This window comes from Nymphaea colorata, chromosome 10 (assembly GCF_008831285.2).
Source record: "Nymphaea colorata isolate Beijing-Zhang1983 chromosome 10, ASM883128v2, whole genome shotgun sequence".
In the NCBI taxonomy this organism is placed as follows: domain Eukaryota; kingdom Viridiplantae; phylum Streptophyta; class Magnoliopsida; order Nymphaeales; family Nymphaeaceae; genus Nymphaea; species Nymphaea colorata.
This window is the reverse complement of record NC_045147.1, coordinates 14,630,891-14,746,246: the sequence shown is the minus strand read 5'-3', so window position 1 is coordinate 14,746,246 and position 115,356 is coordinate 14,630,891. Positions and strand designations below refer to the sequence as shown.

The 115,356-nt window shown below is 39.8% G+C and overlaps 7 protein-coding genes across 16 annotated transcripts; 5 read left to right on the top strand and 2 right to left on the bottom strand.

Moving 5' to 3' along the window:
* Window positions 1–1,766: 1,766 nt before the first annotated feature.
* LOC116261764 (transcription initiation factor TFIID subunit 2) lies at window positions 1,767–61,457 on the bottom strand. Of its 8 annotated transcripts, XM_050079931.1 has the most exons (26): window positions 61,233–61,457; window positions 60,191–60,521; window positions 59,869–60,014; window positions 59,583–59,649; window positions 58,085–58,284; window positions 57,826–57,979; window positions 57,190–57,274; window positions 56,929–57,020; window positions 55,324–55,449; window positions 55,192–55,245; window positions 51,952–52,020; window positions 51,462–51,559; window positions 51,024–51,371; window positions 50,841–50,928; window positions 45,798–45,923; window positions 45,652–45,708; window positions 44,969–45,048; window positions 44,822–44,864; window positions 36,662–36,748; window positions 35,157–35,246; window positions 32,898–32,956; window positions 32,710–32,800; window positions 32,475–32,637; window positions 15,015–15,198; window positions 13,519–14,485; window positions 1,767–1,793 (listed from the first exon to the last, which is right to left on the bottom strand). In XM_050079931.1, the coding sequence occupies exons 1-26, from the start codon at window positions 61,346–61,348 to the stop codon at window positions 1,782–1,784; spliced, it is 3,933 nt and encodes a 1,310-aa protein (XP_049935888.1). In that variant the 5' UTR covers window positions 61,349–61,457; the 3' UTR covers window positions 1,767–1,781. The 8 variants fall into 8 exon arrangements, with proteins under 8 accessions (XP_049935888.1, XP_049935883.1, XP_049935884.1 ...); XM_050079926.1 differs by lacking the exon at window positions 1,767–1,793 and having other exon boundaries at window positions 13,119–14,485; XM_050079927.1 differs by lacking the exons at window positions 1,767–1,793; window positions 32,475–32,637 and adding an exon at window positions 15,271–15,433 and having other exon boundaries at window positions 13,119–14,485.
* Window positions 9,593–12,025, top strand: LOC116261766 (dynamin-related protein 4C-like). Its single transcript, XM_031640614.2, has 2 exons — window positions 9,593–10,846; window positions 10,964–12,025. The coding sequence occupies exons 1-2, from the start codon at window positions 9,775–9,777 to the stop codon at window positions 11,872–11,874; spliced, it is 1,983 nt and encodes a 660-aa protein (XP_031496474.2). The 5' UTR covers window positions 9,593–9,774; the 3' UTR covers window positions 11,875–12,025.
* Window positions 24,594–27,097, top strand: LOC126410436 (dynamin-related protein 4C-like). The gene is made up of 2 exons (XM_050079933.1): window positions 24,594–25,816; window positions 26,012–27,097. The coding sequence occupies exons 1-2, from the start codon at window positions 24,736–24,738 to the stop codon at window positions 26,920–26,922; spliced, it is 1,992 nt and encodes a 663-aa protein (XP_049935890.1). The 5' UTR covers window positions 24,594–24,735; the 3' UTR covers window positions 26,923–27,097.
* A 678-nt stretch (window positions 61,458–62,135) lies between the features above and the next one.
* Window positions 62,136–64,420, top strand: LOC116261765 (pentatricopeptide repeat-containing protein At1g71420). The gene has a single exon (XM_031640613.2). It carries the CDS (start codon window positions 62,251–62,253, stop codon window positions 64,378–64,380), a length of 2,130 nt encoding a protein of 709 aa, XP_031496473.1. The 5' UTR covers window positions 62,136–62,250; the 3' UTR covers window positions 64,381–64,420.
* A 6,437-nt stretch (window positions 64,421–70,857) lies between these two features.
* Window positions 70,858–72,797, bottom strand: LOC116261718 (aspartic proteinase NANA, chloroplast). The gene has a single exon (XM_031640532.2). The coding sequence runs from the start codon at window positions 72,549–72,551 to the stop codon at window positions 71,133–71,135; it is 1,419 nt and encodes a 472-aa protein (XP_031496392.1). The 5' UTR covers window positions 72,552–72,797; the 3' UTR covers window positions 70,858–71,132.
* Window positions 72,798–85,230: 12,433 nt separating this feature from the next.
* Window positions 85,231–104,779, top strand: LOC116263421 (uncharacterized). Of its 3 annotated transcripts, none has more exons than XM_050080236.1 (20): window positions 85,231–85,454; window positions 85,596–85,652; window positions 86,233–86,415; window positions 88,022–88,096; window positions 88,339–88,462; window positions 89,776–89,837; window positions 89,949–90,022; window positions 90,184–90,293; window positions 90,415–90,452; window positions 90,757–90,904; window positions 90,980–91,159; window positions 91,376–91,447; window positions 91,544–91,599; window positions 91,728–91,772; window positions 91,853–91,934; window positions 92,022–92,077; window positions 103,448–103,525; window positions 103,613–103,729; window positions 104,035–104,138; window positions 104,220–104,779. In XM_050080236.1, the coding sequence occupies exons 1-20, from the start codon at window positions 85,251–85,253 to the stop codon at window positions 104,269–104,271; spliced, it is 1,917 nt and encodes a 638-aa protein (XP_049936193.1). In that variant the 5' UTR covers window positions 85,231–85,250; the 3' UTR covers window positions 104,272–104,779. The 3 variants fall into 3 exon arrangements, with proteins under 3 accessions (XP_049936193.1, XP_049936194.1, XP_049936192.1); XM_050080237.1 differs by having other exon boundaries at window positions 91,722–91,772; window positions 104,076–104,138; XM_050080235.1 differs by having other exon boundaries at window positions 91,722–91,772.
* A 7,249-nt stretch (window positions 104,780–112,028) lies between these two features.
* LOC116262264 (transcription factor CYCLOIDEA-like) lies at window positions 112,029–113,350 on the top strand. The gene has a single exon (XM_031641447.1). The coding sequence runs from the start codon at window positions 112,048–112,050 to the stop codon at window positions 113,143–113,145; it is 1,098 nt and encodes a 365-aa protein (XP_031497307.1). The 5' UTR covers window positions 112,029–112,047; the 3' UTR covers window positions 113,146–113,350.
* The last annotated feature ends 2,006 nt before the right edge of the window (window positions 113,351–115,356 follow it).

The following is a 115,356-nucleotide window of genomic DNA, read 5'->3' as shown; positions in this document are numbered from 1 at the left end:
AGATGTATTAAGAATTTGACTCCTAATACTTTCATACTCAGCTCCTAATCCTGCCAACAACTTAAAAATTTTGTCTTCCTCAAACCGAATTTTGTATATATCATGATCAGTCGTAACTGGCCTATATTGCAGAAGTTCATCAAACCGGCTTTTGAGTTTTCATATGTAAAGGTTTAGTGGTTTGTCTCCCTTCATAAGATTGGCAATCTCGACTTGAATTTGATAAACCCGAGCAAGATTATTCTGTTCGGAAAAAAGTTGCTTTAATTCATCCCAAATTTCCTTTGCAGTCTCTTGATACATAAATAAATTCGCAATAGAGGGCTCCATGGAGTTAATGAGCCAAGACATCACCATATCATTTTCTGATTGCCAATCGTCAAATTTGGGATCTGACCTGTCTGGAGGGCTAATTTTCCCATTTATGTATCCAAACTTGGATCGCCCGCTTAAAAACAACCGAGCCGCCTTTGCCCAACTTAGATAATTGGCACCATTCAAAAGAGTATTGGTAATTTTCAGAGGTTGACTACTTTGCTCGTTGTTATTGAAACATCTTATGTTATCCGTAGCCTCTTGTCTTTGTTGTTCACTTGCCATCAGGTTATAATTTCACCCAGAAACGACAGGAAAAAAAGGATGGAAAGAGCAATAAGGCAGAAAACCGACCTTGGTGCAACAGGGAAGGGCAAGAAAAATCAGGCAGAACTTAGAAAATCCAGCGTTCCTTCCTCACGGCTTCATAAATCCTGAAACGTCTGAATAAAGTTGCACAAGAATCACCGTCGAGTGAAAATTTCAGCAGTGCTCATGTTACAAAGTTCCAAAAAACAGGGTGCGGTGGAAGTAGGATTCAACCTTGTCACACGCAGGTGGAGATGTTCAAAGAGCAGGGAATAGGCGGCCGGAAATCCTTCGATTTCGGCCGGCTCCGGCACCAAGATGGGTCGGGCTCCGATGCGATGGAAAGAGGACTACCAGGTGATGTTCCCTGTCTGATTTCACGGCGAAAGGTGATCTGTGGAAGTAGCGCCGACAGACGGCCGACAAAAATCCGTGCCGGCGACTGCGTGCAAATGAACAGGCGTGCTGAAAAATGGCAGAAAAAAGGGCGGCCGGAAATCGTTCGATTCCGGCCGGCAGGGAGACTTTCCGGGGGCGAGATCGGTCCCTTTGGATTCGCCACTCCCCAGAGGTGTTGTCTGAGGAGTTTGGCAATAGACGGTCGCTGGAGACAGCACTGGCGAAGTGATGAACAACCGCCGGAACGAACACGTTCGTTCAAAAACAGAAACCTTGTTTTCTTGGCAGGCGCCGACTTCAATATCGCAGAACCCGCTCTGATACCATGATAAAAAACGTGATAAAAAAACGTGAGAGAGACAATCATACAAGAGAACAACACAATTTACGTGGTTCGGCACTACGGCCTACATCCACGGAGGAGGAAGAAGACGATTTTTGTATTCACTCTGTTCTATTACATTCTAAGGGAAAGAGGGTTTTTATACAGGAAGATAACCACGAGAACGGCTATTTTATCTTTCCAAAAACTAGGAGAGGACCTCTTTCCCTTTTTTAATACAATCACAATCTAATCCTAACGGTAGGATATTGCTGATTGATGGGAGTATCAATCTTCTTCCATAAATCTTGCAACAGCCACAGCAGCTGAAACATTTTCCCCTTTGTTTGCTTCTTTGTTCCCCAACTTTGCCTTCTCTTTCTCACTTCGTCTTTTCTCTTTTTTCAGACGTTTCCTCTCCAAATACTCAGGGTCATCACGCTTCCGCCTCCCCTCCTTCTCTTTCTTCTTCACCTTCACCTTCAAGTCTGATTTCTGCTGTACACAATTTATCTCCATGCTATCGTGCATGTCTGAACTTCTACTGGGATTGTTGACCTGAACAGTGTCTGCATGCATAGCTGCATACCCCTCCGCTTCTCTTTCGACATCATCATTCTTGGTGCTAGGTGACGACCGGTCCTCCAATGCGACCCTCTTCGAGTCCACCAACACCACTCCCTTCGAATCGGCAGTGCATTGCAACTCCTTTCCGATGTCTTCCTCTTTGACAAACTTTGCACTCCCAACACTAGCAGTCATCCGGGATCCATGGTCATGTGAAGAGTTTACCTCTTCAACAATTTGATTGCTTATGCTGACAGGCTCGCTCATGATTCTCACAGGGGCATCTACCGATGCTGAGCTGCTACCTGCCAAATCCACTTCAATTGGCCTTCCTTGAGAGTTTTCCATCAGATGCTCCGTGTCAACTCTAGGAATTATAGAGTTCTGTTTAACTCGAATTTTTACCACAGGCAACCTGCGCTCAGTTCCATTAGATACTGCTTCTGCTTCCTTGTTTGTTTCAGCAGAATGGCATGCCTCCGATGAGACTACAGTCAATTCAGGAGGTGGCGGATCTTGTGGGTTTGAAATTTTTAATTTTAGCATCGATGGTCTAATCTGTGGTTCGCTACAGCTTTCTGGATCCGGCGGCATAGGGTGCACAGCAACCCTGGGAACACCATAAAGTGTGGGAGGCCTGAAAAAGAAACCAAACGCAGAATCAACAGGGACTCGCTGTTACAAACACTTCAAACAGAGATTGAAAAAGCCCTCATCTCATTTGAGTGTCGTTCCAAAATCTTTGAAAACCCATGATTCACGTGACAGTGACTTACCCATAAAAATAGTTCACAGGTCCTTATGGGCAAGCTTGTTCTTGGGCATTTTTCCATAATCTTTTTCTAGGAAAATTTTGAATATATAATAAAAAAATCGAAAACAATTAAATTAATAATTCTATATTAATTTTCTTAGAAGTACGTTGATGAAGATTCAAAATAGCTTTTAAAATCTGAAAATAACAAAAAAAAACGGAAACATAAGCTAAAGAAATATACAAAGATGCGAGAAATACTGTTTGGCAATATTTTGAAAATATTGCAGGACTTTCCATTCAAAAATAGCTTATGCTCTCCAAGTAATAAAAACGAATTAGCTTCAATATATTGCATATACAATTCTTCCTATGACATAACAGTCTCATTACAGTATATTTCATGCTTACCTTCCTGCAAGTGTGTGCAATATGCAGAATAACTGATGGCGAAGGAAGACATTATTGAAGGCCTTTAAACACCCAAGATGACGCAATAGTCCAATAAGAGTAGTGCTCTTTACGGTATCACAGGATCCAAATGCACAAATCGACTGACACATACGCAGGACATGCCTTGCTAGCTTAACTTGCCCTGCAGTGCAAAACAAGTTAACCTTGGATAATGGGGTTGGGGACAGCTAAGCATAAACAAGGGGTCCATTACCTCTCAGAGATGGCTCTTTGTCTATGAATTGCATAAACAAAATCAAGGCATCATCGAGGCCTTTTCCATGAAACTCTAGATCAAGGAGCGCTCTGCTTGCTTCTGTTCGAATTTGCCATAAAGCCACATTCTGGAATGGTCTTATGAGTTCTACAACACGGTCCTTGGAATGCAAGGAAGAGGCAGTTTAGTAGCAGAATCCAAAAGAACATGTAAAATATGAAATCAAACTCACAAGAGGCACAGCAACAGAGAGCTTCAGCGCAATTTGTGTCAGTGTCCGGATGCAATTTAGTGTCAAAATCCCATTATAGCTTGGCATCAACCTGATAGAAAGGTGTTCATATCATATGACTGAGCATTTCATCCCAAAGGATTCAGTGAATGCAAAAGATCAATATCAAAGCGTTTACAAAAGAAGACCTGTCAAACTGCAAGAGGCGATCAATTCGCTTGAGAAGAGAAAGGAAACTCAGAACACTCTGGAAGAAAATAAGAACAGTAAGAGCAGGACCACAACCAGGAAAAAAGCCCAGGTAAGTGTTGCAGAAATGGTGCCCAATGACAGATTGCATTACTATATGAAACCTTTGATAGAAGGAAACCAATGAAATAATTCTAAAGCCAACATGAACAACAAAAATAAATAAACCTTTGATAGAATGCGTTTTGCTGCAAAGTTTAGAGTGACACTGCAGCTCCAGAAGCTTCCAAGTATCTCCAGCCATAGGTAAACTTGGATGGTCATACATCCCATCCAATTCATGAACTCTGATACTCATCATGCCGAGCCATCCTACATCACTGAAACTGGCAACTGTGGACTCGACTGCAGCAGTGCAACCACGTAGAACTGCCAGCTCCATGATGTTTCTTCTTTTGTTATGGGACAAGCCCACTCTTCAATCATAAAAAGAGGTACTATCTGGCCAGGAAATTCAACATCTTCAATTATTAATTAATCTAGATTGGTTATCGTTAGTTTTTTTTTTTTTAATGCAATTTGACAGAAAATATGCGGATGCATCCTGAATCCCTTAATGCTCTAAGATAGGGAGTTGAGGGATCATGGGCATCTGAGAATTCGATTCAAAATTGCAAGGAATTGATGACCACTTTTTTCTATTAGAGTAAAAGACAGCCTTTGAGAAAAAAGTGCACAGTTTAACCAATATGTAAACAAATAAATTATATGAGAGGGCGACAGCCCACATGGCCACTCTGCAATTACAGTATATTGATGAAATTACACTCACAATATAAACAAATCATTGTTACCAAGGCAGAGCCAAGGTAGGGCCAGCTTGGGCCTGGCCCTATTTTAATTTTTTTTTAAATTACATGTAAATTTTAGAAAATTTCACTTGTTTCATAGAAATTTTTTTTAAAATGATATTTCAGTCTTAGTCAAAATTTAGAAACATTAATTCGGCCTTCCTTATGAAAAAATTTTAGCTCTACCCCTAGTTGTTAGGGTTGAGCCATTTATAGGGAAAGATAAACAGTTAGCAACTTGAGCTCCATTAGTTGGCTATGTCAGGTGAGCTTTAGAGATGAGATGGTTTGCTTTTAAATTAAGTTTTTCTGACTCAGCTCATTGTACTTTGAATTTGATAACTTGGAGTATATTTGGAAATAGACACGTTGTGTTCTATAAATATGTTTATAAAATTGTCTCTAAGAACATAACATAACTGGTCAGAGGTGTGCTCACACAGAAGGTATGTCATTGGTTCGAATTTTGTGGGTGCTAGTTCCCTGGATAATAAACGATGGGATCACAATACTCTAATAACATGATTCTCCATAACAAGGGCAACCTTCCAAGAGCAATATTGTGTATACAAAGGAACCCATCTTCTTTTCTCTTCGTATAAAAATCAAGCAGCAGGAGTCCTCATCCCACCATAAGTCGGACTCGCAAATTAAAAGATCCACCAGCTTTTCAGATTCGTTTCATATCCATCTCTTTTTCGAAGTTTCCGTCCAGAAAGCTAGGCTTTTCACCTTGTCTAGCTCAAGAAACTGGCTCTTTCTTTTCTTTTTTACCTTTGTTCATGAAGAAACCTACTGTTTCACTGGTTGCAACTTTGCCTACTCAGTCTTACCTTAGCGTTTGTGTCATCTCCTGCCTACATCTTAGCTTCCTATATCTTAGCTTTCTGGCCTCGAAATGTCCAACAAACTGATCGTTGGGCTGCTAGTGATTGATTCCCAGCAGCGGCTAGCAGCCAAGGCTCGACCCTTCCCTCGAAGGTAAACGGTCAATATTAAAGCCAGGAAAAAAGCACAGGTACATGTTGCAAAAACGAAATATGGAAATTTGAATGCGGCAATGGTGCCCAACGATAGGTTGCATTACTATATGAAACCTTTGATAGAAGGAAACCAATGAAATAATTTTGAAGGCAACACAAAATATAAAGAATCATTAAAGATAAACTCTACACTAAATGTGATATGACACACAAAATGTGTGCACAACATTCGCATTTATATACTTGTGATATGAATGAAATAATCAAGTAAATACACACTAAATGTGTGCACAACATTCACATTTATATACTTGTGATATGACACACAAGAAATGCAGATGCACATCCACATGTCAAGGATACATGGTTGCCAAAATGGGAATCTGAAACAGGAAGCCGTCCGACAACTGGAATTAGGATGCAGTCATTTCAGAACTTTGACACACAAAGACAAACAGCCCCTATAGAAAATAAAAAATTGCAATACGCATTTTAAACAATCCGTCTATCCAAAAAAAAAAAAAAAAAAAAAAACGCATCCAATTATGCTAGAAATTCAGTTTTAAAGACTAAGGAGATGAACAGAATAACAACATAAAGTCGACACGAATAAAACATGAAAAGATAAAGCCATTTCTCTAATTAAGTAGAGGGCATCACAAGCAACTAACCATATTGGAGGAACGCACGGATGAATAGGAAGTAAATTACAAACTCATAAATGTGGAGGCAGTTACCAGCGAAACTAAATAAGTCATGACTAGAAAATCATATCTTGTACAAATCTTGTTCTTAAAACCACAACAGAATCAGATGAAATATTATTCAAATCCATCCAAGTTCAAATCCAACGACTATCGTGGTGAGTTGCAGGTCAAACCACTTGTCTCATGAGTGAGGCTTATGCATTCAGATATTTGAATTTAATTACCGGCATTGCAGAATGAAGATGGCATTTGAATTATTTGATCGGACATTCATGTAGGACAAAATTTGAATCCAATTATTGGATATAATTTTCAATAATTGGATTTGGTTGGGCCTCATTTGGGAGGCATCCAGAGGCTGCTCGAAGAATCTCCGGCGACCGTAAAGAAGAGAACGCAGCTCAAGTAAAGCATTCAGTTGCTGCTGCGGGAGGGAAAGGACGCACCGTCATCCAAAGCATTGCCGCTCGCACCGTGACGGAGGGTGGCGGGAGTAAGAGAAAAGTCCTGTATCGAAGAGCAGGAGAAAGTGGAGGCTCCGCCCTGCTCTATAAATATGAGGCCGAGGGTGTCCGTTTTCGTCGAGGATCGGTTGGCTAAATATACCACTCTCGTCCTCGATGTTTGGTTTTGTATGTCAACCAAAACATATGGCCGATGCTATTTGTTGTCCTCACAAATTGTGAGCCACTTTCCACTCTAATGTCTGCATGCGTCAAAGTCTTCTTTTCATTGCCTTCGATCTTAAGCAAGCTTTCAATATTTAACATTCCCTTCTGGATATATCATCTAGCTTCAACTATGCTTGCCAAGTCTGTCATAATTGATCTTTGCAATAATCAAGGGAAGTCTATTGAGCCAAGTCTGTCATAATTGATCTCTGCAATAATCAAGGGAAGTCTATTTTACATAGTCAGATGACGGAATAAAGCTGTTATTAGGCCCCACGAATTCAGTTTATTTTGCAACCAACTAGTGATCACATAGGATGAATATATAATGGGTTGCAAAGGTTAGTTCTGCTTGCATATAATTTTTTAACTGCTTGCATATAATTTTTCATCCTTGATGTTTTTGTTATATTCGTCATCGGTTTTACAAATCATTGATGGCCAACTTCTTTGTCTATCTGGAGGCCCTCTTTGTTGGCCTTCAAAATTAAGTTGAACTGATTTGTTATACGCTCAATACATGAACGTCCATTCTGAGTCTTTTCTTGTTTCTTTCCTTTTCCCCATTCCCATTTACTCGTTCAAGGTACTGAATCTACTGACTAACTAGGAGAGAGAGACAGAGATCCAACGCAATGCACCATCACTTCGTGCTAGCCATTTATTTTCTTCCTTTCTTCGTCCTTCGCTTTCATGTATAGATTCATGCAATGCACCCATTGTTCAGCGACCTTGGACTTGTTGCGTCTCTTGAAATCTATATAAGTTGCTTCCATAAGATCAGTTATTGATGAATATGCGTATAGGCTGCTTGTGGATATGCATAAATTATTTAAAAGATGACGCTGGTGAGTTGCTTTCATATATCTTTCTTGCTTCTTTGTTTTTACTAAATAAGTTCTCTCTCCTCTCTCCTGATTGTCGTTTCATGCCTTATTCTCTTTTCCCTTAAACATGGAGTTGAGGTTACGTGTGTGAATAATCTATTGTCATTAACATTCTGTTTCTTCTTGAGTTCCACGAGAGAGATCAACTTTGTTGTGTTTGCCTCTCCTAGGCAACTGACTCTCCGACTTCTTGTGCATTTTTGGTTTTCCATCCGTGATATGATAAAGGGCAACCTTTCAAGAGCAATGTGGATCCCAAGGAACCCGCTCGTTCATCTTCTTCTCATATAATAAAATGCTGCAGGAATCCTCATCCCTAGACACAGCTTCACAAGTTATAAAGGGATATACACCAACTTTTCGGGTGACGATTCGAATTTCTAAATGTAAGTTTAACGAACAATGACCGGAAAACTCTCCCTACAGAAACAGAAAAGACATTGATAAAGCAACATCAAAACTACAATGTGGTGCCTAACATAAAACAAACGTTAACGTTACATGAATTGATTGTAAGTCGTTTAATTAACTTGATTGATGATTTACAAAATGCCACATGTAAAGTTATTTGTTGAAGTGTATGCTATCATTTATCTTATTAGAAAATTCACTATACAATACAAATTATCCAATTAAGGGATAGAAAGACACGCTTAGATATTATGTTTGGAGGTAACATAGTGAAAGTAATAATAAGTACCATAAATATAAGAGTGCATAAATGACGGATGAACAAAAACAATTCACAAAGAAAATGCAATGTGTTCTGTTGTCTCATTCCAAGCCTTTTAAGCAGCCTTCTTCTTTCTCCCCCAAGCTCTTCCTCTACCAATCACTTTCCTTCTGTTTTTTTTTTTTGACAACTACCTTGAAGCTTAATGTTCAAAACCGATGCAGGGCAAATAATGATAATCTCGGCCTTTTGGAGCCCTGCCACTCTGAAACCCTCCATTCCACATGTAAGGATGCAAATTAGTACAATTAGTTCAGCACTCGAGCTTGACTTGTATTAATAAACTAGAGTTGAGTTTGAGCTCCTGTTGAGTTAATAAAACACGAGTTATAAATGAGTCGAGCTCGAGTTATAAGAGCTTGAGTCGTTTAAACTTAACTTGGCTCGTGTTTTTCCTGTTTGTTAAACTTTATAAGTATATGGATAATCTTTTATGAATTTTATACCCTTCTTGTAGTTTGGATTTTTATTTCCAGAGAAAAATATATGAATCAAGTGAGCTTAAACATGTCAAACTTGAGCTCAGACACAGCTCAGACTCAAGTTAATTGACTTGATCTCGACCTCATTTTATAAAGCTCAATTCAAGCCAAGCTCGAGCTTAGCTGGCCTGTTGTACATTTTTAAGGGGAGTAACTTTCTCCGGATTAGTGCACAGTTTTTAGTGGGTTGGTATGGTTAATAACTAAAATATTTTTAATTTATGCAGAAAATGACTTTTTATAAAATAAAATTTAAAATGAAGTAAAAAAAAATATGAAAGAAATTTTTAATAAATTAACAAAATATACTTCCCTCATCACGCACGATTATCCGCGCAGGAAACGTTCCCTCGCGAATCGAACGACTACCACGATTCTCCAAGCACTTAACTTTCTATCGCGAATCGGAACGACCACCACGATTCTCCAAGCACTCAACTTTCTACCGTAAATCGGAACGACTAGCTTGGTAATTAAGGTAGTACACCTTCCACCGTCCACAGCCCTGCATCTCTTCCTCCGTCCCTAGTAAAATCTTCTATATATAAACACAAGATAGATGCCCATGCTGCCATTCACACCTCTGTCAACCAAGGTCCTTCCTGCTTCTGGCTTCTGGTGCTCTCCCATCTTCTACTATCCCTCTCTCTCGTCTATGGTCCTGCATTCCATTGGTCGCCGCCATTTTTACAACTAGTCGCCGATGGCCAAGTCTTGCAAGGAGGAGTCCAAACTCGCACATATGCCACACCTGGCTTCATCCTACGAGAAGCGGATCCGCCCGCTTTTGGATGCCGTCGACCGGCTCCGGCGATTGAACGTGATGAAGGAAGGCATCCAGCTGCCTACCATTGTGGTTGTGGGTGATCAGTCCAGCGGCAAGTCGAGCGTGCTAGAGTCGCTTGCAGGGATAAGCCTCCCCAGAGGACAAGGCATCTGCACCAGGGTGCCCCTCATCATGAGGCTGCAAAGTCACCAGCAAGAGGATCCGGAGCTAACCCTTGAATATCAAGGCAAGTCCGTCCGTTCCTCCGAAGAGGACATAGCAGATGACATCGTTGCGGCCACCGAAGAGGTTGCAGGCGATGGGAAGAGCATATCGAACACCCCCCTGACCTTGGTGGTGAGGAAGAGAGGCATGCCGGACCTCACCATGATCGACCTCCCTGGCATAACCAGAGTGCCTGTTCACGGCCAGCCGGAAGACATCTACGAGCAGATCGCTGGCTTGATCATGGAGTACATCAGCCCTAAGGAGAGCATCATACTCAACGTGCTTTCCGCCACTGTCGACTTCCCAACCTGTGAATCCATCCGCATGTCGCAGAGCGTCGACAAAACCGGCGAGAGGACCCTGGCTGTTGTCACCAAAGTGGACAAGTCGCCCGAAGGCCTTCTAGAGAAGGTGACTTCCGATGACGTGAATATTGGACTTGGTTACGTTTGTGTTAGAAATCGAGTCGGGGACGGAGAATCATATGCAGATGCGAGGAGGACAGAGGCAGAGCTTTTCAGAAGCCATCCTCTTTTGTCGAAGATCGATAAGTCGATCGTCGGCGTTCCTGTGTTGGCACAAAGGCTGACGCAGATTCAAGCTTCGATACTTGCGAAGTGCTTGCCGGACATCGTCACAAAGGTGAACGAGAAGCTTAACCAGAACATGGCGGAGCTGAACGAGCTCCCCAAATGCTTGAGTACAGTCTCCGATGCAATGGCGGCGTTCATGAAGATAGTTGGTGCGTCGAAGGAGTCGCTTCGAAAGATAATTTTAAGAGGTACTGTTACATGTGACTTTAATTTTGCGAGATTTGTATTCTTTGGTTTCTCGCAGTAGCTCTGTTAACATCGTCTTTGCATGTGCTCTGTTTTGTGGTCCCTGTTCTGTGCAACAGGGGAGTATGAGGAGTTTCCTGATGAGGAGGACATGCACTGTACGGGGCGGCTGGCGAAGATGCTGGACGAATATGCAAATGATCTGCGCACCAACTATGGTGATGAAGGGCTGCTGCCATCTAAATTTCTGGTGGAGGAGATGCGTGTGTTGGTGGAGTCGCAAGGAATGTGTCTCCCCAACTTCCTCCCTCGAGTGGCCTTCCTCGCCTTGCTGCGCGAGAAAGTTAGGCGTGTCTCCAATTCGCCGACCCAATTCATCAACATGGTGTGGAGCTATCTGGAAGCTGTGGTTCTTCGGGTGTTTATAATGCATTCCGAGTCCTATCCCCAGCTGCAGATCTCGGTGAAAAGGGCAGTTCAAAGTGTCATGAATAAGAGGAGGATTTTCTCTGTGGAGCGCGTAAAAGAGATGGTGGAGACGGAAAAGATCGCGGACTACACCTGCAATCCTGAATACAGGAGCACATGGTCGAGCTTCATAAGTAAACAAAATGAGTTGATGGACAAGGTGAAGGGAACTCTAATGGGAAACACTGTGGAAATTGAAGGGTGTGGAGTCGACATCAAGCACCTGAGGGACAAAAATCCTCTTCTAGTGGAACAGGCCTTCGATATGAAAATGAGGGTGGTGGCTTACTGGAAGATTGTTCTGATGAGGTTGGTTGATAATGTGGCACTGCATCTCCTCTTTGCCTTGCAAAAGCTGGTGACTGAGCAGCTAGACGCCGGCATCATCGACGACTTGGTTGGGCCTCACTTGGGAGGCATCGAGAGGATGCTCGAAGAATCGCCGGCGATTGTGAACAAGCGAAGTCAGCTTAGCCGCAGCATTGAATTGCTCCGGGAGGCGAAGGATGCACTATCATTCATAGGGGACCGCATTGCTGCTCCCACAAAGGAGGTGGACTGATTTTGGCGTGGCATTTGCAGTGTATCTTGGTTTTGTGTGTCTTCGTCTCCTTGTCAGTCTCTGCTTATGGTTAGCTTCTTCCAAAAACATGGTATACATGTGTTTTAGTTTTGGGTTCAATTTCTACAGACTTGTGGTATGAGTTTTTATAACTATTTATGTTTTAGCAGCAAAGTTGCCGTCTTCCTATAATTAAAATATCGCCATACTCACCCCAATACCGACGTTTCGCAGAAGCATGTCCGTAAGAAGCAGAAAGAGGGAGAGAGATGTTTTTTACTCCATTACTGCCTCTCAAAGGCTTCTATGCAGATCTATTTTGGATCGGGTTCCCCACAAAATCATGGAAATTACAGTTGAATCGGAATTGGGTAGTACTATGTCCAATAAAATATCGTTTAATTCCCTGCCCATTATATCTATCATCTAGATCTGCGCATATATCCAGCCATTTTGGGCATAAAATCTTCTGCGTTTGGACATTGCAGCCATCTATTAAGTCATATTTTTGACAATTAAAAATAATAAAACTACTAGACAGCCCATGTGGTGGTTAGAAAAATCTTCAAACGAAACTTTTCTCTTAAAGGATGTTTGATATCTTCAAATTTGATATCTTTATCATTTAGAAACAGTGAATTTAAAATTCAACCTTTCTCTTCAAAATCTTAAATCTATTTTCTCAATGAAAAGAAGTAAATGAGGATTTTAAGTGTGGATTTTATGTCTAACTTAAGATCCTTAGATTAATGAACCATGAATTTTATCGCAGATCATTTGGTTTACCGGCAAACATGCTACCTCAGATCCACATCATATCTACCCCGACTGCAGAGCACTGCTCCTGGGGACCTCTGTAATCACTTCCTCTCTTCACAGTCCAAGATGACATGCATGAAAAGAACATATATATATATATATATCGAGAGAGAGAGAGAGAGAGAGAGAGAGAGAGAGAAAAGGGAGACTAAATCGGTTCACTTGGTGTGGATAGCGGCTGCTCTTAACCCTATATCAACACTCTTCAATAACATGAGATAATACTCTCCAAAATCCAATTGCGAACATGGGTAGTACACTTGCTCCAATGTAAGTCGAGTGCCCTGATCTCCTAATGTTTACAACAGTTTGACCAAGAAAATGCGAACTAGTCAGTTGAAACGTATAGATCTGCTCGTGTGCTTGCTTATCTATCATGTTCTCACCCATTTGCCGACAACTGATATTACAAACCGTCCAAAAAAGGCAAGCTGGTATAGACATTCTTAAATGAAATAAAAATTTACAAGGAATTACAACGCTTTACATCAATTTGGTAACCGCCTGAGTTACAAGAGAATCTGAGATAAATGTTCAACTACACCATTTTGGGGAAAAACATCTGCCTTTTCTTTTCCCTTTGGTTCGTGGATACACTACAATGGAATTGATACAGAGGCTCTGCCAGCAACCTCGAGGATCAAAGATGCGATCGGTTTGCTTGACAAATGAAAAAACAAGCAAGAAATAAGTTGACTAGCAAAACTGGCGCTAAACCCGACCCATCCAGCCTTATAGATCTGGCTGTGACTGACTAATTATATTTCGACCCTTGAATTTGAGTCGGATTTTAGGCAATGAACTACCAACTTCAGAAGCCTCCACTTTAGTTTCCGCAACGTTTGTTGGTCTATGTTCAACCGCAGCAGGATTCGTCGTCTGCAATTTGGCATATTTAACACTTGCCACAGCAGCTGAAACATTTTCCCCTTTGTTTGCTTCTTTGTTCCCCAACTTTGCCTTCTCTTTCTCACTTCGTCTTTTCTCTTTTTTCAGACGTTTCCTCTTCAAATACTCAGGGTCATCACGCTTCCGCCTCCCCTCCTTCTCTTTCTTCTTCACCTTCACCTTCAAGTCTGATTTCTGCTGTAAACAATTTATCTCCATGCTATCGTGCATGTCTGAACTTCTACTGGGATTGTTGACCTGAACAGTGTCTGCATGCATAGCTGCATACCCCTCCGCTTCTCTTTCGACATCATCATTCTTGGTGCTAGGTGACGACCGGTCCTCCAATGCGACCCTCTTCGAGTCCACCAACACCACTCCCTTCGAATCGGCAGTGCATTGCAACTCCTTTCCGATGTCTTCCTCTTTGACAAACTTTGCACTCCCAACACTAGCAGTCATCCGGGATCCATGGTCATGTGAAGAGTTTACCTCTTCAACAATTTGATTGCTTATGCTGACAGGCTCGCTCATGATTCTCACAGGGGCATCTACCGATGCTGAGCTGCTACCTGCCAAATCCACTTCAATTGGCCTTCCTTGAGAGTTTTCCATCAGATGCTCCGTGTCAACTCTAGGAATTATAGAGTTCTGTTTAACTCGAATTTTTACCACAGGCAACCTGCGCTCAGTTCCATTAGATACTGCTTCTGCTTCCTTGTTTGTTTCAGCAGAATGGCATGCCTCCGATGAGACTACAGTCAATTCAGGAGGTGGCGGATCTTGTGGGTTTGAAATTTTTAATTTTAGCATCGATGGTCTAATCTGTGGTTCGCTACAGCTTTCTGGATCCGGCGGCATAGGGTGCACAGCAACCCTGGGAACACCATAAAGTGTGGGAGGCCTGAAAAAAGAAACCAAACGCAGAATCAACAGGGACTCGCTGTTACAAACACTTCAAACAGAGATTGAAAAAGCCCTCATCTCATTTGAGTGTCGTTCCAAAATCTTTGAAAACCCATGATTCACGTGACAGTGACTTACCCATAAAAATAGTTCACAGGTCCTTATGGGCAAGCTTGTTCTTGGGCATTTTTCCATAATCTTTTTCTAGGAAAATTTTGAATATATAATAAAAAAATCGAAAACAATTAAATTAATAATTCTATATTAATTTTCTTAGAAGTACGTTGATGAAGATTCAAAATAGCTTTTAAAATCTGAAAATAACAAAAAAAAACGGAAACATAAGCTAAAGAAATATACAAAGATGCGAGAAATACTGTTTGGCAATATTTTGAAAATATTGCAGGACTTTCCATTCAAAAATAGCTTATGCTCTCCAAGTAATAAAAACGAATTAGCTTCAATATATTGCATATACAATTCTTCCTATGACATAACAGTCTCATTACAGTATATTTCATGCTTACCTTCCTGCAAGTGTGTGCAATATGCAGAATAACTGATGGCGAAGGAAGACATTATTGAAGGCCTTTAAACACCCAAGATGACGCAATAGTCCAATAAGAGTAGTGCTCTTTACGGTATCACAGGATCCAAATGCACAAATCGACTGACACATACGCAGGACATGCCTTGCTAGCTTAACTTGCCCTGCAGTGCAAAACAAGTTAACCTTGGATAATGGGGTTGGGGACAGCTAAGCATAAACAAGGGGTCCATTACCTCTCAGAGATGGCTCTTTGTCTATGAATTGCATAAACAAAATCAAGGCATCATCGAGGCCTTTTCCATGAAACTCTAGATCAAGGAGCGCTCTGCTTGCTTCTGTTCGAATTTGCCATAAAGCCACATTCTGGAATGGTCTTATGAGTTCTACAACACGGTCCTTGGAATGCAAGGAAGAGGCAGTTTAGTAGCAGAATCCAAAAGAACATGTAAAATATGAAATCAAACTCACAAGAGGCACAGCAACAGAGAGCTTCAGCGCAATTTGTGTCAGTGTCCGGATGCAATTTAGTGTCAAAATCCCATTATAGCTTGGCATCAACCTGATAGAAAGGTGTTCATATCATATGACTGAGCATTTCATCCCAAAGGATTCAGTGAATGCAAAAGATCAATATCAAAGCGTTTACAAAAGAAGACCTGTCAAACTGCAAGAGGCGATCAATTCGCTTGAGAAGAGAAAGGAAACTCAGAACACTCTGGAAGAAAATAAGAACAGTAAGAGCAGGACCACAACCAGGAAAAAAGCCCAGGTAAATGTTGCAGAAATGGTGCCCAATGTTGCAGAAATAAACCTTCGATAGAATGCGTTTTGCTGCAAAGTTTAGAGTGACACTGCAGCTCCAGAAGTTTCCAAGTATCTCCAGCCATAGGTAAACTTGGATGGTCATACATCCCGTCCAATTCATGAACTCTGATACTCATCATGCCGAGCCATCCTACATCACTGAAACTGGCAACTGTGGACTCGACTGCAGCAGTGCAACCACGTAGAACTGCCAGCTCCATGATGTTTCTTCTTTTGTTATGGGACAAGCCCACTCTTCAATCATAAAAAGAGGTACTATCTGGCAAGGAAATTCAACATCTTCAATTATTAATTAATCTAGATTGGTTATCGTTAGTTTTTTTTTTTTTAATGCAATTTGACAGAAAATATGCGGATGCATCCTGGATCCCTTAATGCTCTAAGATAGGGAGTTGAGGGATCATGGGCATCTGAGAATTCGATTCCCAAATTCAAAATTGCAAGGAATTGATGACCACTTTTTTCTATTAGGCCACGTTTGATGCGCGCAGATATTACTGTGCATGGGATGAAATTTACCGTTTTTGTACGGTTTTTCACAAGCATATCAAACGCAGGAAATTTTCCCCTGCAAAAACAGTACGATAGGGGTAACTTTACCCCGGAAAAAAGTCGGACCTTCAGAGGTCCGACTTTTTTCCGTGGATTTTTTTCCTGCCCATTAGGAAGGGCGACGGAGAAGAAGGGCGCTGTGAAAAGCCGAGAGGGAGCGCAAGACCTCTTCCATGGCAACGCTGGCACTGATGGATGCCAACACCAGCCGCATAAGGATAAGGGAGGGTGGAGGGAGGGCCGTATCCACTAATAGTGGAAGGGAGAGGAAAGAGGCAAGGGCCACTGCACGGCGGCCCACACTTCACTCATTCTTCCTCTTCTTCCTCCTCCCCTTTCCTACCATATGCACACTGGAGTTGGGAGAGCTCAACGCAGCCCATTCGGTTGTACTTACCTCCGGCAAGCAGGGATCTGGCGCAGACGCGTCCCATGACCAGCCATATCCATGGCGTGGCAGCAGTGATGGCGGTGAGTGCAGTGTGGCTGTAAGGGGAGGTGAGGGATGTCCGGCTTCACCTTCTCCCCTCACCAAGACGACGAACACTGAATTTTTTACCTTGAAAAAGATTTCCAGGCCATCAAACATGGCATGGAAGAAGGAAACTTTACCTTAGGTAAACTTACCCTGGATTTTTTCCCTTGAAAAAATCTTCCCTATGAAAAAATCCAGGCCATCAAACGTGGCCTTAGAGTAAAAGACAGCCTTTGAGAAAAAAGTGCACAGTTTAATTCATCGCTTGGGTGCTGGATTTTGTTTCTATATTCTTAGTTCCATTAATTCGCTCGGTGGTTATGTGGATTCCCCTGTGCACGAACATTGTGCACAATTTTAGTCTCAGTTATTTGCGTGGTGGTTGTGTATACCCCTGCGGGCACGAGATTGAGTGTGCAATGACCATAGTCGCATCATTAAAATACAAAAGGAAACTATTTAAAAAGGTTAGGAATGATCGTGACGCAGTCTGAAATGGCCATTACTTTTTAAAAAAAAATTCAAAATCACCCAAACCCTCCTTTGATGTATACTTGTTGCGTGCACGCAACTGTGAAAAACCCTAATTAATTTGCTTCACTACGATCAGTTATCCATGAAGATATAAGTTTGCCAATATGCATAAACTTGTTAAGTGATCACATTTTCTAGATCTAAGATCATCAGTGGTGTAAACAACATGCCCCCCCATGAAAAACTTGAAAGCGTCCGGGAGTCATAGAGTACTTTCTTTCTCTCTCTCTCTCTCTGTATGTATATATATATATATACAGAGAGAGAGAGAGAGAGAGAGAGAGAGAAGATACGGAAAGATGGTATTCTTTTTTTTTTAGTATTTGTCTTTTAATTTGTACTTCTGGCTCCGCTATTAGAGCCATACAGACTGCAGAAGCGAGAGAGGAAAACTTACAATGGCAGAACCATAAATTTTGGCGTGAGAGCATTAATTTCAAAAAAAGCTTACATCCTTCAAATACATAATAATGATTGCAAGATGTTAAACAAATAGTTGGAGACAACCAATATGTAAACAAATAAATTATATGAGAGGGCGACAGCCCACATGGCCACTCTGCAATTACAGTATATTGATGAAATTACACTCACAATATAAACAAATCATTGTTACCAAGGCAGAGCCAAGATAGGGCCAGCTTGGGCCTTGGCCCTATTTTAATTTTTTTTTAAATTACATGTAAAATTTTAGAAAATTTCATTTGTTTTATAGAATTTTATTTGTAAAATGATACTTCAGCCTTAGTCAAAATTTAGAAACATTAATTCGGTCTTCCTTATGAAAAAATTTTAGCTCTGCCCCTAGTTGTTACAGTAAGAGCCATCTATAGGGAAAGATACAACTTGAGCTCTATTAGTTGGCTATGTCAGGTGAGCTTTAGAGATGAGATGGTTTGCTTTTAAATTAAGTTTTTCTGACTCAGCTCATTGTACTTTGAATTTGATAACTTGGAGTATATTTGGAAATAGAAACGTTGTGTTTTATAAATATGTTTATAAAATTGTCTCGAAGAACATAACATAACTGGTCAGAGGTGTGCTCACACAGAAGGTATGTCATTGGTTTGAATTTTGTGGGTGCTAGTTCCCTGGATAATAAACGATGGGATCACAATATTCTAATAACATGATTCTCCATGCATAACAAGGGCAACCTTCCAAGAGCAATATTGTGGATACAAAGGAACCCATCTTCTCTTCTCTTCGTATAAAAATAAAGCAGCACGAGTTCTCATCCCACCATAAGTCGGACTCGCAAATCAAAAGATCCACCAGCTTTTCAGATTCGTTTCATATCCATCTCTTTTTGGAAGTTTCCGTCCAGAAAGCTAGGCTTTTCACCTTGTCTAGCTCAAGAAACTGGCTCTTTCTTTTCTTTTTTACCTTTGTTCATGAAGAAACCTACTGTTTCACTGGTTGCAACTTTGCCTACTCAGTCTTACCTTAGCGTTTGTGTCATCTCGTGCCTACATCTTAGCTTCCTATATCTTAGCTTTCTGGCCTCGAAATGTCCAACAAACTGATCGTTGGGCTGCTAGTGATTGATTCCCAATTACAAGCAGCGGCTAGCAGCCAAGGCTCGACCCTTCCCTCTAAGGTAAGATGCTTGTTTTTGTGGCTTCAAGATGACTTGTATATCGGTGATCTCTCTTTTGCAGCAGAGAGAGTTGACACTCCTAACATTCAAAATGTAGACTGGCTACAATTACCAGCCCTTAACCCCAACTGTTACACTCCTAACATTCAAAATGTAGACTGGCTACAACGTGTATTGGTGAAAATATACGTTGGGTCGGCTTCTTATCGATACGATCCAAGCCTGATCATATAGGAATTTTCTTTCTATTTTTCAAGAAATTATTTACATCATTTTTAAAAAAATTCAAAATTAAAACTCATCCGGCTGGGCTAGAGAGGACAAAAGCAACTCGACTGCCCTGATCTCCTAATGAATGAAGGAACAATGTGAAATGAATTTCCCGTAGAAGTTAAAAGTTCAAACCTAAGGGATACTTAACTAAGTCCAAAACATTGACCATTTAGAAGTGACCTGAGATTTTCTTTCAACCGCTATACCGGCACGTTTATCTGGACGAGTCTTGAATGGATCAAATCACATGATTCATATTTGGATGTCGTATCCCAAGTCGAGGAGCGATATGGGTTTGCAAGTGATCGAGGCAACAATGTGGCACTTCAAAAGATCCGTCTCTTGTTTAAATTTGTGAGTGTTGTTTTTTTTTTTTTTTCAAGTTGAAAACAAAATTGTGAGAAAAAATCGGTTGATTGTGTTGGTTTTTATCTTTTTTTTTTTTCAAGTTGAAAACAAAATTGTTAAGGGACCAATTTCTGACCAAATAAAACAAGAACAGAAGCATAAGAGTGGGTTTGATCATTATTTTTCAGGAGCAATCTTAAAAACTTATAAAAACAGTTGTTAAAATGGTTGTTTACATATTTCCTACGATTTTTCAAACTGTAACTAAAACGGTAAAATGGGGAGAGAATCGAAACATGCCGAACCAAAACCCAAACTAAAAAATTGAGTTGGGTCGTTACAGATAAGCTGGGCTTGGCCAAGGCGCTGGTTGATCCCAGCCGAGTCCAGAGACCGGACGCGCCCCAAGCCCAGTCTTAGTCGAGTCGGCCCATGGGGTTGCCCATCACATCGGGCCTGAGTCGGCGGATGCGCTCAGAGGCCGTACCCTGCGGCACGATCATTTTGTCATCATTCCCGGCGGCTACAGCTGCGGGGAGGAGGCCGGATTTCGCTCTCAACCGATCCGACCCGAAAAGGCGAGAGACTGACTGCTTGCCAGTCGCCGGCAGCTAAGGCTGGGCATCGGACCGGCCCGGCCCGGTCCGTTAAAAATGAAAAAATCAAAGCCCGGCATTCAAAACAGACTGGTCCGAGGCCCAGCCCGTTTCTAAACGAGTCGGGTCGGGCCCATGTAATATCAAGCATCAGGCTTCGTAAACCATGTGCACTTACTAGAATAACAAAAACAAGAACAACACCAACCAGTAGAAAGTAGTCCTCTCGAGGAGCACTCGATGCAACCGACGATGAAGCAAGTAGAGCAGTTGTGCGATGGCGGCGACCGACGGGAGGACCGGAGGAGGCAGCCTAGGGGCGATGGCCATTGAGAAAGACTAGAGAAGGCACTCTCGAGCTCGCGGCGATGAAATTTCTTAATGAAACAAAAGAGGAAAAGAAAACTTAACTCATAACCCTAAGTTCCTAATTCTCTAAGTTCATTTTTTTTTAAGAAAGAAAATAAGAAAACCCATGTCGGGCTTATCGGGCCGCCACCGATCACAGTGGCAGGCCCGGGCCGGGCCGGGCCGAGCCCGATAAATTTGGCATGAAAACTTTTTTGTCAAGGCCCGGGCCCGGGCTCATGGCGGGCCGAGTACCGGTACCCGGCCGGACCCGGACCGGGCCGAGTACCGGGTACCCGGCGGTGGCCTGTCCCGGTGCCCAGGCGTACCCGCAGCTCGCGTGCTGAACGTGGCCTTCCACACGTTCCATATGGCTTGACACGTGTGGATACGGGTCTGTGCATTAATACAATACGATCCAATACCCGAAAGGACTTTGACTTCCGGGCATACCCGGTTTCTTGGAACATAGCTTCGTTCGAAGGCTTATTCATTATGTTCTCCCTTTGCTTTTCATTCCTCACTTTAAGACACCTTTTTCCAAACTACTGTCGGTAGGTTCTTTTTAAAATCTGATGCCGGAACATGTGAGTGGCCGAGCACATAGTGACTAGTGTGGGCACTGCCCACATCAGCTTTATAAATTTTACTTATTTTTAATAATTATATATATATATATATGTTAAAAGTTAAGGTTATTAGATTAGTGTTCCTATCTGTAGTTTTCATTGAGGCAAGAGCTGGTAGACGACATTTTTTATTTTGAATTTTTGATGCGCAAACTTTTTATACTTTAAACAAAGGGCTACCTAACATAGAAGATAAAGTGTGACGGGAATGGCTCCCCTACAACGTTGCCTTGTGCCCAAAGAGGACAAGGGGTTGGGATGGTTTTCATCATTTAAGTGGTAAGATGAAATGCTTTTGATCTTGCTCACTCAAAAAATATAACTATTGTGTTTTTTTGTTTTCAAAAAGTAATTGTGCGTATCTATATTGAAAAGCTTCATAGCATATACGAAGTAAACATGCATTAACACTACATGAAGTGACTGTAAGTCGTGTAATTAACTTAATGATTATTTTCAAAATGTCATATGCAAAGTTGTTTGTTGAAGTGTATGCTATCATTTATGTTATTCGAAAGATAACTATACATTATAAATCATGCGTAGGGATAGAGAGACATGCTTAGATATTATGTTTGGATCGAGGAGAAGAATATATGAATCATCTCTTTTTAGTTGCTCTCGAATAATTCTCCTAAAATGCTCAGAATCAATGACAATGGCGAAATAAAAAGTTGGGCAAGAGGACAGGAATCTGACTCTCATCCACTCCCGAAAGAAGAAACCAAGTGTTCTTTTGTCTTTGTTGTAAGCCTTTTAAGTAGCCATCTTTTCTTCTTCCCCAAGTTCTTCCTCCACCAACTTCTTTAAAACTACCGTGAAGCTTACTTACTGGTGTTGACAACCGATGCAGGGCAAATAATGATGACCTCAGGTCTTGGAGCTCTGCCACTATGCAACCCTCCATTCTACATGTAGCATAAATAATTAGCTCAGCCGGTCAACTACAACTAATAAACTGGAGTCAGCTCCAACTCTCCTTGAGTTAATAAAATTCGAGTTATAAACGAGTCGAGTTTGTGTTATAAGAGCTTGACTCGTTTAAACTCAATTGGGCTCGTGTGTTTCTTGTTTCTTATTTTTTAAGAGTATAACGATAACTTTTTTTTTCAATTTTATACCCTTCTTGCAGTTTTTATTTTTATTTAAAAAACATATATATCAATCAAGTGAACTTAAACGAGTTAAGCTTGACCTCAGACTTAGTTTATCGAAAGTTGAGCTCAGACTCAAGTTAATTGAGTCGGCCTCATTTCATAAAGCACAACTCAAGCCAAGCTGAGCTAACTTGTTGTGCATTCTTATCAACCTTATTGTTATACAGTACGTTGTGTGCTTGTGATTTGATTGATCATAAATGTTCTTTTTTCTTTTTGCTTGTTTTCTATTAAACGCTGTACCCATGGAGGAAAAAAACTTAAAGATGGGAAAGGACTGGTTCTCGTGCTTTCCAGCAGCTTCTTACAAAACTTTCCTTCATTCATAAGTTGCTTCTGTTGCAAGCTTACTGATATGTTTCATCTTTGCTTTTCATTCCTCACTTTTAAGACCTTTTTTCCAACTTACACTCAGTCCAAAGTAGTGGAACAGTAAAAAAAGCTGTAACCTAAGGATTTATATTTTCGTTTAGAAAGAACTTCAACTCAAATAATTCGAAATCATGTTATATGCAGGGCTGGAGTAAATGAAATACTGCTATTGTTCATAATAAAAAAGTAAGAAAAGATGGCATTGATTCATTAGTATTGAAATGAACCTCATATTGGATTGGAGGAAGAGAAGTGACCAGAACAGTGAAGGGTGTAATTTTCGTAAAGGTGCCTTTCACAATTCACTTCGCTTTCTGCAAGTCCTTGGACTTTTTATCACTTTTGGAAAATTTTGTCACGGGCCAAATTTTGGGAAAAGAAGGGTTTGTGATCGAGTTTCTAAATTCAACTTTTATTTTTACATTTGAATGTGAATGCAATCGTAAATACACGAACTATTCAGAACTACATTATGCTATGTTAATAACCAACTTTCAAGATGTACAAATATTGCCTGTTGGACATTTATTTGAAACCGAATTGAATAGTATTCAAATCAGAATCTGGTTGAAGTGAAGTTAAGCTCGTAGATCGAGGGCCCTCCTTCTTATATATAAGAAAGACCTTTTTACAGGATTAAGTGAAACTATAAGATTTGAATTGACTATACACTAAAGCATATCTATTATTTCCGTTGTTAATGAATTCAAATTTGAATATGAACGGAAAAAAAGCCATATCCGAATATGAAATCTGATATCATAACCTGACTATGATTTCAATCCAATTTTTAAATTGCCATCCAAATCTGAACCTGAGTTTCAAGCTGAATGAGGCCGACTTTCAAAATGCAAGGCATTAGAAGTTCACAAAAATGTCATGCGAAACATATTTTTTTCAAGCCAAAATATAGCTATTGTGGTCCTCATCGGGGCTAGAGCCGGTAGGCGACTATTTTTTTGTTTCGAATTTTCGAGGCGCTAAATTTTTATACTTTAAATGAAGGATCACCAGACATGTAAGTTGAAGCATAACGGGGTGAGAACAAAGAGGGCAAGGGGTTTGGCTTCTATCTGGGCAGTAAGATGAAATAATATTGATGTTGCTCTTCATAAAAATGCAACTATTGTGTTTTTTTATTTGTTTTCTTTAGAAAGTAGTTACGCACATCTGTTTTGAAAAGGTTCATAACATACAAGAACTAAATAAACCTTAACAATTACATGAATTGATTGTAAGTCGTTTAATTAACTTGATTGATGATTTACAAAATTCCATAAGTAAAGTTATTTGTAGAAGTGTATGCTATCATTTATAGTATTCGAAAAAAAACTAATACATTATAAATCATCCAATTAGATATTATGTTTCGATCGAGGGGAAGAATACATGGACCTCACAGCCCTCCATATCAAACATAGGAAAGGCAATGATGGTTTGAGAGAGGTGGGTTATATGTGTCATATTAGTGCCCTAGCAATAGCATGGTTACTTACTAAAATACTTTTAATTTATACTAACAAAACTTTTTATAAGTTGAAATTAAAAATAAAGTAGAAAAACTTATGAAAGAATTTTTTTAATAATCAAAATATACTTCTCTTCTTTACTGCGTCTCGTAAATCGAAACGGCGAACACCATTCTCCGACTCGAAATAACTAGTGAATCGGAACCGGAACGAGTAGCACAATTCTCCGCGCACGTAACCTTCTATCGTGAATCGGAAAAGCTAGCTTTTCACAATTTAATTCGCTTTCCGCTATGAAGGTAGTACGTCTTCCAAGGTCCACCGGCCTGCATCTCTGCCTCCCTCCCCCCCTAAATCTTCTATATATAATCACAAACAGATTCCCATGCCGCCATTCACATCTTCTCTGCCAACAAAGTCCTACCTGCTTCTTGTGGTCTCTCTCATCTTCTACTCTCCCTCTCTCTCGTCCATAGTCCTGCACTCTATTTGTTGCAGCCGTTTTTACAATTAGTCGACCATGCCCAGGTTCTCTGCTCCTTGTCTGGCGGAGCCCAAACTCGAATCTATGGTACACCTGGCCTCTTCTTACGAGAAGCGGATCCGCCCGCTTCTGGATGCCGTCGACCGGCTTCGGCGATTGAATGTGATGAAGGAAGGCATCCAGCTGCCTACCATTGTTGTTGTGGGTGATCAGTCCAGCGGCAAGTCGAGCGTGCTAGAGTCGCTTGCAGGAATAAGCCTCCCCAGAGGACAAGGCATCTGCACCAGGGTGCCCCTCATCATGAGGCTACAAAATCACCAGCAAGAGGATCCGGAGCTAACCCTTGAATATCAAGGCAAGTCCGTCCGTTCCTCCGAAGAGGACATAGCAGATGACATCGTTGTGGCCACCGAAGAGGTTGCAGGCGATGGGAAGAGCATATCGAACACCCCCCTGACCTTGGTGGTGAGGAAGAGAGGCATGCCGGACCTCACCATGATCGACCTCCCTGGCATAACCAGAGTGCCTGTTCACGGCCAGCCGGAAGACATCTACGAGCAGATCGCTGGGTTGATCATGGAGTACATCAGCCCTAATGAGAGCATAATTTTAAATGTGCTTTCCGCCACTGTCGACTTCCCAACCTGTGAATCCATCCGCATGTCGCAGCGCGTCGACAAAACCGGCGAAAGGACTCTTGCGGTCGTCACCAAAGTGGACAAGTCGCCGGAAGGCCTGCTAGAGAAAGTCACTTCCGATGACGTGAACATTGGACTCGGTTATGTTTGTGTTAGAAATCGAGTCGGGGACGGGGAATCATATGCAGAGGCGAGGAGGACAGAGGCAGAGCTTTTCAGAAGCCATCCTCTTTTGTCGAAGATCGATAAGTCGATCGTCGGTGTTCCTGTGTTGGCACAAAGGCTGACGCAGATTCAGGCTTCTATACTAGCCAAGTGCTTGCCGGACATCGTCACCAAGGTGAACGACAAGCTCAACCAAAATATGGCGGAGCTGAACGAGCTCCCCAAATGCTTGAGTACCGTCTCCGATGCAATGGCGGCGTTCATGAAAATAGTTGGTGCCTCGAAGGAGTCGCTACGGAAGATAATTTTAAGAGGTAATGTTACCTGTGACTTGAACATTCATAACCATTACCACCACGAGACCTAAAAGGGAAAGTGTAATCTCACTTCTGAGACCATCGTAATGTGGTTCTTCTTTACTAGATTTGTATTCTTTGGTTTCTCGCAGTAGCTCTGTTAACATCGTCTTTGCATGTTCTCTGTTTTGCGGTCGTTGTTTTGTGCAACAGGGGAGTATGAGGAGTTTCCTGATGCGGAGGACATGCACTGTACGGGGCGGCTGGCCAAGATGCTGGACGAATATGCAAATGATCTGCGCACCAAGTATCCTGATGAAGGGCTGCTGCAATCTAATTTTCTGGTGGAGGAGATGCGTGTGTTGGTGGAGTCGCAAGGAATGTGTCTCCCCAACTTCCTCCCTCGAGTGGCCTTCCTCTTCTTGCTGCGCGAGAAAGTTAGGCGTGTCTCCAATTCGCCGACCCAATTCATCAACAAGGTGTGGAGCTATCTGGAAACTGTGGTTCTTCGAGTGTTCATGATGCATTCCGAGTCCTACCCTCAGGTGCAGATCTCAGTGAAAAGGGCAGCTCAAAGTGTCATGAATAAGATGAGAGCTTTTTCTGTGGAGCGCGTAAGGGAGATGGTGGAGACAGAAAAGATCGCTGACTACACCTGCAATCCTTTATACAGGAGCACATGGTCGAGCTTTATAAGCAGAACGGACGAATTCATGGACAAGGTGAAGTTCGGGCAAAAGGGGAACACTCTGGAATTTGAAGGGTGTTTTGTTGACATCAAGCACCTGAGGGAGAAAAACCATCTGCTAGTGGAACAGGCCTTCGATATGAAGATGAGGGTGGTGGCTTACTGGAAGATTGTTCTGATGAGGTTGGTTGATAATGTGGCACTGCATCTCCTCTTTGCCTTGCAAAAGCTGGTGACTGAGCAGCTAGACGCCGGCATCATCGATGAGTTGGTTGGGCCTCACTTGGGAGGCATCGAGAGGATGCTCGAAGAATCGCCGGCGATTGTGAACAAGCGAAGTCAGCTTAGCCGCAGCATTGAATTACTCCGGGAGGCGAAGGATGCACTATCATTCATAGGGGACCGCATTGCTGCTCCCACAAAGGAGGAGGACTGATTTTGGCGTGTCATTTGCAGTGTATCTTGGTTTTGTCATGTCAGTAAATGTGTCCGCGTCTCCTTGTGTCAGTCTCTGCTTATGGTTAGTTTCTTCCAAAAACTTGGTATACATGTGCCATGTTTTAGTTTTGGGTTCAATTTCTACAGACTTGTGGTATGAGTTTTTATAACTAGTTATGTTTTAGCAGCAAAGTTGTCGTCTCCCTATAATTAAAATATCGCCATACTCACCACAATACCGACGTTTCGCAGAAGCATGTCCGTAAGAAGCAGAAAGAGGGAGAGATGTTTTTTACTCCATTAATACAGATGCTTTATCGGCAAACATGCTACCTCAGATCCACATCATATCTACCCCGACTGCAGAGCACTGCTCCTGGGGACCTCTGTAATCACTTCCTCTCTTCACAGTCCAAGATGACATATGCATGAAAAGAACATATAATATATATATATATATATATATATATATATATATATATATATATATATATATATATATATATATATATATATATATATATATATATATATATATAGAGAGAGAGAGAGAGGGAGAGAAAAGGGAGACTAAATCGGTTCACTTGGTGTGGATAGCGGCTGCTCTTAACCCTATATCAACACTCTTCAATAACATGAAGATAATACTCTCCAAAATCCAACTGCGAACATGGGAAAGACACTTGCTGGAACTCATCATGCCGTTGGGCTAGAGAGGACGAATGTAAGTCGAGTGCCCTCATCTCCTAATGAATGAAGGAACAATGTATAATGAATTCCCCGTTTACAGGTTCGAAGCAGTTAAAAGTTCAAATGTAAGGGATACTTAACCAGGCTTACATCAACGTAACTCCAAGGAAATATAATACTAATTAACTAAGAAGTTTTAGTCCACTGTAAATGCAACTAAGTGAGTGCCCATAATGTGTTTTCTCATTAAAAATAGAAGGGAAGATTGGCCCTTAAAGATCTTTTCTCTCTCATATTTAAAAGTGGTGCCCTATTTTTTTTTTTTTTTATGGGAACGATGATATGGTCAACTAATTCCAAGACATTTGTGGGTGAAGAGAATGGGTATTTTATCTCACACCAATGGCATTCAACAGCATTTAATCTTGGCTGAGAGACATACACTGACCAGGTGATTTGCATCTTGAAGAGGCAATTAAACCTATGCTTCCCTCTTATTAAACGCCTTACTTTATTGGTCTTACAATGGTTCTCAACCTATGGGAAATTCTTCTACAATGTCCCTTTTCTACACTTCTTAGCCATTAATTAGTGTCCATGGAGGATTTGGTTGATGACTCACTCACAAATCACTTCAATTTCAAGACAATTTCATTCTTCACATTCACGTCAAATTTAGACGCACTTGACTACAATTAAGCTTGGCAACGTGCCTAAATTTGTGTTACCCCAGCTCCGAATTTGAAGTTAAACAAATTCAAACAGCTATACCGACACGGTGATCTGGATCAGTCTTGAATGGATCAAATCACATGATTCATATTTGGATGTCATATCCCAAGTCGAGGAGTGACAGGAAGCTGATATAGGTGGCAAGTGATCGAGTCTAATACTTCAAAAGTTCCCGTGTAAGTTGTGAGAAAAAAAGTGGCCTAAGTGGTTGTACTTCAAATTGAAAAGTGTCCATGAATTCATTCTGTCTACTTACAAAGTAACCGAGTCCTCGGAAGTGACTTTCTCCCTGTTATACCAGGGAGGTCAATCATGGTGAGGTGCGGCATGCCTCTCTTCCTCACCACCAAGGTCAGGGGGGTGGGGGTGTTCGATATGCTCTTCCCATCGCCAGTAACCTCTTCGGTGGCCACAACGATGTCTGCTATGTCCTCTTCGGAGGAACGGACGAACTTGCCTTGATATTCGAGGGTTAGCTCCGGATCCTCTTGTTGGTGGTTCTGCAGCCTCATCATGATGAGGGGCACCCTGGTGCAGATGCCTTGTCCTCTGGGGAGGCTTACCCCTGCAAGCGACTCCAGCACGCTCGACTTGCCGCTGGACTGATCACCTACAACAACAATGGTACGCAGCTGGATGCCTTCCTTCATCACATTCAATCGCATCGCCGGAGCCGGTCGACGGCATCAAAAAGAGGGCGGATCCGAGTCCTACCCTCAGTTGCAGATCTCAGTCAAAAGGGCAGCTCAAAGTGTCATGATTCATGAATAAGATGAGGACTTTGTCTGTGGAGCGCGTAAGGGAGACGGTGGAGACCAAAAAGATCGAATGAATTCATGGAACAGGTCAAGTTTTGGCAAAGGGGGGACACTTTTCAAATTGAAGGGTGTGGTGGCCTATTGGAAGATCGTAGTGACAGGTTGATTGATAATGTGGCACTGCATCTCCTCTTTGCGTTGCAAAAGCTGGTGACTGGGGAGGTAGACAAGCTGGTGACTGGGGAGCTGGACGCCGGCATCACCGAAGACTTGGTTGGGCCTCACTTGGGAGGCATCGAGAGGATGCTCGCCGGCTATTTTGAACAAGAGAACTAAGCTTAAATGCAGCATTCAATTGCTCCGGGAGGCGAAGGATGCACTATCATCCGTAGTGGACCGCATTGCTGCTCCCACAAAGGAGGAGAACTGATGGTGGCGGGACATGTGGAGTGCATCTTACTATCTTGGTTTTGCTATGTCCGTAAATGTGTCCGCATCCATAGTTTCTTTCAAAACATACATGGTATACATGTGCGATGTTTAAGTTTTGGGTTCAAGTTCTACAGACTTGTTTATGTATGAGCAGCAAAATTGTCATCTCCCTATAAAATAGCGCCAGACTCACCACAATACCGACATTTCGGAGATGCATGTCCAGAAGAAGCAGAGAGAAAGAGAGAGAGCAAAAGGGGAACCCAATAAAAAAAGGTTAAAAGCTGTCATCAGAGCACAAGAGCATAAAAAAGAAAATAAAATACACGCAAAAAAAAAAAAAAAGGAAACTGGATTGAGTTAGGTTTATTCATGAGATCCATTGTAGTGCAAATACATGAAGGAAGACGTTGGCGACCTGACCATCTTCACGCGAGTATTCGACAGGTACATCTGCTAACCATTTTTCGAACGCCCCTCCCAAGCGGCCGCCAAAATAAAATTGCCAACTTGTGTCTCTTTCCTAACGACAATTTTTCGGTGAAAAGATCAATCTCACAGTTCAGGCGAAAGCCCTCCCTCCTTCCCGTTGGCCTCAGCGTTTGCATCAGTATCGTTGTTTGCATCGGCATCGTTTTCGCATCAAAAAGAAAAGCGGATCCAATGTTTACACAAGTTTGACCAAGAAAATGCGAACTAGTCAGTTGAAACGTATAGATCTGCTCGTGTGCTTATCTATCATGTTCTCACCCATTTGCCGACAACTGATATTACAAACCGTCCAAAAAAGGCAAGCTGGTATAGACATTCTTAAATGAAATAAAAATTTACAAGGAATTACAATGCTTTACATCAATTTGGTAACCGCCTGAGTTACAAGAGAATCTGAGATAAATTTTCAACTACACCATTTTGGGGAAAAACATCTGCCTTTTCTTTTCCCTTTGGTTCGTGGATACACTACAATGGAATTGATACACAGGCTCTGCCAGCAACCTCGAGGATCAAAGATGCGATCGGTTTGCTTGACAAATGAAAAAACAAGCAAGAAATAAGCTGACTAGCAAAACTGGCGCTAAACCCGACCCATCCAGCCTTATAGATCTCGCTGTGACTGACTAATTATATTTCGACCCTTGAATTTGAGTCGGATTTTAGGCAATGAGCTACCAACTTCAGAAGCCTCCGCTTTAGTTTCCGCAACGTTTGTTGGTCTATGTTCAACCGCAGCAGGATTCGTCGTCTGCAATTTGGCATATTGAACACTTGCCACAGCAGCTGAAACATTTTCCCCTTTGTTTGCTTCTTTGTTCCCCAACTTTGCCTTCTCTTTCTCACTTCGCCTTTTCTCTTTTTTCAGACGTTTCCTCTCCAAATACTCAGGGTCATCACGCTTCCGCTTCCCCTCCTTCTCTTTCTTCTTCACCTTCACCTTCAAGTCTGATTTCTGCTGTAAACAATTTATCTCCATGCTATCGTGCATGTCTGAACTTCTACTGGGATTGTTGACCTGAACAGTGTCTGCATGCATAGCTGCATACCCCTCCGCTTCTCTTTCGACATCATCATTCTTGGTGCTAGGTGACGACCGGTCCTCCAATGCGACCCTCTTCGAGTCCACCAACACCACTCCCTTCGAATCGGCAGTGCATTGCAACTCCTTTCCGATGTCTTCCTCTTTGACAAACTTTGCACTCCCAACACTAGCAGTCATCCGGGATCCATGGTCATGTGAAGAGTTTACCTCTTCAACATTTTGATTGCTTATGCTGACAGGCTCGCTCATGATTCTCACAGGGGCATCTACCGATGCTGAGCTGCTACCTGCCAAATCCACTTCAATTGGCCTTCCTTGAGAGTTTTCCATCAGATGCTCCGTGTCAACTCTAGGAATTATAGAGTTCTGTTTAACTCGAATTTTTACCACAGGCAACCTGCGCTCAGTTCCATTAGATACTGCTTCTGCTTCCTTGTTTGTTTCAGCAGAATGGCATGCCTCCGATGAGATTACAGTCAATTCAGGAGGTGGCGGATCTTGTGGCTTTGAAATTTTTAATTTTAGCATCGATGGTCTAATCTGTGGTTCGCTACAGCTTTCTGGATCCGGCATAGGGTGCACAGCAACCCTGGGAACACCATAAAGTGTGGGAGGCCTGAAAAAAGAAACCAAACGCAGAATCAACAGGGACTCGCAGTTACAAACACTTCAAACAGAGATTGAAAAAGCCCTCATCTCATTTGAGTGTCATTCCAAAATCTTTGAAAACCCATGATTCACGTGACAGTGACTTACCCATAAAAATAGTTCACAGGTCCTTATGGGCAAGCTTGTTCTTGGGCATTTTTCCATAATCTTTTTCTAGGAAAATTTTGAATATATAATAAAAAAATCGAAAACAATTAAATTAATAATTCTATATTAATTTTCTTAGAAGTACGTTGATGAAGATTCAAAATAGCTTTTAAAATCTGAAAATAACAAAAAAAAATGGAAACATAAGCTAAAGAAATATACAAAGATGCGAGAAATACTGTTTGGCAATATTTTGAAAATATTGCAGGACTTTCCATTCAAAAATAGCTTATGCTCTCCTAGTAATAAAAACGAGTTAGCTTCAATATATTGCATATACAATTCTTCCTATGACATAACAGTCTCATTACAGTATATTTCATGCTTACCTTCCTGCAAGTGTGTGCAATATGCAGAATAACTGATGGCGAAGGAAGACATTATTGAAGGCCTTTAAACACCCAAGATGACGCAATAGTCCAATAAGAGTAGTGCTCTTTACGGTATCACAGGATCCAAATGCACAAATCGACTGACACATACGCAGGACATGCCTTGCTAGCTTAACTTGCCCTGCAGTGCAAAACAAGTTAACCTTGGATAATAGGGTTGGGGACAGCTAAGCATAAACAAGGGGTCCATTACCTCTCAGAGATGGCTCTTTGTCTATGAATTGCATAAACAAAATCAAGGCATCATCGAGGCCTTTTCCATGAAACTCTAGATCAAGGAGCGCTCTGCTTGCTTCTATTCGAATTTGCCATAAAGCCACATTCTGGAATGGTCTTATGAGTTCTACAACACGGTCCTTGGAATGCAAGGAAGAGGCAGTTTAGTAGCAGAATCCAAAAGAACATGTAAAATATGAAATCAAACTTACAAGAGGCACAGCAACAGAGAGCTTCAGCGCAATTTGTGTCAGTGTCCGGATGCAATTTAGTGTCAAAATCCCATTATAGCTTGGCATCAACCTGATAGAAAGGTGTTCATATCATATGACTGAGCATTTCATCCCAAAGGATTCAGTGAATGCAAAAGATCAATATCAAAGCGTTTACAAAAGAAGACCTGTCAAACTGCAAGAGGCGATCAATTCGCTTGAGAAGAGAAAGGAAACTCAGAACACTCTGGAAGAAAATAAGAACAGTAAGAGCAGGACCACAACCAGGAAAAAAGCCCAGGTAAATGTTGCAGAAATGGTGCCCAATGACAGATTGCATTACTATATGAAACCTTTGATAGAAGGAAACCAATGAAATAATTCTAAAGCCAACATGAACAACAAAAATAAATAAACATACATAAAGAATCATAAAAGATAAAAACGTATGAATGATTAATCAAATAAATACACACACTAAACGTGTACACAACATTCACAAGTATATACTTGTGATACGACACACATGAAATGCAGATGCACATCCACATGTCAAGGAAACATAGTTGCCAAAATAGGAATCTGAAACAGGAAGTCGTCCAACAAGTGGAATTAGGATGCAGTCATTTCAGACACAGACACAAACACATGCACATCACAGCTGTCAGAATGGAATAGAAATGTGTAAGCAATATCAGAAGTAAAACTGAGAAGGCCATTTTCAAAATTTTGGATGACAGAGAAACGAGAAGCAAGTTGAAATGAATACAAGGAACTGCTTAGAAAGTGGTATATTGGAGGTGTATGATTTTGATAAGTTGAATAATCATTAAACAAATAAATATCTTAAAATACAAAGAAGAAATGCAAGAATGATATGAGAATGAAAATGGTATAGGGTTGGGCTTCAGAGTGACCAGGAATCAATCCCGTCCTTGGAGCAGGATCCCTGATGATTCTTCTTTTGATTCTTATTTCTTAGTCAAAGTGGCTTTTGTAACTGTGCAAAGAACTGATGAAGCAACAAAAACTGTATATGTGAATCATATAATACTAATTACAAATACAGAAAAAGTAAGGCTACCTAAGCATTAGAAACTTTATGATTATTGGAAGTAAGATATGGGGAAAACCTAAGTCACCTGAGTGCGGGGTGCAGTTGCGGGTGCAGGATGCGGCAAATCCTAAAAAAATTTCAGTGCGGGTGTGGATATATAATATATATATTCAACCAAAACTAAATAACAATGAACAAAAATAGTTGACAGAATCATTAGTCATTAGACTTGTAAAGATTTGTTAGACCTAAACCTCCTACAAACACAAACAAAAAAACTAACTAATATATAACTAATAGCTAATAACTAAGAAAAAGCACCGGAAATTCCATAGTTATTAAACTTTCAGCCCCATTCAGTCATTCGGTAGCATGTAAACCCATAGAGGTTACAGGAACACTAGTGTTCAGTCAATGAAGTCAGAATTTATATACACCACAGAAAAATTAGTGAAAAGAGGAACAATAGACTTGGTGGAAAGATAAATAGAAGCATGGAGAATAGGGCAGAAACAAGACTGTGAAATGAAGGGTACATCACTGATGGGCAGAAACAAGACTGAAATGAAGGGTACATCACTGATCTAACATAGAAGAAATTGATAAGATCATAAGAACAACACCGATTGAAGGTTATGAAGAAGATTAATTAAGAAATCAGATTAGGCAACCACTATTTACAGTAAAGCCCTAAATTTTAGAGAATAAACAAGAAAAATAAAAAACCCTAAACTTGATTTCGTTTTTTTTGCTGGAGAAACAAGCATTGCCGGAGGCTGTCGCCGGAGGAGTTGCTGCCGGAGTTGTAGTTGGACAAGAGGCTGGCTGTGGCAGCCACCAGAGCACAGTAGTAGTTGCAGGAAGAGAACCCGCTGAACGAGGGGCTGTCGCAAAAGCTGGAGTTGTTGCCTGAGCTGTTGCCGGAGCTCGTTGGGCGATGGAAGCACAGCCCAAAGCAGCAGCAGCAGCGGCTAACAGGGTTTCCCAGACTGCTGCTGCAGCGGCTAACAGGGTTTCCTAGACGAAACCCATCGGGGCTTATGAAATAAAATTTTTCAAAAAAAAAAATTGCAGACGAATATGACATCCGAGCACTTTGACCACACCCGATTCACCTTTGACCTGAGTCGGGCGCGTGTCAAAACAATTCCGCCGCATCAGTGCCGAATCAGCACACACATGCGAGTCGTGTTGAAGCGTGTGCCAGCACCCTTCAGACACGTCCAGGTGACTTAGGGGAAAACAAGGAAATAGAAGGTAAAGAAATGATTCGCTAGAGAAAAGTGTCATCATGTAAAGGAGAAAGAGAAAATAGATTATATCATTTAGAAACATCATAAAGAAAGCTTCACAGTCTATAAAGACAAAAAGCACAAGATTGCACACAAACCTGCTGACCAAATTCAAGCTCCCCAATGGACTGAACTAGTGCAGATAACCAGTAGACATCAGAGTATGGATTTCCACTGTTATCATTGTACTGGAAAGGTATTAAAAGAAAAGAGTCATTCTTCGTAAATGAGCAGGAAAAAGGAACCGCTAACTCTTTATTAGACAAAGAAAACATTAATGAACAATTGCTAAAAACAGCATACATTGATAAACGATGAGTATCATATAAAACAAGGGAGCAGCATAAACACACCTAGGACAGTCCAAAAACAACCAAAAGTAATAGTTTCAAGATATTAGACAGGATAAACCAACATGTGTAATACTGAATCACAAACTCTAGCATGTTATCCAGTTTAAATCAACATTTGTGAAAAAACATAATGTCTCATGATCATCTGCCATATACACAGTACCTTTTTGAAGTTCTGATTCAGAACTAATTATGATTTATATAGTTGCTCCAATGATCATGTGTTTCTATAATATCCAATATGGCTGATGTCTAATAAGTTGAAGGTACCATCGCTTGTTTAAAAGTATGTCAAAAAAGAATAAAAACTATCATATCATTTTCTGAAGAATATAAAATTGAGCTTCTCCCTAAAATAACCGTCTTATAGGAAGGCAAAAGAATGCCTAGGTGATCTAGGCAAGCCACAGGCCTAAGCTAGGGCACCTATGCAATCGACTAAGCTAGACCACCTACGTGCTGTCTAGATAGATGCAGGGACCTCCTCCACACTGCCCTTTTTTCCTTTTTCAGCATGTTTTCCTCGTTTCCTTTCACTCCTTTTCATAAGCAAATCTTCTCGTATCTTCTTCCTATTTGGTCCAACTTTCCCTTCTCCCTCTGACATTACCCCCCTTCTTCCTCTTTACACCTCCACCGACACTCTCCAGGAAGCAGAACAAGATGGAGATGGGCAGGGATTTGATAGCACCCACTCCTTTAATTCCTAAATCTGGTTACCTATCCTAAACAGTTCTTCAACCCCGAAAACACTAGTCTTTCATCTACATAATTGGCCTTGGTATTCAATCATGGTGCTTGCAACCCACTGGACCACCACAATTTTTTCACAAGGAATAGTAAGATGGTGATGGTGTGTTGGTCTTGGAAAATTCCTAAGATCTAGAGAGATGATCTTCTTCAAGTTTGAATCAGCTTTCAGACATTTGAAAGCACATGATAGATTTCCCAAATCCATCACTGCTAAGTCCATAATCTCAAGCAAAAGTTCTCGGACCCAGCTCAGACTGGATTTATCATACAACCACATCACTATCTTTCATTCCACATCTGGGATTAGACCTATGCCATATGAATAGAGATGCATATATTTATGGTCATTTTTATAAAGCTTTTCAATAACTACATATACCAGGGCAATATCAAACTCGAGAGGAAATGTCTGTGTCACATACAAAAAATACTGGGGAACATAGTTAGTACAGACGTATCATTCTTCAAAAGTAAACAAATGGATGCACTCTTAATACCTTTAATAGTTGTAGAACAAATTCGACAGCTTCTTTTGGACTTTTATTATGTGCAGATCTGACCCTGGCAATCGCATGTGGTATAGCCTGCACAGAAACAAAAAATGAGATATTCAAGGGGAGCTTTGTATAAACTATGATTTGAAATAACTCAAGAAGTGGAGGCCGCTAGGCATCAAAATATGTGAAAGCAAGTTTCCAGGAAACAAAATACTTTAAACACAACAATTCAGACCCTCCATTAATCATTAATATGCTAAGAGGACTAGATACATTCTTGAAAACAGTAGATGATTATAACTTTAAGAGTTTGCGAAGATGAAAAAAAAACACAAGCTAAACCCTCACAGAGAAATAAATAATTCACATAAAGGGCACTAACATGAGCACAACAGCATGATGATGTCCTCTTGGTTATGTACATTACATTTTTTCAAGAGTTTGCTATGGAAAAGATGAAAAGGAAGCACAACCTAAGACCTCACAGAGAAATAAACTAAGCCTATGATGGGCCCTAACATGAGCATAGCAATATAATGTTGTCTTGTTCGACATGTCTATTGCACTTATTCGTTGGCAAACACAAGAATCAGCCCCAGATCAGCTGACAACCGAGTCACTGGATCAATGAGTTGACTGACTGACTCAGGAGAGTCAAACCATAATTTTTCACAAAGATCACAATCACATATTTATAAATCATATGCTTATAACTCGAAATAGGTATAAGCCTATAAGGCAATGAAACACAACCACATTTGTAAAATCATCCGTCGCTGCTAGAGAGATGGAGTTGACCCCTATCCCCATTGTAGGGAACTCAAGAAGAGAGACAAAGGGGGATTGGGGGTTCCTGAACTGAGACTCCTATCCCCGTTGGAACGAGACAGAGAGAGAGAAAGAGGGACTCACTTACCTTATCCTCAGGCTCCAGATGAATAGCTGGTGCCAGTGACCTCACTTTGGTCAAACCCCCTTCTCTCTCTCTCTCTCTCTCTCTCTCTCTCTCTCTAAGTCGAAGTTGTTAGTGGGAACAACCTGCTGACAACTTGTAAACTTTATCAGGCTGGTTTAGACTTTTAAGTGTCAAACTGGGCGATAAAAGTTAAAACAGGATGATTAGAAATAACTTGATAAATCAGGTAATCCCAATCAGATTCAACAATCTCGGGCGATTCAAGCAATCCTGGCCCGATTCCTCTAAAAATCGGTCTTACATGGGTCAAGTCTAGGATGTGGCCCAGTTTCTGGATGATCCGTGCTGACTCGGGTGATTCCTGAGTCGAACCGTTGGGTTTGCCAACTATGTTGTTTTCACATAGACACTAACATGCGGCTCTGGTCAAAGGTGCTAATATAAAGTGTCTAATGCAACAAGCTATGAAAAGCACAGATTTATATGAAATATATTTTTTTAAATGAATGTAGGAGAATCTTTAATTTCAAGCCCATTAAACACAAACCACATTTTTAAGAATAGAATCTAAATGCTAAACTTGTCTATTTGGAAAACAAACACTCAAGCAAGATGACTGACAGAATGATGGTGATTTTCCACTGCAGCCATTTTCCCGACGAAATCTTTAACACAAGATTATAGGTCGCATGGCCAATCACTCTTGTGCAAGCCAAAGCATGCATAGGCCTTGGGAGAGTACTCCCCACCAGTTTTTATGCTGTAGGGAGTGCAACTAAGCTCATATTCCATTCGTGTTAGAAATGAGAAACATAAAACTATAGGAAATAAAAACTTGATTAATACAAGATCAGATAATACCAATATAAACCATTGTCACATAAGACGCTAACGGGTATAATACGGCGAGGAAAAAAACGGGTATAATACGGCGAGAAAAAAAATCTCGGGAATAAAACGGGAAAAAAGACGGTAAATTTTTAAAAAATAAATAAAAAAATCCTAACAATTATATAAAAATAAAATAAATGAGAAATTAAAAAGACATTGGAAAATAGTTAGATAAGCAACAAATTTTAGGTACATGTCTGAAACAATTTGCCAACTTAAAAATTGAAAATAAAGTTTAAATTGAAAATAAAGTTTAAACTTTAAAGTTAATAAATTCTTCCCCTTCCCCTCCCAAGTGAACTCCAGCAAGAGGCGGGAAATGAGAAAATCAAAACGGAAAAAGGAGAGGATGGCGGGAAGTTAATAAGCCTCTTTCTCTTTTAAAAAGACGTTTTTGCCATTAAAAGGAGCATCCAAGTTTAAAAAAACCAATTCCTTTACAAATATTACATGCGTGCCATCTTTTAAAAAGACATTTTTGCCATTAAAAGGAGCGTCCAAGTTAAAAAAAACCAATTCGTTTACAAATATTACACGCATGCCATCCTTTAAAAAGACGTTTTTGCCATTAAAAGGAGCATCCAAGTTACAAAAAACCAATTCTTTTACAAATATTACACGCGTGCCATTTCTTTTAAAAACATATGTCTTAAAAAACGTGGAAGACGGTATAAAACGCGTTTTATACGCATCTTTTATTTTTAAACGTTTTTTTGAAAAAAACGCGTTTTATTCCCGTTTTATACGGTAAAGACGTTTTTAACGTATAATACGCGTTTTTTTTTAAAATAACGGCGTTTTTTGTGACAATGATATAAACACAAGAGCAGGTCATTTTTGTTAAGTCTGTACGCATCAATGTAAAGGGATCGGGTCTGGATCGGGTCTGTTCAGACCCGATCCACTTCGTTTTTATGTCTTCACGTCTAAGTGGTGGCACCTCTTGTAATTACTTCATGTTTTATTCCTCTTTTTGTTGTAACCTAATTAGGTTTATGTTTTAATAATAGAGATCAAGCATAGTGTGGCTGCATTGGCCGCCGGTTCTCTTACCTTCATTGCCTTCTTCTATTCTCTATTCTCCATCCTCCTTATTTTCAGACGGAGAGACGTGATTCGGTGATGTTTTAGTGAAGATTCTCACATGGTATCAGAGCCAGGTTACATCGTCCTCCGGTGAGTGATTTCTTCTTGAAGTATTCTGCCCTAAATCTTATTTTCTGCCGTGCTTGGAGTATTCTGCCCTAAATCTTATTTTCTACCGTGGTTATCCTCAAACTCTGTTTCTGCCCTTAATCCCACGATTTGCCCTAATTTCTGTTGCCCTAAATTCTGTTTTTTGCCCTAAGTCACACGGTCTGCCCTAATTTGCCCTAATTTCTATCGTGATCTCTAAAATTCTGCCCAAATCGTCTGTTCTAATCCTCTTTTTCAATCATGGACCAGCCGGCTCCCCCTCTTCTATCCTCTAGTTTTCTCTCACAACTCATCTCTCAAAAACTGAACCATAGTAATTATTTGACTTGGAAACGCCAAATTGTCCCATTTATTAAGAGCCATAGACTGTATGGGCACATCGATGGGACTACTCCAGCACCTCCAAAGTATGTTAACCGTGAAATAAAGAAGACAGTCGTGGGAGATAAAGGTGTTGGGGCCTCGGCTGGAAGTGAAATCAGTTTTGAATATGAAACTCTTCCTGAGAGCAATCCCGAATATGAAGTTTGGCTGGCTCACGACCAGTCTCTTGTTGCTTATATCACTTCTACCTTGTCAGAAGAGGTATTGGGAGGTATTGATGATGATTTAACTGCCCTAGAGTTGTGGTCTACCCTTGCTACAACATATTCTCAAGTCTCGGAAGCACGTTTTCTACAATTAAGAAGGCAATTTCAGGATATCAAGCGTGGGACGCGTACAGTTTTGGAGTATTTGAATGAAATCAAGAGTGTTAGTGATCAGCTTGCTGCAATTGGACATCCCGTCAGCGACAAAGACAAAGTCCAACAAGCCTTGAGTGGACTGGGAACGGAATTTGATATTTTTTGCACAGCCTTGGAAGTCTTACCTGTTCTCCCATCTTTTGAAGATCTAAAGGCCAAGCTTTTTCAACATGAAGCTAGTCGAGTTCAACGACATAATCTGGTTCCTTCCAACAGCCACAATGTATTGATCACAGGAACTCACGCACTGCAAGGAAATCGCACTCGTTCTTGGACTCCTCAGACAGGCATGGGAAGAGGGATTCTCCCAACACCGCCAGGCATGAATACTACCTCTGCCACATCTAGGAGAATCCCGACATGCTTCTATTGCAACAAGAAGGGGCATATAACATCATAATGTTGGCACAATCCTCAGAACAAGAATAGTTAGGTCAGGCACGAGAATAGGACAGTAGCGGGGTCAGCTCCATCCTCGTCTGGATCAAATCCAACTTCAAAGGTTTCAGCAGACGTGCAGCAACTTCTAATGACAGCCTTATCCAAACTTAACTTGAAGCAAAATGAGCAAGGAGAGTGGTATGTGGACTCTGGAGCAGCAGCCCACGTTACTGGTGACACAGGTAATCTCTCTAGTGTTTCCCCTTATTTAGATCAAGGCTCAGTAGTCACGGGAGATGGTTCCCATCACACAATATCGCACATTGGAAATGCACAAATATCCATGGGTTCTTCTTCCATTCCATTAAAGAATGTCCTTGTTGTTCCAAGTGTCAAGAAAAATATTATCTCAGTGTCCAAACTTATTGATGATACTCACTCCTCTGTTGAATTCACACCATCTTCTGTTTATGTCAAGGATGCTCAAACCAAGAAGACATTCGCTGAGGGCACTCACAAAGGAGATATGTATGTCCTTGAAGAAGCTCCAAAGCTGTCCAAACCTCACCCTCCAGATTCATGTTCTTCAAGTCATAATGAAGTCAATGTCGCAGAATATAATAAGTCATCCATTTGGCATGGTCGGTTAGCTCATTGTAGTCAGTCTTTTGTTCGAAGTCTTGTTGCAGACGGACTCTTAGATAAGTCCAGTCTGAGTTCAGTCAGTGAGTCCAGCATGTGCTCGAGTTGTCATCTTTGTAAGAGCCATGCTCTTCCTTTTCAGTCAATTAATAAAAGAGCTTCAAGGATTTTTGACACCATATATTCTGATGTTTGAGGGCCTGCTCCAATTCCCTCTTCTTCTGGGAGTAGGTACTATGTCATTTTTGTAGATTCATATTCTCGACATACTTGGATACACTTCATGAAACACAAATCTGAAGTTTTCCGTTTGTTTACTCAATTCCATGCCTTGGTTCGAAATAAATACTCCAGTAATATTGTGCATTTTCAATGTGATGGTGGTGGTGAATTTATTTCTAATGAATTTACTGAGTATCTACTAGATAATGGGATCACTAGACAGATTTCATGCTCACATACTCCTCAGCAAAATGGAATTGCTGAACAGAAACATAGACATATTGTTGAAAGCGCGCTCAGCATGATGCATGACACAGACTTACCCATGACATTGTGGACTGAGGCTTTTCATACGGCTGTGCATGTTATAAATCGACTGCCATTGGCTTTGCTTGATGGCAAATCCCCATATTTTTTATTACATCAAGAGCAGCCACGCTATGAGGAATTGCGTGTTTTTGGATGTGTTTGCTATGTGCATGTTGATGTTTCCTTACGTAACAAGTTTCAAGATCGTGCTATTTTGTGCAGATTCGTAGGGTATGCAGAAAACTACAAGGGTTATAGATGTTACAACCCTAAAACTGGGCGTGTTCATATTTCACGGCATGTTGTTTTCGATGAAAACAGGTTACAAGATCCCAAGGCTACTTGCATGACACTCAAGGATAAAAATGAGATTTATGATACTTGGCTGCATGCTGAAATCCTAAGACAAGGGACTGACCGTTTGATTGAGCACGAGGAGCAAGATGTTAATGAGGCTGAGACACTTGTGAGAGATTCCTTGGACAGCATGCCCTCATCCTCACAACCCCATGATTCACCTATACATAGTCGGTTCTCAGGCCTTGTGTACTCTAGGCGATCAGCTCCTAATGCAGCCCCACGTCAGTCCCAACGTGTGCGACATCCCATTGATCGGTGGGTAAGTTATAACAACTTTTCTTTAGATTTTCAGTTGTTTATGACAGAAGTCAGCAAGAAGGTCGAACCAAAATCCTATCACCATGCAAGTAAGGAAAAATGTTGGGTTGAAGCTATGAATGAGGAAATGGCAGCATTGCATGAGTGTCAGACTTGGCAGATTGTCCCTCGTCCAACTGATAAGAATGTTGTGGGCTCCAAATGGGTCTACAAACTGAAATATAAGCCAGACGGTAGCATTGATCGACATAAAGCACGTCTTGTGGCCCGTGGTTTCACACAACAATATGGGGAAGATTATGATGAAACATTCAGTCCGGTTATCAAGATGGGCACAATACGTGTGATTATTTCTCTTGCAGTCTCATATGGGTGGCCTCTTTATCAGTTAGATGTCAAAAATGCTTTTCTACACGGGATTCTTAAGGAAGAGGTATACATGGAGCAACCTCCCGGCTACAATACTCATGATCCTCAAAAATGGGTTTGTAAGTTACACAAGTCTTTATATGGGCTGAAGCAAGCTTCTAGATCATGGTTCGATCGGTTTTCTCATCATATACAACAAGCTGGTTTTCTACGAAGCTCTCTAGATCATTCCTTGTTTATGTATCATACCGAAGAAGCTACCACTTGGTTACTTATCTATGTAGATGATATTGTTATAACTGGGAATTCTTCTTCTCATATATCTTATGTTAAGGATCTGTTGCAGCAAGAATTCAAGATGAAAGATCTCGGCGAACTTCGGTACTTCTTGGGTGTTGAACTTGATAGAGCAAATGATCGATTGACTCTTACGCAGCATAAGTATACTCTTGATATTTTGGCCAGGGCAGGTATGATTAATTGCAAACTCATAACTACTCCTAGTGTTCTAAACACTAAATTGGCTGCCTCTGATGGAACTGCTGCCTATTCAAATCCTACCTTCTATCGCAGCATTGTTGGTATGTTACAATACCTTACCTTTACGCGCCCAGACATAGTCTATGCTGTAAATCAGATCTCTCAATTTATGCATGCACCCACAGAAGGACATATGGATGCTACTAAGCGGATCTTACGGTATCTCAAAGCTACTCTTGGGGATGGATTGATCTATACAAAGTGTCCCAATGTTTCTCTTGGACATAGCATATATACTTATACTGATGCAGACTGGGCAGGAGATCCTGATGACCGACGCTCAGTTTCAGGTTTCTGCCTTTTTCTTGATTCTAATCTCATTTGTTGGAGCAGTAAAAAGCAGCGTGCCGTTGCCCGATCTAGCACTGAGGCAGAGTATAGAGCAATGGCTGCAGGGACAGCTGAGGCATCATGGTTACGACATTTGCTTGGAGAGCTTCATCTACCTATTGTTCAGTCCTCATTGCCATGCGACAATCAAAGCGCCATCAAAATTGCCTTCAACCCCATTTTGCATAATCGTACCAAGCACATTGAGATTGATCAACACTTCATTCGTCAGAAGGTTGAAGAAGCCGAGATATTGCCCACTTATATATCCACCAGTGAACAAATAGCGGATCTTTTTACCAAAGGTCTTACAGGGCAGCATTTTTGGGATTTGAAAAACAAGTTGTGCATGATCAAATCTCATGCACAACTTGAGGGGGGCTGTTAAGTCTGTACGCATCAATGTAAAGGGATCGGGTCTGGATCGGGTCTGTTCAGACCCGATCCACTTCGTTTTTATGTCTTCACGTCTAAGTGGTGGCACCTCTTGTAATTACTTCATGTTTTATTCCTCTTTTTGTTGTAACCTAATTAGGTTTATGTTTTAATAATAGAGATCAAGCATAGTGTGGCTGCATTGGCCGCCGGTTCTCTTACCTTCATTGCCTTCTTCTATTCTCTATTCTCCATCCTCCTTATTTTCAGACGGAGAGACGTGATTCGGTGATGTTTTAGTGAAGATTCTCACAATTTTAATGGAAATTATTAAAAACTTGCATACTCTGCCATGTGTTCCTTAAAAATGACTAAGCCCCACAAATTTTCAAGGATAAAGATTGTTTTTTATGTCAAAATTTCAACAAATTGTTAACTGCAGCTAAGTTTTTATTCCACATTTTCAACACCAGAAATAGAATAGCATAAGGAAGATGTACTACAGCTAACCAAATATAACCAGAAGGATGAATCTGACAGATAAACATTTAATATAGGAAAAAGACAAAAAAACATACATATGCAAAACAATGAAATGATCCAAATCCTACCTCCTTTCATTACCTCAAGAACAAAATATTCAGGGAAATCATGGAAGTCGTTTGGCCTGAAAAGCAGGAAGAGAAGACCACTATGATGCCATGATACAAAATTATTGCTTCCAAAAATGTAAAGGCTTATAGCTGTGAAGAGAACCAAAAAGCACATTACTTAGGCAAACTAATATTAGGATCAAATCTTCTGCTTTTATAAAACTTAATCAAATGTTGCATTCCAGCCCAATCAGTTTCCTGCAAGCAAAAACATGATTATAAGAATGAAGAACGGCACAAAATAACATAGGAACCATGACTATCAAAAAATATCAACTATGACTTCCATCTAGAATATGTTCACCTCCTTTGGCAATAGAATTCTTATGAAACTTGCCCAAATTGTGGGAAAAAACACTAACTTCTCCACAAAGGACAGACTATGACTTTCATCTAGGAACTCTTCATCTCCAACAACAAATTACATGTCAAAATTAACCATCACCATCAAATAGTAGAGCCGACACCATAGTATTTGACATGTTAAAATGATTAAAAGATGAAACGAACTTAATGACCAGATGAATGGTTAACCCAGTTGCAACACCATATATTAGCAATAAGGACAAAAAAGCATGAGCATAAAGCTATTAAGCTCTAGGATATCAAGTTGAAATTACAAACATTCTATATAAGCATGAAGACCTTCAAACCTAAACTTTTCATCTTTTGTCTGATGCAAATTTAAGGAAAATGGAAAATGCTCATGGAGACTCAAGATATGACACCAGGTGGCTCATCATTTCTCGATATCAACAACCAGATAAGGTCCATAAGGATATCTGAGTTATGAAATTGCACCTCAGAGGCTGTGTGAGCCAATGCAAAGGCTGCTTCAACACGGACCCTCCAAAAGCCCTGCATAGCGTACAAACTGTAATTTAGAATCAATACAATCAGAGTATGATGTAGCTCAAGACAGAAGCATCCATGGGATGATATGTAACCTTTGAGTCATTGAGAAAATTATTGAGTGCATTAACGACGGCAAAGGACAACTGAGGTAACATCTGTAGTGTCTCTATGGCTTGGGATTGTGCAACAACATCCTTATCTTTCTCTAGTTGATTTATCTGAGACAACAGCACAAAGAAAGTGCAATGAAGCGAACATTAGTTCAACCATTCCAATCAATGGATGTGCTGATCCAAATCCACTAAAAAAAATAATAAAGATATTGGTGAAAATGCATGGCAACTTCAGAGAGGAAGCAAATGTTGAACTCAAGATAAACTTGGAAATGCTTAACAACTAATGATAACTAATCTGCTAAGCAAAGGCCATGTGCACAGTAATGAAATTAGGAACGAAGAACAAGGACTCAGAAGGTCAAGCACTGTTGTAGATAGGTAAACACAACAATCCTTCAACACACAAATGCTTAGAAAGATTACAATATGCAATACTACACAAAGATGAAAAGTGTACACAAAAATCATGTGTGTTGACAAAAATATTGAAGCAATTAAAGACATGCAAGGAAAGTACCATATCCATGTACAAGCTTCATTTCCACAACAGGCCAAGGGCAAGCAGCAAACTAGGCAGGTAGATGCAGCATGGCTAACCAAATATTTATCTTTCTTTAACCATTTCACTTTAAAACTCCAACCTTTTCTCTCTCTCCATCTTTGATCGAGGTTAGAGGTTTCAAAACCCCCATACTCATCCTTTATTTCTCCAAGTCCTCATTCTTTCTTCTTGTCCTTGTCTGTACACCCAAGGAAGACCAACTAGTTCTGCCTCAAAACCATGTAGGCAATGACTCGGCTTTTTATGCTGCCTACCAACTAGGAGCTCATAGCACATTTATGATTTAACTACACAGAGTACAAGAGGAGCTAAACTTGAGGCTAACTTGATCACAAGTCCAAGTTAGTCCTTCAAAAAATCACACTAACCTGAAGAACAGAATTAAGGAATATTTTCAAAAGAAAAAGCAAATGATGATCAATTTTGCACTAATACCTATGTCACATAGGTGCGGGTACGAATCATTTTCCAAAAACTTGGGTGTGGGGGTATGGCCGTACACACACACACACACACACACACACACACACATATATATATATATATACATGTATAAAAATTACAAACAAAATAGCATATTCATAAATCATTAAATCATGATCCAAAATTTGTAGATACTAAGAATTTCAAGACAAAAAATCTGTCCTTTGGGAGTTCCAAGGGGTGAAAAGGCGAGGAACGAGAGGGGCAAGGGGGGAAGAGGTGAGAGGGGAAAAGGAGCGAGAGGGTGAGGAGAGGAGAGGCGAGAGGATGACAAAGGCAAGAGGGGTGAAAGGGGCGAGGGGGGAGAGGCAAGAGGGCAAAGGCATCGTGCGAGAGAGAGAGGGAAAAAAATGGTTTTTTAAAATGTGCAATGGACCATTTTGGACTAGGTCAACTTTGACCGAGTCTGAAAATGGTCGGATTCGACCTTGGGTACTTTGACCGTACCCGAAACGGTCAACGCCGCACCCAGGCCGTACCCGACGCTGTACCCGTACCTGTGTCGTACTGGTGTCATACCGGTACTGCTCCTGCTACACATACATAAAGCAAGATTTGTATGTGTTTATTCGTATATAACGCAGATACCATTCTCGAATTCTTACCAGTGAGGTTTCCCTCGGGTATTAATAAGACTGTTTTTCACAAGAAATTTAGGAAATTCAAAAAATTAAAATTATGTAAAAATAACATAAAAATTGTGAAATTTGAATTTTCTTCTAATTTTCTTACAAACACAATTATAAATCCAAAATAGTTCCTAAATTATTAAAATAAACATCAAGCAATTTAAAATATGTAAAAAACATTTTTCCTCAAAAGAAGGCAAAAATGGGATTTTTTCATTTAAACATTTTCTCAAAAACTTTTTATCATTTTTTCTCCATTTTCCAGTTTTTGCATTTTTTTTTCAAAGAAAGCCAATATTTGCAATAATTATACATAATATATATACTATACATATAATGAAAAAATTTGCAACCATTATATATATATATATAGAAAAACGGAATGATGACGCTGGCTATTTGTTAACATCTAGGGATGCCTTGGAAATATAAAAACAGAAAGAAATTTCCAGAAATTTATTTCTAGAATTGGTGAATTGGAAACAAAATCCATATTCCAAAACCTCTTACTGTTTGATGGAATGGGATAAAGATTCCAGGCAATTTATTTATTAGTTTGATGGTTGTGGATGGGGATACGTTGAAAGAGGTGAAATGTGTGCCTTTTTTAAATTTAATAAGTTGCAGGATGATCATGCAATTGTTTTGAAAGCATTTCAAGCTTTTCACAAATTTATTGAAATTATTGGACTGATTTGGAAAGTTTTCACAAAGTTGAATCCCCCGTTCTTCCTCTTTGTCGCCAATGTTTCCCATTTTTCATCTCCTTGCTCTTCATCCGACCACCGTCTTCTGATCACCGGCGACACAATAGAGCCGGTGACTGACAACTCTCTTTTGAAGGTGAGTCTCTCTATCTCTCTCTCTAACTGAACGCCTGAAACCCTTTGTCTCAATCCATCTTCACGGCAACGATTCTCTAGCTTCTTCTTCAAGAAATCGAGCGTGAAACAGTGGATTGGTGGATGACGGCATGATAAGAAGGCTCTGGCAGCCAACGCATGCACTGGACATGATCCGAGGAGCAGAATCGAGGCTGAAACGGCTCACTCGCTTCTAGCCATGGTTCTCCAGCTTCGTTCACTCCCAAAAAGTTGGAGAATGAGGAGGAAGGAGCTGCCATAGGGAAGCAGCACAAGGGGCTCCAACCAGCTGCCTCGTGAGATCGTTTCCGTGTAAGGCTGCAAGCCCAACGGCCATTTTTTTCATCCGAAAAAGTTCGTCCCACCCCTTGGGGTGGAATGATATTTCCAGAAATATCATTCTGAAAAATCAATTTAACGGATCTTCTTTTCGTTCCAAGTTTGTTTAGGTGGAAAATTTTTAAAAATTTGAATTTTATTCCTTGAGCTACAGTAAATTTCCAACTTCCAACGCATCAAACGGGCCCATAAGGATTCCAAGTTTGGACCGTCTGATCTAGAATTGGACGGCCTAGATCTCTCCCCTCTCCCTCCCTCTCTCTCTCCTCTCCCTCTCATCTTCTCAAAGGGGAGCCCCAGTGCAGCATCGGGGCTATTTGTTGGCAGGTATCCTTGTATGTGTTGTTCGGAAAGAGGAGGACTCAATGATTATTAGCTGGCGACGGCTGGAGAAGCTGGTTGGCCTCTCCATTGAAAAGACGTAAGAGAGAGAGAGAGAGAGAGGAGAAGAGAGGGATGAATGAGAGGATTCACAGGAAGAGAGAGGGTAGGAGACCTAGGCCATCCGATTTTAAATCAGAAGGCCCAAATTTAGGGTCCCTGAATGTCTAAAAGAACTAGAGTCAACATTCAGGGTCTATACAGAAGAGATAATGTAGACAGTATGTATATGTACTTGAACATACTTTAAAGATTACACGTACAAGTAATCCACCCTAGGAGATCCTCATTTCACAATTTGCTTGTAGGAATCCACTCATTTGCTGCCTCAGTTTCTGAAGCTATTATGCCTAGTGCTCTTCGTAACCCTGCCACCAATGGAAGGCCTTGGCCTCCCCCACCTATCAGTCTGGCTGTGGAAGACAGCCACAGGTTCCCTATGGTTAGTGGTTACGTTGTTGCTTCATGACTTCATCCCAATCAAAGACCCGATCACAACATGTGGTTTTGCAACACTAGTGGTAGAGAAAGCATTGGTGAATCATTGGTCTGATGATTCAGGCAAAACCAATTCCCATTACATGTTCACCACAGCATGTTGTTACCATACATACAGGGATGGTTATATATGCTAGAGCTTTTCATCTTTCCTTCAATTTTTCTTTTATTTCATTTTTTTGTCCTTCAGTGGTATTCCAGTAACTTCTGAACAAGATGTCCCTAGACTAACTGCTAGAGTAGTGGAATAACTAGCTGAGTTAGCCATTTGGACTAGCCAATGGCTAATCCAAGTGGTGTCTTTCCTTTTTGTTCCCATGTATAGAGACCGGCTTTGGCACCCACCGTTATTATGCTTTGTTAAGCATATTAGATAAATAATGATACGATTTTGTGGGAGTGTCGGTGTGCCTTAGTTCACTGGCAGTTGTCAAGCTCAGCGTGTGTTGGCCTTATTTACTATTAATATAATTGCATTTAGATTACTACATCGCAACAAAAAGGATATACATACAGAAAAAACAAAACAATTTCTTTTCAGATAAAATATAAATAGCTTTACGTTCTCTGTGTATCATTCAACAAGTGTGCATTGTCATACATTGACATACATATGCATGTACTTATATACAGGCACATAAACAATCCTTCATTTCAATGTTCAGAATCGCACATTAACAGCATCAAGAATCAAGAACCATAAGCACATAATGGCAGTGAAATCCCAAAACATGGATGCTTGAAAATATGACTTAACAAAAATTGAATCTTGAAAACAACAAGCAAAGGTTGAACCATTCTGCACCTACACAATCCATTTAATGGACATGACACATTGCTTCCCAAGTATGAACTATTGCAACAAAACAAATGGGGACAAAAGAGCTTTTAAAACGTGGAATGCTAAGACTAAGATATAACCATTTCATCATTGAATTGGAATATTGGGTAAAAACTATACAGGTTCAAGCAAATAGAGGAAACCAAAAGAAAGGGAATCCAGGTTAACCTAGACATGGAGCTCAATAGCCCACCAAGCCAGGGACATCCAACATTTATATATGCCCCAGCCAACTGAAAAAGTATAAAGGTATCACTTAAATTGAAAGCAAGTGCTTCATATCTTTTAAAGAGGTTCACCAGAATTGTATCATGAACACAATTAAAGTTTGTAAAAGAGGATGCAGATGGATGAGGAACAAGATCACAGGGGAGCACGTGAATACTGGATTTCAGTGGGTCATAGTCAAACTTTGCTTCTTACCCACATCTGTACAGGTTGATGAAAATGGATTTCTGCCAAATATTCCATTTCTGGGTCCACCCTAACCCACAACAAAGGGGATTCCAGGCTGAAAAAGTATAGGAAAACAAAAGGTTCAAAAATTAAGAACATTAGCATTACTAAGGCACTTGAGTGTTTGGAACCAAGATCCAGCACATTTACCCAGAACGAATATCCACAGCACTTGTGGCATCACCATTGTCATCAGATCCATCAGGTTTTGAGCCTTTCTTTGGCCGTTGAATGCGCTTTGCTGCAAGTTTAGAATGACATTGCAGCTCCAGAAGCTGCCAAGTATCTCCAGCCATAGGTAAACTTGGATGGTCATACATCCCGTCCAATTCATGAACTCTGATACTCATCATGCCAGGCCATCCTACATCACCTCCTCGTGGATCGGTTTCCAGGTTATCCCTGAAAATGGCAACTGTGGACTCGGCTGCAGCAGTACAACCACGTAGAACTGCCAGCTCCATCATGTTTCTTCTTTTGTTATAGGACAAGCCCATTCTTCAATCATAAAAAAGGTACTATCAAGCAAGGATATTCAACATCTTCAATTATTAGTAAAAACTCCAATTACAAACTATAGATATTAACCTCAATACAGGGCATCCACAGGATCCAACCCAACGCGGGAAAAACTCCTTCAGAAATGGGCGTTCAAGATTCCCAACTTTGTTAGCTAAGTGTCGGAACTGCAATTAGAATTTTAGAGGAAGTTAGGTGTAGTTTAAGTAGGAAGCATCAAGACTAATCACTTTGGTGCAACTGTACCTAAAGGATAAGCAAGGGCAGGCCGTGGCATACAATGTAACAATGTCAAGGTCAAAACATCCCACATCTTACTAGATTACATCTTCCAATGAAAACAATGAACATATATTTGCAATTTTGCATGTAGAAATGTGTGCATCATGCACGAGAGAGAGAGAGCATGTAAGCATCAGTTAATTGCTCATTTGTATGAATATACGGCATATAATTCTCAAAATGTGTTCACACCTATGTTTCTTCAAGAAAATCAAAGATAATACATTATTTTTTTATCTACCTCTTCCAAATTAGTGTCAATAACTCAATATCTCACCTCCTTTGTGCTAAGTGTCCTTGAGGGTCGTATAGGATCTTTTGCATTAGAAATTATGGTCTGTAAAATCTGAAGAACAAAAGAAAATGAAATGAAATAAGAAAGAATGAGACCAATGTAAGTACACTATAGCACTCCTATGAATGAACAAAAATGGGAGTGAACATATATCTGAACCATCATGAGACATCAAAACATAAGTCAGAATCAACTTCAAAATTGTAGGAAAGTTAAGGCCTTGTGTATAATATATCTAAATGGTCAAAAAACAGAAAAAGAGCAACACCAACATACATCAGGATATATTAATTCTTTATACCATTACCTGTAACTAAAAAAGTTTTCCACAAGTCAATCCAGGCGTAAATGTGGCATGAAAATTTTAAATGGCCAGATAAGAGAACAGCACGAAATCAATATTTGACACAATACTATGGTTTACTGTAGTTTTAACTGGTGAAATGTCCTGTGTACTTCTATTTATCTGCCTCACTAAACTATGTGGCAACTCAAAAACCTATCAGTAGGCAAAACTAATATTGTGCCTATTTTGTTTAGTCACTTAGTGTACAATATGTAATGTAACAGTGGTGAAGGTGCGACAACCTGTATCAACCAGTATCGTACTATATGGGGCCATAGTGGGATACAAGTTGATATGTATTGTATTTCATCATAAAAATAAAGGGGGCCTGAATGGTGATCTTTTCATTTTTGAGTTATAAAACCATCCTCACAATCTTAGATACTCACATCATTTTAAAGGAAAAAAAATGATTTCAAGCTAGATGTGTATGTGAGACTGACAGATTGATTTTGCGATTGAATTCTGTTTGTACATGAAAACCTATTTTTACTGTGAAAGGCACAAAATCTTTCACATCGTTATTGTACCTTGAAGATATGACTTTAAATGACCTGCATGCCAATGGTGCTCTCACGATGATAATCAAGCCAACTTGAAGGTTTTGTAAAAAGGAAACAGCCACAAGAATCTCTTGGTTAAAACACCATTTATTCAAGAGGGCCGAGGCATATGAAAATGTGGCCCCAAGCACCTTTAGAAATCCAACAAGAGTTGTAACTTGTAAGAAAATGAAAATGCTGAGATGAGCTCTTGTGAACCCTGAGAAGTAGAGGATGAGGACAATATTGAGCTTCCTACTTCTGATCCTGCTGATGCTAGTATAAGGCCAGACGTGCTACTTTGAAGACAAAAGGAAAGAAGTCATGCACCCAACAGCTACTTCGAGGACAAAAGGAAAAGTTGTGCATGCAAAAAGTAATTCTAACAGAAAGAGCAGGCAGAACAGGTGAAAGATCTTGTGCCATGCACCCAGGTAAAGCTAGAATATTTCTAGCTCAACTAAAAGTTCTTTTCCTTCTCATACTACTACAAATTTTCAATCCAATTTCAGATAGCTATAACTCCCACACATTTGATAAAACAGGCAGACAATGCAATTCAAGTTCTACAATACATGCACTTCGTTTTATGTGATAAAAACTAGATTTACCACAAATCTTTTGACAGAGTATAATGAAACAAAGAAATGCTTTCAGGCGAACGTCATCATGTAATGAAAGGGTTGTGTGTCTGTGTGCTCATAAGGGAAAGTCAAGGAAAATTGTGGATATTATATTCAACAATTAACTTTTTGAATTGTGTGTAAAACTATTGAAAATCAACATACGCTTGGTCAAAGCCTTAAAATTGGTTGACTAAGACAGGCTTGCTATAGTTTACCTTTATGAAACTACAGGCCAAGCAAAAGAGGCTACAAAAAGCGTCTCAAGGAAGGGAAAATGTTGCATATAACCATATAGAGGACTCCAGATAAGAGGTGGTTTGGCAAATTTATCATACCATTCATGAGGCAGCATATTACTTACATTTTACATTGAGATATTCTGCAGAATTTAAAATGGATAGAGAAGTGATATTAGACTGCAATGAAATATTAGCCATTGATCTTGACATACAAAATCTGACTCATCAAGACCATCTATGATAATTATCAAGGTCACATGGTAAGAGGTGCAACCCTTAGAAATAGAACACCAGTTCGTCCAGGTATTATACACAAAAGTTCAACATTTTTTTTATTTGTAACTTAGTAATTTTGTTTGTTGTTTTCATAGAGTTTCATTTAAGTTTAAATATATAGCTATATAGGTATCAGAGTGACTGCTCAAACCTTAAACGCTTTGCCGTGAAAATGTCAATTAGATATGCAGTGCAAGTGGACACAAAAGAAATTGAAGTTTTTTCCAACAAATCTATGTTAACAATAGAAACTGCAAAAGGTCGAGTAACCATGTCCATGTTCTATATAATATGTTATTCAGGCAAAGATGTATATCTATTTATCTTAGGCAATTAGAAAAAACTTCCACAAGAGAGCACAGAGAGCAAGTTGGCTCTATCAACTGAGAGCACTTTGATGTAATAGAACCATGGGTTGAAGAGGAACCCGCCACCATACTTCAAGAAAAAAATCTTGAATTGTTCAACATCGAAAACTAACAAAAAATAGACCACGATGAGCCTTCACATGTCGAGGAGGAAATTGAATTTGAAGTTAATTATGAAAATGAAAATAAATAATCCTATTTTTGTTTGTCATTTGCAGTAAACAAGTTTATTTTGTGATGCATAAGTTTTTAAGCTCATTTCTTGATGGCCATGATGTTGCATAACATGTAAAATTGATGAATCCTTATTGCTGAAATTGTGTGTGACATGTTTTTATAGAAAAGCATTTTTATTTTTTCTATTTTATCCCATTTTGTATTTTTTCTTTGTCTATAATTTTTAAAACTGAAAAAAAAAGTTATTATGACATGTTTACACATCCAATTATTGGCCCACTGGTACGGTTATTTTCTATGCACTTTATGGCATTGTGTATTGACTGTCATCTAATGTAGCAAAGCTTAGTTGTTCAGAGCATTCTGTTTATAAGATAGACTGATGTATTGCCAGAAAATAAAGAAAATTACAAGTCACAAACAGTGAAGGTTTAAAATGTCATACTTTATATTTGATGCCAGCAAACATCTAATGTACTTAAACATTTCTTCATGCAGTTGTACTACCTTTTCCTAGTATTTTTTTATTGTTCCAGGATGTTTTTGAAAAAGGAAGAAAATCCTCGGTCAAAGTAATTGCCTCTAGCACAAACCCTACGACAGAACTACCGAAACGCAAATCACGGCAATGAATACAAGAATTCACACCTTGCGGAACGATTCAGGACCCATCTGCTTCTCTAACATTTCAAGAACTGACACCTATTTTGAAAGACATCAATATGTTAGGATAATGTGAAACATGATTAAAAAAGAAAAAGGGAAAGAGAAATAACCTACAGCTTTCCAGGACCGTATTTTTCCAATTAGACCTAATCTTTGTGTCCCATACAACTCAGTTGAAGCTGCAGAAGAACTCAAAGCAGTTGCCCCATCAAAATCAGCCTTGCAAACAACACAGTTGGCCTGCAGTTATGCAGGTTTTGTATAAGAGAGGAAAAAAGAAGAAGAAATGAGACACATGGAATGTCAGCACAAAAACAATGCGAGCCACATAAAAAGTTCCAATAGAATGAAATGATCTGTGTACTCAAAATAATTAATGCAAATATAGATCACAAAACCCAAAGAGACCTCTCAACCATGCCTTCAATTTTTCTGCAACCAGCAACAACAGTCTTCATATGACTGGAAATCAGTTTGTCACCAATATCTAAAAACTTTAAAGTATATTTGCAAATATTGAAATTTTACTTTCAAATTTATCACAAAAAATTATATGTCAACATATTACAATGGGAATATAACCACATCTTTTAAAACTTTTGGAAAAAGTTCACATATCTTCTATTTGTTATTTTTCCTAATTGTGTGATTGTTTTGTCATATTACCGCAGGAAAACGCTAAAGCCCATAATTTCCTTTTTTATTTTTTATTTTTAGATTTTCCAAAATTTTTGGAGAAAAGACAATTTTTGAGGAAAAAAATACTAAAGAAAACTCATGCCAAGAATGATATCTAGAAACCATGTCAGAAATTTGTCTTTTGCACAACATGCATGTGTCTCTAATTAGCAGCCAAGGTACATGTAAAGTTGTAAAACAGCCTGGAGGCACGGCAAGTTATGCTGCAATATGGCCTGCATAATCAAAAAGCACCTAGATGCCTAAACATCAACTTACATGGGAAGTGGCAAGCACAAAAGTTACTTTTTCCAATTTTTCATGCAAAAGACATTAAATTCTGATTCATTCAACTTAACTTATTTTTAATTTTTAAGTTGATTTATAGGTGTGTTTTTTATTTTAACTACTTCTAAGTCCCGACTTAGCCCTAGTTTCATAATTCATATTACATATCAAACGACGTGAATATGAGACGGCAACAAAAGACACCCACCAAACAACTAAACCATCCATCATTGATAGTTGATGTAAGTAATGATACAATTTGAGGCACACACAACACAATTAAATGTCATATACCTACACTTCATTGTCTATGCACTGCACATATATAAATGTGATGTACACAGAGACACAGTCATTCACGACAAAGGGTGATTGACCCAAAATAAAGCTGGACACTGTATTAATTGCCAGATGCCCAGTTGATGCACTCTCAGGATAGCCATTAAAGTGATAAAGGTACAAGTAACCTAAATGAACCATAACATTCCCGAACAACTAGTCACTAGGTGTCAATTCATTGGCAAAATTTCACCAAATATCCAGGTTCCAAGACTACCTTTATTTTACCTATATATGACAAGCATTTAAATCAAACAATCAGCACAATTATTCAATAATAGCAAATATATGTAACAATATGTATGAAAAAATAAGATTAAAGAGCTCTGCTGGTGTAAAAAAATAGTAGAAGTAACCAATTTAGTCAGAAGTAAGAGGATCAGTTGACAAGAGTTTCAAAGGAGGCAAAAGCACCTTGTAACGGCGATATCGAGCTTCATTATTTCCAAGAAAACGCTTTATATACAAGTCAGAAAGAAAGCCAGCAAGACCATCTAAAAGCCACTCTGCAAAACATCCAGGAATGAACTTTAATTAGATAAAGATGGAAATATGCTAATAAATATTACCATTTACCTATCTGCTAACACTGCAATTTTATGGTTCAACAGCAAAGGCCAAAGTTACACAAAATTACTTGAAATAAGGTCAATGTTTTATGCTTAAACTGTTTACCATCATTTGGTGTTTCAGCAGTTATATACACTCCAAACCACTGCCTTGCAAGGGCAAATGCCAGCTTTATCCTTGTATCAATTGTCTGCAGAGGAGAAAACAGATCACGTAAAAGTAAAAACCCACAAGAATCATTAACATGATGCACTTTTCCATTTCAGAAGCATAATCTGAACATACAAAGCCATGCACCTTCAAAAAATAAACTGTTTCAAGTTATCACAAAGTAATCTGTACAACAACAACAAGAAGCTAATCAAAATAAAACCAGGAGGGGAAGAAAAGCTCTTCATCTGCTAAAAAATGAGTCTTGGGCAGATTGCATGCTATTGTCTATATAGGACAGGATACCAACACAACTGTTTCTAGGACAAATCGAGAACTATCTGTTAATTTATTTCTAGTGAATTACCATAAATGAGTACTTTCCTGTTCATTCAAAAATTTTTTGCTTTTTAAAGCTTGCAAGCCAAAGCAAGATAAGTGCAAGCTCCATGAAGCTGTTCATGTCGAGCAGCATCGAAATGCTTGCCAAATTTATATGAAGTGGCCGCATTTAAGCATCTCATTTTTCAACACATCTTGGCTGTTTTTGTTAAGCAAGAGAATAACAAAGGTGTTAGGAACACAAAATACCTGATCAATTACTTTCTCGTCAAACAGCACTTGAGAACTGAAAATACACATTGATGCCCCCAAGCTTACAGAAGAAATAGTCATTTCAGGCATAAGAAAAACTTGTTTGTATGAACCAAATGGAAATGATGCAGAAAGATACTCTTCAAAATAGCTGCAAAAAATTAAACTGATGTTAAAGAAAAGCGACTTGTAGTTTTGTACTACTTCCTCTATAAAATTGTTGAGCAATCAAGATGAATGAAACATCTGCAAGTACCTATAAACATTAAAGAAAAAACCCACTGTATGCCGAAGCCTAGATAGGTTAGAAGTTAGACATAGATGTGTTATCATTGCATTTTGACGGTCTGGGAATATCTCGAAAGGTCCAACTGCCAACGATATGCACTCTGCAGTAACTGGAACACTCATACTATAGACATAGGTCTTGCGCGGAGGATCATCCTTACTAAGAACCTGCAAAACACAACATAATGGTAACATGAATCACCATAGCCATAAGCGCAGACAAAATAAAGGTCCTCCAAAATGCCATAAAACCCCTTAATGGCCTGGCCACTAGAGATGTACTATGCATTCTAAGTCATCCAATAATATGTGCATTTTTTCTTCCTTAGGGAAATGAAATAAGTTATAGTATGATAAGAAAGTATGTTGTGGAGTTGATTCTGACATTGAAATTTTTCCTTTTTGGGAATTGGGAGAAACTGAAATTGAGATATTTCAGTTTTTTTGCTTTTAAGAGAATTAAGAAAAAGTGAAAAACAGTACTACCAAAGAAATACAAGGATAAGCATGGAAGCATAAGCAGGCCAATAACGAAATATAAGAGAAAGCAACCAGCAAAACTACAGTGTGCTGTCTGACACCAACTTAATCCATCATCAAGATGAGGTGTACATCACAAAAAATATAAGAAAGATTGTCCATCATGAAGATTCAAACAAATAAAGCCATCCTGCATTAGCAACTCATCCCAGGCCTTTCTTGCACATACAGTGGCATAAGTTACTTAGGGAAGATGACCCAAGTCGTCAATCTATGGGCATCATTAACACAAAATGTTTTTCTGGTATGAAAATCTGGTCTTTCAGGCAACAAGAGCTGCACTAATTCTTCAACAGGAAAAAACATATCCAGGAAAATGCTCTATGGTTCTAGAGTCTCAAGACGCATCAAAGACAGCAGTTCAAGATGCTATGGGTGAGAAATAATTCAAGAATGCCACCCTTGTGGAAAAACAGGTGCATTAGAAACAGGAAGAACAGGACTTCAAAACACATAGATGTGAAAGTATCACTAAAATTAGAAATATGATCAGGAAAAGTAAATTGAAGTCCATTTGGGATTTTTTTTTCGACAAAAAGCAAATAGCTAATTAATGAATGTTGCATATAGAGGTCTGCATATCCAGTGCAAATACATATTGCAGCACAAACAAGCAAAGCACATGATACAAATGGAGGGAATCAAGAAAGAAGAAGCCATTGCAGGGTTTTGTAAACTGAAACAACCAGTTATACGAAGGACTAGAAAGTAATTGAAGATATAGATAAAATGGAGAAGTAGGACTCATAAACTAGCCACATCAACATGGGCATAATGCCCCATCATGACTCCTACAAATTGTTTCATGTCATAGTCTGCAGACTCAGTATTAAGCAATATCCATTCAAAATTTTTCCGAACTATCGTCTCACTGATACATGAAAAACTAATGACAAGATAGATGAGAAGAACAAGGCAGTACAAACCTGATAAAGTAAGTCTCCATTGCTGACAGCAACAAGCTTATGGTCCACTGTAAACTCCAGATCATAGCTGAATAAAACAAAGGAACCATTCACATAACTGGAAGACCAACAAAAGAAAATGAAATAAACCCCAGACAGGCAGACTGAAATATTCATTTATCTAGCTATTCTAATCTCTGGATCATAGCTTACTTGAAGGCACAGACCAGTTACATAGAAATGTGGACTACAGCTAAATGGAAAACATCAGAAAACCAATAAAGCACCTCAATTGAGTAAACATTACCAGCAACGCTGTGAACTGCTGTCTATGCAAGGAAACCAACAGTGTGCACGCCTTATTTGGTTATCTGTATGGACTATGTTATCCCTAAAATGGATGCCTGTTTCTGCCTTCTCTACCCAATAATCAATGCGAACCAATTTTACATTCTGCATCCAATATCAACCTACATGAGAAACCACAACAAAATTGAACTACTTCATGAAAATATAATAATTCATCCTCAGATTGAAAAGGACAAAAGATCACAAGAAGAAAACGCTAAAAGGGGCATCATTGGTTCATTAACCCAAAGCTCGTAGCAGTTAGCATCTTGGAAAACCACCTTGTCACCCAACGAAGGTTGTGTCCTTTCTTCAGCAGCGTCCCTGCTCTGATTTTCAGTACTTAAATTCACTTTCTTGCTACACAGGATAAGCAGATTTGGAGCCATTTCTTTGTCCAAAGACGACAAATAGCTCGTGCTAGCAGCGTCAGCAGCAGCAGCAGTGCAGTTCACCGACTCCCATCTCTTTTCATCTTCAACGTGCTGATAATGGGGGAAAAATTCAAATGCCGCCGGCTCGCCATCTACCAAAATACTTTCTATCGTCATGTTATCAGCATGTAATCCTACCATCCCGCTCTCCGGTGGACTAATTTTCAGTTCGGTGTACCTTTAAGGATAATTGACAGATTACACGGGTCAGCCCTCAGAAAAGAATGATCACAAGTCATAGCACTTGAATAAGGATAAGAAATAATAGCGTTTTACGCATCCTTTTGACCAGAAATCCCAACAAAAATGTCGCAGAGCAGAACACAGACAATCAAAGAGCAATGAATAGTCAAGCTCCTAGCGCAACCAAAGCGGAGGGTCTGTGGATCGAAAAGGAAGCATCTAGCTTGTCTTACAAGAACATTGAAATGTCGACCACATTGTATCCACAACTCACAACCCCAACGTCGAAACCCTTGCCCGGGTAGACAAATGACGTACCAATTCCAAGACAGGTAGACCGGTAGCTTCTACTGAGAAGGTCCCCAGGGAACACAACCCATCGTCTTTCAGACAAATGCAAACCGATCAAAAAACAAAAATCATTCAAAATAAATGGATGCTGTGGAACTTCGGTGACAGAAAGTGCCAAAAGACATCCAACTACTATGTTCCCACGTCCACGTGAATCAACGAAAAGAAAATGCACAGAAGCAATTAAGCAAGTAACACAGCTGCTAACCACAACCAGATCCCATGGTGGTCGGATTTTTCGATCCCAGCATCACGATCAGAAATTCCTCCGCGAACATAAAAATCTAGGGCTTCCACCGAGATGATAACATAAAATAAGCAGATATGGTCATAAGACAGAGCGACACGACCATACCCATAGAGCCGTTTGTTATCCGTGTCGACGGAGAGGCAGAGCTTCTGGTGGCGGACGACTGCACCGGAGCTCTCCGGCTTCTGCTCCTCGATCTTCGGCTTGCGAGCTTTCGCCATCCCTTCGTATGCAAAGACGAGCTCAGCACTGCACCAATGGCGCCACCGCCACAATAACAAGCGCCAAATCCTTCCCCCGGCAACAACGGAGAGAGAGAAATTGGGAAAATGGAAGGTCCCTCTTCTTACTTATAGACGAGAGAGAGAGAAATTTACGTAGAAGTGCCAGTATATTTGGTTATTTCATGCGGTTGTCTTCTTTCTTTTTAAACCACAATGGTGAGGGGCGTGAGAGCCGAGCCTGTTTTTTTCTCCTTCTTTTCAAATTCAACACTATGCAATGAGCACCTCTCAAACAGGGTACGATTTCTTTAGGATAAAAATTGCCTAAAGAAAAAAAAATCAAGTTAAAAAAATGACACTGATGATGGTTCAATTGAATATGTTGTAGATTCGCAAATAACGATTTAAATTTAACATATTAAGCTGTTGGTGTAATAGACCAATCAAATTCAATGATTCAACTGAATTATGTTATGTAAGGTAGAACAATTTTATTCTATTTATTTAAAAAACAAGCATTTTAAAACAACTATAAAATAAAAATTTAGTTTAAATGACGTATTCATACAAGCTAAGGATCGAATGGATTTTTCACCGATTCCATTCAAATTGAATTTCTCTTTTTTTTCTTTTTTTCTTTTTTTGACAGTCGTTCAAACTCACCATTATGCGTTACAAGGTCACCTGGCCAAGCTCTTTTTCACTTGACAAAGTCGCTACCTGTAAAAACGCAAGAGGTTGTGTGCGTTTCTGTTATATATTTCAGCTACTTTACTTATTTTGCTTCGGGCAAGAGGAAACACACTGGTGTTCGGTTGGTTCTTATGATGGCCCGGGCGCCATGATGGAAGTCCCCATGGCTGCTCTGCAATCTCTCGTCTCAGAATGGCGGCGAGAACATGAATCTGACGACCTCCCGAAATCTCACTGCTCGCGCGCTTCGGGTTGCTCTCGCCCATGCGTTCTCCTCACCGACCCCAATCGATCCTCAAGCGTGCGCTTCGTTGCTCCACGCCTGCGCCCGCCTTGGTTGTGTCACAGAGGGCAGAGGCCTTCATGGCTACTTAATCACCAACGTTGGCTGCCCTGGCTTGTTTCTTTCCAATAACCTCATCAATATGTATGCGAAGTGCGGTTGGCTGGGATACGCCCGGAAAGTGTTTGATGAAATGCCTGAAAGAAACGTGGTTTCCTGGACTGCACTGCTTAGTGGCTATGATCAGGGAAACCAGCCTCGCCTATGCTTAGAGATATTTTCTCAAATGCATGAATGTTTGTTCATGTGTGCACCCAATGAGTACACTTTTGGTAGCGTGCTCAGTGCTTGTGCTTCCTTGGGGGGCTTGCCAGCGAAAGGCCAGCAGGTGCATTGTCTCGCCATCAAGACAGGATTTGATCCTCATGTTTATGTTGGAAATGCACTCATCACCATGTATTCTAGGTGTGAAGATTCGCTGCAACATGCGGAGTTGGTCTTCTGCACAATGCCCGAGTCCAATGCCATCACATGGAATTCGATGATCGCCGGTTACGAGTGTTGTTCTCGTCACCTTGAAGCCTTTGGCCTCTTCATACAGCTGCACCGGGCTGGAGCTGGGCAAGATCGTGTGACTTTGATGAGCATTCTGTCCTCGTGTTCCTCTTTCGAGAGGCTGGCACCGGGGCTTCAAATCCACTCTCTGATCACGAAGACAGGAATGCTAATGGAACTTGAAGTGAGTACCTCGCTCTTGAAGGTATATGCAAGTTTGGGCAGTGCAGATGACTGTTTCAAAGTGTTCTTCTTGGAGATGCCAACTAGAGACATTGTTTCATGGACTGGGATGATTACTGCCTACTCTCAGCATGGTCCAGAACAAGCTCTGGATTTGTTTCGGCAGCTAAAGAGGCACAGAGAGTCCCCAGATAGGTTTACCTTTTCGATTGTGCTCAAGGCTAGTGCAAATTTGGCCACAAGACAGCACGGCCCAACAATTCATGCCCAGGTCATTAGATCGGGTTTAGAATCAGAAGTTGTACTCTGCAATATCCTGATACACATGTATGGAAGGTGTGGAAAATTAGACTCTGCGGCTCAAGTGTTTCAAGAAATGAAAGGACGAAATATTGTCTCTTGGAACTCAATGATAAAAATTTATGCAGTCCATGGGCTTGCCACCGAGGCACTTGGATTGTTTTCTGCAATGCAAGCAAATGGAGTACAACCTGACAGTGCCACTTTTGTAGGTCTACTCTCTGCTTGTAGTCATGCTGGACTTGTGGATGAAGGTTGCAAAATATTCAAAGATATGACTGTTAATCATGGAATTGAACCGCTAAAAGACCACTATTCATGCATGGTTGATATTCTTGGTCGTGCAGGGCGCTTGCAAGAGGCAGAGGATCTGATCGGGAGGATGCCCGTGCAGGCTGATTCTATAATATGGCTTGCATTGTTAAGTGCCTGCAGGGTTCATGGAGACGTGATAATTGGAGCAAGGGCCGCTAATAGGTTGCTTGAACTTGAGCCTAGTAAGTCAGCGCCTTATGTGTTGATCTCTAACATGTACATCGCTAGCGGAAATCAGACTGAAGCTGCCCTCGTGAGGAAGAAGATGAAAGAGATCAGGGTGAAGAAAGAACCGGGGCTAAGTTGGATAGAGATTGAAAATAAGGTCCATATTTTCAGAGTGGCCGATAAACTGCACCCTCAGTCTGATGCCATCTATGTTATGCTTGAAAACATGAAAATGCGTTTAAAAGATAAGGGCTATGTCCCCTCTACTAATCTGGTCTTGCATGAGGTGGAAGAAGAACAGAAGGAAGAGCAACTCTATTACCACAGCGAAAAGCTGGCTTTGGCCTTTGGGCTGATGAGAAATTCTAGTGAGTGCCCAATTACGGTCATGAAGAATATTAGGATATGTATTGATTGCCATAACTTTATGAAGCTGGCATCTGACTGTTATAAGCGGGAGATTATAGTGAGAGATGCCAATCGTTTTCACCATTTTAGAGATGGATGTTGTTCTTGTAAAGACTATTGGTAATCTATCAGAACTAGCAGAGAATGCTGTATTAAATTATTCAGATCTCAGCAATTAATTTTTCACTTTCAAGATTTTAGACAGAATCCTCCAAGGATAGAGAACGATACATATAAAGGATTAGACAGGATTTGTCAATCACTTATCACGGTATTCTCAAGAAGGAGATGAAGCAGTAATAAAGTATGTTGGTGGCTAGGCGCTCAGAGTCGTGTTTAAAGTTTAAACTCTTGGCGTAAGAAATTTGAGAAATTTCAGGGTGATTTGTGGGGTACAGGTTACTCATATTTGAAAGGAAACATGGTTTACGGTACGACCAGCAATGGATGCCAAGTAGCTACCCTTATACCGACATTAAAATAACCACTTTAGATTCTCAAATTTACTAAGACTTTCATGTACATAGAGTACAGGGGAGTGCAAGCCTTAGTAGGTTTCTGCTCTTGCTGCAGGGTGACGGCAAGCTCTCCTGGACTTCTGCTCTGGTGTCAACATGTCCTTTGATTGTTATATCCGAGATGTCTGGATGCAGCGTGCAAAATATTGTCCTGTGGCAGGTTCTGGACTCAGTGATGATCTGATATGCAAGTTGGGGGAAGGAATATTGGAAACATTCCATGGTTTCCAAGTGCTAACTAGCCTTTTATCAAGGAAAGCTTGGGTGCTGTAGATAAGGGCCAGTCACCAACTAAAATAAAATCTTATGCCACAAATCCTATTTTGCTGGAGAGACAAAGTGGCATGAATGCAGAAATAAGTCCGTAACTATTGTTGTAAACTGGATCGCTGAGGAGCTCTCGTTTAATAAAGTATCCTTGATTGTGACTGAAATTTCCGGAGACTTTAATGTGATAAGCAGCCAAATATGTTCCCATTCGTGTGACAGAATTACTGCAAATGGTCGCCAAGGAATTTGTTGGCAGGAAATGCTCTTAGCCATCAGTGTTCGATGAAGTTGTACTGAATCTCTCAGTGACTCATCTTTCTCTTGCCATTGTTCATCGCCTGTCGATTAAATGAATAGTTCAAGCTTTATTATTTGGGGGAACATATAAGAAATCTTCTCATACATGCTTGTGTGACACAGCTGTTGTTTTATGTTAACATGGTTGCCAAACCTCTCATCCGGTGAGGACAGGAAGGAGGAGGAGTGAGGATCACAAGACAGACTCTAAGCGAGTCTCACCTCCAAACGTTCCCATTAAGCTCGCACAACTCGAAATTTGAAACTTAAATCTGAATACAATGTTCAGACCCCGCGTAACAGGCAATACACCAGGGATGTTTCATTTTGACCTTGTTTTCTTTATGATAATTATTGTTGGAATGTTCACGAATCACAAACACACGCTCAACGACGCTCACATATATGACTAAAATATTGTCATATTTCACAGTTTTCGTTCAACTGTTAAGGTGAACAGGTTATTTCATAAAATCCACAGTTGAGACTTGAGAGCATGCAAGTCCAAGTAAATGAATTGCAAGTTTACCCTTCATTAGGGTTGATGATGTTCTGATTCATTGTCACGGGAGACCACCGTTTACTGATTCCAGGAATAGCAGATTCATGCTGAATGGCTCTGCCGACTGTCTTAGTCTGTAAGCTCTCTCTGCCCCTCCCTCATCCATCCTAGTGCACAATGCACACACACACACACACATATTTATATACTCTCTGATAGATATGTAACAATGATTTCAACTGTTGAAAGCATCCAGTGTCCACATTGCAGTTGAGAGAAAAAAGAATGCAAGATATTTTTACCTGTTTCATAACTTTTCCTCCAATTAGCGGTGTCTCTGTTAACTTGGTCTAACCATCGTCAGCCAAACTTTTTACTAATGTTGTGCTTGTTTTCTCCCTCTCAATTGTCTCTCTAGATACTTTCAACAACTAAGATAAATTTCTACCAATCCAGCACCTGCACATCAGCAATTTGAAATTGTTTTCGGTGAATCTAGCTGTACAAATGTGTTCCAATTATACAAAATTATAAAATTGAGAAATTTCACTAAAGTCACGTATGCTTCATATTCTTATATTTATTTTCTCATAAATTTCAATTTACGTTTTGAATCTTCTTAATTCTTTTTAATCTCATAAGTTTTGAGCATGTGAATATATTCTATTCTATTGTTGGATTTACCAAAAAACTTCCGGTGTTAGGAATGGCAGGCAATATAATCTCTCTCTCTCTCTCTCTCTCTCTCTCTCTCTCTCTCTCTCTCTCTCTCTCTCTCCAGTGGTTCGTATTGTGCAAGGGAGATGTTCATTTTGTCATTCGGTCATGGCGTCGTCCTTCGTCTGCGACCGGGTGATTGTGCTGCTCTCACTCTTTTTCCACTCTTTTTATTTTGTTTTACTGTACATTGTATTATATATTTTGTCTTTTTGCTTATGCTTTGTGATGGTTATTGTATTGGGGGATTTCTTGTCCTCAAATTTTGGTATAAATTTTTATTTTATCGGCTCTCTCTCTCTCTCTCTCTCTCTCTCTCTCTCTCTCTCTCTCGCGCTTTTGTTTCCTTCTTTCTCATATGCGTCTATAGAAAGGAAGTCAATGGTAAAAATGGCGCATCCTGGTTACGGAGTTTCCCTGAACCTCCAGGACATGATGATCTCGTGGCCACATTTATTAGTTTATTGAGTAATGAGAACGATACCTGTCCCACTTTGAGCACTTGAGAGTGACACTCTTTTAATTCCACAGACAGTAGTTCAGTACTGGAGCAGCCCGGACATCCCACATTGGCAGTTGGGTATTAATTAATACGGTTGCTGAAATGCGTGAACTTCAATCATGCACATTGCGTCCTTGATTTGCTTGAAATCCGCGCTTCGTTGTTTCATTTTTTCCTCTCTTTCTCTCTGCGTTTGAATTTTTACGAGAGAAATCTGCAAAAACATTAACAAAGAATAAGCAATGATGAAGAACACAGACAATTTTTACGAGAGAAGTATGCAACATATTTAAAGAGTCCACAATAATGAAAAACACAGAAATATAACCCGTTTTCCATACTAAAATTTACGTTAAAATTTTGTGTTCAACTTTGTTAATATAAGTAAGTTCTCATCGAGATGTTTCTGTCATTGATAAAGAAAATATTGTATATTTACTTTAAATGTTAACAGACAAGCAAGTTTTCTCGATTTAATTGATCATGAATTGTCAAATGTGGCTAATGAAGCTAATATCATTCTAATAACTTACAGTTTGCCTTTTCTAAGGGTTTTTTGTTCTTAAGCTCAATGAATGATTAACGATGCAAAATTAAGTTGTTTCTTGAACAACATCAATGTGGATGGGTTAGATGTTTTATGTTGTCACCGTCAATTTTTTTGAAGTGTGGTTTTGAAGGTTTCTTAGTTCATGCTGATTTTTGAAGCTTTACTATAACATTTTGTGCGTTTTTAATGACAGGACAATAGGAAGCTCATTTTTGCAAAATCAAACATGTGGATCCTTTCTATATATGACCTCAGTTTTTTTCAACATCGATTCAAATAACTAAAATGCTACATATCTTAGGAATTCTTACAAATTCTAGCATACGAAACCTGTTTACGACCTTAAAATAAAGTAGAGATTGCCAAACACTGAATCCCCACTCTGGCTTTTGCATAAAATCAATAAGTTAGACTGCTGAAATATCCGGCTAAAAAGTCATGCACCATTGAGTTTTCATGGCAAATCATGTAATCAACATAATGAATTTGCCGTACTTGTTCGAGCCTTGAACTTAATGAAAATTTGTGCATTTTTAATATGTTTGAAACTTTATAATGTTGGATGTGATTCTTGTGGACCGGAACACATGGATCATATCGATACCACTGGTTGTTTTTTATATTTTTTGTTTTGAATAATAAATAAGAAAATCTCACTTTGGTAATTTTCTTTTAATGTTTACTTAAATGAAGTGGCCTTCATCGTAAAACCCTCAAAGTCATAACTTTTATACCTCCAAGAGTGTGTAAATGAAGTTATCATAGGTCGTCCAACTCGGGTGTTGCACTTGTCACTATTTGCGATAGCGGCCATGAGATTCAAACTTCGGATCAGTGCAAGCCGCCACCTTACCACCTAGCTACGCTACCTCCATTGAAGCACCTTTGATAATTTGCAATAAAGCGGCTGAACGGCGTGTACTTGATGCTTTTGAAGCTCTGAAAAGGCCGCCGGCGTGTCCTGAGGAGATGATGGGAGAGGCGATCAAGACTTATCGAGCATAAACATGCGGAGTTCGATCTTTCCGACTCAAAAAGAGAGTTGAAAAATCGATCACGTGCCTTTGGAGATGAAGGTTGGCATGTTGGGCTTTTACCCGAAATGAGTGAGTTACTCCTTGTGGGCAACATGCATGCCGTGATCCATTTATTAGGGAAACCATTCAATTGGTTTAAATGGGATGTGTGGCCTTCATCCACAGCTCCTTTTCTCTTCTTAATATGAGAAAATAGTACCAAGAACATGACACTTAATTGCAGCCTCAGCAATAGACATAAAATTCCGTGTTCTCTTTTAAAAGAATAATTCTATTAAATACATGACATCTTATGAACCACCAATAAAGTTAATAGGAAACAACTTACCACCAATATTCACATTTATTCAACTTACATGTTTCAATAGCTTTCATAAATTGATTATATATATATATATATATATATATATATATATATATATATATATATATATATATATATAGAAAGAAAGAGATGGGTCTAGCACTAAAAAACTTGTCCATCTTTGATTATTTTCTGTTGTTTTAAATGGTCTGGATGATGATACCTGACAGGACAACATCTCCACATTTTTGGGCCGATAATATAATGAAACGTATGTGAACTTTTCTTTTTAATGTGATCTCCTTTGTTGTTCATCTCAACCTTATGGACCAATTGGTATATTATTATATTAGTATACCATATTAGCAATGCCACTACCTTTTTACTTGTTCATTCGAAATTGGTAAGTAACATTAAAATTTGTCGTTAGATTCGTCACAGCTTAGCAAATGAAGACACAAGTATGCCCAAAAAGAATCGTGTTAAAAAGGGCGAGACACAAGCATTGCTCAATTAAATGAAAAATATACCCTTTGTGCTGTGGCTAGGTTGCTAACCATAGTAGGCTTTCTCTTTAAAGTGCAAATGTTAGGGTGAATACGAGCAGAGTCGAGCTCGAATTCAGTGAGTTCGATCTTTGCTCGACTAATGAAACCTCGAGTTTAACTCGGCTCGGCCTCGAGAATAACTGAACAGAAAAGTGGGGAGTTTGACTTGACAGTTAGGTATTGAGCTTAAGCTCGACTTTATCAAGGCTTCTCATTTAAGTCTCAACATAACTTAAAACTGAAAAAATGGGAAAACGAGTTCTCATTTAAGTCTCAACATAACTTAAAACTGAAAAAATGGGAAAACCTTCGTTTTGATGAGAGGAAGGCTAGGTGTTTGTGTCCCTCCACACTCAAACAGGACAGAAGTACAAAAAAGTAAAGACAAGATAAAAACATGAGTGAAAAAGAAAGGAAAATTAAATTTAAAAGACCTGAAAAGGAAAAACAACAATTCTGAAAGGCAGCGATCCTACTGCAAAATGACTGCGAATTTGGACTTCTCGAGTGGCGTGATACCGGGATGTGTCAGGTCGGTGGTTAAGACCTTTGATCACATTCACACCGACTCCCCTCATCAGCCATTTTTGCCAATTACTTGATTTTCCAATGCACAATTCTTTTTCCTTTTTTAGGTAATTTTCAATGCACGACGATAGTAAATCGGTTATTTTTGTTGTTTACAAAACAAAATAGTAAGCTCTGAAAATGAAATTCTAAGATCTCTATATGGGAAAAAAACGACATCGAAAAGATGCAAACCAGAAGGACCAGAGTGAAAGAGAAGAAACCAAACGACTCACAGAGAGAAAGAGCTAGAGATACCAACAAAAGAAAAAAAAAAAATCAGCACGTAGAAGACGAGATCGTTCTATCCGCCCACTCCCCATTAAAGATCAGCAACCAAACGAGGCCGAAGTTTTTACCCCCCGAGTTTCTCCTCCAACTCCGGTCAAAACTCGACTGTGATCTTTTATTTTAGCCGGAAATGGAGAAAACTTCGCGGTCCTTCAATTTCCACAAAAAAGGATAAAAGGCCCGTACCGCAGCTCTCTCTATAATGGGGACTGGGGACAGCTATGAGCGTGCAGGCTTTAATGCAAAGCCAGAGGGCAGAGACAGGGAGGCATCAATTCATCGTTTCCTTTCACCAACGCTCTTGAATGAGCCCCTTCTCCGACGACCTTGGCCCCAGCAAAATGAATGTGTCTGGATATGTCTTAAGCTAGAGCCGAAACATCCGCTCAGGCCTTCTCTCCCTCGACCACGAATCCGTCCATGGCCGTCGGCCGGAAAATGAAGGAAGGGAAAAGAAGCATACGACAAAGAAAGCCCTTTCAAGACTACCAACAAAAGGAGAAGACCAAATAATGTGCGTTTATTCTCAATGAGCAAGTGCAAGAAGAGCAAGGAGAACCTCTCTTAATGGATTATAGCAAGCGAAGAGAGAAGACGAAAAGGAGAAAGAGAAAAAAAAAAAAAAAAGTAGAAAACACGGCAACAAAAACGAACAAAAAATAAGAAGGGGAAAAGAGAAAGTAAAGAAGGCAACATCATCTCTTTTTTCTCTGTTTTAATGGAACCAACAAACAATTTCCCCGGTTCTGTCTTAAAAAACCTGTCTCCCAAACTCACAAGGCGTCGCAAACGGCGGGGGAAAAGCCGACCCGCGACCTCTCGGTGTCGAACATGAAGAGAAAGCCTTGCTGCATCAGGTTGCCAATGACGGAGAAGCCGGAGCCGCCCGCCTCCGCCCGCCTCATGGCCAGGCACTTCACCCCTGGCGCCACCTCTATGAAGTAGTTCCTCACCGGAGGAGAAAAGACCGCGCCACCGTCCATGTGGAACGTCAACCTCGGTAGCCTCGCCCTCGCGGTTCCCTCGTCGGCGCTGGCGTTCACGCACAGGTCCAGCGACGCCACCCCTCGCTCCAACCGCGGCAGCTTCACTTTCCTCTCGAGCGCGCGCAGTATTTGCGTGTACGCCGGCTCGAGGAAGAAGCTCAGGGTCGTACCCGAGTCGACGACGGTGCCGCCGTTGCCGAAGTCATCGATCGCCCAGACGGAAGGGTCGATGGGCAGCAACGCGCCGTCGACGCTCACGCGGCGGATTCCGACGTAGTAGAAGGTCGGGGAGAGGGGGTTGCTCCGTAGCGGCGTGAAGCTCATGTTCTTCTGAAGGGGCGCCATGTTCCTCTGCTGGGCGTCGCCGAGGAGGAGGAAGCTCGTGGGCGACGGCGAAATAGTGTAGTCCATCAGGCAGTAAGAGAACTTGTTGCCGAACCGGCTGCCCAATTGAGAAGCGAACGAGATCGGCCCCCGGCCCAGGCCCATGACCCCATTGGCGCCGGCGAATCTCGGCCCCGTCAGACTCGCGCCGGAAGCGCGAAACCCGCAGCCGTAGGAGATATTCCGGAGGTGAACCAAGTCGCCGGAGCTCGTGTTGAGTGTGGCCGTCTCCCTGGAGAAGATACCGGAAGAAACGGAGCGGTCGCCGTAGGTGTACTCATACAAGCAGGAGCTGTGCAATCGGGTGTGGTTGCAGCGAGAATGTGGCGGGTGGGCGACGAGGCTGCAAGCCCGGGAGTAGCAATGGTTGGCGGCGAAGCTGGTGGAGTGACGGGGAAAGAAGGCGGAGCCAGCCCGGTGCCTGCTGCAGTCGCGGCAGGCTGAGCAGCGTACCCAGACAAGGTCGCTGCCGGTGTCGGCGACGAGCAGGAGCTTCTGCGGAGGAGTGCCGATGCGGAAGTCGACTAAGTACTGGCCGGAGCCGAGGGAGGCGCCGGAGACGACGGGCGCCTTGAGGGTGATGTTGGCGGAAAGAGTGGCGAAGAGAGAGAGCAGCCTGGTGGAGTCGTCGTCGATGGCTTCCTCTATGTGGAAAGGCGAGGAGAGCGCCCTTCTGTGCAGGAGCTTCAGTTTAAGATAGTTGGTCCTTTTGCTCTCACTACTTTGGCATTTTGCTGGCGCGAAAAGGCACAAGGAGAAGAAGATGATAACCAAGAGGAGCAAGGAAGAGCAGAGACCATTCGGATGGAAGAAGAGTATCATGGCTTCAGAGGGGGAGAGACAGAGAGGGGGAGAGACAGATAGAGAGAGAGAGAGTGTGAGTTTGCCTTCCTCCGTTCTGGAGGCCTGTGTATAAATACGATGCTTTTTTACTTCAACCGAGTTCAATCAGAGCAGTGTGGAGCTCAGCTCATGGATAATGAAAGTTTAGGAGGTTTGGAAGAGAGAATCTTATGTGGAGCAAATGATAAATATTAAATGTGAATCTAGTGAGAGACGCGTATACTCGGTCCATTAAACAACTAATGCTGGCTCTTGTAGCAGTGATGTTATTTTAATTGGTACAGACAGATCTTGGGAAGCACATGCTTGGAGATACATGGGGAGTCTTTAGCTCAACATCAGACTGTAAAATTAAAAAAAAAAAAAGTAAATTGGTTTTTTTTATCAATTCTATCGAATAGGCAGCAATGTCATCTCCTCATCGGAATCTCTGTACAATATAGTGATATTTTTTAAATTGTTTTGTTTCCTCAAACTGTGCGACAATTGGTTTACTGTTTAGAGAGCAAGAACTCAGGAAGGACCTCAGACCCATATAAAGAGAGGTGAAGTCTGTTATGTTATTGTTCTTTCATGCCACAATGTGGATTCATGACATGATTCTCATCTAAAATATAAACTGTAGGAAAAGGCATCAATTAACGATGAACAAAGTTTCTCACTGCCTTGCAAAAAGCTGAAGTTTTTACCCAACCCCTCATCCTCTTAGAGTACAGGACATGCTAGCCAGTGTTTTGGGGTGCCGCCCTCACTATGCTTTATCTTGTGCACCAGTGACCTTCCTTTTGTAATACAAAAAGTTAATGCCCCGAGAATTTGAGATGAACACTGGCCGACTACCAACCTCCATACCATCTATTGCGCCAACCCTCTTCGAGATGGAAAGATACCAATTAACTCCTTTCTCATAATATAAGTTGCAATATCTGCAAGCCAAATAGAAACCCTTTTAACAATATCAACCAACTATCTCACCTTCCTAGTTGTATGAGGTGGTCATGCTGGAGATGTAAAGAATCATGAAAAATTATTTTACGAAGAAATGATTATAAAATAAAAATGTGCAAAGAAAATGAGGAATAACTCCCGATAGAGATCGATCTGCCTCATTTCGATGTTTTGAATTTGTGTCAAAGCTCCATAGTTAGTTCAAGTTAAAATTTGTTTATTTCATTGTTGGATGAAGTTCATTTTTTGGTATTGATCCCAAGTTCTGCCTATAGTCAGATTTACCAAAATTATTCATATAATTAGACTGAACCATGGGTATTAGTTTTTAACCAAAGACACACAAGGCGTACAATTGCTTGTGCATTCAATCCAAGTTAATTAGATTTTACTATTTTTTTGTGAGAAGAGCCAATCCTATGTCATATATAAGGTTGACCTAGTGGACATTAGTCATTGGATGTCGAGAATCTAATTTACTAAAGTTCTTGATATTCAAAACCCATAGCTGAAAAAGCATAAAAGGTTTTCAGATCCAATAAACGATCATTTTTTTTTTTCAGAAAAAAAGTGCAGTTCTTATTTTAATTTTTTAAAAGTCCAACTCCATGTGATAATTGGTGATTAGCTATTCAATTGAAAATGCATCAAATACTTTAAGATCAAGGAAATGGTCAGTAGGCTTGTATTAACCTACATCAAATGCTAAAGAGAGAACATAATTAAGAGCTTCCATTCAAACTTAAAAGAAAAAAAAAAGCCAAAAACTATGAGAACCAATCAATTAACTTGAGTCGATGAAAATTTTATGCAATCTTTAAGACCACCAAAGGGAGCTTCTTATGATGATGTGCAATATTTGAGATTAAAAAAAAAAATTTTGGAGAATGCTAGTCGCTCTATTTAGCTATTAAATAAAATTAGGAAGTCTCTTTTGGGAAATTTTACATTTTGACTGGATCTTGCGGTGCAAGAGTAGTGGATCTCCAGGGGCATGGGCCACGTAGAGACCCTCAGGCTCTGGAGGATGAAGATCACACAGTCCATGCATTTTTGAGGGAAGGCTAATTTCGTAATTTTACACGTCACGCAGAGAAGGACACTGGTGTTATTGTACCCACTGCCTGTCCCCACCTTGTCGCTTTACTTGAGTCCCAGGGGCTGTCCAGTTCCAATTTTTTGTCTTTCTTTTTTCTTTTTTCCTAATGACCCCACAAGGTATCCGAGAAATTGGTTGCTTCCATTGCCAACCATTTCTCTTCGTCAGATTTTTTTTTTTAAGTTTTATTTTATTTTTATTGGCAGATCCTTTTTGTTTATTTCTTTTGCACAACTGAGTCTAAGTTAGGGTCCAAATCCAATTATGGATTAAAGAGAATATGGGCCAATCACAGTTCACATATAAATATTGGATCTTATGTTAATTGGATGAATCCAGATTCTCGATTAAGCTGGATCAGACCTGATTCCAATTATGTGTTGTAGGATGCCAATTTTTTTAGATTTTGTCTTCTGATATTGAGAAATGGTTACGGTTCTTAAGACAAAGAAACAAAATCGGAACCCTTAAATTGAATGTTTGTTTTACTTATGTGTGTGTTGGGAGTTTTGCTCGTATAACTTCTAAAAACTTAGGCGGAGTCCATGTGCGTGCGTTTTGTAACTTTGTTACTTGAAGATTTTTTTTGGCTAAATTTAGCCATGCAGCTGTAGTACATGGATCAATTATTTCAGGCAGATACACAGATTTTGAAGCAATAAAATGAACTTGTTCCACTTAGAAACTTTTTACTTCTATTAGCCACTTAAGGTGTCCCCAAGGAAGTTGGCGCATTGGTTAGGTGTACTAGTCAATTCTCGTTTCGATTCTTTAGGGCGTCCGCTCTCTGTACAGCAAATGGGAGGCCGCCACCTAACACGTAAACTGAAGCGTGGTGAAGGACAACACCTCGAGATACTAAAATGTATCTTATAAGAACGAAAGATTGGATGACACTTGGGCTTTCATATAGGCAGTAAGATGAAACACTCATTTTACTCACGCATAAATCAGACACCATAGTTGGTCAGATTGGTTGCACAAGAACACTGATGTCTTACATTGAACTCATGTTAAGCATAACACCGCAGTGAACCATATGGGCAAAAAAGGGAGGGGGCTTTGGCTCTTATGTGAGAGTGAAATTAATCATTTTGCTTATCCCCAACAATATGTCACACAAATCAAGTAAATAAATAAAACAATGTTTTGAATTTGGAGACTGTTTTGTCATTCACTAAAAAGTTAGGGCCTTTCTTACCTGAGAGTTATTTTGGCGACATGTTTCTTAAATTTTAAAAGTTTAGCGTATTCATGATCATTAAATTTCAATTTACCTGAGAACTCTGCGACATGTTGGCTTATAAACAATTTAATGGGCGCCGGTCAACCTTGTGCCACGTACTTAGATGGTAGCATATTTAATTAAAGCAACTTGATTACATTAGATTCCGGTACGTGCATTTAATTTTTAATGGAGGGGTGAGCCAGATTTTTTTTTTTCGGATTGTTGAATTATATTTTCAAAATTTTGTATATGCACCAAACAATATATGAATTTTATAGAGGACAAATTCAAATTTTTCAAAAGAAAAAAAATATGACATTTTCCCGCAAAATTTGAGGAAGACCATGGCCCTTGCCGGCGCCCCTTCCCTTGCAAAAAATTTGGTGAGTGGAACATGCTCAAAGAAGGGTCAAAGCTCTTTGCTTTTGGGGTTTAGGGCTGCTTTAAGACTTAAGTGAACACGTGATATGCTCATCAACTAGATTGCCACGCTACCACGCCATAAGTATTTCACCAACCCATCAGCCCAACCAATTATACTAAGCCCCTCACAGCTCCTATCACAAAAGTTGATTTGTAGACATACGATGTACAATGCATCATGCTCCATTGAACTTCAAAGAAAAATTACTTTCAATAATTTAATGTGTAAACCAATGTTGCTAGCAATTGAAATTAAATCACTCTTCAATGCTTTAAGTGGGCTAGCCAATTTTATCATAAAACGAGAATGGTTCATAGAGAGGTAGAGCTAGAAATTTTTTGTTGCAAGGATAAAACTATAGTTTTAAATTTTATACAGTTGCCAAATAGAAATTTTAAATTTTTTATATATATTAAACCAATCTTTTATACATTCACATATAAATTTTTAAAGTTTTTAGATTTGAAGTTATATTTTGAGTCATTGAAACCACAAGACTCTTTATGTACTAGAGCTGCATTTCTTGGAGGCATCATGCAGCTACTGCTCCCTTGTTTGAGTTGATTTCTTTCAGCCTTTGTGTGTTTAGGAAAGACTTTTATTCTCCTCGTGATGACAGACAACTTTTTGTTTGTATTGACTCCAATATATATCCAGTTTTCCTAGAATTGTCATTCTACTCTACGTACTTACAACAAAACGATGAGTTAGCTCTCGTGAATCCCCATCTCAGAATTTTGAACATTCAAAATTGTGTATGTAAAGTTTAAAAAATTTAGTTTAACTTGTATTGTGCCCTTGTTAAAATTTTGAAATTATAGTTCGGCACATACAACAAAAAATTTCTGACTCCACCCGTGGTTCAAATGATCGTCAATTTTAACTGACATCTGATTCAAGTTGTCAGCGAAGTCTTCTTCCGCGACCTTCGGAAAAATGCATCGATGAAATTTGATCTTACCGTGAAGGGTGGTAGAGGACAATGTATTTAAGACCAATAGTCTGCCATTTATATCTTGGTCGTTTCAAACTCAATCATATTTCACAAAATACATCGACGCAAGGGTACTTTGAATTAACAACAAAAAACCTTACAACATAAAAGTCTGCATAAACATTGTTTGCACTCTAACTAGTTTTAACGCCAAAAAAGGTTTGGCATATACAATCTATGTTTGCACTCACCGTAAAAGAACGGTGCTGGCCCTGGGCGATGAATGTGAGTTATAATTTATAAATGTTGTCTGCGACCAGTAGTTCATATGGATACAGAAGGCAACACAATTAGAATAAAAAAAATACAAGAAGAACAATGATTAACTGAAGGATTCAGATAGTATAAATAATATCGATATCTACACGGCAAAAAAGGGCATCAATTTATTTTGTTGATTACAAGCACTTTGTTTTTTTATTCAAGGACAAAGACACGTGGCAATCTATGATTAAGTAGAGTGCACAATGGTTCCATTTATTTTCTTTTTTTTGTTGGAGATTGGGTGAAATTGCAGCGAAAAAGTAGACACAAGGATGGGACTCAATTAGCTCCGTACCTACCTTGAAAAATGTATGTATGGATCCCTAGTCTCGGCTCTTGTATTGAGGCGTAGTCTCCTCTAGTCAAGCGAACGGACCTCATTAATTCCCAGCAAAAAGACATGGGTTCCTACAAGCACATGATTTCTTAAATATCTAGTGTTTGTTGTTTCCACACATGTGTGTACATGTGTGTGTGCGCGCACACACACACATATGTATTAAAGGAATTTTGATTTTTTTAAATATGATGAATTATATATATATAATTCATCATATTTAAAAAAATCAAAATTCCTTACTACTATGGGTAGACGGGGATACCCAACGTCAGTAGAAAGCTAAAACTCTCACCTAACCCTTTATCCTCTTAAAGTACAAGTTCTGCCGCTTTTTTTTGGTCGGTGCCACAAGGTGTTGTTCATAATGCCCTTCAACTTATGTTTTTGTGATCCTTTTTTTAGAGTAAAAAGGTTAATGCCCTTGATACTTAGAGATTGACTGCCTATCAATCCTTACCCCAAGCGATTGCGCCAACTTTCTTAGGGACGATGCTTTCCTACTTGACTATTATGGAGAATAAACTGCCAATTTTTTTGCCTTTTCTACAAATTTTCTTAGGATAGGGATTTAGAGATTATCTTATTATAGAAATGTATCTTTGTGATCACATCTATGTAGTTGAGTGACAATTTCAATGGATGATACATTGATTAAAATACCACATGTGATTATGAATGTACAATGAGTCAAGGTAACTCACGCTCAACTTGAACCCCTCGTGTATACTCGACTCGAGCTCAACTCATTTAATAAACAAGTTGAGTCGAGCTGAAACATTAGCTCGAGCTAGTAAATGAGTCGCTGAAACTCAACTTGTTAATAACTGACTGGACTTGTTTATGAATTACTTCTTATAAAACTAAGAAAGTGAGGGTTAAAACTTTAAAACGTTTGAAAACAAGTGACAAATCCCTTGCAGCCTGTCGACTGTGACAGCAAACGGGGTCATTTAGCAGCAATAATGAACCTAACCTAACATTTGAGGGTAGAACTGTAGAACAATAGTTTTACTGTATCATGCACTTGTCCTAATATTTGAGGTAGATTCATTAGACAATTCATCATCGTTCTTCCTACCAAACAACATTTTTATGAAAAAACTGTTAGGTTGTAAACTCTTTAAGTGCAGATTCATTTGGAATAATCTTTATTAAAAAAGGAATGTATAGGATTTTAATCATTTTAATATAAATTCATCTTTTTCCCCTTTTCTCTCAACAAAAATACAAAATCATTTGATAGGCTTATCAGCACACTGTATTTTTGTTACCTTTTCCCTCTTTTGGTTGTTGGGAAAAGATTGGGTGTCCATTTCCTTTTGAAATATAAAAAAAATAAATATTGATTTTCTCCGGTGCATCGAAGCCCTACTCAAATTCCCAAGGTCAACCTAAACTTTTTGCTTAACCCAATTGAAGGGCCTCTGAAATTCTGATTCAACGACCACTCTATGCCTTTTAGGAACTATTCACGCTTTGTACGTATTTAGGATGAGCCGAAAGTACGTATTTCAAAAAATGATATTTCAGCCCGTGTCAAAATTGAGAAATTTTAATTCTGCCTGTCATAAAATTTTTTTGGCTTTGCCCCTGAATCCAAATATGTGAAAAAGAAAACAAAAGCATTGCATTTTCCCTATGTTCTTGTTTTGATGTTCGGGCTGTGCTATAATAGATCTTTTTTTTTTGACAGCAAAAGCATCATCTTGTCCTAAACTCGACTCAAACCCTCTTTAGCAACAACAACATATTGTTAGTGAACATGCCACCAAAAGTAGAGCACATTCATAAAACACTTGTTACGATGTTTCATGAATCTGGTCATTTTTTTAGGGCATAGCTCCTTAGGGAACAGTGATTTTGGAATCAAAATCAGGCCACCTAGGGTTGAATATTGGTTTCAGAAATATTGATTCGGAATCCATTCATAATTCTAAAATCAAAATGCTAAGTTTGATTTAGTGGTTCCATTTTTTAAAAATCATAATTGTCATTCCAAAATTTCGGCAATTCCTATGAATCAAATGTCCCTAACTCTGGGAAGTTGGGCCAAAATCAAATTCAGTAGAACAAAAAATAATCTATGATTAGGAGCAGAGTAAGGGCATGGCAGGGGACTATAGTCCCCCTTTCCCCTCATATTTTTAAAAATTCAAAATTTTACATGTAAAATTTAAAAATTTTAGTTTAACTTATATAAAAATATTAAAAAATTATATTTCTATAGACAGAATTGAAGATGAAACGGTAAATATTAGTAACAGGAAACTTGTAAATGAATAGTACAAAACAATTCACGTCAAATCCGCAACAGTAATGTCATCTGTCTCGGTGCTTAAAAAACATGTTCTTTTGTGTCATTTAAAATATATCTGGATTGATTGCATACAAGTACTCAAGGATCGATCGGACAGCTACAAGCCTACGGCCAACTACTGCTCATGCCGTCAATCAGCAACCTCTCTTAAATCGGGCCGCATATCCGTTAACTCTCGTTCATCCCCCGTCATTGAGCAAATCTCACCCGAAGATGCGATCCAATCTATAGAAGCGAGATCAATCTCTACTTTAGTTGTCTTGCTTTACTACATTTCAACATTTCAATGTCAAAGAAAGCGTGTTTTTTTTATTTTATTAAAGAAACACTAAAAAACGTTAAAAACAAGTCATCCCAAAAAATGAAAAAAAAGCATTTTTTTTGACAAAAATGCCAAACGGAAAAACACTTTTTTTTTTACGTTTCTTTCATTTTTTTTATTTTTTAACATTTTTTCAGTTATTAGTTTTTTATTTTCACCAAAAAAAACAACTTTATCGTATTATACTCATATTATACTCAACAAAAACCTTTCCATTTTATTGATATTTGTGACATTGCAACATTTGTATTATAGCCTAATTTTTTTTCTTTTTTACTCATGGGTTTCGATTTTGTCAGCAATGACTTTTGTCTTTCTATTATTGAGATGGGAACTTTGACCAGATAAATGTGATCTATGGACTTCATTGAATAAGAACCATTAAAGAATTGAAACATGCTTATAAAACTTTACAGCATTTCAGAAGCTGAAAGCCGAAGAATGTAAAAGTTTTGGTCATCTAAACAACATATTTTACATCAAATAAGAAAATTGGTTCAAAGAGTTATTCACATCAAAATCTAATCTTGTAGATATCTCTTAGATAGTTTATAAGCCACTCAAAGAAGGGCTGAAGCCTTCCCCTTTTCCGCTCTTAGAGTTTAGGGTGGCTTTAGGATTCTGTGGATCCACAAGTACATCTGTCAACTACAGTGTTGCACGAGCCATTGAAAAAACTCCAGTATAACTTGTTGGGTGCCTTAAAAAGCGTGTATAGCTTGGTCGAGCCTCCCCAATTCAGAAATTTGACTTAGAAATTTGTTTTATAGATGTATGAAAAATATAGCCTCCTCTTCTCATGAATGACTCCACGAGCATAAGAAACTAACGAAGCTTATCCATATATTCTGAAGAGTCATGTGACTGAAACCTGGCAGAAACTTCGTGGGCCAGATACTCTCAGATCCAATATGTGAACACTTCCTAATAATTGAGAAGTACTTGAGTTCTATTCCTCTCTTTCTTATATACTCATACAAGCACCATGATTGTTCCTGCTGTCAAACACTCTATATATAATAAACCAAAACGAACATTGATTTAGTTATGAATTATGATCTCAGTATCGCATAAATTAGCATTGTTGTGTCGTCAATTGTGCAATCATCAGCCAAAGAGGAACAACTGGAGTGTGCTTTCTGATGAATTTGATGAGCTGGTCCGCAGCAAATGCAAGCCCACCAAAGATGATGAGCACAGCAACAGGAAGCCCTCGTCTGTCCTCCATGATTAGCGTGACACTAATTTGGTGTTCATCCCCACAAGAACCTTGAAAGGCAATGACATCAGATGCAAATTATTTCCAAAGAAACAGTAGCAACAGAGGTGGGGTTGGAGTTTTTTTTAATATAACAGAAGCCAAAATATAACTCTTCAAATTTTTTATATAGGTTAAACTAAAAATCTTTAGAACAGGGACAACAGCAGTATGACAATCAGATGGTGACAATTAACTAATTAAAAACTATAAAAAAGGCAAAATTGTAGATCTCCTTGAGCATTAATCATGAGAGGCTGATTCTGACTATACAAATTGCACGGCATGCAGTAGTAGTACTAATAGAAATATCATCCAATTATCAGCCTGAATCAGGTGAAGAACATTCACCTTGTATGGGCTTCTTTCCCGTTGTTTTTATACGACAGAGGACCAAAATTTTCCGGTTATCCGGAGAAAGCGGTACCTCCTTCACACAAAAACTCGAAGGGCATGGAGGAGGTCTAGTGTACATGCAGCCGAGAAGAGAGGAAATGCAAAGGGTAGTCATCGATTGAGTGGATGCTTTCAGTTGAAGCTAAATTCTGCAAACACATAACCCCAACTAAATTATACACCTAATGTAATATCCCACTTTAAAAAGTTTACTACTGTGTTAAAGATTCTGAGAGATTTCACGGGCTTATAAAAGACTTGTTAAAGTGATTGGTTCTCGAACTAAAACTGAAATTACTAGGGTTTGTTTAAAAATTAACAACAATAAAGTAAAATTTTTTTTTTGAGATCATACAAGAAGTTGCAGATCTATTGATTTTTTTCCTGTTTCTCTGTTCCTTAAGTGGTGGTTCATATGATTCCTTGCCCTCGACAGTACATTTTTTTGCATAATCTTACATGGACCAAGATTTCTACAGAGAAAAGAGTTGTTGTTTTGTTGCTTGATTCGACCAAGACGGATTCTTCTTCATCTGCGCGCGGATTTGCAGGCCAAAGTACTGAATCGCCGGTGATGGATATGTGGGCGGCCGTGCTGGCAGTACAGAACCGTGAGTGCTTTGTGCCTTGACTTTGAAGAGATCGATTTCAAGGTTGGTACCGACGCTGTCAATTTTCCCAGTCCTGCAGGAAGATGAAATGCGCCATTGATCACGGGCAGGGCTTAGTTACCAGGTGCCAAAAGATCCGACTGTTTTTCTATATAAAAGATCAAAAGGAAGCTCTTCTTTACTTTCTTTTTACCAGTATGGTTATAAAATCTTATCTAAATGTATGACCCAAGAGCCTTGTCTAGGTTGGGAATGGAGATAATAACATATCTACGTTACGTAGTTAAAATTTTCAAGACCTGAAACCACAATTACAACAAGCCATATTTGGGCCATTTCATTGAGGCACTATATCCATTCTCTACGAATGTTATAGAATGATGAGACCTATCCTGCCAAAATGAGCTCTGCTAAGTAATTAGGGTTTATACTTAAAGGCATGAAGGAGATCAAAAGTTCAAGACATCTTAGATGGGGTCAAACGCCAACTACTTAAAATAAAAAAATTTCTTTAGTTGAAATTTTATGCCCAATCTAGAGCAGCAACGATCCAAATCCTAAGTGGCGTTCTATTTGTAGCTAGGAGCCGGAAATTTGTGGCTGAAGGGCACTAATATGAAAAATTGTAAATTCAAGGGGCACTAATATGTAACAAATTAAATTATGCCGTCAAATTAATTATGTTATATATATATATATATATATATATATATATATAGAGAGAGAGAGAGAGAGAGGGAGAGAGATCATTCACCAAACACTAATATCTAAAAGCAAACCCCAAGTTATGAGGCCGGCCAGGGGAGGCAGCCCATTTCGATGCTATAATGGGACAAGCACCTTTTCCTTTGTTGCTCGAGTGGGACGTGACCATGAGAAGTTGTCGCCTGTGTAGAATCCCTATCTATTTATGGAATTGGTTTACTATCCAGAAATTTTTATCCAAGGGGCAATCCTAAGAGCTTTTGAATTGGGTCCAAAGAATCCCATATAACTGGATCCGGTTTTTTTTTTCTGTGTGGGCGGGTGCCCTGCCATTGGTGCAGAGGAAAGAAGATTTAATACTTTTTCCCTCCCTCATAAGAACAGTGTGTGCGTGTGTAGATCTGATTAGTGTGACTTTCTTCGTTTTGGAGGGTAGGGTATGTCCAATTAAGCAAAATTGAGTGTTCAAATAGTGGATGTAGCATCAAATTGGGGGTTTCACCCAAAAATCCTATAGTTTGGGACCCTCCCTGTCATTTTGAGCTTATTTTTTTCTTATAATTAAGAAATGGGACTCCGTTTACGTTTTTTTTTAAAAGATATTCCATTTAATTAAAATTTGGTAAGGAAAAGGGAAATCAAAACAACCAGTCTTCATGTTGGACCTTTAGGTTCAACTAACAAACCAAACAAGTTGTATACGGTTTGGAAAACTGTGCACCAAATCCACGCATGATCCAAATGATCCGTAGCTTTCCAAGGCAAGGGACATAGATTTCTCATTTTAAAGGAAATGGATCGTCAGCTTGGTTTGCATTATTTTAACCACTCCCCTATAACTTCCTCAAATCAAATGTACCTTTTTTTTTTTCAGAGTTGGGATATCCTGACTTGAAATTTGCATGTTCCAGGGTTATTCTCCACACCAACATTACTGGCACACAAACGATTTACAAATGAAACTTCTTGTCCTAATTGGCTCACCCTCAATTTAACTCAGCTTTGTGACAGTCGAAAATTTTCATGAATTTTGAAAGCCAGGTTTATGTGGTTGGGTAACGCTTGAAACTTAGGTTTTTGTGAATAAACTTAGGGGGAGAGGTGTTTCCATGCCCTTTTAGAAGATCTGGTTTTGTCACCTAAACACTGTTTGAAGTGTCATCCAATCTTTAAAATGTCCAACATTTCTTTTTTGGAGAGGTGGGTAGCAATCTATTAATGGATAAACTGATGCAAAGGTGAATTTTAATTCAAAGCAACTTGTCAAATTAGTAAGGTTCCATTTGATTTTTTATGTTTTCTTTTGGTTAGACTATTTTGTTGAGTAAGTGGATATATATATATATATATATATATATATAAAGGTTTTAAAGTCTTTGAATAGAATTTAGTTTACAATGTTGTCGACAAAATTTTCTTTTTCTATTTTAAGAGGCATAGGCGTAACTAGCAACAATACGTTTCACAATCAAAGAGTTAATGTTCAAATCTCGTGGTCATCATCATCCTTCAGTATATTACTCTTTGAACGGCAAATAGTGATAAGATACTCGAGTTAAATAATAAATCCTACATCCGTCACCCAATGACAACTTGGATCGCCACAGGCATTACCGACTCAATTCACCCGAGACGCACTCCCGAGGGAACGACTCGAACCGCTAGGATCGACTTGTTATTATCTCGGACTCGGAAGGCCAAAATGTTTTGGCGCCATCTCTAGAAATCAATTATCGTGATCGTCAGGGGAAGGAGCGCACCCGCGGGAAGAGATGTTCAGAAAGAAGCTTCTTCTCCATGCGGCCACCCCCTTCCCTCTGCACAATACCTTCATCGACCTGCAACTCACGCTCCACTGCGAGCCCCACCCTCCGCGCTCCCTCTTCCTTGAGATCGAGACTCTCTGCTGGCGAGTCTCCCGGGAATTCCGCGTCGCCTGTGTGGCTGAGGACGACAAGATTCACATCGTCTATCAGGTTCGTCTAGATAAGCGACCGGCTTTGATCGGATCGTCGTTTATCTGCTCCTTACTCCGTCGCTTCTTCGCATTAGATCATCTGAACTTCATGCGCCTCTCTTTCTCTCATCTCTCTCTCCCTCTCGCATAATTGTGGCAGAGATCGCAGTCAGAAGCGGTATCCAAGGCTGTCATAGAGTTCCGACGAACGTTACGGGTGAGTGTATTTGGAAGCCCCCTTCGAATGCTATTCTTGGCTAGGTTTCTACACATACGTGATCAAATTTCGAAGCTTACTTGTTATTCAAACAAAAAGTACTGAGTGATTATGATTCTAATCATACTCTGTTAATTCTGTATTTATATGACTGCGTAAGCCTTTTGTAGACGGATGATTGGTACAATCCGTGAAATGATTTCAGTGACGAAGAATGGATGAACAGAAGCACATATCGATAGTGATGTTTCTGAAAGTTACGAACTCTTGGAGTGATTTTTAGCGCTTGCATTAGTAAGATAGTTGTGATGCTGGTTTTAGAAAATGGTTTGTGTTTCAGACAAAATGCATACCTTTTTCTGTATTTGAAGGTTCTCTAATTTATTTTCATGTTTATGAGTGTCTGAGTTTGTTGCATTTTTGCAGGCTGCGTTTCTTTCGTTTGCCTTGTTTTTTCCCGATTTTCTGTTCTTTTGTTACTGAAGGGACCGTCTAAGGTTAACGAGTTGAGGTGATGTTAGCAGAAGTTTTAACTTAAGCACTACATTTTTTTCTAATGTTTTGTTTTGTGTTGGTAAAGGTTGTGAGTCAAGTAGAGACAGAGGAGGAGGTCAAGCTGAGCAGCTTTGTGAATAGAGTCATTGAGTGCAGCTTAAGATCCATGCTCTTGAATGCCAACTGGAGATGCTTGGATGATGGCTTCAGCTTCTTTTCAAGTTTCTCTTCCAACGAAGAAAAAACTGACATATACGCCATTCAAGTGGTATGACATTATCTCCCGCTCGGTCAATGGGCATGATTTTTTGCTGATGCTCAGCTCATCACTCCATGAGCCAATGAAACATAAACCAAAGTAATCCTTGCTTGATTTTGTTTCTTCCACTGCTTCTAGTAGTAAACAAGGAATACAGTCAGTAAATGTTGAACAAAGAGATCACTGCTATTTGGAATCTTTGGATACAAAACTTTGGAAGGTGGTATTAGGAGAAATAATCTCATTAAAAAGAAAATCTAAAAAAAAAAAAAATAAAACTTGAGAACTCTCGACTTGAAACCCTCGACCGAGGTTTTAGCTTGCTGAAGGGTCTTTTGCGCATCTGAAACCCTCGACGATTTCAGAAATGTTTCAGAAACATATAGAAGAAAAAGGGGTTAAACAAAAACGAAAGATAACTTTAGGCTTGGCCGGTGCCGTGCCGCCGATGACCTAAGTGGTTGCCCGAGTTGGCTGGCACCGCCGGTGCACTTTCCTGGAAGGGTGAAACCCTTAAAACCTGAAACGAACGAACATATGATGGGAAAGAAAGAAGAGAACTTACCGTGTGGTGTGGGAGGCTCACGCCGCGCCGTTTCCATGATGCCGTGCAGTTAGAGTCGTTGGAGATCTCGCTGATGGCCGGCGATCGCCTGGTTCGGCCATAGGATTCTCGGTTGGAGGAGAAAGCTTGAGAGAAATTGAGAGGAGAGGGAGCAAGCGCACAAAGGGTGCGGCGTCAAAAGCGGACGCATGTCCAAGAAAAAAGATGGTGTCGGGGTATTTAAAATTTTTTAACAGTGTCTTAGGAATTGCTTTATTTTCTCTATGTGGAAGTTGAACAATCTGTACGGATGGGGTTTCCCTGTTTTCCTCATTCTTGTGCATTCACTTTTATGGTACCCATGGTCATACATGAAATTTTCTTGTACATATAAGTTGATATGTCTCGTAACAGTTATCAAAATTTAAGCTGAGATATTTTTCTATTCAGCCCTGATCCGTAAATCCAAACTTAATATTTCTAATGCTTCTCAGGTACAAAAGGATCTTTAGACCCAGATAGTTGAAGATAGTAAATATGCTGAAATAAATCCAGACATCCATGCAAAGGAACCTTATCATGGAGCTTAGCCATGGTGTGCTATAGCTCCGAAATAAATCCAGACATCCATGAAAGGAAGCTTATCATGGAGCTTGGACATGGTGTGCTATAGCTCCGATGGTGTGCATAGACACTATGCATTAATTGTCTAGTTTCCTTTCCAACACTTTCGTGCATGATCTCAGATACGCGCAGAAATGATGTCTCTTTTCATCAAAAAGCCTGTTCACTCCTATCTACTGGGTTTGTCTACTTAATGCATTACATGGTTCTTGTTTCATATATTCTATCCGTCTCTGCTTTATTTTACATTGTCATATTGAGGCCAATTGTGTTTAGTGAAAAGAATAATAACTTGCATAATGAGGTTCTCCCTGGTTTGACTGTTGGCCCTTAAAAAGACGTCCAGTTTTGCTTTTTGAATAATTATTCTATATGGAAAATAAAGAACGGATTTAAAAAAAAGTGTCTAGTGGATTGGCTTAACAAACTGCTTGCCCTTGTTCGCAGACGGCAAAAATTAGTCCAGATAATGACGTAACTTTTGTCGTGTCTCCAGATCTTGTCAACTTTACTAGACATAAGGTATCTCTCTCAACTCTTTTGTCCAAACTATTCTAATGTCTAAATCTTTCTTTCTAGAAGTCATTGAAGCATGCTTAAGTCACTGGGTCTCGACTAAGATATTGGATCTTGGATGAAACCCTCACTCCCACACCAGAACCTTTGAAGCAAATTGCAAATCACATGCCCACTGGTTTGGGATCCCTAGAATCCAAAAGTGCATACTTGTCGGGTCTCAAATATCCCTCATTCCTCATTTGCAGGTAATGGACCTCATAGGGACAGGATTGCTGCAAATTGAAAGCAACAAGGAAGTTAGCATCGACAAAGAGGACTTTGTAACAGCATGTACAGTTCTACCCACTTTGACGCACGGTCATGTTATAGGTTTGAGGCTCCCCAACCCCCTGTGCTTTTTCTCCTTCTCCCCTTCTTCCAGGAGTTACTCTTAAGATTGAAATGAAGGAAGGCGGGAAGGCTTGGGAATACAAATTTGTAAACTCTTCGCTCAGATTTTACGTATAAGTTAATCGGGTATTTGTCAGTAAGGTTTTCACAGCAGCGCTTTCACACTTTTTTTCATGGGAAAAACTCAGAAATTTTAAAAATGAAAAGTAGATGAAGAATAATGTGAAAAATCATGGAATTATGAGTTTTCTTCTATGTTTCTTACAAAAAGATAATGACAAAACAGAAGACTCAGAATAGTTTTTAAAAATTTAGAATGAAAAATAGAAAACGTACACTGGAAGTACATATAAGAAGGAGCTTTTAATCGTTATAACTTCGGAATATTATCATGATATTAATTTTTGATGATAATTTGAAAGTATCATGATATTTTCCTGATAAAAACGTCTTCTCTTTTGACAATATAATTGCACTATTTTCAACATGTGAACGACATTGCTACAATTTACAAAGGTTTATCTATAGCTAGTTGCTTGAGTTGATAAACTTAGCATTGAATGCAAGGCTTCTTGCGTGGAATCTAGCTTATAATGGTAAATTAGGCCTGTCAGTAAGTATATGGACAACGATATCCACATTATCGGGATTTCTATTTGTCATTTTTCTGCCATCTTTTTATAAATCATATTCAATTATTGGTAGAAACTTCATTGAGTGATGTTACTTGTTTATGCGGTCAGTTGGTGAAGACCATCTGGTGTACTAAAGCTTCAAAAAGCTGAAGATTCATGTCTCCTGGCCTTCTGTGTTGGATTTGCTTTATACTGATCTGCTCTACAGCCAATAACATGATTCTCAGTATTAGCTCTTTATAATGCAAACCCTAGTTTTACCTTACTCATCAAGAAGATTAAGCAATCTACTGAAGCTTCTCATGGAATGGTCTGTTGTCTTAAATTATTTTAATTATAAAAGTCCTGCAGCACAAATGTCAAATGCTTTCAATCCAGCATCAATACCATCTGCGACAAAGCCTAGTGTCTTCAAGCATGTCATCCAACTTCCAAGACTCAGACAATTCTTCTGAAATTTTTCTTGTTACATCTCTGTTCCCGTTAACAGCAAAGCAATGCCATATTGATAATCATGCAGCAAAACTTTTAAATTCCCTCTTTTGGTTGTCTTCCTTTTGTGATGGCATCGGAACAATTTTCAAATTTGTTATCTCTCTTATTTATAAGCTAGTTTCATCTTTGAAGTTATGGATACTATAGCAATTGGCAGGTCAGGTCTCTCTAGATCACCTCCTGGCGAGATCGTCCTTGACTATGAAGAGCTCTTGCTTCACAAGGTAAATGTCTTCCAGATGTGCTCTAATGTTGTGAATTAGATGCATATATGCTTAGAACCATCTATACTATTATTTTTCATTTTTATTTTCTCTGTTCTCCCTTTTCTACAGTATGGTCTTGGGTTGGCCGTTGAACACTTTCTGAAAGTGAAGTTTACTCAAGGAGGGTTCACAAAAGACCAGTGGTTTGGTTATTTTCAACAACTTTTGCTCTGTATTTTAGCATAGGCCTTATCATTACCCTAATTAGGAATGTCATACATGTGTTCTTATCTTATGCCTTTTCATTTAGAATCTGTTATTATATGTTACATCGATCTCTCGTATGCATGGAAATCAATCCTAGGTTGCCATCCATTATGGTTCTTCAAGGCTCAGGGTTGATGCCAGTTCCACAAACTGTACGTGCTTCAAAGTCCATCTCAGTCTTGGAGTTCTTCATCAAGTCCTTAGAAGGTGTGGAGACATGCAAATGGTTGACAATCTAAAATAGTTTCCTAGGGATATGTAATCATCTTGAACTAGCAGTGGTAGTTGCAGATTTGTGAATAATAACGTTCTATTCATCTTTTTTCAGAGTGGAACTTCTTTGATGGAGGTTATCTAAAAATTAAGGTAGACGTTTTGCAATATACTGACAACAGTTTCTGGGGATCTATTGTTATTATATTGGTTCAAATGGTATCCTTTACTAAATATGTGAAGATGCTGGAAGAAATTTGAATGTGCTTTCAGATGTACTATGATGTTGGTTTCCAATTTGTTGAATATGGGTTTTTTGGGTAATATCTTCAAAATTTGTTTTGATGTCGTCATATCTTGTGCTACTCCTATCTCGGAGCTGCTATTGCTGATATAGACCATAGGGAGCAGAAATCTTAAAATTTTCCTTGATCTTTGTGTTTAATGAATACTGCAGGCAGCATGTCAGCTTGGTGAATGTTCAGATAGATCACTATGGACAAAAGCAAGTAGCAGCTTTTCCTTAACACATGTGACAGGGATAGCTGGAGGTGACTCATGCATGGGAGTTGGTTGCGGAGTTTCTGCACTGTTTACTGCCAGTGGTATATTTATTACACAGTATGAGAACGACCCTCTTATCCTCATAAAGGCCTCCTAAGCTAATTTCAGGATTGCAGATTTCCGCACGCCAAGGCCTCCAGGAGCTTTCTTGTCAGATGAAACTTTTAACTTTATTCAGAAAAAGAAAGAATGTGCAGGTGTTTTAGATGATTCTCATGGTTCCTTTGCAAAAGAAAAACCCAACTTCCGACCAGTTTTTGTGCGTCACAAACAGATCATAGATAGGCTTCATTTGAGTAAGTGTCAACTAGCTATCTTTCCTTGATTATAACTACATAAATATTGAGTTCAAACTTCTCAATGTTTTATAAGAGAGTGGGTGAATGAGAAAAATGTCTTCTTTCCCGTTTAATATTCCTTTTATATGGCATTTCTGTGTTAGTTCTCTTGAGATAAATCAAGCTTTCTGGGGTATGTTCATTCTTCCTCTGGGGTTTATCATTGTTTTCCAGGTGCAGAGAAGGTCACTTCATTACTCTCTGCTGGTAGAAGTGAAAGCCAGAGCTATCTCCAGAAACTTACAAGTAAAAACATTTTCTCTTTCATGTACTAGAAGTTTCAGGTCCCATGCATAGTAATTACATGAAGACCCAACTTACATTTCGCAAGGAAAATCACAGAGGCTGTCAATATTCCCTTGGACAAGCATGATTCTTCTAAATTCACTGCAAATACTGTAAGTTTGGTTGAGAAACTTCTTTTAATGAACGTAATGACGCTATTTTGGTGTGTAAAAAATGCTTATTTTTCAGTTATGCTCTAGTTCTTCATGTGATTTTTTATTCTGGTTTTTGCTAGGGGAAGGGATGGAGTCCAAGGATCACGATGCCAAACTCACAGGAAAAAGAGGTTAAAACTTAAAAGTTAATCTCACATGGTCAGTACTTATGAATAATCTGAAACAGATGCGAAATTGAAATTGCTTCCAGAGTTTCAAACCTACAAGTGAGGAAGAAGTGGCTCCAACTACAACCCTAATGTGCAAGAACACTTCGACATGTGACACAGCAGGTTAATTTTTTTTCTTAATAATAAGTTGGTAACTTAGCTAGTTGCTTTCAAATGGTTTTGCTACTTTTCCCATTTTACATTCACCAGATGGAGCCACCCAAAACAAAGCACTTGGAGGAATCCTTTCTTATAAGAAAAACAAGGTAGGTGCACATTTTTTGCTAGTTTTGAACATATACAATACAATGAGTCTACAAATTGGACATCACGATTATTTTGCGGATGACATCATCATTTTGTTATGCTATGTTTTTTTTTGGTTAATGTGAGATGCTATTGCTTTTTAACATGACCAGAGATGTATACGTTGATTTTGGAGCACAGAATAACTTCTTAGCCATCCATCCTATGGTTTAGTTCACAGTCACAAATATCATTCTCAAACATGTTGTACAATAAGAACCTCTCTCTCTCTTATACACACACACACACACACACACATACATACATACATAGATACATACACATATCTGTGTATATAGTGGTGTCCAATGCACTTAAAAGTTTTTAATGGAATGCTTGGAACCCATATCCACACTCATGTGACATGGCACTGAACTTAATATGCAGAAACTCTGTTATTATATGTACATGATATGATCATCATGGTTAAATAACAAAGATGGAATGAAACAAATGAAATTGTTGAATTAGAAAAGTTTTATGTTTTAGGAGGCTCTTCGTAATATTAAAGAGTTATAAGATCTCTTTAATATTTTCGTTGTTTCTCATTGATTTATTTTGTAAATCTCTTTTCTACCCTAATCTCTTTTATAAGGGAGATTAGGGTTAATGTAATAACAACTTCTTTGGTTTAGCCATACGGCTGCCTCTCTCTCTATCTCCCTCTCTCTCGCTCTCTCCACGCTCTCTCCACATCTCACGACAGACCTTCTTATTTCACCACTGCAACATGGTATCAGAGCAGGCGTGAATCAGGCTGGCGACGTGAGAAACAAAAAAGAAAATTCTGTTGTCGACGTTTCTGAGGCGTAAATCAGGCTGGCGATGTGAATCAGGCTGTCGACTTCTCCTCTTCAGGCTGGCGACGTGAATCAGGCTGTCGACTTCTCCTCTTCAGGCTATCTCTTCCACCGTCTCCTTCCCTTCTCCCTCTTCCGTCTCCTTCTCCTACTACACACGACACGACTGGGTTGAGCTGACTGTTTTCCAGCAGCTGACCCGTGTGGAGGAGTCTATTCACGCTATGAAATCTGCGTGAATAGACTCCAGCTATGGGTATCTACATATATATTTTTTATCGCAGCTGGGTGGGAGTCTGCGATAGTTTATGTTGAATGTTTTCGTTGCTATTCATGATTCGTAGAAAATAAAACTGTGGTACAGCAGCGTTAGATGCATAAGTAGATACATTGTTGGTTGCTAAAGCCATTGCAAGCAGTGTGTTTTTTTTTGCGTCGGATTTCTGGATTTTTCTCCATCGTGGGGTTCTTGGACAGCAGTCTTCTACTTGTATTGCTGGTGCTTTTGGTCTTCTATTTGTATTGCTGAAACTTATTTATTGTGGGACTGTTGGACAGCAGTCTATCGTGTGGAATAGTGGTTTGCATCTAACGTTGCCGTGTGATGATTGGACTTATGCTATTGTTGATCAGTTGCTGTCGCTATTGATTTATATATACATTTTTTCCGCTTGCTTGGTGGGTGATCATTTGTGGGCAGACTTGCAATGGCTGAAATTAATAAATCTGATTTTTCTCATGAGGTTAAAAGTGGAGGAAATCCATTTTCTTATGGTTCTACTGTAAAGCTAGATGGATCTAACTATGAGATTTGGTCTCGTGTGTTTATGATGTCTGTGATTGGACATCAGAAGGAGCATGTTATAGAAGAAAACGAACCTGTTGAAAAGAGTGGAAAATATGGTTCATGGAAGGGAGATAATAATATTGTCATGTCATGGATCATGAATAGTGTGCAACCTCAAATTGCATCAACTATTGCATACTACACCTCGGCCAAGCAAATGTGGGATTTCTTGAAACAAACTTACTCAAATGACAAGAATGTTAGCAAGATATTGCAGGTAGAGGAGGAACTACTTAATCTGCAACAGGGTAACCAAAGTCTTGCTCAGTACTTTGCTTTCCTTAAGTCTATCTCTGAACGACTTAAAGCATTACGTCCTCCATATCCAACATGCTATAAGACCCATTGTGAACAGTCTATGGTTGCGAAGTTCCTACAGGGTCTCTCCTCTGATCCTCTGAATATGCAGTAGCAAAGGCTCAGATGTTGACTGGAGCAGAAATCTCTGACCTAGCTGAAGCCTACAACAGACTCAGTCGTCTTGCTGTGACCCTCTCTTCACCCTCTAGTGATCCATGCCTCTACCCTGGCAGCCTCAGGAGGTCGTGGACGTGGTTTATTTAGGGGAAGAGGCATGGGTCGTGGGTCAGGAGGAGGTCGGGGGAGATTTCAGTGCACCTATTGTGGGAAAATAGATCATTTGAAAGACAGATGTTGAAATAAACATGGTCGTCCTACCGCAGCACCACCCTTAGGAAGAAATGTTACATCGAAGCTGGGGACTAACTCTTTACAATCTTCTATTAGATCGGCCCAAGCAGCGTCATCAGTGGTAGATGGGTCTTTATCTTCTTCTCAGCCTGAGACAGTGACTGTGAGTATCAATAAGTCAGAGTATGAAGACTTTCTAGCACACAGATCTACTTAGCCGTCGGCCTCCACAGTTATGAGCGACAGCGCTATGTCTGTTGACACTATCTCACATGATACAGGTACTATTTGGATTATTGATTCAGGGGCATCGAGACACTTTTGTAGTAAACCTTCTATGTTTACTGTGCTACACTCATTACCTCAGATACGTCATGTGAGACTTGTAGATGGTAGATGGTCACCTATTATGGGTTATGGAGATATCAAGATTTCTCAGTCTATGACTATTCCAAATGTGTTATATGCTCCTAAGTTTCCCACAAATTTGTTATCTGTTGGACAATTGATTAATGATTTACATTGTCGTGTTACGTTTGACTCTGGTTTATGTTCATTTCAGGACTTGCAAATTGAGAAGACGATTGGTGGAGGCTATGAGAAAGGAGGCATCTACTTCCTGTCGGATCCCGTGGGTATTGCATCATCATCAATCACATCATTGTCCTCCTCTTTCCAGTGGCATCTCAGACTTGGTCATCCATCTGTCTCCAAGCTCCGTCATCTTCTTCCACATCTTTCATTACCAGAGTCGTTCCAGTGTGAAGCCTGTCAACTTGGCAAACACACTTGTAGTAGTTATTCATCGAGTCTTAGTCCATCTAGTTGTGGACTATTTGATATTCTTCATGTTGATGTGTGGGGTCCTAGCAGAGTTGCTAGTAGGTCAAGTTTTCGTTATTTTCTTGTCATTGTAGATGATTATTCTCGAGTCACTTGGGTATTCCTTTTGAAGGAAAGGTCTGAAGTCGTATGTACTCTCAAAAACCTTATTATTGAAATAAAGACCTAGTTTGGTATTCTTGTTAAAAACATTCGCACTGATAATGCTCTTGAGTTCAAGGCATCTACCTTAATGAAGTTTTACTCAGATAATGGCATTTCTCCTCAGTTTACATGTCCCCATACCTCCCAGCAAAATGGAATAGTTGAGCGAAAACATCGCCAACTTTTAAATGTGGCTCGTTCCCTTATGCTTCATACTAATCTACCTGCATATTTTTGGGGAGATGCTATCCTTACTGCTTGCTACTTGACCAATCGTTTACCCTCATCCTCCATTGATAACCAGGTCCCTATTAAACTTGTGCACCCACAAAGACCCTTGTTTCCAGTAGCTCCCAAAGTATTTGGTTGCACATGCTTTGTTCACATTCTTGGACTCACACGTGACAAATTGGGGGCCCAAGCCATTAAATGTATTTTCATTGGCTACTCTAGAAACCATAAAGGCTACAAATGCTTTGATCCCTTGACTCAAAAAGAGTATATCAGTGCGGATGTCACATTCTTTGAGTCTCAATCTTATTATAGCCTCACTCCTATATAGCTATATCTACTGAGATGCCACGGTCACCAGACCCACTACCTATTCCTTTGGAGTCGTTCCCTTTTGAATCTCCTTCTTCTGTTGAGTCCAAGTTTCGTGATCCTCCGCTGGTCTACACACGTCGACAGGACCCTTCTCATACTCCTTTGCCAACCGTTTCTCAGGAGGTAAGTACATCTAAGGTGCATAGCCCTACTCATTCTGATCCCTGTCAAGACTTACCTATTGCTCTTCGCAAAGGCAGGCGATAATGTACTTTACATCCTATATCTCATTTTGTGTCTACTGATGGTGTTGGTAAAAATATGCAACAGTTCATTCAAGCTCTGGCTGCTCATACAGTTCCTACGTGTCACCAATAGGCTTTATTAGACATCCAATGGAGACGGGCTATGCAAGATGAGATGGATGCCTTAGTACAGAGAGGCACTTGGGAACTTGTTGATCCTTCTCCTCGTTGTGATATTGTTGGCTCAAAGTGGGTATTCACAGTGAAATATAATCCTGATGGTTCTATGGAATGATACAAAGCTCGGTTGGTTGCTAAGGGCTACACGCAGACCTACGGTGTGGATTTCTTTGAGACCTTCTCTCCAGTTGTTCGGTTGGGAACCATTCGTCTTATCATTTCCGTGGCTGTCCACCATGACTGGCACATGTATCAATTGGATGTCAAAAACGCCTTTTTGTATGGTGATCTTGATGAGACTGTCTATATGCAACAACCACCGGGATTTGAACGACAGGGGGAGTGTGGCAAAGTGTGCAAGCTAAAGAAAGCTATTTATGGACTCAAACAGAGTCCTCGTGCGTGGTTTCACAAGTTTTTCGAGGTAGTCTCAAAGTGTGGCTTTGTGAGATCTCCTCTTGATCATTCTTTGTTTATCAAGAAGGCTTCCAGAGGTATAACCGTTCTCGTGGTTTATGTTGATGATATTATCCTGACAGGTGACTCTGATCAAGAAATTTCTGATGCAAAGTTGTTTCTTCAAAAATACTTTGTGACGAAAGATCTTGGTCCTCTACGATACTTCTTGGGAATAGAAGTTGCTCGTAATAGGGAGGGTGTTGTTCTCTTTCAACGGAAGTATGTTCTTGATTTATTGCAAGACACAGGGATGCTAGGAGCTAAACCGGCTAATTTACCTATGAATCCACGTATACATCTTCATGATGACCAAACAGAATTAGTGGATTCTCGATCTTACAGATCCCTTATTGGAAAACTACTCTATGTTACTGTGACAAGACCAGACATTAGTTTTGCAGTGGAAAACTAAGTCAATTTATGGAAAAACCAAGGAAAGTTCATTGGGATGCTACCTTGATGGTGGTTAAATATCTGAAATCGTTTCTTGGAAAAGGCCTTTTGTTCACGAAAGGCAAGACTCTGGAAGTGGAAGCCTATAATGATGCTGACTATGCTGGCTCAGTAGAAAATCTACCACAGGATTTTGTGTATTTGTGGGAGGCAATCTTATATTGTGGAGAAGCAAAAAACAAGGTGTGGTGTCAAGATCTAGTGCAGAATCCGAATACAGAGCTATGACTCAAACAACAACAGAAATGACTTGGGCTAGATCTATGCTAGCCAGCCTAAGTGTGTCAATTCCACTTCCCATGAAGATGTATTGTGACAATCAAGCAGCCACACACATTGCAAACAATCCAGTTTTCCATGAAAGAACTAAACATATTGAAATGGATTACCATTACATTCGGGATCTCGTTCAAGCAGGAACCATTGCCACTATTCATGTTCCTTCAAAAGATCAAGCTGCAGATATCTTCACCAAAGCTCTTGTTATTGGTGATTTCTCTAGATATTGTGACAAGTTGAGCATGTTTAATATGTATGCTCCAGCTTGAAGGGGAGTGTTGAATTAAAAAAGTTTTATGTTTTAGGAGGCTCTTCGTAATATTAAAGAGTTATAAGATCTCTTTAATATTTTCATTGTTTCTCATTGATTTATTTTGTACATCTCTTTTCTACCCTAATCTCTTTTATAAGGGAGATTAGGGTTAATGTAATAACAACTTCTTTGGTTTAGCCATACGGCTGCCTCTCTCTCTATCTCCCTCTCTCTCGCTCTCTCCACGCTCTCTCCACATCTCACGACAGACCTTCTTATTTCACCACTGCAACAGAAATGATAGTTGAAAGACTTGAAATGTCAAACTTGGGGACCTAGTATATCTTTGGGAGGAAATTGTATACCTTTCAATACATGCTGTCAACTCAGACCAAGTTTGCTGTAGATATTCATTGCCAAATCCAGGATAACTGATGAAAAGATTGCAGAAGAAGAAATTTTAGGATCTAAATGGAAAATAAAGAATGGTATGCCCTTGAACGACCCAACTCCTTATTAGCAGTTGATCGTAGCTTTCACATATCTGACTATGTATAGCCATGTTTTCTCACTTAAGACCCCAAAATCTTTCGAGAAAGTGTTTGCAAAGCAAAGCATTAGGGAAGAAGCACTCATTCCCCACACCTCTGATGACCATGTAAGAAAATGTATCTCTACATCTATAGAAGTAAGAAGGATAAGCTCACATTCTAAAAGCGGAAGCTTCCCACCTCTTCCATTCCTTCAGTTCCCTTCCCAATGGCTGAAAATCAATGTCAAAAGAAGACCGCAGGGGGTTGTGTACTTGCCAGACATTGCTGCTGGTGACCCTGGTGTTTTGACATAGCCCTTTTCTGCACCTGCATCCACTTAGATGTGACTGTGAGATAAATGAAACTTTATATTCTTTAGTTACTTACATGTGACTGAGACAAAATGAAGCTTTTACATTCTTCAGTTCCGAAAAGTTCCATAGTATAATAGTAGTTTCATACTTTGTTACCTGCACAAAAACTAGAATTCTAAGAGTGGGGAGCTGTTGTTTATAAGAAAATAATGGGGCAAAGTACATCCTTAAATTCATATGTGATAGAACTGTTCAATCATATGAAGCTTAACTAGAAGAAATGGGAACTCATGGAATTCATTTTTAGGAATGTTTTGCCCCCATATCAAGTGGAATTCCACGAGTTGTTCTTGCTTTAGCAGCCTATAAGCCATGGCCATCATGGTGACCTCAATAAAGGAGGCTACATGACTTCCTCCTGTTTTTTGCACCAAAAAGGGAGAAAAGCCATGCATCCTTCTGGGAAAGATTGTCTATGGATTAAAGCAATGACAACATGTATGGTTTCAGAAATTCAGGAATTCCATGGTTGACTTTAGGTATAAAGGAGTGCTCTTCAAAAAAGGTGTTAATGAGCATTTGGATTTGTGTATTGAGATTATAGTAACTGTTGGAGATGATGGAAAAAATCAGGAGACAAAGGCCTCACCTGGAAAAGGTTTTTGGCTTGATAATTGCTTTGATATTTACTCGATGTGCGCGTATTGCAGTCCTAAAAAGGCAATAGTCATCTTCCAGATAGCTTTCTGAATATCTTGGAGTAGCCTAAACAAAGTGGGTGCATGTATATATATATGTATGCATGTATGTATGTATGTATGTATGTATATAATGCATTTGATCGTGACAACTCTCTATTTCTCTCCACCCACATTCAATGCTTACTGTCGAGCATTGGATAAGGAGAGAGAAGAGGGAGTTTCCAGGTTGTACTCAACAGTGGGTTGTTAGGATCTAATTTATGTGCGTGTGCGTGTATATGTGTATATTTTTGGTGAATGGGTTCAACCAATCCCATTCTGAGACTGGTATCCCCAACTCTTTTTTCTCACTCCCTCACCTACTTTTCTCTTTTCACTTTCTTGTTTTCCATTTTCCCTTTCACAACCATCCTCTCCATCTTAAGATTGGTAGATATACATGCAAACATTTTTAACAAGTATAAAGTGTTTATTAATGGAAAAATTGATATTGTAATTGTTGAAACACGAAATAGAGGGAGACAAGAAAAGATGAACACTATGTAACGTGGAAAAAACCCCGAACAAGAGGGAAAAAAACCACGAATGAGGAGGAACTGGTGCCCACTAGCCACCAGACTCTCTCTCTCTTAAGATTTTTCATTCACTGTTAAGATTAGGGTTACAAAGATATAAGTATGCCCTAATAAGGACATACTGGATCGGGTCAGACCCAGACCCAAAACATAAGATCCGTCAACACTTCCCCTCAAGTTGGGCATACATATCAAACATGCCCAACTTGGATACATTCCTCTCAAATGAAGCTGAAGGAAGAGCTTTCGTCAGAACATCAGCTGTTTGGTCTTCAGACTTCATGTAAGGTAAGATCAACTCTTTCGTATCAATCCTTTCACGAATGAAGTGACGATCAATTTCAACATGCTTTGTGCTGTCGTGTAGAATAAGGTTGTTGGCTAAGTTGATTGCAGACTTGTTGTTACAATACATCTTCATAGGTCATTCAATTTCTATACCAATGTCAATCAGCAATATTTTTAACCAAAGTAACTCTGACACTCCTATAGCAATGACCCTATATTCTGCCTCTGTACTAGATCTAGAACAGACATCCTGTCTCTTGCTCCTCCATACGACAAGATTTCCTCCCAAGTAAACACAGTACCCCGTAGTAGACCGTCTGGTATCACCACAACCTGCCCAGTCTGCATCAGAATAACCCTAGATCTCCACAGTCTCTTGTTTTACATACAAGAGTCCCTTACCGGGATTTTTCTTCAAGTAACATAGTACTCTGTCCACAGCCTTCAGATGTGCATCAGTTGGTGCATGCATGAATTGACTCAATACATTCACCACAAAAGTAATATCTGGTCTCGTTAGGGTAAGATAGATCAACTTTCCAACCAGACGCTGAAATCTTCCGTTGTCTTCTTCACAGAGTGGCTCTCCATCTCTAAGACTCAACTTGTGCCCAGTGTCAAATGGGGTAGAAGCAGGTCTACACCGCAATTTACCAGTCTCTTCCAGCAGATCTAACGTGTATTTCCTTTGGTTTAGCACAAGGCCAGTACTAGACCTAGCAATCTCAATACCAAGAAAATACCTCAACTTGCCAAGATCTTTGAGATCAAATTTTGTAACTAGTAACCCTTTTAGCTTGATGATCTCCTCCTCATCATTTCCTGTGACAATCATGTCATCCACATAAACAAATAAGAGAGTGACCCTGCCCTCCTTTTTCTTTACAAACAGAGTGTGATCTCCGTTTCCTTGTTTGTACCCATGATGTAGCATTACTCGTCTCAGTCGTTCGAACCATGCTCTGGGTGATTGCTTGAGGCCATATAAGGCCTTTTTTAGCTTGCAACATTTCTCTGGTTCTTCATATCCTGGAGGCATACGCATATAAACTTCTTCTTCAAGGTCACCATTGAGGAAGACATTCTTAAGATCTAATTGGTACATCTTCCACTCCTTCATCACAGCTAGGGATATAACAACTCTAACTGTCTTCATTTTCGCAACGGGAGCAAAAGTCTCCAAGTAATCAATTCCATATTTCTGGCTAAATCCCTTGGCCACAAGACGAGCTTTATATCTTTCAACACTTCCATATGGTTTGTACTTGATGGTATATACCCATTTGGATCCAACTAAGTGAGCAGCCTCAGGAATCTTCACCACTTCCCATGTCATATTTCTTCTCAAGGCATCCATTTTTTCTTTCATTGTATCAGCCCACTTGGAATCACTTTGAGCTTCAGCAATAGTCCTGGGGATCACAACCAAAGAAAAAGAAGAAACAAAACACTTGTAATCCTTGCCAAGTCTGGAATAAGACACAAAATTACCAATAGGGTGTTGAGTACATGACCTGATACCCTTCCTCAGGGCAATGGGAAGGTCTTCATTCTTCTTTTCAACCTCATCTTGAGTCTCCACAGTAGGACTTGGTTCATCCAGGGAAGGAGTGGCATTGGGATTGAAAGTAGATCTAGCATCACAAGTCACCTCCTCTGTCCGAGTACCTCGTCTAGAGTAGACCTGTCCAAACAACCGATGGCCTTCCTTCTCAATTCCAGTGTCACACCCTTCCCTGGATGAACCAAGCGTCAGGCGATGGGCGAGGCTGCGGGTACATGTGTCGGGCGATGAACAGTGCCGGTCGTGCGTCGGGCGATGAACAGTGTCGGGCGTGGGAAGGACTCCGTTGGGCTATAAATAGTGCCGGGCAATCCCTCCTCCAACACGAACAAAGACAAATAACCAACCAGTAATGCTGGAACTTCACGGCTCTGATACCATGTTGAAACACGAAATAGAGGGAGACAAGAAAAGATGAACACGATGTAACGTGGAAAAAACCCCCAACAAGAGGGAAAAAAACCACGGATGAGGAGGAACTGCTCTCTCTCTCTTAAGATTTTTCATTCACTGTTAAGATTAGGGTTACAAAGATATAAGTATGCCCTAATAAGGACATACTGGATTGGGTCAGACCCAGACCCAAAACATAAGATCCGTCAACAGTAATGTGATTGGTGATGGAGATTGGTACGTTCAGTGCTTGTTGACAGAGATTCAACAGGGGAGTCTCATTTTTCCAATGTTCACCAACTCTTGTGATTCAGTATGCAGATGCTTTGCAATTGGAACTAGGAACCACCATACTTAGAGAATTCAACCTTGGATCTGATTCAGGACACCAAAAATTGCAAATATACATTCCTGGACTGGCTTGTTAGCTTCTTGAATTCACTATCTATTGTCACCCTTTCATTAAATGCTTACTGCTTTTCCTAAGATCTCTCTCTCTCTCTCTCTCTCTCTCTCTCTCCTAAATGGCCTTGAAGGTTCAAGGCTGCATGTTGTTTTTTGTTTATTTTTACTTGCAGATGTGTTATATTATTCTATATAGCATGGTTACGGAAACACATGTCACATTATGCATTTTCCATATATTAGATGTGTTCCTTGTTTGTAAGACTCAGTCTCATACTTCACTAAAACTTGTTGAAGTAGAACGACGTCATGATTCTTTCTTTGCAAGGAGAATTCATACATGCCTGACTAAGGGCAGGTAACTAAGACAAAAGTACTTTAAAGTTGCAAATTTCCTACACGTTGATATTTGTTCAGTCGCTGATGCTCCTCTACTCTAACATAGGAGCTGCTCTCTTGAAACACTTGGATAGTTTGGGCTATCGCCTCTTGCACTCCTTTGTTCTCTGTCGTGGGTCACTCGTGGTCCTCAGTCATTGCTTCCTGCTCTCTTTCTTGATTTAGAGCAGTTGTCAAACAGAATTGGATGCTATGTGTTGATTGCCATTTTCTTGTAGAGTATGGGTTAATCTTTGATTAAATATGCCTTCCTCACCTGGTGTGCTTGTTAGACCTCCACTACAATTTGTCAGCATAGGACGAGCACTCGTCTGGAAAGTGAGGTTTTACAAGATTTATTGTGACCGCCTGTTGTTGTGCATATTGAGTTCTCAATGGACAATCAGGAATTATCTGTGGAGCACATTTTCATGTTTAGACTTTAGACTCATAAATTTAGTCGATGAAATATAATTCAGATTAGAAGTGGAGAAGAGCAGCCGGTTTATAAGAAACGAGCCTGCACACAACTTGAAAATGCTGATATGACCAGCAGGGTAATGAGACTGCTAATTTTTTATTCTTATTTTTTTTTTTAAAAGTTAGTGTATGGCTTCTAATGCCTTTGTCTTGGACATGGGTAGGTAGTGGAGCAGTACATGAGACACCAGTTGGAATCTCTTACAGTCTCGGAGCTGAAGAGCTTTTTGAGTGCAAAGAATGCTAAGGTTGGAGGAAGAAAAGAAGAGCTTATTATGCGGGTAACTGCCATGCTTGATTTGACACCTTCCTCCAAAACAAGTTTCCCTAATCTCCCTCCAAATTAAAATCTTACATTCTGGTGAAACAGTAGCATGTTCTGATTGTATGTTGTGTCTGTGTATGTGTCCGTTTAGTAGAAAGTTACCCCTAACTCATGACATTTTCTTTTATCTCGTTTTTTTATGTCATAGAGGTGCCGATGTACTGAAGATATATATATATATATATATATATATATATATATATATAAACAACACAAATAACGATTGATAGCATCCTGTAATTTTATGAATGATTTAAAAAGGAAAAGGATAAAGATGATGATGTTGAGAAAACCGATGACAGCATGTTCGTACTGGAGCTCGTCCTCCCTTTAGAGAATAAGGCCGTCCAGGCGTGGTGGATCAGGTATATGTACGAATTTTCTGTCGCCATAACAAAAAAAGGGTAGCCATTTTCTGATATCTCACGTTCCTTTTGAGTTGGTAGGCGACGATGGATTTCTGCAAAGTGGGAACAGCCACCACGTGACATCTTTTGACCTGGGCGTTACACTCACAGAAAAGCCTGAAGCGGCCATCGTTTTCAATCTCCTTTTTTTAGAACACAAGCATGGTAGATGCGAAAAGTGGTGGCTCGGTTTCTGGTAGTGGGAGTAAAGTACAAAATGCAGCCTGTTGCATGCAATAATTGTGGCGCGGATGATGACGATGTGGCCGATGGGAGACGAATCATGTGAAGGCTTGTACCTCTAAGTTGTCGCGTTCAATCAGCAGGTGCAATGTGGTCGTAGATGCAACTCGGATGCCCGCCATAGAAATGGAGCCCTAGCCTTCACAATGGCTTTGTACGCCTGACTACGTGGATCGTTTTCGTTTCTCTTTCGCGTTAAAGGAGGGCTTTGAATTCGAACCCTGAATCGTATTGCCCTTTATTATAACGTTGGAGGAATATAATATAATACTTTCTTGGCGGAAAGCGGGGAGTATACGAGGGCTCTGCATTACGCGACATCTGGTATAAGAGTCAGTATATACTTCCTAGGTGGGCGCTTTCGACGCCTTATGCAATTTATGATCCTCCAAAGAGGTGAAAAAGTTATAAAAAAGAACCCGTTGTCGCTTATGCCTTTGGCTTGTGAATGATAAAGTTGGTTGGTTTAATTGTAAAGGTTGTTGAATTGATTCTACAATCTACATCTTTATCGACGCCCTGCTTTTCGGCCTTTCTGCTCGCGACAAAAATCTATTAACCATTCAAAATCTTGTAGCAAGTGACGACATATCTTAGTTAGAGATGTACACGGCTAGGATGCTGGATGTGGTTCTGAATCATGATCGATAGCATGTTTAGAATATTTTCCAAATCTAAACCTGTCACATCCTTGATTTTAGATAACATATTCTTCTTGATTTCACTCAAGCGACCTTAAGCTTAATCTCAATATTCTGCCTTCGTGGGATGTTATTTGTTTCTCCATTTGTCAGCTAAAACAAACGGCAACAAACAAAAACGTCATTTTAGAGCATCCTTAGGGCATCAACACTTGGAAAGCTTGGAACGGTGGGTAAAGAAATCTTGTCAGCTGGGAGTTGTATGCTCATTGGCCTGCAGCGAAGATGGGCAGGAGAGTTGCCTCTGGGGTTAGCAAATTCCAATAAATGATTTAGAGAATGAAGAGTCTCTTTTGACTCAATAAGGGCACGCTACTGTACCTTATTGGAAAGAATGAGCTAATAACAATAGAAAAGTTGGTATTGGAAAGAACCATGAGCTAATAATAGATGAAGGTAGGTCAGGGTCCTACCCCTGCCGCAGAAATTATGCGGTCAAATCTGTGGGTGTGTGCAGCCCATCCAGACCCTTCTCTTATGATTGAGGCCATATTGGTGTCACGCATCCATTGCATTTCTCTTCCCCAATTGAACCCTATCTTAATCCAATACTAATAATTGAGATTTGACTGAAAATGCGCTCATTGAAATTCTAGTTGGTCATTTAGATCTCAAGTTGAAATTCAAAAAACACTTTGGCTTACATGAAAATCTTTCTTATAGGAGTTGCGGATCAGGAGTTATCAAGCTTCCAAGCTTGGGCTAAATTCTTGACCATAAGAATTTCCGCTTTTTGAACTCATGGCAGAAGAAGCTAAAATATCTCCTTCACCTACTCAAGGGTAGGAAACTAATCTCCCTTAATCTACTTAAAAAAAGTATAGCATTAGATTTTAGTTTCCCATTTAACTCTCCGTTTACTCAAAAAACTCAAGAGATGATAATACCATGGAAAGATGAGGATGGAGATAAGCCAAAAACAGAGGGGTTGGATATCTTCCTGTAATCTAGTTTAAGTAAACATGCCTGTTCCATTGCGAGGCTTCATGTATAAAAAGTTTACTGAGAATCGTTCAGATTACTCTATCGGGTTATTTTAGAGAAACTGATGGCATTAGCTTGTGGCAATGTGTTCTGCTCTGAATTGGTTAGAAGTTAGAACTGCATGTAGTCCTTTATCCATCTGTTAGCCCGATATCTGTTTCTCTACGGGATCTAACTAATAGAATCTGGATTTGGTTGGAGACCCAATAAGCACCTTCTTTGTCAATGAGTTCAAGCAGTAGTTCCAGATGCATCTAAAAGATGGAGGAATCCCTTTGGCTTTAGCCCTTCAGCAAAGATATTTGAAGTCATTTTTAGAGTGTAGATCACGGGAACCAAGCGTCTCCTGGATCTTTGTTCTTGGAAGCGTAAGACTACAAACTTCGGTGGATTCGGAACGTAGACAAATGATTTTTAAACACTTCTGCAGTACGAAACATCTGATCTTCTTTCCCCAACATAGAACCTAGATCTCTTGGCTTTTAGCACAGCAATGCTATTATTTAAGGAATAGCTTTTTCAGAAAGTGCCAACCAGACCCCTGTTAATGCTTGTTATGATCCCCTTGTCTTTTGACAGAGATAGCTAAATTCAACAGCCATTGCTAACGATCGATCATGAGTTTTGATTGCCATCTGTAGCTATATGCCCAGGTTTTGCTACAATAAAAGGAAAACATAATGTCATTAGTCATCATAACAAGACCAACGCCACTTTTGGTTGAGTAATGCAGAAGAGGGAAGCTTGTTCACATTTTGAAAGAACATGTTGGGCCACGTAGAGAATTGCTTGCCTGGCTGGGGATTCGATCCACGCACTTGTCTTAAACCAATGTGGCTTACATGAATTCAACTACTACGATATGCCTGCATGTCCTGTGCTGTAAGGTCACTTGGCACACAGGATGTTCCTCGGGAACTTGCACCTAAATCCTGGACCAGTTACATGTCAATGACAGCAACCAGAGGAAGAGAATTTGTCCTTGACTGGACTGTTCAGAAAGAATTTCAATGCTGATTTAAGTCTCAAGCTGCTTGATTAAACAACCTATAAGAGGTAATAAATAGAGATGGCAGGAAATTAAGTACAATCTTGAATATCCTCGGGAATTTACACCTAGATCCTGGACAGATTACATGTCAATGGCAGCAACCAAAGGAATAGAAAGTGTCCTTGAGTACTGTTCAAAAAGAGAATTTCAGTGCTGATCTCAGTCTCAAGCTGCTTGACTAAATAACTTATAAAAGGAAATAAATAGAGATGGCAGAGAATTAAGCACAATCTTGAACATATATATATATATATATATATATATATATATATATATAGCAGAGGCTGGGGGATCACCCCTATAACATTAAAGCTGAAAGAATGAACAAATGAAAAAATAAAAGATAAGAGAATTGAGTTTGCTCTAGTTAATGGTGTAGACATGCAAAGTTTGAGATCAGGGTCCCTAAGCTAGCCCATTTATCTACAATCACACCTAAAAAATCAATCCAAGTCACTGACGATGCTGGAGTGACCATGTGTCACATGTCGCTCATTATTTTAAAAATTTTAATTCTTATTTTAGATAATTTCATTACGTAATTTCCATTATTTTTTTGAAAACCAATCACAATTAAGTTTTTGCCGACTCTCAAGTACAAAGCCTAATTCACCGGGTCTGCAGGCAAACTCGCAGATTTCACTAGTTTTGGTTTTTACAGAACTAAAGTTTAGAGCTAGGGACTTACTGTGATCTTTATGCATTTCACTTGCCAAATTCGGCATGCAGTAAGCCACTCATATCACCTAATCTGGTGGGAAGGAAACTTTCTTCCGAAAGAGCATTGTTAGACATTGGTTTGGTTCATGCTATCGCATGTTTTGGAAATGAATGTCCTTCTAGTAACTTAATGAAACAAAAAAGTTGAGATCCTTGAAAGGGTTGATGGAATAGTCGAGACTGATAGGTGGTCAGTTCTTGTTTTGAATTCCCATGGCGTCAATCCTTTATGTTGCAAAAAAGAGTAGCAAAAAAGAGTATTGATATGCAAATTAAAGCATAACATAACCGATGCCACTTCAAAGCACCATAAAACAGCTTTAAACCAGTGAGAATATCCTCTCTCATTCCCGAACTTCTGGAGACATCACCTGTCTAAGTACAGGTGATAGACCGTCTCTCACCTACGCATTTTGAAGGCAGATGATCATGAGGATCGACATATTTTGAAGGCAAATGTTCATGAGGATTGACTAATGTTATTCTGTCGATCCCTAATCTTCTGTTCGCATCTAAGTGACCATGAATTCATCACTTGCTGAAAACTACATTGATCCTTTTCTTCCTTAGGTTGCTTTTGATATCCTTAGATCTTAGATTCAAGGCTGCATTAAAAGACGTCTTATGGGAGATTCTCAGTTTAATACATGCAACTTAAGAACCATGAATTTAAAATCAGATGGAAGAAGGAGGATCTGATCTTAAATCTATGAATGTGATGACCTCAAAGGCAGTCATTGTGCAAACTGATTCACTTTACTCTTTTTTGCTATCGCAGTTCTACGACAATGTTGGAAAAACAACAGAGCTGATTTCAGTTCCCAATACATTGTTAATATAGAGGAAAGTTGTTTAAAGCCAACGCATTTGAGTAAGGGACCAAAGCCGAACCCATCAAAATTAATTATTAAAATATTTTTTTAATATAGCCTTATACATATGGTTTGAAGAGTGATTTGGTGAGAAACATATATTTCTTAGTCTTTTTTTACTTAAATAATGTTTTTTTAATAATAAAAAATAAACGGCTCTCATAACATCAGTATTTTGATAGTTGAAAGATCGATTTTTTTTTACATAATTGACTTGAATTAAAGCAATATTAAGTTAATGCTTATAAATACATTAAAAGGTTCATATTTTCTTAAAATACTTTTTAACACGAATTTAAGTGGTCTGGTTTTTTTATCCGCATTGGACCATCATTATTTTTTACTTTTCTCTCTCTCTCTCTCTCTCTCTCTCTCTCTCTCTCTCTCTCTCTCTCTAAGGCCTCACATTTCTCTCTTCTGCTTCCATCCTCTCTTCCTCACATCATTCACCAGCGGCCAGCCAGTCGTCGCGGGCCGCCTATGAGAACCACCGGGAGAGGCAATAGAGGAAAAAGGAAGGTGTGGGTGGAATCGGGGAGAGAAAGCCGGCCAACATGGACCCTTCGTATCTGCCGGATGTCCGGCGGCTAAAACTTAAAATTTATCATTAAAAACAGCCGCTGCAGGCAATTGTTTATAGTGTAGCGACTGTTCCTCGTTCATTTAGCAACAACTTGTGTTGTGACGTCCAGTAGATTTAAATCTTCTTATGTTATATATATATATATATATATATATATATATATAATACTGAAGTATGCATGCTGCGAGTGTCAATGGCCCAAAGCTGTTGATTATTGGGTCCATTTAATTTGGAGTATCATGTGTTAACATGCATCTTGATCTCATGATGTTCGCCCATTGCGTCACCTACGCGTATAATTTTCTGGTCAATTTTGTTCCTTCTCAAAATTATGAACTTAGGGGACCCCAGTGACCGTCCTCGAGGTTATATATATGGGCCCTGAAAACAGGAGAGCATGTTTGGAGCCTGAAATTACTAAAATCCGTTTGGTGAGAAAAATCACAGACTTCATTAGGAAGACAAAAATGAAAAGTAAAATATCCGAGAGGGTTTTTCTTACGAGGGGGGAAGTTGATATTGGGAATCTTATTATCGATCAAAATTTGGATGAACCCCTTAGTGAGATTCAGAAAAGAAATTTAGATCTGGTTACTAATTAGAATTAAATGGGGCTGCACAATGAGTTGAGTCAGCTCGAGCTCGACTTCAACTCACTTATTAAAACTCAACTCAACTTTGACTTATTTATAAATGAATCAAGTTCAAGTTCAAATGTATGCTCGAAATTATTAAACGAGTAGAGTTCGAGTTGTTAGAAGTTAACTTATTTAAACTCAATTCAGCTTGCCTGCACAATGAATATTGAATTATAATGACACAATACTTTAGCAAGTAGCAACTATAAGAGTTAATCGAGTTAAACAATGTAATCGAGTTCCATGAGTTAAAAGAGACGAGACATGCTTAACATAAGCGAGCTAAACAAGTCGAGTTCGAACTCATCAGCATTGTATAGTCAGTCGAGTCGAACTCGAGCTTGTTTGTTCTGTCGAGCTTGAGTTCTCTGAATCGTGTCAAGCTCGAGCTGGCCCAACTTGGGCTCGATTTGGCTCAATTAAATGGTATGCAGTTTCATATCCCAATTCTAATTTGAGCCGGATATTTATCTCAAAGCCAGTAAAAGCCATGTCCGATTACATATAAAATGTTAGATCTTATGCTAGTTGGATCTGAACACCATTTAAAAAGCTGAAGTCTGAATCTGAATTCAATTACATCGAATGCCTACAATCGAGTTGAATTTGGGAAAAGCTGAATCCGACGACCTGGATCCGAACCACTGAGATCTACGGGGAAATGGCAGCATTCGTGCATCGAATTCTTGGATTCCGCACCACAATTCCAATCTGCAATAAAGTCATCACGCACGATAACCTGACCCACTTTCACCACGTTATTTCGTATAAGGTTACCCTGACCATGAGAAACCATCACATGGGTCCCGTTCTTTTTCGTCCTAGTGATTGTCTCAGAGAAAGGCTCATTATTGGTCAATTCTGTGTAGCTGCATAATGGAGATAAACGTATGGATAGGTAAAAAGTAGGATTGGAAAATGGCACATAATTTGAGCCACATTTTTGTTGCATTCATGAAAAGGATAGTTCTATAGCAGAGCTATTGATTGTTGGTTGGACTATTTCCGTTTTCTGCCCATGTTGGTTGTCTAAGAAAAGTGGTGAAGAGGAGGAACCAATTCAAAGGAAAGAAACAATTCCTTCTTTAACACCCTATGGCCAGTAATGTATGCATTTGTGAGATGCCCAAGTGAAAGTGCAGAAAGAAAGTTCATCATCTCTTTATAACCGGAAGGGCAGAGACAGCTTTTCCACTGAAAACGGATAAAAAGAAGGTCGATTGGCCAAGCATGATGGTGAGGAACCGCCTAACAGTGGCCCTAAAAGAAAGCCATAAAAGAGAAAAGCACAGACCCCAGTATATGAATGGGGTCTGCAGGAGTTGAGAATTGGTGGTAGGGGGGATGAATGAATGATGTGTGGCAGCATTACAGTCAAACATCAGGGAAAGGCCAAGATTGACAGGCCATTCAGTAGAGCTCTTTGGTCTAAATAATTGTACTTGGATTGGTGCAAGTGTACCAACAAAAAAAAAAAGTTGTGGTAGTAGAAAGTGAAAATCGATGAGTGAAATTTTGCAGAAAATAAAGTGCATTTTTCAATGCACAAGAGAAGCCTCGAGATCATCAAGCCGTTATTAGTTCATCTCTGCAGTATATACATCGCATACTCCATGATAATTGAGAAAGAGACTGAAGAGTTGCTGTCGTTTTCTTTTCTGCTCCAAGTGAAGTTGCATTGACAGGTATTCCACGACCATTCTTTCCCTATACACACATTATCTATTTATTTCTCTCTCTTACGCACTACTAGACTCGGACATTATTGACAGAAATATATCAAGAACAGCAAAAGCAAACAACAGGATGAAATATCTACATTTTCTTATGCAACATATCGATTCTTGTTTTATTAAAGGAAAAAGAATTCGCACACACAAAACACACACAGATTCTACCTCCCATTCTCGAGGTTTCTATTTCCGAACGGACCACCCTTTCATTATCATCACCATGTTTCTCTTTTCTCTCCTTTTCCAACAGTTGAGAATACCATCTTTCTGGTTCTATAGATAGAGCATTCGAAGTGCAAGAAACAGCCATGCAGTGTCTTCCATCGCAGTGACCATCCAAATATGTTCACAAATATTGGAGACACTTTACTTCCACCCTCCATTAACCAATTCAATCTCTTCAGTATGTCAAACATTGGAGATGCTTGCGTTGTCTCAGAGGAACCCGCAAGAGGAGAGCAGCTCAAGGGGATGAACTTCCTATTCGAGCAACCTGAGAGTGAGCTAGCAGAGGTGGTGAGGAGGGCAGGAATGGGTTCCAAGCTACCAGCAGTCGCGAAGGCTAGCAGGGCCATGGTCCCCAGGAGGAAGCCGGGCAAAAAGGACCGCCACAGCAAGATCCCCACCGCCAAAGGCATGAGAGACCGAAGGATGCGGCTCTCCCTCGACATTGCCCGCAAGTTCTTCAAACTGCAAGACTTGCTTGGCTACGACAAGGCCAGCAAGACCGTGAAGTGGCTGATGGACAATGCTCAGCCGGCGATCAAGCAGCTCGCAAGGTTGACTTCTTTGCCGGCAGCGAGGATCTCATCGGAAGCCGAAGGCCGGATGCTCATTGACTGGGAAGGCACCAGCAAACAGGGATTTGACACCACTAAGGGTACAGAAACTGGTGAAGGAGGAGGAGGAGGAGGAGGAGGAGGAGGAGGGAGAAGGGGCCGTCCTCCAAGTCACAAAGCCTCTGTAGGTTCACTAAGAAGAGCTGTTTCTCTTCCTGCTGCAAGAGAATCAAGGGAGAAGGCTCGAGCTCGAGCTAGAGAAAGAACCAAAGAGAAGAAGCTAAAAATGAGATTAGAGGAAACGGCAGATCGAGACGAGGAGATTAGAAGCAAGGCCATCTGTTCATCGTCGGAGCTCGTTGCTCAACTTCCCCAGATAATCTGCAACTCACAAGAGAACGAACGTTCTGGTTCCACTGATGACATGACCCACGACTCACTTCTCTCCATATTTGATTGCAATGAAAGTTGCGGCTTGTTTCTGAACGACCATCATGACGGCGACGGCAGCAACGGGTGGACGGACAAGCCACTTGCATACTGGGATTCCGACGACCTCACCATGAGCTCGGCATCGTTTTCTCTGCTAGACATGCATTCACCAGTGCTATTAACAGGCCTACAGTCCTTTCCAAAGCCATGGGAGCTTGGATTCTATTAAACACTGTTGCGCCGTTGTAGCTCTCCGGTCATGTACATATGCAACTTATGTACTTCTTCCGACACCGGTCTCATCCTTTCCTTTCTTCTCGTCATGTTCTAAGATGTGTTGCTAATTATGATGGAGATTTTGTCCAAGGGAGTCAACCTCAGACTTAAGCCTGCATATGTGGTTAACTGCCTTGTAAACAACTGAAGATTATTAATCTACAATTTCTAAAAAGAATCCCCATGTAATAGTGACTAGATTAGCAGTTCATGAGAGGCCAAGCCACCCCTTCCCCGTCGGGCTGCTTCTTAAGCGGTTATTATTTGTAATTTATAAAAATAGCACTTATGAAAATCAAATTGGTGATGCTTTAGACCCAGTTCTTAAAGCAGTTCTGAACCCAAGAACAAGGGAAAAGAAGAAAAAAGAAGGCTTGAAGGATGGTGGTACTATGCACTTCTTAGTGTAGCTACTAATCTCCCTCTTACTTCTATATCGTAGGCTTGCCTGCCTCAAAGAGGTATGGTTCTTTTCTTTTTCTCTCTAAACACATTGTAACGTGTATGGGAGAAAAACAAAAACCTGGATACAAGAGTCCTCCCGCAGACTGATCTTTCATATTTCTATTATCAAAAAAAAAAAAAAACTTATTTCAAGAGCTTGTTGGGTGCGGTGTTTTGCAATGTTGAGTAAATCATTTCTCTTTGCTTGTACTGCAGGAATGGTATGTGGTGATTCTTGGGTGCCCCCAACAACTTGTTGGTGGGCATGTTTTACAATGTTGAGTAATTCATTTCTCTTTCTCTCTCTTTGGTTGGAACTTACTGGTGAAAGGAAAGGTAATGCTGAGATAATCAAAAGTGGAAGGTTGAAGGCCATGAAGAAAAGATATATATTATGGACATGGAACGTGATCACCATTTTGGTGGTATCATTGAAGAAGAAGTAGCTATGAGGTAGAGAAACGGATTGTCGCAGGTGCAACCTATAGGTGATCACCGGCCTATATATCTTTCCACTTGTTTCTTTTAACTTGTAGTTCTATCTTTCTCCTTCCTTGTCATTCTTAGTTTGTGATAGATAAGACAAGAGAGACCGGCCCTTAAAACAACGGCTGGGGCTGGTATGGTGAGGTCTGATAAGTGTTGCATTTTTTCTCCAGTTATTTCTTTTGAAAAATTTAAAAAAAAAAATAATGTTTTTTGTCCGATTCACAACAGCTTCAGCTGAATCGGCAGGCCCACTGTTTCAGTTAACAAACTTCTACAAGGCTGCGTTTTAGAATTTGATATAGAGATTCGCTGTCACCGTTTGATAGCTAAGACACAATACTGCATTATGAAGCATGCACCCTCATTTTTCCTCCTTTCGAAGGAAAGGGTAATTTAGGACGGGCAGATTGGCAACCAAATCAGGGGGCATTTGATAATAGGGTTACTGGAACACAGTGTCTCATGAATGGGGGACGTTCAAGAGTGGTTTGGTAAACAAAACACTTTGTGAGTGTTCCATCAATTTGCCCTATCAATTTGGGCAGACTCATGAACACTTAGTTACAATGTTTCAACTGCCAAACAGCCTCTCTTGAAACACCACTTTTCAAAGAACTCAGTATTCATGTTACCAAACTCCCCAAGTGTACTGTGGAGCATCTTGCCTACACAAGCCAGACAAAACCAATTTACTAATTTGGTTGTGGTACCCGCAGTACGGATGTAAATGTATCATAACTGCTTGGGGTAAATACATGACAAATTGGATTAAGATTGAATCCGTTGCGGCCAAAAGAATAAGGAAACTAAAATCTCCACTATATATATATATATATATATATATGCACACACACTATCTTTATTCTCTCTCTAAGAGCCACGCACAAATAGCATATGGCAGCTACGACGTGAGAAGGAAAGGAGGAACAACTTACAGAAAGGCCCTTAGTATCATTCAAGTGGATAGCCAAATATACACGACAGCAAATACAAAACCCATAAGGCATCCACACCTCAAATGACCGCAATGCAGCAACATGTATCTTGCATCCATGTGACATCATGTTTAAACAATGGAAGAAAAAAGATATATAACTTACAAGGATTACGAAGGCCATTGTATCGATCCTTTGATGAAGAAAAGCTCCAAGGCACTACATAAATGAAGGCAAGAGTTTCTCCTTTCTTTACAAATAGAAAACCTAACAAAAACAAGTAGAATAACTGGTGG

Coding starts and splice junctions, on each gene's coding strand:
- LOC116261766 (XM_031640614.2), top strand. CDS start 9,775: ATGGCCAAGTCTTGCAAGGAGGAGTCCAAACTCGCACATATGCCACAC. Junction 10,847..10,963: donor TCGAAAGATAATTTTAAGAG/GTACTGTTACAT, acceptor TCTGTGCAACAG/GGGAGTATGAGGAGTTTCCT.
- LOC126410436 (XM_050079933.1), top strand. CDS start 24,736: ATGCCCAGGTTCTCTGCTCCTTGTCTGGCGGAGCCCAAACTCGAATCT. Junction 25,817..26,011: donor ACGGAAGATAATTTTAAGAG/GTAATGTTACCT, acceptor TTTGTGCAACAG/GGGAGTATGAGGAGTTTCCT.
- LOC116261764 (XM_050079926.1), bottom strand. CDS start 61,348: ATGGCGAAAGCTCGCAAGCCGAAGATCGAGGAGCAGAAGCCGGAGAGC. Junction 60,015..60,190: donor AACCTTCGTTGGGTGACAAG/GTGGTTTTCCAA, acceptor TATTGGATGCAG/AATGTAAAATTGGTTCGCAT. Junction 44,865..44,968: donor CCTAATATTAGTTTGCCTAA/GTAATGTGCTTT, acceptor CCTGCTTTTCAG/GCCAAACGACTTCCATGATT.
- LOC116261765 (XM_031640613.2), top strand. CDS start 62,251: ATGAATCTGACGACCTCCCGAAATCTCACTGCTCGCGCGCTTCGGGTT.
- LOC116261718 (XM_031640532.2), bottom strand. CDS start 72,551: ATGATACTCTTCTTCCATCCGAATGGTCTCTGCTCTTCCTTGCTCCTC.
- LOC116263421 (XM_050080235.1), top strand. CDS start 85,251: ATGTTCAGAAAGAAGCTTCTTCTCCATGCGGCCACCCCCTTCCCTCTG. Junction 86,416..88,021: donor ACATATACGCCATTCAAGTG/GTATGACATTAT, acceptor CCTTGTTCGCAG/ACGGCAAAAATTAGTCCAGA. Junction 91,773..91,852: donor CAAACTCACAGGAAAAAGAG/GTTAAAACTTAA, acceptor AATTGCTTCCAG/AGTTTCAAACCTACAAGTGA.
- LOC116262264 (XM_031641447.1), top strand. CDS start 112,048: ATGTTCACAAATATTGGAGACACTTTACTTCCACCCTCCATTAACCAA.